Source organism: Erinaceus europaeus, chromosome 2 (assembly GCF_950295315.1).
Source record: "Erinaceus europaeus chromosome 2, mEriEur2.1, whole genome shotgun sequence".
Taxonomy (NCBI): domain Eukaryota; kingdom Metazoa; phylum Chordata; class Mammalia; order Eulipotyphla; family Erinaceidae; genus Erinaceus; species Erinaceus europaeus.
This window is the reverse complement of record NC_080163.1, coordinates 10,424,233-10,555,149: the sequence shown is the minus strand read 5'-3', so window position 1 is coordinate 10,555,149 and position 130,917 is coordinate 10,424,233. Positions and strand designations below refer to the sequence as shown.

At 46.8% G+C, this 130,917-nt stretch overlaps 2 protein-coding genes across 7 annotated transcripts; one reads left to right on the top strand and one right to left on the bottom strand.

The window, feature by feature from the left end:
- The first annotated feature begins 9,286 nt into the window (after positions 1 to 9,286).
- On the top strand, positions 9,287 to 112,264 carry SAE1 (SUMO1 activating enzyme subunit 1). The gene is made up of 9 exons (XM_007535653.3): positions 9,287 to 9,455; positions 23,610 to 23,721; positions 33,865 to 34,038; positions 39,840 to 39,982; positions 44,025 to 44,124; positions 66,011 to 66,116; positions 96,295 to 96,439; positions 105,113 to 105,182; positions 111,264 to 112,264. Exons 1-9 carry the CDS (start codon positions 9,358 to 9,360, stop codon positions 111,354 to 111,356), a joined length of 1,041 nt encoding a protein of 346 aa, XP_007535715.1. The 5' UTR covers positions 9,287 to 9,357; the 3' UTR covers positions 111,357 to 112,264.
- A 7,148-nt stretch (positions 112,265 to 119,412) lies between these two features.
- Positions 119,413 to 130,801, bottom strand: BBC3 (BCL2 binding component 3). Of its 6 annotated transcripts, none has more exons than XM_060176834.1 (4): positions 130,474 to 130,801; positions 127,680 to 127,971; positions 126,148 to 126,338; positions 119,413 to 120,532 (listed from the first exon to the last, which is right to left on the bottom strand). In XM_060176834.1, the coding sequence occupies exons 2-4, from the start codon at positions 127,954 to 127,956 to the stop codon at positions 120,419 to 120,421; spliced, it is 582 nt and encodes a 193-aa protein (XP_060032817.1). In that variant the 5' UTR covers positions 127,957 to 127,971; positions 130,474 to 130,801; the 3' UTR covers positions 119,413 to 120,418. The 6 variants fall into 6 exon arrangements, with proteins under 6 accessions (XP_060032817.1, XP_060032811.1, XP_060032840.1 ...); XM_060176828.1 differs by having other exon boundaries at positions 130,421 to 130,800; XM_060176857.1 differs by lacking the exon at positions 130,474 to 130,801 and adding an exon at positions 129,836 to 129,970.
- Positions 130,802 to 130,917: the final 116 nt, after the last annotated feature.

The window sequence follows — 130,917 nt, the reverse complement described above, 5'->3', positions numbered from 1 at the left end:
AGATTTTTTTATTAATATTTACTTATTTATCCCCTTTTGTTGCCCTTGTTGTTTTATTGTTGTAGTAATTATTGTGGTTGTTACTGATGTTGTCATTGTTGCACAGGACTGAGAGAAATGGAGAGAGGAGGGAAAGACAGAGAGGGGGAGAGAAAGATAGACACCTGCAGACCTGCTTCACCGCCTGTGAAGGGACGCCCCCGCAGGTGGGGAGCCGGGGCTCGAACTGGGATCCTTACGCTAGTCCCTGCGCTTTGTGGCCTATGTGCTTAACCCACTGCGCTACCACCCAGTTCCCATCTTTTTTTTTTTTTTTTTTTTTAAATCTTTATTTAGGTGAGTCGGACAACAAAGACAACTACAATAATAAAACAACAAGGGCAACAAAAGGGAATAAGTAAATGTAAAAAAAAGATAACAACAACAAAAATAATAACTACAGCAACAATAAAACAAGGACAACAAAAGGACGGAAACAAATTAAAAAATTAAAAATAAAATTAAAAAGATAATAATAATAGGAAGATAAAGCAAAAGCAGAGGAATTAACTAAAAAGAAAAAAGGGGGTGGGGATAGATAGCATAATGGTTATGCAAAGAGATTCTCGTGCCTGAAGCTCCAAAGTCACAGGTTCAATCCCGTGCACCCCCATAAACAAGAGCTGAGCAGGGCTCTGGTTAAAAAAAAAGAGAGAGAGAGGAAAAAAAAAAAGAGAGAGTCCACTGTGCCACCTCTTGGACCACTTCATCATTTTTTTTTTTTGCCTCCAGGTTTATCATTAGGGCTTGGTGCAGGCACTAGGAATCCACTGCTCCTTTCAGCCATTTTTGTCTATTTTATTGGAAAAGACAGAGAGAAATTGACAGAAAAGGGGGAAACAGAGAGGAAGAGAGACATCTGCAGACCTGCTTCACTGCTTGTGGGGGCTTAAACCTGGATCCTTTTATATTATTATTATTATTATTACTCCAGGGTTATTGCTAGGGCTGGGTGCCTGCACTATGAATTCACTGGTCCTGGAGGCTATTTTTCCTCTTTTGTTGCCCTGGTTGATTTTATTGTTATTGTGGTTATTATTAATGTTGTTATTGATGTCATTGTTGTTGGATAGGACAGAGAGAAATAGAGAGAGGAGGGGAAGGCAGAGAGGGGGAGAGAAAGACAGCTGTAGACCTGCTTCACCATCTGTGAAGTGACCCCTCTGCAGGTGGGGAGCCAGGAGCTAGAACTGGGATCCTTATGCTGCCTCTTGCCCTTTGTGCCACCTTTGCTTAACCCGCTGCGCAACCGCTCGACCCCCAATTTTTAATTTTTTTATTTATAGGATAGAGACATCCAGATATCAAGAGGGTAGGGGGAGATAGGGGAGAGACAGAGACACCTGCAGGCTTGCTTCACCACTTTAATGTTTTCCCCTGCGGGTGGGGTACCGGGGCTCAAACCTGGGTCCTTGCAAATTGTAACATGTGCTTTGAACCAGGTGTGTCACCACTTGGCCCCTCAAACCTGGATTCTTTTTTTAATTTTTTTTTGTTCCCTTTTGTTGCCCTTGTTGTTTTATTGTTGTAGTTATTATTGTTGTTGTTGTTGGATAGGACAGAGAGAAATGGAGAGAGGAGGGGAAGACAGAGAAGGGGAGAGAAAGATAGACACCTGCAGACCTGCTTCACCGCCTGTGAAGCGACTCCCCTGCAGGTGGGGAGCCGGGGTTCGAACCGGGATCCTTATGCCAGTCCTTGTGCTTTGCGCCACCTGCGCTTAACCTGCTGTGCTACAGCCCGACTCCCCCAAACCTGTATTCTTGGGCTCATACTATGTGGGTTTAACAGGGTGCCCCAACACCCAGCCCCCTTGTCTCTATCCAATAAATACAGACAATAAAAATAATTTAAAAAATGGTTAGGGAGCTGTCACAGTAGATAAAGCATTGGACTTTCAAGCATGAGGTCCTGAGTTCAGTCCTCACCCGCGCATGTACCAGAGTAATGTCTGGTTCTGTCTCTCTCTCATAGCCCTCTAATAAATAAATAAGTCACAAGGGGTCGGGTGGTAGCATATTGGGTTAAGTATATGTGGCACAAAGTGCAGGGACCAACATAAGGATCCTGGTTCGAGCCCCCGACTTCCCACATGTAGGAGAGTCGCTTCACAAGCGGTGAAGCAAGTCTGCAGGTGTCTGTCTTTCTCTCCCCTCTCTCTGTCTTCTCCTCCTCTCTTGATTTCTCTCTGTCCTATCCAACAACAATGATATCAATAACAACAACAATAATAACTAGGACAATAATACAACAAGGGCAACAAAGGGGAAAATAAATAAATATTAAAAGATTTAAAAAATAAATAAGTCACCAGGAGAGGTGGAATTATCCTGCAGGCATAGAGGCCAGAGATAATCCTAGTAGCTAAAAAAAAAGACAGACAGAAAGAGAGAAAACAAAACATTGAGGCCTGGGAGGTAGCACAGTGGTCAAAATAATGAACTCTCAAGCATAAAGTTCTGAATTTGATCACTGACATCACATGTGCTAGGGCATGCTCTGATTCTCTCTGTCTGTCTGTCATAAATAAATAACATTTTTTTCTTTAGCTGCCTTATGCTAAGACTTTTTAAATTTTTTTTATTTATTCCCTTTTGTTGTTCTTGTTTTTTATTGTTGTAACTATTGATGTCGTCATTGTTGGATAGGATAGAGAGAAATGGAGAGAGGAGGGGAAGACAGAGAGGGGGAGAGAAAAACAGACACCTGCAGACCTGCTTCACTGCCTGTGAAGTGAGCTTCCCTGCAGGTGGGGAGTGGGGGCTTAAACCTGGATCCTTACGCTGGCCCTTGCACTTTGCACCACCTGCACTTAACCTGCTGCGAAGACAGAGATGGGGAGAGAAAGATCCCAGGCTAATATGACTATATTGGATAATACTATTATGAATATACGTGAACAGGTAATTCTTTAATAACCAATCATCAGTGTTCTTGGATACCTACGCATGAGATCTCAACAGCTGCTAAAACTGAGATTTTGTTGGGAGTCAGGCGGTAGCACAGTGGGTTAAGCACACGTGGCCCAAAGCGCAAGGACTGGCGCAAGGACTGGCGTAAGGATCCTGGTTGAAGCCCCTGGTTCCCCACCTGCAGGGGAGTTGCTTCACAAGCAGTGAAGCAGGTCTGCAGGTGTCTATCTTTCTCTCCCCATCTCTGTCTTCCCCTCCTTCCTGCATTTCTCTCTGTTCTATCCAACAACGACAACATTAATAACAGCAATAACTACAACAATTAAAAAAAAAACAAGGGCAACAAAAAGGAATAAATAAAATATTTTTTTTAAAAAACTGAGAGTTTGTAACTTAAAGGAGATTGTAGGCAGGTCTGCAGTCTTACAGGCTCCTGGGTGTAAGAATTACATAAATACATTCTACAGATGACTCTTCCCCATTAACCAAGGAAGGGTTCTCCATCCCACCTGAACATTTGAACTACCTGGGGAGGGGGCCAAGCTGTAGTACAGCGAGTTAAGTAGGGACCTACATAAGGATCTGGGTTGGAGCCCTTGGCTTCCCAACTGTAGGAGGTTACCTCACAAGCAGTGAAGCAGATCTATAGGTGTCAACGCCCATTTTCAGCAGGGAAGCAATTACAGAAGCTAGACCTCCCACTTTCTGCATCCTACAATGACCTTGGATCCATACTCCCAGAGGGTTAAAGAATAGGAAAGCTATTAAGGGAGTGGGTGGGATGCAGAGTTCTGGTGGTGGGAATTGTGTGGAGTTGTACCCCTGTTATCCTATGGCTTTGTCAGTGTTTCCTTTTTATAAATAAAAAATAAAACAAATAAATAGTAGAATCAGAAAATGATTCAATTTAGAGTAGGGCAACAAAGTAAAAACCCTGTGGTGAGGGGGAGGGTGGACATTCGGCTTCCGGCAGGTGGGTGGTGGGGTGGAGTGGGTGGGTGGGAGGGGACACAGTCTTTTGGTGGTGGGATGGTGTCTATGTACACTCCTGTTAAAATGTAGTCATATAAATCAATATTTAACTAATATGAGATGGGAAAAATCGATTGTATCGAAATTCTTAAAACACAGATTGAGTCTTCTTAATACATAGGCTGAGTCATGCTGACTCTCTCAAAAGCCTAGACCAGGGAGAACAGAAGCAACCAGTGGTACAGCTACATACAAGATGTTGGGTATTGTACAGCAAATCCTAACAAAGGGACTTTTCAAAGTTATCCCAATTACCAAATAATGTGATGATAACAATAATTATTCATTGTCTTCTTGAACCCTAAGACAGCAGGAACCTCACATTTCCACTATAGAGCCTCTATTTCACCCAGTTCTGGAACCTTAGGGTGGGGCCCACTTTGCTGCATGCTTCTCTCAATTCATATCAAATAATATTGCATCTGCCGATCACAACCTAATCAATGCAATGAGTGCCACCTCAGCATACTTCACTTCAGACTGTGTCCAGAGACTTCAGGTGTGGAATGACAACCCTTCAGTTTCATTACTTGGGTGAGACCGTTCCTTTCATAGGATTCTCTAATTCCATTCCAGGTGGTTCACTTCCTCACAAAGTTCCAAAACCTAGATATAGACCAGGTCCCCTGAGATAGAGCATATGTTCACATGTATCCATAAACTAGGGCAAAATATATATCTGAAAGCAAAAGTACACAATAATCTGCAGTGAGTACCCCCCAACACTTCATCTGCACTATTCCAGCCTTTAGGTCCATAATTGTTCAACAATTTGTTTGGCTTTGTATGTTAACTCTCTTTTTAGCCACCAGGTTCCAGATGCCAGCAGGATGCTGACCAGACTTCTCTGGACAGACTAGCCCACCAGTATGTCCTGGAGCTCCGCTTCCCCAGAGACCCACCCTACTAGGGAAAGAGAGAGGCAGGCTGTGAGTATGGATCGACCAGTGAACGCCCATGTTCAGTGAGGAAGCAATTACAGAAGCCAGACCTTCCACCTTCTGCAACCCACAATGACCTTGGGTCCATACTCCCAGAGGGATAAAGAATAGGAAAGCTATCAGGGGAGGGGATGGGATATAGAGATCTGGTGGTGAGAACTGTGTGGAGTTGTACCCCTTGTATCCTACGATTTTGTTAATGTCTCCTTTTTAAAATAAATAAAAAAAGAAAATTATTCAATTAAAATGATTCAGTTTCACTAACTCTTTGAAATGAAAGGTAATAGTTCTTTCTTATTAAAAATTAATTAATTAGTTAATTAAGTGTTAGATAAATACAGAGAAATTGAGAGGAGGAAGATAAAGAGAGAGAGAGAGGGGACCTGGTGTTAGCATACCTGGCCAAGTCCACATAGTACTTAGTTTAAGGACCCATGAAAATATCTGGGTTAAAGCCCCCACTCCCCACCTGCAGGGGACAAGCTTCATAAGCGATGAAACAGGTCTATCTGCAGTTGCCTATTTTTCTTTCTTTTTTTAAAACTATTTTCTCCCTTTTGTTGCCCTTATTTTATTGTTGTTGTAGTTACTATTGTCATCATTGTTGGATATGACAGAGAGAAATGGAGAGAGGAGGGGAAGACAGAGAGCGGGAGAGAAAGACAGACACCTGCAGACCTACTTCACTGCCTGTGAAGCAACTTCCTTGCAGGTGGGGAGCCAGGGCTCTAACTGGATTCCTTTGCCTGTCCTTGTGGTTCGCGCTACATGCGCTTACCCCACTGTGCTACCGTCTGACTCCCTTTGTCTCAGATCTTGATGCCACAAATAAATATGTTAAAAATTGTATTCATTAGAGAAGGAACCAGAGCTTTACTCTGGCACACAGAATACTGGTGATCAAACTCAGGACCTCATACTTGAGAGCCCAACCCTTTATACACTAAAACCTCCTGAGCTGCAAATAAATATAAATTCTTTATTATTTATTTTATAACTTTTATTTATTCATTTATTAGTAGAGGAAAAAGAGAGAGAGAAAACCAGTAATCATTCAGGCACATGTAGTACTTGAAATCAAATTCATACTTGAGAATCTAAGGTTCTATCCATTATGCCCTACCCCTGGGTCCTACATTTCTTTCTTTCTTTATTTTAATTTTGACCAGAGCATTGCTCAGCTCTGGCTTATGGCAGTGTGGGGGATTGAACCTGGAACTTTGGAGTCTCAGGCATGAGAGTCTCATTGCATAACCATTATGATATCTACCTTACCCTCTACTTTAATTTTTTTATTTTTTAAATTTTTATTTATTTATTTATTTTTGTTGCCCTTTTTTTTTTCTTTTTTATTTAAGAAAGGATTAATTAACAAAACCATAGGGTAGGAGGGGTACAACTCCACATAATTCCCACCACCCAATCTCCATATCCCACTCCCTCCCCTAATAGCTTTCCCATTCTCTAGCCCTCTGGGAGCATGGACCCAGGGTCATTGTGGGTTGCAGAAGGTAGAAGGTCTGGCTTCTGTAATTGCTTCCCCGCTGAACATGGGTGTTGACTGGTCGGTCCATACTCCCAGTCTGCCTCTCTCTTTCCCTAGTAGGGTGGGTCTCTGGGGAAGCGGAGCTCCAGAACACATTGGTGGGGTCTTCAGTCCAGGGAAGCCTGGCTGGCATCCTGATGACATCTGGCACCTGGTGACTGAAAAGAGAGTTAACATACAAAGCCAAACAAATTGTTGAGCAATCATGGACCCAAAGGTTGGAATCGTGGAGAGGAAGTGTTAGGGGGATACTCACTGCAAACTCTAGTGTACTTCTGCTTTCAGGTATATATTTTGCCCTAGTTTACGGATACGTGTGAACATATGCTCTCTCTCACAGAAACTGGTGTATATCTAGGTTTTGGGACTTTGTTAGAAATTGAACCACCTGAGATGGAATTAGAGTATACTATGAAAGGAAAGGTCTCACCCGAGTAATGAAGCTGAAGGGTTGTCATTCCACACGTGAAGTCTCTGGACACAGTCTGAAGTGAAGCATGTTGAAGTGGCAATCGTTGTGTCCCTTGTTTTTTAAATATTTGTTTATTTATTCCCTTTTGTTGCCTTATTGTTGTAGTTATTATTATTATTGTTGTTGTCATTGTTGGATAGGACAGAGAGAAATGGAGAGAGATGAGGGAAGACAGAGAGGGGGAGAGAAAGATAGACACCTGCAGACCTGCTTCACCACTTGTGAGGCAACTCCCCTGCAGGTGGGGGGTCAGGGCTCGAACTGGGATCCTTATGCCGCTGGTCCTTGCACTTTGCAAGAAATGGAGAGAGATGAGGGAAGACAGAGAGGGGGAGAGAAAGATAGACACCTGCAGACCTGCTTCACCACTTGTGAAGCAACACTCCCTGCCAGTGGGGAGCCGGGGGCTTGAACTGGGATCCTTGAACTGGTCCTTGTGCTTTGCGCCATGTGTGTTTAATCCACTGCACTACTGCCAGACCTCATATACATATTTATATATATATATATATACATATATATAATATTTATTTGTTTATTCCTTTTTTGTTGCCCTTGTTTTATTGCTGTAGTTATTATCGTTGTTGGATAGGACAGAGAGAAATGGAGAGAGGAGGGGTAGACAGAGAGGGGGAGAGAAAGATAGACACCTGCAGACCTGCTTCACGAACTCGGATCCTTATGCCTGTCCTTGCGCTTTGCACCACCTGCACTTAACCCGCTGTGCTACCGCCCGAATTCCATATTTTAATTTTTATAGAGACAGAATTAAATTCGTAGAGAAGGAGGGGGGTTAATGAGGGAGAGAGGAAGAGAGAGGCACCCACAGCACAGCTTCACCACAGGTAAAGATTCCCTCACAGCAAGTGGGCACAGGACCTTCAAAAACCCTGTCCTCATGGATTATAACAAGTGCATTCCATATGGGGCACCATTACCCGGCTTCCTATTTTTGATTAAAAATTAAAAACAAGCAAACAACAGTAAAACATTTAAGGACTAAGTGGTGCACCTGGTTGAGCGTATAGGTTACTGTGTGCAAGGACATGGGTTCAAACCCTAGGTCCTCCACCCATAGGAGGGTGCAGTGAAGCAGGTCTACAGGTGGCTCTCTCTACTCTCTCCCCCTTCCCTATCAATTTCTCTCTGTCCTATCAAACAAAATACATTTAACAATAAAATATTTATAGGGGTAGGGTGGTGGTGCCCCCACTTGGATGCACATATTTTAGTGTTCGAGGACCAGGGTTTTAAGCCCTTGGTCCTCACTTACAGGGGGAATATCGCGTAGTGAAAGCAGGGCTGAAAGTTTCTCTCTCTCACAGACACACAGCAACCCCCCCTTTTTTTTTTTGCTTCCAGGTTATTGCTGGGGCTCGGTGCCTGCACAATGAATTCACTGCTCCTGGAGGCCATTTTTCGTTTTTATTGTATAGCACGGACAGAAATTGAGAGGACACGGGGAGATAGATGGAAAGAGAAAGACATCTGCTACATTGCTTCACCACCCCTGAAGCTTTTCCCCTGCAGGTGAAGACCAGGGGATTGAACTTGGGTCTTTGTGCATTGTAATGTGTGCGTTTAACCTGGTATGTCACTGCCTGGTTTCTTCTCCTTCCCCTTCCCCTTCCCCTTCCCCTTCCCCTTCCCCTTCCTCCTCTCCTCCTCCTTCTTCTTTTTTTAAAAAAATATTTTATTTATTTATGAGAAAGATAGGAGAGAGAAAGAACCAGACATCACTCTAGCACATGTGCTACTGGGGATTGAACTCGGGAACTCATGCTTGAGAATCCAAAGCTTTATCACTGCGCCACCTCCCGGACCACCTTCTTTTTTTTTTTAAAAAAAGCATTTATTTACTTATTTATTTATTTATGAGAAAGATAGGTGAAGAGAGAGAAAGAATCAGCCATCTCTCTGGCACATGTGCTGCCGGGGATTGAACTCGGGACATGTTTGAGAATACAGTGCTTTATCCACTCAGTCACCTCCCCGACCACTACTGATGCTTCTTTAATCCTTCTATAACATAATGTAAACTTCAGAAGGGCGGGGCTTTATCTAGTTTATGCCCCCCCACAATTTCACTTGACCCTAATTCCCGGATCGCAGCAGGTGTTCCACAGATAGTGACTGAATGAAGAGCCTCAAGCATTATCTCAGGGACATAGTCAAGGCACCCTAAGGCGCGCCATCTTGGGATCCCGATTGGCTGGAGCCGCAGTCACGTGACAGACGCCGATTCCCCGCCCACCTAGGAGACTGGGGAGTTCCACGTGGTTCCAGGTTCGCCGCACCGGCCGGCAGCCTGGCGTCATTGCGCAGGCGCGGCCCTCTGGCGCAGGCGCAGTGGTGACGGAGGAGGCGGCGGTTGACTAGCTCGCGACCGGAGCTGAGGTAGCGGGAGCCGGCGCCATGGTGGAGAAGGAAGAGGCAGGCGGCGGGATCAGCGAAGAGGAGGCGGCGCAGTATGACCGGCAGATCCGTCTGTGGGGACTGGAGGCCCAGAAACGGTCAGGGCCAGTGCGGTTGAGGGCTTGGCGGGGGGGGGTGCGGCGTCTGGACGGGGCCTGGCGTCGGCCCACCTGGGAGGCCGGGCGACCAGGCTTGGGGGTGTCTGCGGAGAGGGGCGGGAGAGAGGGCACCCTGAGGTGCCGGGAGGGCCGCTCCGCGGGACTAGAGGCCCCGGGAAAAGGGGGGCGAGCAAGTCTGGGGAACCGGCGGGATCCAGACTGGGGGACGCGGGTTCCTCGAAAGAGGTGGTGGGGGCGGGGACCTGAGGCGCGGGAGGGGCTGGGCGCTGGGGAAGCCTGGGGGAGGGGCCTCCGCTCAGGGATTGATTGATTGATTGATTGAGCGGTGTGGGAGGGGCTGCGCGCTGGGGAAGCCTGGGGGAGGGGCCTCCGCTCAGGGATTGATTGATTGATTGAGTGTCATGGGAGGGGCTGTGCGCTGGGAATGTTTGGGGGGGGCCTCTGCTCATGGATTGATTGATTGAGTGGTGTGGGAGGGGCTGTGCGTTGGGAAAGCTGGGGCGGCTCTGCTCATTGATTCATTGATTGATTGAGCGGTGTGGGAGGGGCTGTGCTCTGGGAAAGCTTGGGGGAGGGGCCTCCGCTCATTGATTCATTGATTGAGTGGCATGGGAGGGGCTGTGTGTTGGGAAAGCTTGGGGGGGGCCTCTGCTCATTGATTGATTCATTGATTGATTGAGTGGCGTGGGAGGGGCTGTGCGCTGGGAAAGCCTGGGGGAGGGGCTCTGCTCATTGATTGATTGAGCGGTGTGGGAGGGGCTGTGCGCTGGGAAAGCTTGGGGGAGGGGGCCTCCGCTCATTGATTCATTGATTGGAGTGGGAGGGGCTGTGCATTGGAAACGCTTGAGGGAGGGCCCTCCACTCATTGATAGATTGATTCACTGATTGATTGATTGATTCATTGGCAGTGGGAACCTGTGCTATCCTGGGCACCTGGGCGACCTGCGAACCGAGCTAACCCGAACTTAAGTTTTTTAAGGTGTTGGTCGAGCGGACTAAGTTTTTTAATTTATTGATATTTATTTATTATTGTGTGGAGCAAGTCATTTTAAACGCGAGTCAGAAGAGCTTGGGAGAAGCGGGAGGGGTTGGTGGTAGGCAGGTACCTGTCGGTAGCCTGCAGATTGATCCGGGAGGTGTGTGTGTGTGTCCCCGAGGCTGGTGGTGCCTGGGGGGTTCAGGAGTTACCGTCAGAGGAGAGGTCTCTGCACCAGGGGGTTGATTAGGGCTTCTTGCCCTCAGGCGCTGTGAATGTCCGAATCCTTGATAGATGGAGCTTATGATCTGCTTGGGGGGGGGACCTTAGGTCATGCACATCCTCCGGAGGAAAGTGTAAGCTGTAAGCTGGTTCAAGGGATGGCTCAGCCAAGGATGGTGAGGAGGGAGATTTAGATAAAGGTGGCCACTGAGGGCTTTCTGTAGAGGTACTTGGAGCCTCATTGGCAAATGAGAGAAATAGTGACAGGACCTAAATGAGCCCTCCCTCCCCTTCCCCTCCTCCTCCTCAGCTTAACTCTGGCTTATGGTGGTACCGGGGATTGATCCTGGGAATTCTGGATTCTAAGGCTTGAAAGTCTGGGCATTGATCTTGGGACCTCCATATTCTCAGGCATGAATGTCTTTCGCAGAACTGTTCCATCTGGGGACCCAGCTTTTATTTTGATGTGTGCTGGGGAAACTATCAGAAGTTTTTTTAAAAAATATTTATTTCCTGGGAGTCGGGCTGTAGCGCAGCGGGTTAAGCACAGGTGGCGCAAAGCACAAGGACGGGCATAAGGATCCCGGTTCGAACCCCAGCTCCCCACCTGCAGGGGAGTCGCTTCACAGGCGGTGAAGCAGGTCTGCAGGTGTCTATCTTTCTCTCCTCCTCTCTGTCTTCCCCTCCTCTCTCCATTTCTCTCTGTCCTATCCAACAATGACAACAACAATAATAACTACAACAATAAAACAACAAGGGCAACAAAAGGGAATAAGTAAACTAAATAAATTTAAAAAAAAGTTTAAAAAAATATTTATTTCCTTTTGTTGCCCTTGTTTTATTGTTGTTATTGATGTCGTTGTTGTTGGATAGGACAGAGAAATGGAGAGAGGAGGGGAAGACAGAGAGGAGAGAAAGATAGACACCTGCAGACCTGCTTCACCTCCCAGCATCTTTGACCTGAGCACTTGGGAAGACAACATTTCATTTTGCTGACATGGGGAGAGCTGAAGGTTTGGTGGGGTGAGGGAGGGAATCAGGAGTTCACATTTAGAATTCATTTCAGGGGAATCGGGCCGTAGAGCAGTGGGTTAAGCGCATGTGGCGCAAAGCATGAGGGCCAGCTTAAGGATCCTGGTTCTGGTTCAAGCCCCCAGCTCCCCACCTGCAGGCGAGTCACTTCACAGGCGGTGAAGCAGGTCTGCAGGTGTCTGTCTTTCTCTCCCCCTCTGTCTTCCCCTCCTCTCTACATTTCTGTCTGTCCTAACAATGATGACATCAATAACAACAATAACTACCACAGCAATGAAAAGCAAAGGCAACAAAAGGGAAAATAAATAAATATAAAAAATAAAAAGCATTTCAGATGCTTACTGTACTTATCTAAGGGGTTTTAGATGTAGTGGGGAAATATGTTGATTCCTATATGAAATGCAGTCTGCAGACTTTGTGCTGGTTGCAGTTTTGTTGCTGACTCTTGGTTGTTAGACCAGAGCTGATAGAAAACTGGGAGGGGGAATGCTTTCAAGGGAGCTTACATAGTTATCTAAGAGGATAAAAGGGGAGCTGCTCTTTGATGCAAGTAATCATTTAGACCTTTTGAAATTAATTGACCAGGGGACTGGGTGGTGGCACACTTGGTTAAGCGCACATATGAAGCACAGGACCCGCCCAAGGATCCCTTTTAAGCCCCTGGCTCCCCACCTGAAGGGGAGGTCACTTCACAAGCAGTAAAGCAGGTCTGCAGGTGTTTCTCTGTTCTTTCCCTCTCAATCTCTCCACTCAGTTTCTCTCTGTCTTATCCAATAAAAGTGAAGAAGGGCCACAAGGAGCAGTGGATTCATAGCGTTGGCACTGAGGCCCAGCAGTAACCCTGGAGGCAAAAAAAAAAAAGAAAAAAATTAGTTGACCAATATTAAAAAAAATCTAGAGGGGGTCAGGTGGGCGGTAGCACAGCGGGTTAAGCACACTTGATGCAAAGTTCAAGGACCAGCAAAAGGATCCCAGTTTGAGCCCCTGGCTTCCCACCTGCAGGGGAGTTACTTCACAGGCGGTGAAGCAGTTCTGCAGGTGTTATCTTTCTCTCCCCTTCTCTGTCTTCCCCTCCTCTCTCCATTTCTCTCTGTCCTATCCAACAACGAAGAACATCAACAACAAGGCTACAACAACAAAGACAACAAAAGCGGGGGGGGGGGGGGATGGCCTCCAGGAGCAGTGGATTCATGGTGTAGGCACTGAGCCCCAGCAATAACTCTGGAGGCAAAAAAAAAAAAAAAATCTAGAGAGACCAGGCCTGGGTGGCAGCTCACCTATTACAAGTGAGGACCTGGGGGGTTGGGTGGTAGTGCAGAGGGTTAAGCAGACATGGCGCAAGGACGAGGCATAAGGATCCCAGTTCGAGCTCTGGGCTCCCCACCTGCAGGGGAATCACTTCACGGGTGGTGAAGCAGGTCTGCAGGTGTCAGTCTCCCCTCCTCTATTTCTCTCTGTCCTATACAATAACAACAAAAATGACAACAATAATAATGACAACAACAAGCGCAGCAGAATGGGAAACGGCCTCCAGGAGCAGTGGATCCATAGTGCAGGCACCGAGCCCCCGCGATAACCCTGGAGGCAAAAAAAAAAAAAAAAAAAAAAAAGTGAGGACTTGTGAAGCATACCAACAGTCCCTACCTGTTGAGGGGGAAGCTTCATGAGCAGTAGAGCAGTGCTGTAGGCATCTCCTCCATCTCCCTCCCTCCCCCCTATATATATGCCTCTATCAAACAATAAAGTAAAATAAAACAGCAGTTTGGGGGGTGGCGGGGGTAGATAGCATAAGGGTTATGCAAAGAGACTCCCATGCGTGAGGTTCTGAGTTCCGGGTTCAATCCCCCACACCACCATCAGCCAGAGCTGAGCAGTGCTTTGGAAAAAAAATTGGGGGGTCAGGCAGTAGCACAGTGGGGTAAGCACACATGGAGCCAAGGGCAAGGACCAGCACAAGGATCCTGGTGAGCCCCCAGCTCCCCACCTACAGGGTGGTCACTTCACAGGCAGTAAAGCAGGTCTGCAGGTGTCTTTCTCTCCCCTTTTCTGTCTTCCCCTCCTCTCTCCATTTTTCTTTGTCCTATCCAACACAGCAGTAAAAACAATAGTAACAACAGTGACAACAAGGGAAACAAAAGGGAAAATATAGCCTCCAGGAGCAATGGATTCATAATGCAGGCACCGAAACCCAGCAGTAACCCTGGAGGAAAAAAACAACAACACTTAGGATAGGAGACAAAAATGACAAGGAAATGTCAAAAGGTATGCACTGAAGATCACATTTCATCAGATCAGAAGGTACAGCAGCATGTGTTTGGATCCTACCATGACCTCATGGATTCTAATAATTAAATATCTTAAAACAGATGGAGGCAGGTGGTGGTGCACCTGTTTAAATGCACACATTACAGGTGCAAGGATCCAAGTTCCTGCCCCTGGTCCCCACCTGCAAGGTGGAAAGTTCATGAATGGTGAAGCAGGGCTGCAGGTGTGTCTCTCTCCTGCTCTATCTCTTCCCACCTCTCAATTTCTTTCTGTCCAGTAATAATAAAACCAGACTACCTTTTCTGATGCTCAAATTGTACCAAATTTGGCCAGTTCTCTAGATTTGTTGTTGGTTGGTTTGTCTTGTTTTGTTGCTAAGGTTTTCCTGGGGCTCCACAGCTGCTTGATTCTACTGCTCCCAGTAGACTAGCCCCACCTCCCCCCCCCCCAACACACACACTTCACCAGGTAAGAGATACCACAGCTCTGCTCCACTGTTCATGAAGCTTTCCTTGTGTATGGCACTCTGATGTGGTAGTTGGGGCTAAGGCCCAGGTCTTCTCTCATGGTAAAGTGTGTGCTGTGCTCTAGCATATAAGATCTTTCCCAACTTCTATAGTTCTGTTCTATTTTGCCACCATGGTTACTGATGGGGGTCAGTGCCTGAACCACACTCCTGGCTGCCAGTTTTTTTTTTTTTTTCCTCTCCAGGGTTATTCTGGGGCTCAGTGCCTTCACTACACTTCTTCTTCTAGCGTTTGCCCTTCTTCTGTAGCCAGTCAACAGCGTCAGGTTGAGCCTGATGTAAAGTTTCGAGACCTCCTTTGAATCTGGAGAGGTGGCAGTCGTTGACTATGTGGGTCATAGTCTGTCTGGAGCCGCAGGGGCAGTTCGGGTCGTCTCTGGCTCCCCAGCGGTGGAACATAGCGGCGCACCGGCCATGGCCTGTTCGATACTGATTGAGGAGGGCCCAGTCATAACGTGCTAGGTCAAAGCCGGGTGGACGCTTGCAGGGGTCTGTGATGAGGTGTTTGTTCTTTACCTCAGCTGACTGCCAGCTCTGTTTCCAAGAGTCTGTAACAGAGAAGTTTAGTGTAGGCGTAGGAGACCAGATTGGATGATGAGACGTCAAGCGTTGAACAGGGTGGGCGAAGATATCCGCGTATATTGGCAGGTCCGGTCGAGCGTAGACGTGGGAAATGAACTTAGATGATGCCGCATCCCGACGAATATCTGGCGGGGCGATGTTGCTAAGAACTGGCAGCCATGGAACCGGGGTGGAACGGATGGTTCCAGAAATTATCCTCATGGAGGAATATAATTTGGAGTCGACCAAGTGGACATGGGGCCTACGGAACCATACTGGGGCACAGTATTCTGCAGTGGAATAGCATAATGCCAGAGATGATGATCGTAGTGTGGAAGCGCTTGCGCCCCATGAGGAGCTGGCCAGTCTTGCAATGATGTTATTCCTCGCGCCCACCTTTGCTGCAGTTTTTATGAGATGTTCGTGAAATGACAGAGTGCGATCGAGAGTAACGCCAAGATAGACTGGCTGGGCTTCATGCCGGATTCTCCTATCGTCAAGCTGCACATTAAGCTCATGCGAGGCCGAGGCATGGTGTAGATGGAAAACAGATGATACCGTTTTTGCAGTGCTAGGGATTAGTCGCCATTTTTTACAGTAATCAGATATCAGAGACATGTCTTTCACTACACTATGAACCCACTGCTCCTGGAAGCTGTTTTTTCCCTTTTGCTTCCCTTGTTGTTTATTGTTGCTGTTATTATTGTTACTGCTGTTATTGTTGTTGGATAGGACAGATAGAAATGGAGAGAAAGATAGACACCTGCAGACCTGCTTCACTGCCTGTGAAGTGACCCCCTTGCAGGTGGGGACCCGGGGGCTTGAATTGGAATCCTTGAGCTGGTCCTTGTGCTTTGCACCATGTGTTCTTAACCCGCTGCGCTACCATGTGGCCCCCAGTGCACTTTTTAGAGAACAGAGGAACAGAGCAGAGCAGAGGCTGCTGTTTAATTTTGTGTGTGTGTGCTGATGTTATCTCTGGGGCTTCACCACTCAGACTGACTTTTTGAGATAGAGGCAGAGAGAGGGAAAGACCACAGCAGCAAAGCTTCCTTCAGTGTGACAGGGACCAGGCTTAAACTTATTTTCTTGGCCATTGTGGCATTGTGGTTTTTCTTTTTTTTTTTTCAGCAGAACACTGCTCACCTGGGGATTGGACCTGGTACCGTGGGTCCTCAGGCATTAGAGTCTCTTTGCAGAGTCATTATGTCTTCTCCCCTTCCATATTTTTAAACACGTGTTTCCCAGTGCTACTGCTAGTTAACAGAATTTTAGTTGGCTCCATAGGTACCTAGATTGCTGTAGAAGCGACTGAGCTTGTAGTACTTGTACTAGAGGACCAGTTTGTTGTAGTGTTGGTAATTGAGTTCAATTTGCAGAGCCGTGCTGCTTACCTACTTAGCCTTGGGTACATTTCTTAACTTCTATGCTTCAGTTTTGTCATTTGTCACATGGAAGCAATAGAATCTGCTTTATAAGATTGCCAAGGACTACGTGAGATAGTGGATGATTCGCTTCTATGCACAAAAAGAATGTAATAAGATAGTTGTAGTTATTGACAAATACAAATCACCCAGCAAGAAAGGAAAGGAAGCTTCTCCAGAGGAAATGGGCTGAGATACAGCACCTAGAAAGTAAGCGTCTGCGGGCCAGGTGGTGGCGCACCTGGTTGAGGTCACATGTTACAGTGCACAAAGACCTGGATTGGAGTCCCCACCTGCAGAGGGAAAGCTTCGTGAGTGGTGAAGCAGAGCTGCATGCGTCTTTCTGTCTCTCCTCTATCACCACCTTCCCTCTCAATTTTTGGCTGTGTCTATCCAATATATAAAGATAATTCAAAAATTACATTTAAAATAAAGACGAAAGTTACAAGTCTGGGGCTGGGGAGACAGCATAACAGTTCTGCAAAAGACTTCCATGCCTGAGGCTCTGAGGTCCCAGGTTCAATACCCATCACCTAGAATTGAGACTCTGGTCTCTTTCTGAATTTTTTCCTTTCTTTTTTTTTTTTTTTTTTCCTCCAGGGTTATTGCTGGGCTCGGTGCCTGCACCATGAATCCACTGCTCCTGGAGGCCATTTTTTCCCATTTTTGTTGCCCTAGTTGTTGCAGCCTCGTTGCGGTTATTATTGCCATTGTTGACGTTGCTTTGTTGTTGGATAGGACAGAGAGAAATGGAAAGAGGAGGGGAAGACAGAGAGAGAGGGGAGAGAAAGATAGACACCTGCAGACCTGCTTCACCGCCTGTAAAGCTACTTCCCTGCAGGTGGGGAGCCAGGGGCTCGAACCGGGATCCTTGCGGGTCCCTGCGCTTTGCGCCACGTGCGCTTAACCCACTGCGCCACCGCCTGACTCCCAATTTTTTCCTTTCTTATCTTTTACCAGAGCACTGATCAGCTTTGGTTTATGGTGGTGGGGGGGGCTTGAACTTGGGACTTGGGTACCTCAAGCATGAGAGTCTCTTTGCATAACCATTATGCTATCTACTCTCCCCTTTTTTCTTTTCTCTATTTATTGCTTCCAGGGTTATTGCTAGGGTTCAGTGCCAACACTACCACTTACAAATCTACAGTTCCTGGTGGCCATTTTCCCCCACATTTTATTGGTTAGGACAGAGAATAATTGAGAGAGGAAGGGAAGATAGAGAGGGAAGAAGAGGTGGTGGCACACCTGGTTCAGCTCATACAAGACAGTACGCAAGGACCTGGGTCCAAGCCCCTGGTCCCCAACTATGGGGGGAAAGCTTCAAGAGACTCAAGAAAGATGAGTAAGACTGTGGGAGATTGTTTTCCTAAGCAGGACACAGCAGGGGTCAGTGTTGAGTTCTGTTTCGGAGTGTAACAAACCATTCATTAAAGACATTGAGTTGGCAGTTGGATTGGATAGCTTTGTAGATTTGTAAGAATATTTGAGGGGGTCGGGCGGTATTGCAGCGGGTTAAGCGCACATGGTGCAAAGTGCAAGGACTGGCAGGAGGATCCCGGTTGAAGCCCCCGGCTTCCCACCTGCAGGAGGGTCGCTTCACAGTTGGTGAAGCAGGTCTGCAGGTGTCTATCTTTCTCTCCCCCCTCTCAGTCTCCCTTCCTCTCTCCATTTCTCTCTGTCCTATCCAACAACAACAACAACAGCAATGATAACAATAATGATGGCAACAAGGCGGGAAAAAATAGCCTTCAGGAGCAGTGGATTCGTAGTGCAGGCACCGAGCCCCAGCACTAACCCTCGAGGTTAAAAAAAAAAAAAAGAATATTTGACTGTTTTAAAAGTAAAGGCTGTTTTTGGAAGAAGATGGTAAAATCTGCCATATGCTAATTTTGTTCCCACCAGTTAACCATTTACACTGAGCAGAAATTCCAGAATTTTTTTGTTGTCTTTTTTTTTGACCAGAGCCTGCTCAGCTCCGTCTGATGGTGGTGCTGAGGATTGAACCTGGGCCCTCAGGGCCTCAGGCATGAAAGCCTTTTTTTTTTTTTTCTTCTTCAATTTTTTATATTTATTTATTTATCTTCCCTTTCCCTTTTGTTGCCCTTATTTATTGTTGTTGTAGTTATTGTTGTTGTTGTTATTGATGCCATTGTTAGATAGGACAGAGAGAAATGGAGAGAGGGGGAGAGAAAGATAGACACCTGCAGTTCTGCTTCACCGAAGCCTGTGAAGCGACTCCCCTACAGGTGGGGAGTCGGGGGCTCGAACCGGGATCCTTAGGCTGGTCCTTGTATTTTGCGCCACGTGGGCTTAACCCGCTACGCTACAGCCCGACTCCCCAGGCATGAAAGTCTTTTGCCGAACTGTTATGCTGTCTCCCCAGCTGAAATCCCAGAGTTCTTGATTCATTTTGTTTCTCATGACCATATTCTGTCTTTTGCCCAGTTCTGTCTGCTTGGCTTCAAACTTTTGTCTCTTCACATTTTTTCTTTTTCTTTTTTTTTCCCTTTTTCTCTTCCACTACTGTTCTAATACTACAGATCTGTCATAGGAGACCTGCTCCTTCTAGCATCTCTGCTGTCTGCTGTTTACCTTGCTTGCCTGCTAGAAATCCTCTTCCTAATCCACGGGCTGGGTGGTGGCATACCTGGTTGAGCACACGTTACAAAGTGAAAGGACTCAGGTTCAAGCCCCGGTCCCCACCTGTAGGGGGAAAACTTCACAAGTGGTGAAGCAGGGCTGCAGGTGTCTTCTCAGTCGCCCTATCTCTCCCTTCCTCTCAACTTTTGGCTGTCTCTATCCAAAAAATAAAGATTAAAACAAATAATAATAAAAAAGAAATCCTTGGGAGTTGGGCGGTAACGCAGTGGGTTAAGTGCACGTGGCGCAAAGCTCAAGGACCAGCAAATGGATCCAGGTTCGAGCCCCCGGCTCCCCACCTGTAGGGGAGTCGCTTCACAAGCGGTGAAGCAGGTCTTTAGGTGTCTATCTTTCTCTCCCCCTCTCTGTCTTCCCCTCCTTTCTCCATTACTCTCTGCCCTAACGACGACAACATCAATAACAACAACAATAATAACTACAACAATGAAAAACAGCAAGGGCAACAAAAGGGAAAATAAATTAAAAAAAATTCTCTTCCTAGTTCTCTCCTATTCTAGTGAAGTGAAGTGGTTGCTAGAGTCAGCTAGCGTAGTGTCAGCAGTAAAAGGTTGTGTGTGTGGGGGAAGATAACGGAGAACCTGAGACTCTTGACATAGAACACTGAGGGAAAGGGTTCTCAGTTTTTCTCCTACTTCCACCTTTGCCATATATAATCAGTGAAGGAAATCTAGCATCTCCTAGTGTCAGAAATGGACATGGAACCTCATTTTAGCAGCCAGCACCCCTATTAAAGACTTTGAGCCTAATTACATGTAAGTGTCTATAATTATTAGAACCATTTTTGGTGGTCCAAGAGGTGGCACAGTGGATAAAGCATTAGACTCTAAAGTGTGGAGTCTTAATCTCAATCCTTGGCAGCACATGCACTAGAGCGATGCCTGGTTCTTTGTCTCTCTGTTCCTATCTTTCTAATAAATAAATAAGTCCTTAAAAAAAAAGAACCATTTTTGGAAGAGTTTCTTCATCCTGGTGCTGTTGACAATGGACTCATTAAAAAAAATGTGCCACTTCCTATGCCACAAAAACAAAGAAAAAAGTATAAAGGTCCAGAAAATAGCTCACTTGGATAGAGTGATGCTCTGCCAGGTGCATGGCCTAGGTTTGGATACGGCCCTCACTGCATTGAAGAAGGCTTTGGTGCTGTGCTATGATGTCTCTCTCTCTCTCTCTTTCTCTCTGCTACTCTGCCTCTGTAACTAACAAAGAGAAGGACATTTACTGAGATATTTATGATGCCACTGACCTCGTTGGGACAGACCAGCATCTTCTTGTGAGACTTAAGACTTAGAACCATCCAAAACACTCCCTTTGTTTTATGTACCCTCTTTGCTTCTCTTTCCTTTTGTCACATTTTTTGTCTTTTTATTTATTTATTTTTAAATTATTTATAAAATGGAAATATCGACTAGACTATAGGATAAGAGGGGTACATTTCCACACAACGCTCACCTCCAGAACTCTATATCCAATCCCCTCCCTTGATAACTTCCCTATTTATCCCTCTGGGAGTATAGACCCAGGGTCATTATAGGGTGCAGAAGGTGGAAGGTCTGGGTTCTGTAATTGCTTCCCTTATGAACGTGGGCGTAGGCAGGTCGATCCATACTCCCTGCCTGTCTCTCTTTTTCCCTAGTGCGGCAGGGATCTGGGGAGGCGGTACTCCAAGACACATGGTGGGGTCCTCTGCCCCGGGAAGTCAGGTTGGCATCATGGTAGCATCTGGAACCTGGTGGCTGAAAAAGAATTAAGATATAAAGCAGAACAAACTGTTGATTATTTGTCACATTTTTTATGGTATATTACACCTGAAAAGTTTTGCTCAGCACCTCCTCAGAAAGACCATAAGGATCACTCTGCCTACAATAGCAGCCTCTCTCATTCTTTTTTGTTTTTTATTTTTTTTTATTATTTTTATCTTATTTTATTTTTTTAATTTTTTATTTAAGAAAGGATTAGTGAACAAAAGCATAAGGTAGGAGGGGTACAACTCCACACAATTCCCACCACCCAATTCCCATAACCCACCCCCTCCCATGATAGCTTTCCCATTCTCTGTCCCTCTGGGAGCATGGACCCAGGGTCGTTGAGGGTTGCAGAAGGTAGAAGGTAGGGAGTCGGGCGGTGGCGCAGTGGGTTAAGCGCACGTGGCGCAAAGCACAGGGACCGGCGTAAGGATCCCGGTTCGAGCCCCCGGCTCCCCACCTGCAGGGGCGTCGCTTCACAGGCGGTGAAGCAGGTCTGCAGGTGTCTATCTTTCTCTCCCCTCTCTGTCTTCCCCTCCTCTCTCCATTTCTCTCTGTCCTATCCAACAGCAAATCAACGTCAACAATGGCAATAATAACCGCAACGAGGCTGCAACAACTAGGGCAACAAAAAGGGGGAAAAATGGCCTCCAGGAGCAGTGGATTCATGGTGCAGGCACCGAGCCCAGCAATAATCCTGGAGGGGAAAAAAAAAAAGAAGGTAGAAGGTCTGGTTTCTGTAATTGCTCTCATTCTTTTTTTTTTTTTTTTTTAATTAATTTATTTTTTTTATTTAAGAAAGGATTAATTAACAAAACCATAGGGTAGGAGGGGTACAACTCCACACAATTCCCACCGCCCAATCTCCATATCCCACCCCCTCCCCCAATAGCTTTCCCATTCTCTATCCCTCTGGGAGCATGGACCCAGGGTCATTGAGGGTTGCAGAAGGTAGAAGGTCTGGCTTCTGTAATTGCTTCCTCGCTGAACATGGGCGTTGACTGGTCGGTCCATACTCCCAGTCTGCCTCTCTCTTTCCCTAGTAGGATGGGTCTCTGGGAAGCTGAGCTCCAGGACACATTGGTGGTGTCTTCAATCCAGGGAAGTCTGGCCGGCATCCTGATGATCCTCATTCTTTTTTTAATATTTATTTATTTATTCCCTTTTTGTTGCCCTTGTTTTATTGTTGTAGTTATTATTGTTGTTGTTATTGATGTTGTTGTTGGATAGGACAGAGAGAAATGGAGAGAGGAGGGGAAGACAGAGAGGGGGAGAGAAAGATAGACACCTGCAGACCTGCTTCACCGCCTGTGAAGTGACTCCCCTGCAGGTGGGGAACCAGGACCCTTACGTGAGTCCTTGTGCTTTGCACCACGTGCGCTTAACCCACTGTGCTACCGCCTGACTCCCTCATTCTTTTTTTTTTTTTTTTTTTTGTTCTGTGTTGTATCCACTGAGTCACCTTGGACTGAAAATTTTGTTAAAATTTAACAAGTGTCAAAATAATTTTTCTTTGTAAAAATATTTTATTATTAATTTTATTTATTGGATAGAGACAGAAATTGAGAGGGAGGGGTGGCATAGGAGGAGACCGAGAGGAGCTCCAGTGGCACATTCGGTTAGTGCGCGGTACTTACACAGGAGGGGACAGAGAGACACCTGCAACAATTTTTAAAAATAATTTTTCCCCTTTTGTTGCTCTTGTCGTATTGTCATTATTGTTGTTGTTATTGCTGTCATTGTTGGATAGGACAGAGAAATCGACAGAGATGGGGAAAACAGAGAAGGGGAGAGAAAGACAGATACCTGCCGACCTGCTTCGCAGCCTGTGACGCGAACCCCCTGCAGGTGGGGAGCCCGGAGCTCGATCTGAGATCCTGATGCTGGTCCTTGCACTTTCTGCCATGTGCCTGGCTCCTAACACCCACAACAATTCTTTTTTTTTTTTTCCTTTAAATTTTGGTGATTTGGTGGGTTCCTTGAAGTCATTCTAGTCCTGTCTTGTTGGGGTCCCAGGTGGTCTCCTAGTTGACCCGGGAGGAGAGAGGAGAGGAGAGGAGAGCAACACAGCTGCTGCTGCTCCGTATCCTCACCTCCGGAAGTCCCTCTTTTTTTTTTTTTTTCAAGTATTTATTTATTCCCTTTTGTTATTGCCCTTGTTATTTGTTGTAGTTATTATTGTTGTTGTTGGTGTCATCATTGTTGGATAGGGTAGAGAGGAATGGAGAGAGGAGGGGAAGACAGAGAGGGGGATAGAGACACCTACAGACCTGCTTCACCGCCTGTGAAGCGACTCCCCTGCAGGTGGGGAGCCGGGGGCTCAAACCGGGATCTTTATGCCGATCCTTGCGCTTTGTGCCACGTGCACTTAACCCGCTGTGCTACCGCCCGACTCCCCCCTCTCATTCTTGATTCCTGTCAAGCTTGAGTCTCATCACTATTTTGGCATATGCTGTCTTGCGTCTTTGTCTCCTTCGTCTTCACCAAGTGTTGCTCCTGAAAGCCAGGGATTGTTGTAGCTGGCTCACGGCTATATTTCCGTACCTTTGAGGTTGCCTGGCATGGTAGATGCTTGACAGATGCTTGTTGAATGACTTATTCTCTGCAGGATGGAGGCGAACCTGTCTCTGTACATTTGAAGTCATGGTGCTTCTTCAAGGAGTGACGGACAACAGGGAGCTTCTGCTGTTGTCTCTCATCTAAGTAACAGTGTTTGCCTTGTAGGCTGCGGGCCTCCCGGGTGCTTCTCGTTGGCATGAAAGGACTCGGGGCTGAAATTGCCAAGAACCTCATCCTGGCTGGAGTGAAAGGACTGACCATGCTGGATCACGAACAGGTGAGGTCTTCAGCCTATGAACATCACTTTCCTTTAAACCTCCTCTCTTCAGTTTAAAACTTGGGTCCTCATGGGTTCCTCCTTGCCCCTTCAGGGCTCTGAACAGAAGGCTGGCATGAATGGAGCTGTGGCCTGTGGTGACATTGCCCACATGGGGTTGGCACCCTGGCTTCCCTATGTCCTAATTGTTTTATCAGTGGAAATTCTGTTTTCTAGAGCTTGGCTATCTGCCGGGAGTGGAGTGGGAATTGTCAGAAATAGAGGAGAGAGGGGTTTTACAATTTGTGTCCATTCCCCACACCTGTGGACATCTAATCTTGGACAAAGGGGCCAAGACTATTACATGGGGAAAGCAGAGTCTCTTCAACAAATGGTGTTGGAAACAATGGGTTGAAACATGCAGAAGAATGAAACTGAATCACTGTATTTCACCAAATACAAAAGTAAATTCCAAGTGGATCAAGGACTTGGATGTTAGACCACAAACTATCAGATACTTAGAGGAAAATATTGGCAGAACTTTTTTCCGCATAAATTTTAAAGACATTTTCAATGAAATGAATCCAATTACAAAGAAGACTAAGGCAAGTATAAACCTATGGGACTACATCAAATTAAAAAGCTTCTTCACAGCAAAAGAAACCACTACCCAAACCAAGAGACCCCTCACAGAATGGGAGAAGATCTTTACATGTCATACATCAGATAAGAGTTTAATAACCAACATATATAAAGAGCTTGCCAGACTCAACAACAAGACAACAAATAACCCCATCCAAAAATGGGGGGAGGACATGGACAGAATATTCACCACAGAAGAGATCCAGAAGGCTGAGAAACACATGAAAAAATGCTCCAAGTCTCTGATTGTCAGAGAAATGCAAATCAAGACAACAATGAGATACCACTTCACTCCTGTGAGAATGTCATACATCAGAAAAGGTAACAGCAGCAAATGCTGGAGAGGGTGTGGGGTCAACGGAACCCTCCTGCACTGCTGGTGGGAATGTCAATGGGTCCAACCTCTGTGGAGAACAGTCTGGAGAACTCTCAGAAGGCTAGAAATGGACCTACCCTATGACCCTGCAATTCCTCTCCTGGGGATATATCCTAAGGAACTCAACACACCCATCCAAAAAGATCTGTGTACACATATGTTCTTGGCAGCACAATTTGTAATAGCCAAAACCTGGAAGCAACCCAGGTGTCCAACAACAGATGAGTGGCTGAGCAAGTTGTGGTATATATACACAATGAAATACTACTCAGCTGTCAAAAATGGTGACTTCGGGAATCGGGCTGTAGCGCAGCGGGTTAAGCGCAGGTGGCGCAAAGCACAAGGACCGGCATCAGGATCCCAGTTCGAACCCCGGCTCCCCACCTGCAGGGGAGTCGCTTCACAGGCGGTGAAGCAGGTCTGCAGGTGTCTATCTTTCTTTCCTCCTCTCTGTCTTCCCCTCCTCTCTCCATTTCTCTCTGTCCTATCCAAGAACGACAACAACAATAATAACTACAACAATAAAAAAACAACAAGGGCAACAAAAGGGAATAAATAAATTAAATAAAAAAAAAAAAAAAGGTGACTTCACCGTTTTCAGCCGATCTTGGATGGACCTTGAAAAAATCATTTTGAGTGAAATAAGTCAGAAACAGAAGGATGAATATGGAATGATCTCACTCTCAGGTAGAAGTTGAAAAACAAGATCAGAAAAGAAAACACAAGTAGAACCTGAACTGGAATTGGCATATTGCACCCAAGTAAAAGACTCTGAGGTGGGTGGGTGGGGAGAATACAGGTCCATGAAGGATGATAAATGACATAGTGGGGGTTGTATTGTTAAATGGGAAACTGGGGAATGTTATGCATGTACAAACTATTGTATTTACTGTTGAATGTAAAACATAATTCCCCAATAAAGAAATAAATTTAAAAAAAAACAAAACAATTTGTGCCCATAAATCACTTAGAATACTCAGCATTGTGCTGAATGGCCTGAAGGGCTTTGTTGTGGCATAGAATTCTGCACTAGAGCTTTCTTGTTTTAATTTTTTATTTTTGGATAGAGAGAATTTAAGAGGGAAGAGGAAAGAAACAGACACACACACACAGAGAGAGAGAGAGACAGAGAGGGAGAGAGAGAGAGAGAGGAGAGAGAGAGAGAGAGACTTGCAGCACTGCTTTACTGCTTGTAAAGTTTCCCATCCTGCAGGTGGGGACTGCAGTTTTTGAACCTGCGTTCTTGTGCACTATCACAGGTGTGTGCTGCTGAGTGTACCATTGACTGGTCCCCAGTTCTGCTTTAGAGGATCTGAGGTTTCAGGTCTGAGAGATAATGAAGTTACGCAAAACACTTTCATACTGAGGCTCTGAAGTCCCAGGTTCAATTCTTGGTACCAGTATAAGCCAAAGCTGAGCAGCACTCTAGTTAAAAAATGTGTGTGTGTGTGCGTGTGTGTGTGTGTGTGTGTATGTATGTATGTCTCTCTGAGATGAAGTTTGGTATCACTGAAGCCTGCTGCTTTGCCAAGTGTGGTGTCCAGGTTTGAACCCAGCCCTCATTGGTTGAAGGAAACTTTGTTGCTGTGGTTTCTTTCTTTCATTCTTTCTCTAAAAATAGATCAACAAATAAAATTAATGACAAACTATTTCAGCAAAACATAATAGTACCCATTTTCAATGTAGCTTTCTCTTTTTTATAAAATGTGAAAATTCTTCTGTATTCTTATGCCTCTGTGCCTTTTAAACAAATTGGACTGAGTGGTGGTGCACTCACTGGGTCAAGTGCACATAGTACGAAGCACAAGGACCTATACAAGGATCCTGGTTCGAGCCTGTGGCTCGCCACCTGCAAGGGGGAGATTACTTCACAAGTGGTGAAGCCGGTTTGCAGAAGCAGGTCTGCAGGAGTTTCTCTCCCTCTCTCTCTTCCACTCCCCCCCTTTTTTAGTTAAAAAAATTTTTTTTATTATTTTTATTTACTTACTGTATAGAGACAGCCAGAAGTGGAGAGGAGAGGGAGGGGGGAAGGTAAAGAGGGAGAGAAACAGAGAAACACTTGCAATCCTGCTTCACCACTCAAAGCTTTTCCTCTGCAGGTGCTTGAACCTGGGTTCTTGTGCATTGCAACATATGCACTCAACCAGATGTACCATCACCCAGCCCCTTTTTTAAAAAAAATTTTTTTTTAAATTTTATTTTCCCCTTTGTTGCCCTTGTCTTTTTTTATTGTTGTTGTAGTTATTGTTGTAGTCATTGATGTCGTTGTTGGATAGGACAGAGAGAAATGGAGAGAGCAGGGGAAGACAGAGAGGGGAGAGAAAGATAGACACCTGCAGACCTGCTTCACCGCCTGTGAAGCGACTCCCCTGCAGGTGGGGAGCCGGGGGCTCGAACCGGGATTCTTCTGCTGATCCTTGCGCTTTGCGCCACGTGAGAACCCAGCCCCTCTTTAGTTTCCTTTCTTTTTTTTTTTTTTTTTAAATATATTTTATTTATTAATGAGAGGGATAGGAGGAGAGAGAAAGAACCAGATATAACTCTGGTACATGTGCCACCGGGGATCGAACTCAGGACTTCATGCCTGAGGGTCCAACACTCTGTCCACTGCCCCACCTCCTGGACCACACTAGCTTATTTCTTTGTTAACAAGAGAGTGCTAATCAGAGCTTCACTCTGGCATATTTGATGCTAGAACTGAATTTGGGGGACCCCAAATGTGAAAGTCCAGCGCATGGCCCACTATCCTACTTCCTTCTCTATCTAATTATAAACATACAAGTTTTCTAGAAAATTCCAAATATGTACAAACAGACAGGACATTAGCAGTTATATGGCTTCTACAAATTCAGTATTTGGTGGGGGTGGCGTCCAGGGTCAGGTCAGGACCGCATAAATGTGCAGTGTGCACCATCACTGAACTACATCTCCGACTTGCCCTGTATTTACTTCATAGTGTTTCTACAAATTTGTTTTATTTTGCAGAGGGCAGATAGCATAATGTTTATTTAAAGGAGACTCATGTCGGAGCAGGAGTAGATAGCATAATGCAAAGAGACTCTCATACCTGAGGCTCCAAAGTCCCATGTTCAGTCCCCTGCACCACCATGAGCCAGAGCTGAGCAGTGCTCTGGGGGTGGGGGGGCATAAAAAATATATATTGAAGGTTACCCCTTGTAGGTGGGTACTGGGGCTTGAACCTGGGTCCTTGTGCACTCAACCAGGTGCACTACCACCTGGCCCCCTATTTAAGACATTGAACAGTGGTTCTATTTCATGCTAAGTAGTGCATATTGAGAGGCTTAGGTTGTATGAAAGTAAATGTTAGTGAAATTTGTACTTCATTTTAAAAATATTTAGGGGCCAGGTGGTGGCACACCTGATTGAAGGCACATGTTACAATGCTCAAGGACCTGGGTTTAAGCTCCAGGTCCCCACCTACAGAGGGAAAGCTTTGCGAGTTGTGAAGCAAAAGAGGGGGAGAGAAAGATAGACACCTGCAGACCTGCTTTACCGCTTGTGAAGTGACTCCCTGCAGGTGGGGAGCCAGGGGCTTGAACCAGGATCCTTGCGCTACTGCCTAACTCCCATACTTTTTTTTTTTCCCTCCAGGGTTATCACTGGGTCTCAGTGCCAGCACCACTGTGAATCCACTGCTTATGGTGGGTTTTTTTTTGGCTAGGACAGAATTTGAGAGAGGAGGGAAGATGGAGAGGGAGAGAGAAAGAGAGGCACATGCATATCTGCTTCACTACTCATGAAGTTTCCCCCCTGCAGGTGGGGAGCCTGGGTCTTGAACCTATGTTCTTGAGCGGGACCTTGTGCTTAGTACTATGTGTGCTTAATGGATGCACCACCATGCCTTCCCCTGGATTGAGCTCCAAACTTCATGCTTAGTTGTCCAGCACTTACTCACTTCACCACCCAGCTGTGAACTAATTAATTAATTAATTTGTGGGATAGAGACAGAGAACCATATCATCCCTTTGGCATATGTGTTGCTGGGGACTGAACTTAGGACCTCAGGCTTGAGCGTCCAATACATTATGTACTGTGCCACCTTCTGGGCTGCTAGAGTTCTGTTCTTAATCACTTTGACACATAGTGAATCCCCTGAAGAAGCTGGGCAGGATGAACCAAAGTTAACCTTGAATACGGAAATCCAGCTGACTTTCTTGGGGAAAAATAACAAGGACCAAAATGGGGAAAGAAAGAAAAAAAAAAGTAACAAGGAGAGTGTGTGCTATCAGATTCCAGAAGGAGAGGAGCGACTTAGACGCTCAGTGTGTGAAGCAATGCTTTGGGAGCCGTGTGTTTTCCGTAATCTTGTTTGGTGGTAATTATATACTGTCAGCTCATAAAACCACATAGGAAAGTCATATAATATAATAGCATATAGTAATCACACATTATTACAGTTACATATCCCCGAGACTTTTCTATTGACCTCCATCTCATGGGTGACATCTTCTCTGGTCCCACTCATCCAAATGGCTTTTTTAAAAAAGATATATTTAATAACATTAGAGACAGAGAAAGAGAGAGCCAGAGCATCACTGAGCACCACTGGCACAAATGGTGCCTGGGCTTGAACAAGATATTAAGTGCTCTAGCCACTTAATCAACTCTTGGTTACATTTTTTTCTTACTTATTTTTTTAAACCAGAACACTGCCTTAGCTCTGTTTTAGAGTGGTGATAGAGATTGAACCTGGGACCTCAGAATCTCAAAAGTGTGCATATTTTATTTCTCTAGCATGTTGGAACTATCTCCTTGACCCTCATCTGAAATTTATTTATTTATTTTTAACCAGAGTACTATGCAGCTCTGGCTTATGGTGATGTGGGGGATCAAACCTGGGACTTTGGAGCCTCAGGCATGAGAATCTCTTTTTTATAACCATCATACTATCTATCCTTGCCCCATCTGAATTTTTTTTTCCTTTTTAAGAAGAGAAAAAGAGAGAGAATCAGAGCATTGCTCTGGTATATGTGATGCTAGGATTGAACTTGAGACCTCATGTTTGAGGATCCAAGAAGTCTTCCTCTGTGCCACTTCTTGGACTGCATCTCATGTGAGGTACATATGGGGGCAGGAGAGATAGCATAATGGTTATGCAAAGAAACTCTCATGCCTGAGGCTTTGAAGTCCCAGGTTCAATCCTCTTTCACTTTAAGCTGGAGCTGAATAGTGCTCTGGTTTAAAAAAGAAAAGTATAATAGTTTGTATGTGTTCTTTCTTTTTTTTAAACACATTTCTGTTTTTTTTTTTTTTTTTAATATTTATTCCCTTTTGTTGCCCTTGTTTTATTGTTGTTGTTGTAGTTATTATTGTTGTCATTGTTCTCGTTGTTGGATAGGACAGAGAGAAATGGAGAGAGGAGGGGAAGACAGAGAGGAGGAGAGAAAGACACCTATTGCAACAATAAAACAACAAGGGCAACAAAAAGGAATAAATAAATATTTAAACATATTTAGAAAAAAAAGAAAAGAAAGACACCTGCAGATCTGCTTCACCGCCTGTGAATCAACTCCCCTGCAGGTGGGGAGCCGGGGACTCAAACCGGGATCCTTATGCCGGTCCTTGCTCTTTGTGCCACGTGCGCTTAACCTGCTGTACTACCGCCCTACTCCCAGTATGTATGTATTCTTTTTTTTTTTTAATTTCCTTATTGGGGAATTAATGTTTTACATTTGATAGTAAATACAATAGTTTATACATGCATAACATTTCCCAGTTTTCCATATAACAGTACAACCCCCACTAGGTCCTCTGTCATCAGTATGTATGTATTCTTAAAGATTGTGGAAGAGGTCAGAGTAACCTTCCTGTTTATGTCATTTCTTTTTTTAAAAAAATATTTATGGGAGTCGGGTGGTAGCGGGTTAAGCGCATGTGGCGCAAAGTGCAAGAACCAGCGTAAGGATACTGATTCAAGCCCCCGGCTCCCTACCTGCTGGGGAGTTACTTCACAGCTGGTGAAGCAGGTCTGCAGGAGTCTCTTTCTCTCCCCCTCTCTATCTTCCCCTTCTCTCTCCATTTTCTCTCTGTCCTATCCAACAACGGTGACATCAATATCAACAATAATAACAACAACAATGAAAAACGGCAACAAAAAGGAAAATAAACATAAAAAAATATTGATGGGGCCAGTCTGTGGTGCACACAACACAGTGCACAAGGACCCGGGTTCAAGTCCCTGTTCCCCACCTGCAAGGGGAAAGCTTCATGAGTGAAGTAGAGCTGCAGGTCTGTCTGTCTGTCTCTCTCTCCTGTCTGTTTCTTTGTCTCTATGCAATAATAAATAAGTTAGAAATACATATATATTAGGGACCAGGCAGTAGCACATGGCAGGAAACACAAGGACCAGCATAAGGATCCAAGTTAGAGCCCCCGGCTCCCCACCTGCAGGGGGAGTGACATATCACAAGTGGTAAAGCAGGTCTTCTTCTCTTCCCGTCTCTGTCTTCCCCTTCTCTCTCAATTTCTCTCTGTCCTATTCAACAGCAGCAGCAGCAGCAGCAGCAACAACAATAGTAGTAACAGCAACAACGATGGAAAAATACGGCAGTTAGGAACAGTGGATTTGTAGTGTAGGCCCTGAGCCACAGTGATAACCCTGGAGAAGGAAGGAAGGAAGGAAGGGAGAAATTTAGGAGTGATAGATACAGGGGCCAGGCAGTGGGACACCTGGTTAAGCACATTACAGTGCACAAGGATCCGGGTTCAAGTCCCTGGACCCCACCTGCAGGGGGAAGCTTCATGAGTAGTGAAGCAGCATTGCCTTTCTCCCTGTTTATATCTCCCCCTCCTCTCTCAATTTCTCTCTATCCAGTAATAAATAAGAATATTTAGAGGGGCCGGGTGGTGGCGCACCTGGTTGAACACACTTGTTACAATTCGCAAGGACCCAGGTTCAAGCCCCCGGTCCTCACCTGCAGGGGAAAAGCTTTGTGAGTAGTGAAGAATATTTAAAAAGATAATAGAGGTACAAAGAGAGACCAGAACATTGCTCAGCTCTGGCTATGGTGATGCTGGGGATTGAACCTGGGACCTCAGAGCCTCAGGCATGAAGTCTTTTGCAGAACCACTATACTGTTTCCAGCACGCCCCACCCCCCCTCTGTTCCTGACTGAACACTTCACACTGTTCAGTTCTGGTTATTGGTTGTACTGGTGAGGATCCTAGGTCCCTCATTTGAGGTTTTAAATATTTCATTTCAAGTGTGTATAATTCTGTATAGTTTAAAAAATGATTAATCTAGAATATTCTTAGGTTAGTACTGGGGATTCATGACTGCATGATTCAGCCACTCTTGGCAGTCTCTCCTTCCTTCCTTCCACCCCTTCCCTCCTTTTTTTTTTTTTTTAATATTTATTTATTTCCTTTTTGTTGCCCTTGTTTTATTGTTGTAATTGTTGTTGTTCTTGATGTCGTCGTTGTTGGATAGGACAGAGAGAAATAGAGAGGGGAAGGGAAGACAGGGGGAGAGAAAGACAGACACTTGACAGACCTGCTTCACTGCCTGTGAAGCGACTTACCTGCAGGTGGGGAGCCAGGGGCTCGAACTAGGATCCTTACACTGGTCCTTGCACTTGCACCACATGCGCTGTGCTGCGCTACTGCCCGACTCCCCCTTCTTTTTAAAATATATTTTTTATTATCTTAATTTATTTATTGGCTAGAGATAGCCAGAAATTGAAAGAAGGGGGAGTTAAGAGAGGGAGAGAGATACCTGCAGCCCTGCTTCACTGCTTGTGGTGCAGGCAGGGATAGAGGCTGGAACCTGGATCCTTGTACATTGTAACATAGGAGGTCAACCGGGTGTGGTATCACCCCCCCCTTCTTCCCTCCTTTCTTCCTACCCTGTCTCCCTTACTTTTTCCTTCCTCTTTCCCTCCCTGCCTCCCTTCATTTCTACAGTCGCAGAGAGAGTGAAAAGAGACCATAGTACTGAAGCTTCCTTCAGTGCAGTGGGGCTGGGACACTGGATAAGATGAGATTCCACAGCATTTTTCCCCTTGTGCAGATGCTCCCATATGGTGGCTGGGTACTCAAGCTTGGTATACTAGTCAGTCTGCTTGATAAGCTATCTAGTGGCTCTTCTGTATTTTGTAATCATTTATAGGCAAAGACTACTCTCTTATAAATTTGTATTTTTCTCTGAGTCCTTTTGACATTTGGTAGGTAGGTTACTGGATAAACTTAAAGCACTGATAATTGCCATTTTACTAACTTAGAAATTGAAGTGGGGAGTCGGGCTGTAGCACAGCGGGTTAAGCACAGGTGGCGCTAAGCTCAAGGACCGGCATCAGGATCCCGGTTCGAGCCCCCGGCTCCCCACCTGCAGGCAGGTCCCTTCACAGGCGGTGAAGCAGGTCTGCAGGTGTCTATCTTTCTCTCCCCCTCTCTGTCTTCCCCTCCTCTCTCCATTTCTCTCTGTCCTATCCAACAAAAACGACATCAATAATAACTACAACAATAAAACAACAAGGGCAACAAAAGGGAATAAATAAATTTAAAAAAAAAAAAAAGAAAAAAAAAAGAAATTGAAGTGGAAGGAAGCATGAACTTTTTCTGTGTAAATTTCCTCTATAAACACAAGAGGGTGCTCTTTATCCATCAATGCCCCGTTTGGAAAAAAAAAAAAAAAAGCTAACCATCTATATTTAAAAGCCTCAGAAAGAAAATACAGGTAGCACAAAGCACAAGGACCGGCGGTAGAATCCCGGTTCGAGCCCCTGGCTCCCCACCTGCAGGGGAGTCGCTTCACAGGCGGTGAAGCAGGTCGGCAGGTGTCTATCTTTCTCTCTCCTTCTCTGTCTTCCTCTCCTCTCTCCATTTCTCTCTGTCCTATCCAACAACGACGACATCAGTAACAACAACAATAACTACAACAATAAAACAACAAGGTCAACAAAAGGGAGTAAATAAATAAATACCAAAAAAAGTTAAAAAAAAACTCAAAAAAAAAAGAAAATATAAAGAGTTTGCATTAGGTAGAGCCTTTCCAGAATAGTAATACAGCTAGATGGTCTGTATTTTAGTGATGCTTTAAAATGAAAGTGTTTGCTGTGTTTGACATTGGTTCCTATCCCGTGCCCCCCCCCCATTCAAATATTCAAGATAATTTTTTTTATTCCTAGGTCTCTCCAGAAGACCCTGGAGCACAGTTCCTCATCCGTACTGGGTCTGTTGGCCGCAACAGGGCTGAAGCCTCTTTAGAGCGAGCTCAGAATCTCAACCCCATGGTGGATGTGAAGGTGGACACTGAGAACATAGACGTGAAACCCGAGTCATTTTTCACTCAGTTTGATGCTGTAAGTTTCAGCGAGAGTGTAAATAAAACCTGTGGGGAATATATACATCACAGCACTAGCTGTATGTGTGAGCACCAGGTGCTGAGAACCTTCATACTTCCAGTTGGGACGTTTTCCCACACACATTCCTGAGCTGTTCTGTTCTGTTCTCCAGGCTGGGGATGCTGCCTTTGTATGTTGAGTGCCTTGGAATACAGACCCATCCACTGGCCCTGCTGTTTGTGATTTGCTGTCTACTTGTTTTCTTGGGCAATATGTTGCCTCAGACCAGGTTTACCTTTGATATTTTGTCTTCCTTCCACACCTCTGTACATATCTTTGATACATTTTTTAAAAAATTGTTTATCAGAGCACACTGCTCAGCTCTAGTTTATGGTTGTACTGGAGATTGAATCTGGGACCTTGGAGCCTCAGGCATGAAAGTCTTTTTGCATAACCACTATGCCATCTCCCAGCCCTTTGATACATTTTTTAAAAAAATATTTATTCCCTTTTGTTGCCCTTGTTTTTTTTTATTGTTGTAGTTATTGTTGTTGCCATCGACGTCGCCACTGTTGAACAGGACAGAGAGAAATGGAGAGAGATGGGGAGACAGAGACGGGAAGAGAAAGACAGACACCTGCAGACCTGCTTCACCACCTGTGAAGCGACTCCCCTGCAGGTTGGGGAGCCGGGGGCTCAAACTGTCCTTGTGCTTTGCGCCACCTGCGCTTAACCCGCTGTCCTACCTCCCAGCTCCCCCTTTCATACATTTTCATTTTTTTTCTCCTTATTTGGGGGGGAGAGAGGATTAATGGTTTACGGTTAACAGTTGATACATGCGTAACATTTCTCAATTTTCTTTTTAATGTTTTTATTTATTATTGGATAGAGACAGAAATTGAGGGTGGGGGGGTCAGGTAGTGGCGCACCTGGTTAAACACACATGCTACAAGGCACAAGGACCCAGGTTCAAGCCCCAGGTCCCCACCTGCAGGGGGGAACCTTTACAAATGATGAAGCAGTGCTGCAGGTGTCTCTGTCTCTTTCCCTCTCTGTCTTCCCCTTTCGATTTTTCACTGTCTTTATCTAATAAATAAATAAATAAAATTAAAAGAAAAATTGAGAGGGGTGGGGGATATAGAGAGGGAGAAAGACAGATACTTGTAGCTGCTTCACCATTTGTGAGGCTTACCCTTTGCAGGTAGGGACCATTTCTCAGTTTTCCACATAACACTCTATCCTCCACCTTGGTCCTTCCAGGATCTGAACACTCCCCCCTGCCCCAGAGTCTTTTACTTTGGTGCAATACACTAACCTATGATACATTTTTATTAGAAATGTTCTCCTCCCAACTTGTTGACGTTACTTTGATAATTAACCTTTATAATAGACATTTTTGGTGGGAAATATCAAGGTACAGTTATATTTTGTCTTTAATATTAAAAAAAAAGACACCTGATTTTCATCTGCATGTGCCTCTTCCACATTGTGATTTGACCGTGTTGCCATGGATAACCAGACAGAAATCGCTGTCTCCCTAAGTCAAATGAGGTATAGACAATCTCATTTGGTTATTTGGTTGCTCTACCCAATCTATGCTGAGGTGAAACGATAATTTAAATTCTGTTTCAGCATCTGACCTTTCAGACATGGTTGCGTGTACCCTGGGAAAGGCTTGAGAAAAGTTGTGTAACCATCAAATAGTCACAAATGATCTACTTTTTTTTTCTTTCTTTCAGATGAAGGGCCCATTTACATGAGAGGTTAGAATTTGGGTTGGGTTTGTTTTTTTCACACAGTTAGATCTCATACATACATCTGTTCAAATAAGGGTTTGGGATGATGGATTGTCACTGCATTTTATCCCCCCCCCCTTCTCCAGTCTCTTTGTTTTGTAACACTAGATATTGAAACATTTTCCACTTGGCTATGTCTTCTGTCTTTTCTCCATTTCTTTCTTTCTTTTGTCTAAGTGTTCCTTTTCTTTCGTTCTCTCTGTCCTATCCAGCAATAACAACAACAGTAACAACAAGGGCAACAAAAATGGGAAAAATGGCCTACAGGAGCAGTGGATTCATAGCATAGGCACAGACCCCAGCGATAACCCTGAAGGCAAAAATGAAAAGAAGCCAGGGCACCATGCCAGTATATCAGCACCAGGGTCAAACCTGGGACTAGAATGAAACTAGACTCAGGAATCAAGGAGCTTCAGGTGTGCAGATCCTGTGCTTTACTGGCTGACCTATTCTCTCCCCCCCCCATCCATAGTAACCATGTTTCATTTATTCTAGGTGTCGGCTTCCATAATTAGCAGGTTTGCTAGAACTGGAGTGTAGGGTCAGTTTGTGGTCTAGGGTGAGATTTACTGGCTGATGAGATTTGTTTGTGGGTTCTTGTAGGATTTACATTCAGTGTGCATCTGCTGGATTCCACTATGACTGTCTCTCTTCCCCCCCCCCCATCTCCTTTTTAATCAGAGCACGCACTACTCTGGTTTGTGGGGGAACGAGGGATTGAAGCTGGGACCTCAGTGCCTCAGGCATGAGAGAGACTGTTTGCATAACCATGATGCTATCTCCCCCACCCTTTCTCTTTCTCTCTCTCTTTAAATACTTAGTCATTTATTCCCTTTTGTTGCCCTTGTTGTTTTATTGTTGTAGTTATTATTGATGTTGTTGTTGGATAGGACAGAGAGAAATGGAGAGAGGAGGGGAAGACAGAGGGGGAGAGAAAGACACCTGCAGACCTGCCTCACTGCTTGTGAAGCGACCCCCTGTCTTTCTCTTTTTAATATGATTAAACATTATTTAATCAGAGAAAGATAACCAGAGCATCACTCTGGCATATGCGGTGCCAGTGATTGCTCACAAGACCTCATGCTTTTGAGTCCTGAACTCTGTTATTGAGCCTCCTCTTAAGGCTTGGTGCCTGCACTACAAATTCACGCTCCTAGAGACCATCTTTTTTCCATTGTTGTTGTTATTGCTGCTGCTGTTGGATAGGACAGAGAGAAATTGAGAGAGGAGGGGAAGACGGGGAGAGAAAGACACCTGCAGACCTGCTTGAAAAGTGACCCCCTGTAGGTGGGGAGCCAGGGGCTCGAGCTGGGATCCTTGTGCTTCTCGCTATGTGCCTTAACCTGATGTGCTATCGCCCAGCCCCCTAATTTAATACTTTTATTGCCACTAGGGTTATTTCTGGGGCTTGGTTCTTGCTTAACACCCAGTTACCATTTTCTATTTCTGCCTTTCTCTCTCCCTCCCTCCCTTTTTTTGTTCCTCCCCTCCCCTCCCCTCCCCTCTTGATAGAGATTGAGGGGCTGGGTGGTGGTACACCTGGTTAACTGTACATATTACCATGCACAAGGACCCTGGGTTCAAACCCCCCAGTCCTCAGCTGCAGGGGGAAAGCTTTACAAGTGGTGAAGCAGGGCTGCAGGTGTCTCTCTGTCTCTCCCTTCCTCTTTATTTTCCGCTTCACTCTTGATTTCTGTCTCTATTAAATAAAGAATAGTTTAAAAATTTTTAAAAAGGGAGATTGAGAGGAGTGGGGGAGGAAGGGAAAGAGGAAGAGAAACTCCTGCAGCATTGTTTCACCTGTTGTGAAGCTTCCCCCTGCAGTTGGGGACCAGGGGCTTGAACCCATGTCCTTGCATATGGTAGTGTATGTGTTTTAGTGGGTACGCCACCACCTGGCCCCGTGATTTTCTTATTCTAGATTTGATTTTTCCTTGGGTGGCAGGTTCTTTGAATGAAAGCAGATGCACGGATGCCTTTATGAAGATATTTTAAAAGATATATTTATTATTAGATAGAGACAGAGAAATTGAGAGGGGAGGGAGATAGAGAGGGAAAGAGACAGAGAAACACCTGTATCCTCGTGCAAGGTGAGACTCGGGCTTGAACCTAGGTCTTTATGTGCTTTAACGTGTGCACTTAGTCAGATTCGCCAACACCTGGCCTCAGATTTATTTTCTTTTAATGAGTGAGAGAAGAGACCAGAGCCGTATTCAGCTCTATCTTATGGTGGCACCATGGATTAAACATGGGTCCTCTACGCTTCAGGCATTCGAGTCTGTTGCACTGCCACTGATAGCTTTGTTGCTACCCTCCTAGCCCACATTTCTCTCTGGGCTGTTTCTCTGTTTAGAATGCTAGGTGACATCAAGTTTTATCAAATAGAAGTCACCATTTATGTTTTTTTTTTTTTTAATTTTTTTTTATTAAAGAAAGGATTAATTAACAAAACCATAGGGTAGGAGGGGTACAACTCCACACAATTCCCACCGCCCAATCTCCATATCCCACCCCCTCCCCCGATAGCTTTCCCATGTTTATGTTTTTTTTTTAAAAAAATATTTTATTTATCAATGAGAGAGAGAGAGAGAGAAAGATCCAGACATCACTCTGGTACATGTGCTGTCGGGGATCGAACTCAGGACCTCATGCTTGAGAGTCCAGTGCTTTATCCACTGTGCCACCTCCCGGACCACTTTATAGTTTCTTCTTTTAAGTTTCTGTGTTCAGAAGAAAAGATGTATAATTCAGAAGTTGCTTTCATTCTGGTAACAAAAATTCTCCTGGGGGGGCCATGTGGTGGTTCACCTGGTTAAGCATGCGCATTACCAAGCACAAGGACCTGGGTTTAAGCCCCCACTTCCCTCCCACCTGCAGGTGTTTTGATTCACGAGTGGTGAAGCAGGTCTGCAGGTGCCTGCCTGCCTGCCTGCCTGCCTTCCTGCCTTCCTGCCTTCCTTCCTTCCTTCCTTCCTGCCTTCCTTGCTTTTTAAAGATTTTATTTATTCACTAGTGAGAAAGATAGGAACAAAAAGAAAGATCCAGACATCACTTTGGTACACGTGTGGCTAGGGATTGAACTCAGGACCTTGTGATTGAGAGTCCAGTGTTTTATTCACTGCACCACCTCCTGGACCATAGGTCTTTCTCTTTCTCTCTTTGTCTCCTAGTCCTTTCTCAATTTCTCTGTCTTATCTAAAAAAAGGAAAATAATGGCTGCTGAGTGGTGGATTTCATAGTGCTGGTACTGGGATGAAGCAATAACCCTGGTGGCAATAAAAATAAATAAGTGAAAATTCTCCTGAAAATTGGCTTTTCTTGTAGTAAAAATGTGGTCACTCTCAATATTTCTAATTATTGGAACACAACCCCAAGGCCTCAGAGCAACCACTGAGTGAATCACCCACCAGTTCATTGTCTAAGTCTGAATGGAAGGTCACTTACTCTGTAACCTTTTCTTTCGTCCTTAACTTCAGATAAAGTTTCACATGAAAACTGGGGGAAAATAATCTCTATAGGGACTTATTTATCTTCTTTATCTTAACATATCAATCAAAATAAAGGGGGGCGGAGAATGTCCTGGTATTTACACATGACCTTTGGATCAATGAAAAAAAAAAAAACTATTCCTGCATCTCACCATAGCTTCTTTAGGCTTTAATGGAATTCACAATCTCAAAATAACTTACATTGTCATTTCTAACCAACTCTTTCCATGAAAAGTATAAAATATGATTTTTGTGTGTGCATGGATTGGGGAAGCATTCATTAAGTGTCTTTTACTTTTCTGGGCACATCTCATTAGGTTACAGAAAGTGACAGTCTCCTGATTTACATGTTCTGTACATTGGAACCTGCAACTTTTCTTTTGTCTTCTAACTTAGGATCTAAAGAACCTGTTGTACCAGTTTGAAGCTAGTTTTAGACATGCCCGGTGTGTGTTCACTCTGATTTATTTTTATTTAGACAGCAGGGCAATGATTCATGGTTTACACAACTTACCCAGCCAATTTCTTTCTGCAGGTATGTCTGACTTGCTGCTCCAGGGATGTCATAGTTAAAATTGACCAGATCTGTCACAAAAACAGCATCAAGTTTTTTACAGGAGATGTGTTTGGCTACCATGGATACACATTTGCCAATCTTGGAGCGCATGAATTTGTAGAGTAAGTGCAAGGAGTGGTGGGTTAGAAAGGTTGTTTTTTTTTTTTTTGGTGAAGTTAGGTCTTGTACATGTGCAGTTTCATTGCTCTGGACCACTTTCTCATTCACATGGAGAGAGACCACAGCAAGGTAAACTTCCTCCAGTGCTGAAGCACTTCTCAGGTGGTGCTGGTGATTGAACCTGTGCCATGACTGCCATGGCAGCTTCCCCACCCTGGTGGGCTATCTCACCTGGTGGGCTATCTTTCCTGAGAATTTTTTTTTTTTTTTTTTTACTTCTTCTAGCATAATTGTATGTTGTGGTAGGAAGTGAACCATTTCATTAACAGATTTCTGACATGTAGATGGTACATTCAGAATCATAGGAGATGTGGCATCTGCCTTCCAAAGTGATGGCTCAAGGAGTCTGGTGGCAGTGCAGCGGGTTAAGCACACGTGGCAAGGACCGGAGTAAGGCTCCTGGTTTAAGCGCCAGCTCCCCACCTGCAGAGGAGTCGCTTCACAGGCGGTGAAGCAGGTCTGCAGGTGTCTGTCTTTCTCTCCCCCTCTCTGTCTTCCCTTCCTCTCTCCATTTCTCTCTGTCCTATCCAACAAAATGACATCAATAACTACAGCAATAAAACAAGGGCAACAAAAGGGAATAAATAGGGGGTAGTTAGCATAATGGTTATGCAAAGAGACTCTCGAGCCTGAGGCTCCCAAATCCTAGGTTCAGTCCCCCACACCACCATAAACCAGAGCTGAGCAGTGCTCTGGCAAGAAAAAAAAAAAAGGGGAATAAATAAAATAAAAGAAACCAAAATGACGGCCTGATCTCTATAAAGTGTAAAGAAAGTGTGTCCAGAGACAACCAGAACACACCACACGAGTATTCGGTCAGTCAGACCTTGGAGTGGGAAAGCCACCATACTCTGCTTTGGGCAGGCTTGATTAGAGTGTAACCATTTGCTCCCTAGCTTGGGCTTGCATGTCTTCAGACTGAGATGGAAAATGAACACAAAGAGAAATCAGGTGGGTGGGTAGCTCGGGGGCACACACAGTGCAGGTCCCCAGCGGAACTCTGGTCCCAAGACTGTGCTGGTGGCAAAGCCGGCCCTTGTCCTCATTATGAACACTGAGGTTGCTATTTATGGTGTTCTTCGCAATGATGGGACCTGCAGTGTTGGGCATTTGTAGCTCCTTGATGAAAGATGGCAGGTGATTAACAGTATTGTAAAACCTCCGGGTGTGATTTCAGACCATGCCCCTTGCTAATGAGAGCTGAAGAGAGAGACCCTGTGTGGTAGGCACAACTTCCTACCAAATCAGACCTACTTTCTTCTGTTTAGCTTCTCAGACAAGTCACTGAAATTGCTCAGTTCTGCAAGTTTTCTTGCCTGTAAAATTATGGTGGAAGGTGGGAAGGATAAACATGTCTTAAGATCTCTTGGGCTAGAGAGTTAGCATAGTGGTTATGCAAAATGCTGTCATGCCTGAGCTAGGGTCCCATGTTAAATCCCTGGCACTAGCAAAAGCACTACTATGGTTAAAAAAAAAAAAAGAAAGTCTCGGGGTTTAAGAAAATACAGGGGGAGTCGGGTGGTAGTGCAGCAGGTTAAGTGCAAAGCACAGGGACTGGTGTAAGGATCCCGGTTCAGCCGCCAGCTCCCCACCTACAGGGGAGTCGCTTCACAGGTGGTGAAGCAGGTCTGCAGGTGTCTGTCTTTCTCTCTCCCCTCTCTGTCTTCCCCTCCTCTCTGTCCTATCCAATAACAACAACATCAGTAATGACAACAATAAAAAACAAGGGCAACAAAAGAGAATAAATAAATATTTAAAAAAATTAAGAAAAGAAAATACAGGGCGGCTAGGAGGTGGTGTGCATAGTTAAGTGCACGTAGTACTGTGAGTAAGGACCCATACAAAGGATCCAGACCCAGATTTGAACCCCTGGCTTCCCACCTGCAATGGGGATACTTTACAAGTGGTGAAGCAGGTCTGCAGGGGCCTATCTCTATTTTTTTTTAAATATTTATTATTGGATAGAGACAAATTGAGATGAGGGGGAAATAGAGAAGGAAAGAGACAAAGAGACACCTGCAGCCATACTTTACCATTTATGAAGGACTCTGCAGGTGGGGACTGGTGACTTGAACCTGGATTCTTGGTAATAATCTTATAATATATGTACTTAACCATATGTACTACCTAGCCCCAGTACCTCTCTCTTTTTGCCTCCAGGCTTATCATTGCGGCTTGGTGCCTGCACTATGAATCTCCTGCTTCTGTGGTCATTTTTTCAATTTTTTTTTTTTTGATAGGATAGGGAAATTGAGAGAGGGGAAGATAGAGAGGGAAAGAGAAAGATGGATACCTGCAGATCTGCTTCACTGCTTAAGTTACGGATATATAGGCTTACGGTGAGCTCCCCATAATGGGAGAAATTAAAATTAAACTCAAGTTTTAATTTTATGACTTAAAAGAAACACTTTCAAGGCTTACTGAAAGCTTCTGTGCTAAGTTAGGTGTGCTAAGCAAAGTAAGTTATCTTTTTTTTTTTTTAAGATTTAAAAAAAATATTTAATCCCTTTTGTTGCCCTTGTTTTATTGTTTTAGTTATTACTGATGTTGTTGTATAGGACAGAGAGAAATGGAGAGAGGTGGGAAAGACAGAGGGGGAGAGAAAGACAGACACTTGTAAACCTGCTTCACCATCTGTGAGGCGACCCCATTGCAGGTGGGGATCTGGGGATTTGAACCGGGATCCTTACGCCAGTCCTTGCGCTTTGCGCCATGCTACTCTCTACTACTACTCTCTTTTTTTAATACTTATTTATTCCCTTTTGTTGCCCTTGTTTTATTGTTGTAGATATTGTTAATATTGATGTCGTCGTTGTTGGATAGGAAAGAGAAATGGAGAGAGTAGGGGAAGATAGGGAGATAAAGAGAGACACCTGCAGACCTGCTTCACTGCTTGTGAAGGGACTTTTCTGCAGGTGGGGAGCCTGGGGCTCGAACTGGGATCCTTACACTGGTCCTTGTGCTTTGCGCCGCCTGTGCTTAACCCGCTGCGCTACCGCCCAACTCCCTAAGTTATTCTTTTTTAATAGCCTTTAAAGATCATTATCCTCACATGGTTGGAACTGACTTGTGGGGTAGTCGGTGGCAGAACTGAAATTTGAACCCAGATCTGCCTGACTCCCAAGCCAGTTTTTTATAATGGTGTGGGGGAGAGACAGGGAAGAACCGGAGCTTCACTCTGGCACATGCGATCGAACTTGGGACCAAGACTTGAGAGTCCAGTTTTATCCACTGTGCCACCCCCTAGGCTGCAAAATATAAACAAGCCCCCCCCCAACTCAGGCTCTTGGAGCCTGAGGCATGAATCATAAAAGCCATTCGTTATATATATTTTAAACCAGAGTACTAATCAACTGTTACGGTGTTGCATGCAGGAGATTGAACCTGGGACTTTGTTTACATAACCATTATGCTGTCTACCCCTTGAAAGCCACTTGCATAACTATTGTGTCCTCTCTGCCCAAGCTTTTGCACTTAACCACTGACCTTTTCTGTTAGCTGGTGATGCTCTTTATGTTTATTTTTTATTTATAGATTGATTGCATATGATAGTTTTTAAATATTTATTTATTTTCCCTTTTGTTGCCCTTGTTTTTTATTGTTGTTGTAGTTGTTGTTACTGGTGTTGTTGTTAGATAAGACAGAGAGAAATGGAGAGAGGAGGGGAAGACAGGGGGAGAGAAAGAGAGACACCTGCAGACCTGCTTCACTACCTGTGAAGCGACTCCCCTGTAGTTGGGCAGCCGAGGGCTTGAACTGGGATCGTTGCGCTTGTGCACTTGATAGTTTTATACAAGACAGAGGAGAGCAAGAAAGCACAGTACACTCGGGTACATCCGGTACTGGGGGCTGAACTGGGAACTTCAGGCATTTGAGCCCAGTGCTCTGCCCATTGAGACTTTTCTTCAGTCACAACCTTTATGTTCTAGTGGTCTGATTTGTTAGTTAGAACATGACCCCCCCTCCTCTTGTCATCTTCTACAGGGAGAAAACCAAAGTTGCCAAAGTTAGCCAAGGAGTAGAAGATGGTCCTGACACCAAGAGAGCAAAGCTTGATTCATCTGAGACAACAATGGTCAAAAAGGTATGTGCGCCGTGCGCGTATAGAAGGCCAGAGACATGGTTCTTACAGTCTTATGGGGGCCAGCCAATTGCAGCTACCCATAAGGCAAGCATTGCATTCTTGGGGGTGGGGTGGGGTCTGGACACACTGGGCCAGTGCTTATCTGGGAGAAGGTAGCCACTGCTTGATCCAGCCAGCTGTTACACGAGGGAACAGGTATCAAGTGATGCCAGATGTGGCTTCAAGGGGAATCTGAACTGTAGATTATTTTATAGACATTATTTATTTGTTGGGGGAAGAGGGAGTGAAGGAGAACCAGAGCATCACTCAGGCACACAGCTGCTGGGTATCCAACTCAGGAGTGCATATCTGCACATTCCTACACTTAATCCACTGCACCACCTTCCAAGCCACAAAGAATGATTTTATTTATTTATTTATTTATTTTTATTTAAATCACAGAAAGGAGAAGCTGGAGCATCTCTCCAGCATAAGAACTGTCGGGAATCCAACACCTCATGCTTCTAAATCCTGTGCTTGACTTGCTGTGCCACTTCCTTAGCCAAAAAATAAAAATTAGATTAATTTGCTTATTAATGAGAAAGAAAAAACAGCATTATTCTGGCATATGCAGTGCTGAGGTTAGGACTGAACCTTGTACATTTTTTCTTTCCCTTTTTTCCCGTAATTTTTGTTTTTATTAGGGAAGTGATGATTGATAAGATTTTTTTTTTTTCTTTTTTAACCAGAGTACGCCTCAGTTCTTGACTGATGATGATGCTGGGGATTGAACCTGGAACCTCAGAACCTCAGTCTTTTTTGCATGGCCATTATGCTATCTCCCTAGCCCCTGCGGGACTTCTTTAATACTAGCCATCTACTGGCCCTGGTCTGAATGCAGCACTGTTCTTGTCAGAGCTGGAGGCTCTGTATGAAATAGGGTCACAAAGACTGCTCTCCAGCCAAAATCACAACTTTTGTGTAAAATACAAAGACCTTTTTCAGGCTCATAGACACTTTAGTAATGTCCTGAGTGGGCAAGGGATAGTTAAAACTTGAATTTCATTTCTTTATCTTCTCTTTTCTCCTTTAAGCAATTGCTTTTTATGGGCTGGAGAGGTACTGAGTGTTAGAGGACAGAACTTGCATCCTGGAGGTTCCAGGTTTGATCCTGGGCACTGGCATATGGTAGAGCTGAGTTGTACTCTCTCTCTTGACTTTTGTTCATAAATCTATTTTTTAAAAGCCACAAAGTTATTTTGAAAGATAATAAAATTACCCCTCCCCCAATAGATTTTCAAAAAGAAAGGCCTCAGTATTGACGACTGCTATCAGGGTAGGCTCCCTGCCCAGTTCTAACATCCCTAGGTGCAGTTCTTTAAGTTTGTTTTAGAGAAAGTACAGTGGAAGGGAGTCAGAAGACTCCCTTAATTTCTGTAGCTAGCGATGGAATGAATCTGAGCCTAGAGTCATGGGATGGGGGGAAAACAAGACCCCCTGGCCAGGAATAGTTTCGTTGAACTGAGAGGGAAGATGGGGCCGCTTTAAGCCCATATTTACCCTTTGCTTTGTGGATTTTAATGTTGAGAAAGAAAACAGCAGGCTGGAGCATCAGAGTTGAAATTGCCCTAAAGGGGGGACTCTAAGAGTGCAGAAACCACAACAGAGACTGCAGAGAAGCCACAAAAGTGGAGCCCTTTGAGTTTCCAGCCAAGCTGGGGTGGAGAGTTTCTCTTTCTTGCTTTTTACGTTTGTATTGGAATAGTGCGATGCTGTGAGTGTAATACAGAGGAATTATTAAGACCTAATTTTAGTGTCTATTCACAGGACCATAATTATACCAAGTGAACATTGGTATTTTGGCCAATCTTGGTCCTTTTCCTTTTTCCTTCCTTTCTTTCTTTCTTTCTTTCTTTCTTTCTTTCTTTCTTTCTTTCTTTCTTTCTTTCCTTCTTTCTTTCTCTTTTTCTTTTTCTTTTCTTTTTTTGAGGCCCAGTCAAGTTGTATCTGAATAGCACCATGAGTTTGGTGGGGGGATAAATCGTTGTTAACTAGAGGAGTACAAAAGCAGCTTTGTGGATGCTGTCAATTTATAAATCACACTCTCTTACAAGTGTGACACTTGGCCTTGGTGTGAAGGGTTTTATGACTTAAGGGCTTTCTTGGGTTGAGGTGGGTCATTCACATTCAAATGGAGAAGCCCTAGCATTGTGAGTTCCATACAGCTGGAAGCCTCCCTGTAGTCACTTCTGGGTGCCCACTGGGGTGGATCTGGAAGCCTCTTTTGGGAGCCACTTTTGCCAGCTATGAGGAGAATGCGGGCAGCCCAGCAGGCACTGAGTACCATTCCATGGGCTCTTCAGGCACAGCGGGCTTTGTGTGGTTTCTTCCTCCACGGTAGTTGGAGTTGAAGGTATCAAAATATGCCCCAGCTGACATTGTTAGTCAGCTGTTTCATTTAGACAATTCAGGCTGGGATTCCAGCCCTTCAAGTTGCAAGGCATTCAGTGCATTCCTGATAACAATCCCAGGGATTCCAAACCTTTGGGGGCTCCACCAAGAGCATCCTGGAAGGGCTGGGCAGAAGGGGGGGGGCATGGATTTTGCACAATGGGGGAAATGCCTTCTCTCTCGCTCTTTTTTTTTTTTTTTATTTTGGCTAGGTACCACTGCCTGATTTTCAGTTTCTTTTCCGCCTTAGAATTACCTTAATTTCCGAACCTGCCCTTTCTCCTAAATCATACAGAATAACTAGTTGGGTTATGCTCAGAGCACAGGATGGGGGTGGGGGAAGTAGCCACTTCCTGTTTCCTGTGAAAGGTTTCTGGGTAAGGTTCCCTTCCCCTCCCCCTTTTCCTTAAATTTGACCAAATGTAAAAGCACTCTTGCTTCAAGTTACAAACTGTGCTCCTAAATTAGCAGTGCGAACAAACAGAGGAAAAACTGTGCAGTGTGGTTTTCACACTGTCTAGGAAGGCACTGGGCCTTACTAGAAGCACATGGGCCAGACCTGCAAATAAAGTAATGGGAAAATGCCTGGCTGGGACATAGGTGCTTGGTGGTTTGTTTGCTGCCCTCAGAGTCAGATCTTGGGCACAAATCTGACCTAGACACTAGGAGAGAGCAGTGGTTTAGTGGTAAGGAAATGTTCAGAACCATTTTCCAGAGGAAGAGCTGTTAGAATTGGCAGGGTAAGGGCAGTTTGCCGAGTACACTGCAGGTAGGGCCAGCGCTTGCTCACAGGAAATAGGATCAATTAAAAGCGAAGATGTCGAGTAATCCGGATTTTGGCTTCCCTCACTCCCAAACAGTACCTTCTGTATTTATGAGTTGGACAAGGCATATTGTGTGCAGTGCAGAAAAGCCCACTCAGTCCCACTGTCTCCACTTGGAGCTGGCTCACATAGCCTGTGAAGGAATTGAGGGACAGGCAGAAGCAGTGGTTAAGCATATGGGCTCACCATGCGATTGACATGGTGAATCTTCTAGGAGTAGCCAGGGATGGTAGGTAAAATCTGTGAACACTGAGACTGAGCCATCACCAGGCTCCCAGGTGATGACAGTAAATGCTTCCAGACAGGAGTAGACACCGACAATGGCTCCTCACTGTGGAACCACCCTCCCCACCCCATCCTGTGTCTCTCCCCCACCCCCAGAACCAGAGCTGATTTTTAACTTTTTTACTTGGGGTTTTGTGTCTTAATGAGTCCACCACCCCTATATTAAAGGATGAAAAACAGGATAGACACCCACACTACCTCTTGAAGCTTCCTTTTTGCTTGGTGCTTCCATTAGGCATGTGAGAGGGAGGGGCATGAGCCCAGATCCTTGTCCATGGTAAAGCACACTTTTCCTTATCCTCAAAAGCTCTGAGGAAAAGAGGAGGAGGAAGTTTTATATAGCAACCTCTGCGAGAACCAAAATAGCAATCTGGCAAATTCTAAGCTAGGAATTGAACTCTGAATCTCACGCATGCAAGTCTGGTGTTCTAACTGATGCGTGGACTTACAGGTCACAGTAGCACTTAAAAAACTAAACACCAGGAGGGGCTGGGTGGTGACACACTTGGTTGAGTGCACATATTACAATATGCAAGGACCTAGGTTCAAGTCCCCAGTTCCCATCTGCAGGGGAAAAGCTTCACAAGTGAAGCAGGTCTGCAGGCATCTTTCTGTCTCTACTTCTCCGTTTCCTCTTGATTTCTGGATGTCTATCTAATAAATAAAGATAAAGAAGTAAAAATTTAAAGATTAAAAGGAAAAAACTAAAAAAAAAAACACAAGAAAGGCTTGCTTACGATTTGCTAATTCTCTATTTCTGTAATAGCAGGTGACTAATTTGTGCTCTGTTAATACTGTTTTTCATGAATTAGATGTGAAATTGTGCAGCTGAGCAGTGATTCATTATTTGGATTCCTTCCTCCTTTCTGAGCAATTTGTTGACACAGTCTCATCCTCCTCTCACCTCCATCTTTAAGGAAACATTCCCCACTAGTTGAATTCCTCTCTTCATGTGCCCGTCTTCCTCTCCCCCTCTGGTTTATGGTGGTGTAGGGGGATTGAGCCTGGGACCTTGGAGCCTCAGACATGAGAGTCTTTTTGCATAACCATTATGCTAGCTGCACGCACACACATACACACACCTTCCTTATTAAGAGATGAAGTTCTAAAGGCAGGGAAGTTTGCTTCCTGGCTATATTCCTAGCACAGTACTTTCAGGAAGGGTGTGTTGTGCATCACCGAGGATGCTCCTACAACAAGCTGTGACAACACTGGATAGCAGGTGTTTTTTTTATTATTATTGGATAGAGACAGAGAGGAATTGCGAGGGGAGGGAGAGATAGAGAAGGAGTGAGACAGAGAGACACCTGAAGCACAGCTTCACTGTTTATGAGGCTTCCTCCTGCAGGTGGGGACCAGGGACTTGAACCCGGGTCCTTGTGCGCTGTAATATATGTGCTTAACCAGGTGTGCCACTGCCTGGCCCCATCACGGGCATTGTTTATTATTTTTTTGTGGTGCCAGGGAGTGAACCCAGAACCAAATGCATATTCTGTACCACTGTACCAACTCCCTCACCCAGTGCTAACTTTGTATTTTGAGATAGCTAAGCAGTTACAGTCTTACCATCCAGTGTTTGCTTGGTGCTGTCCATGGTGCCCTCCCATATAGAGCTGGAGCTCAAAACCACCAGGGCCTTGTGCTTAGTAAGGTGTGCATTTTTTTTTTTGCCTCCAGGGTTTATCATTGAGGTTTGGTGCCTGCACTACAAATCCACTGTTCCTGGAGGCCACAGTTCCCCCCATTTTGTTGCCTTTGTTGTTGTCATTATTATTGTTGTTGTCATTGCTGTTGAAGGTGTTCATTCTGTGTGCTTAGTCATCATCTGGTCCATGCCATCATGAGAGGACCCAGGTTCAAGCTCTGGTCCCCACTTGTAAGGGACCACTATGTACTCAATCGTCTCTCTCTCTCTCTCTCCCTCCTCCCCTCCCTCTCTCTCTTTCTCTGATTAAACAAATCTGGGCCTAGGGACACAGCACAGTGGTTCTGCAAAAGACTTTCATGCCTGTGGCTCTTAAGGTCTCAGGTTCAGTCTCCAGCATCACCAACTACTATAAGCCTGAGCTGAGCAGTGCTCTGGTCTATCTCTCTGTATCTCTCTCACAGTAAAATAAAGTCGATTTTAAAAACCTGATTTACTTATTTATTTTGCCTCCAATGCTATCACTGGGGTTTGGTGCCTACACTACGATTCCACTGCTCCTGGAGACCATTTTGTTGTTGTTGTTGGGTAGGACAGAGAGAAATTGAGAGACAAGATGAGGGGGGAGATAAGACACCTGCAGACCTGATCTACCACTTGTGAAGTGACCTCCCTGCAGATGGGGAGCCAGGGGATAGAACCAGGATCCTTGTGCTTATGCACTTAACCTGGTGCATTTACTTATTCCCTCTTGTTGCCCTTGCTTTATTGTTGTAGTTGTTGTTATTGATGTCGTCATTGTTGGACAGGATAGAGAGAAATGGAGAGAGGAGGGAAAGACAGGAAGGGGGAGAGAAAGACACCTGCAGACCTGCTTCACCGCTTGTGAAGCGACTCCTCTACAGGTGGGGAGCCAGGGGCTCGAACCGGGATCCTAACGTCGGTCCTTGCACTTCATGCCACCTGCGCTTAACCCGCTGAGCTACCACCCAACTCCCTGCTGTTTTTTCTTTTAATGAGATAGAGTAAGAGAGAAAGAACAGAACACTCAGCTCTGGTTTATGGTGGTGCTGGAGATTAATTCTGTGTGTTCGGAGCCTCAGGCATGAAAGTTGTTTACATAACTATTAGGCTGTCTCCCCAGCCCATAAGGTTTATTTTTATGGCACACGCACACGCACGTGTGTACTGCTCTGCTCTAGTTTATGGTCGTGCTAGGGTTGGAAGCTGGGGCCTCTGGACTAGTCTTGCAAGTCCTGTGCTCTAACTGCACAGTTTAAAGCATAAGCCACTTCCAGTGTGGCTAAAGCCCTCCTGCCTACTATTCCCCAGCTAAGCAAGCACTGCCCCCATTTGTGGTCATTCTCACATATTCCTCCTTCCCACAGTCGTAGGCATTTCCAGACAGTGTATGGGCTCCCCTTGTTTGCCGTCTAGCTCTGTAAGAGCTGGTTTCTTAGCGTTTGCTTGCTGCCACCTCGGTTTAAACACAGTGTTCGGTTTGTGAGGCCATCTGTGTTCCGAGGACTGTCCATTTTGGCTGCCGCTGGTCACATGTGACCATTTAAATTAAAATTAATTAAAATTAAGTAAATTGTTAAAATTGCAGCTCCTCAGTCTCCCAGCCACATTGCAAGCGCTCAGTAACCACATGTGGCTGTTGGCATCAGAACTGCAAAGCAGATTCCGAATGTCTCTGGACAACTCCAAAGGATGAGTGTTTTGTTAGTACATGGTTTTTTACTGATCTCATCTGGGCTGTGTGTGTGTGTCTGTGTCTGTCTGTCTGTCTGTCTGTCTGGAGCTTCTCTGCTGTGGGCTGACTTTTTTCAGACATAGAGGGATAGAGGGTGGGGGAGATAGCATGGTTATGCAAAAAGACTATCATGCCTGAGGTTTTGACGTCCCAGGTTCAATCCCCTGTCCCACCATAAGCCAGAGCTGAGTAGTGCTCTGGTAAAATTAAAAGGGGTGGTGGGGTGGTGGTCCACCACAGCATTGATGCTTCCCCCAGTGCATTAGGCCAGGCTCAAACCTGGTTATGCACATGGCAGAGTAGTACACCATCCAGGTGAGCTGTTGTGCTGGCCTTCTGTTTATGGACATTTAGTGTGTAAGTTTCTGCAGCTAACAGATTGTGCTCTGGTCAGTAGGGGGGGGGGGAGATAGTGTGTTGAGAGACAAGAGGACACAGATAGGGTATTTACATCAGAAAATGTGGATGTGTCCATCTTCAGTTTATCAGATCCTGTTAAGTGACTCTCAAGTAGTCCATCAGTCTACAAGCTAAAACCAGCAGTATGTAACAAGTAACATTTGGTAACTTCAGACTCTTTTGCCACTCTGCTGAGTGTGAAAATTGTCTCAGACTGCAGTTGTCATTTATTCCAGTGCTTTTGAAAACTATAGACTCCCATGAGTAGGTGTGGAAAACAGACCTAGAAGTCTGTCGTTTTGAAAGGTGTTTCAATTCTGATTTACATGCTGCCTTAGATCCAAAACTGTCACTTGTTACAGATGTTCAAGCTGACTTGAAAAATAAGATGTGGGTACTGGAGAGAGAGCACTGGTTAGGGCATGTGCTTTGGCAAGCCCTTAGCTCAGGCTTGAGCACCAGCACCACATGTGAGTGTAATCACACTGGGGTAGCTCAGGCATTCTAGTGTCTTTGTCGGTCTGAATAGAAAAATTGGCCCAGGAACAGTACAGTTTAAGTTGCACATGTCCAAAGTCCCAAGTCCTCGTTAAAAAAATAACTTAAGAAAAAATATGCTTACAATTCCAAATGTGGAAAATATAGAACAAGTTGAGAAAATATGAAGCCTTGTCACCCAACACTGACTGTAAGATTTCTTTTTTTTTTTTTTTTAACCAGAGCACTGCTCAGCTCTGGCTTATGGTGGTGCAGGGGATTGAACCTGTGACTGTAAGATTTCTTTCAGCCTTCTGTATGTACATAATAAAATTGGAGTTCTAATTAACATTCGGTAGCACACATGATACATGACAGCATATGACCTAGGTATTGTCTTTGCTATTTTTTGCTTGATTTTCTTTTTTTTTCCCCATCCCAAAATATTGCTCAGCTCTGGTTTCTGGTGGTGCTGGGGAATTGAACCTGGGATTTTGGAGCCTCAGGCATGAGAGTCTCTGCAGATAGGTTATGCTATCTTCCTTGCCCTTGATTTACTTTCATGAGCATTTCCGTAGTCTTAGTGTCTGCTTTGGAGAACATAGCTACAAGTCTCCTGTCACATTGACAGTTCTGCACTTTTCCACTGTTCTGAACATCTCTCCACCCCACTATAATTTGACGGTTGATAGGCTGTGAAGAATCCACCCTTTATATTTACTATCAGCTCCTTCCCACATGAAGAGCAGTTTGACTCCCATGGGGGGGGGAGGCATTCTGGGACCCGGAGGAATGGGCAGGTTGAGTGGGGTGTGACCGTTACCTGTTTGAGTGTCTTCATTCAGGTAGGTAGGCATCTGAAAGACTGTAAGTTCCCAAAAGCTCTGCTAAGTATGTTTTTCTTTTTATAAGTCCAATGCCAATCAGGTAGGTAAGACACCACCTTTTGTGTCTGCTTGGCTGCAGAGGCTACTGAATTACTATTATGGGTGGTGATAGTGGGAACCCAAGAGGGGCATTGGTTGGAAGCACACTGCAGTGCCACAGGAAACATCGAGCAACTGCTGTGATCCCAGAAAGTTAAAGACCCAGGAAGTTATTTATTTATTTATTTATTTTTAAATTGATTCCCTTTTGTTGCCCTTGTTTTATTGTTGTAGTTATTATTGTTGTCAGATAGGACAGAGAGAAATGGAGAGAGGAGGGAGAGAGAAAGATAAGACATCTGCAGACCTGCTTCACCACCTATGAAGCGACTCCCCTGCAGGTGTGGAGCCGGGGGCTCAAACCCGGATCCTTATGCTGGTCCTTGCGCTTCTCACCACGTGCGCTTATCCCACTGCACTACCGCCTGACTCCCAGGAAGTTATTTATTTGATTATTTTTCTTTTACCAGAATACAGCTTAACTCTGGCTTATGGTAGTGCTGGGGGTTGAATCTGGGATGCCAGGGCCTCAGGCATGAAAATCTTTTGCAGAGTCATCATGCTATGTCCCCAGGCCACAGACCTATGTAGTTACGCAGCCTTGGAGGCTGTTAGGAACCAGGCCTTTTTTCTTTTTCTTTTTTTTTTTTTTTTCCTCATTTTTATTTATTTACTGGATAGAGACAGCCAGAAATAGAGAGGGAAGGGAGAGAGACATCTGCAGCACTGCTTCACCACTTGCAAAGCTTTCCTTCTGCATGTTTGGACCAGGGACTCAAACCGCGTTCCTTGCGCATGGTAACATGTATACTCAACCAGGTGCTCTACTACCCGGCCCCAGAACTAGGCCTTTCTCTTTATATCCTTGTTAAGATAGTGTCTTTCCAGCTTTCAAGGTCTTGGTTTCTTAGAGAAGGAATCTATGGGACCTGCTACCTGTATTTGGAGGGCTAAGTATACATGGCAGACAAGACTATTGGTGCACCTTCTCTCCAGATACTAGGAAATCTCCCTAAATGTGGTCTGCCACCACAGAGAGAGAGTCATTTGCCTAAATGCATAGGAGGATTGGAACAGTTCTGCCCTGGGCATGGGGATGAAAAAGGAGCTCTTGTCTTTGATACTAGCACTCTAGAAGCTCTGACCACCCGTGAGTCCCCTAATCTGTAAGGACACGTGCCCACCTGGATCCCATCTTCTCAGAAGCCCCATGTCTTTTTACCCCCAGTTCTAGATCACCTTCTGGTTACCTGGGATGCACCCCTCCCTGCGCCCATCCCCTGCCCAGACAATCCCTGTCTGACTTCCCCTCCTGCTTTGTGGACTACTTTACTTCCCTGATCTGATTCTAGAGTGTAGACCTGGCCACAGAGTTTGCAAGCCTAGGCCTGAGGGGTAGACAATTTGGTGGGGATGGGTGGTGACATTCAAAAACAAAGAAGCCCTAGGAGAGAGCCAGGGGTTGGAAGAGAGGCAGAAAGAGTGGGGAGATGATTTTCCCAGCGCACCTTGTTCTGGTATAGAACTCCCAAGGAGTATGAGAATTTGAAATTTGAGCCCGGTTCTGAAAGATGATTTGTCAACATACAGGAGAGTGTAAAAATACTTTATTTACTTACTATTATTATTATTACTGTTGTTGTTATTATTATCTACCTCCAGGGTTATCGCCGGGGCTCGGTGCCAGCACTACGAATCTGCTATTCCTGGAGGCTCTTTTTCCCATTTTTTTGCCCTTGTTGTTATTGTTGTTGTTATAGCTGCTGCTGTTGTTGGACAGGACAGAGAGAAATCAAGAGAGAGGATGAGAAGACAGGAGTAGAGAAAGATAGATACCTGCAGACCTGCTTCACTGCTTGTGAAGTGACACCCCCCCTTACGGACGGGAGCCAGGGGCTGATCCTTAAGACGGTCCTTATGCAAAAGTATTTTATTTGATAGCTCCATAGTGTTTGTGTGGTTGATACCTAAAGATGTAGACTGACACGATATGTGAGTTCCGATTTGTGTTCTTGCTCCAGGCAAGGTCCTGTCCTACTAGAAATGGGTGTTGGAAGGGCCCGGATGATGGCACTTCAGGTAGAGTGCACACATTACTGTGTGTAAGAAGCTAAGTTCAAGCCCCTGGTCCCCACCTGCTGACAAGCAGTGAAGCAATGTTGCAGGTCTCTCTCTCCCTGCCTCCCCATCTCTCTCTTTCTCTCCTCCCTTCCTCCTTCCCTCCCCCCCCCCCTTTCTTTTGCCTCCAGGGTTATCACTGGGGTTCAGTGCCTACACTACAGATCCACTGCTCCTAGAGGCCATTTTTTCCCATTTTATTGGACAGGACAGAGAGAAATTGAGAGAGGAGGGGGAGATAGGGAGAGAGAAAGACAAGATACATGCAGACTTGCTTCACCACTGAGGTGTCCCCCCCTGCAGGTGGGAGCCGGGGGACTTGAACTGGGATCCTTGCTTGGGTCCTTGCGCTTGGTATATGTGTGCTTAACTCAGTGTACCACTTCCCTCCATTTTGCACTTCGCTCTCAGTTTCTCTGTCTCTATCCAAAAATAACTAAATAAAGTAAGATGCTTTAGAAAAGAAGCAGAAACTGTTAGTCTGTAGCTGGTGCTAAGTTTCACTGGGGCTCGGTGCCTGCACTATGAATCTACTGTTACTAGTGGCTGTTTTTTTTCAGTTGTTGTTGCTGTTATTATTGCTGTTGTTGGATAAGACAGAGAGAAATTGAGAGAGGAAAGGAGGAGGAGAGAAAGATAGACCTGCTTCACCAGTTGTGAAGTGACCCTTCTGTAGGTGGGAAGCTGGGGGTTTGAACTGGGATCCTTGTACTTTGTACTATGTGTGTTTTAACCTGATGCTCCATTGCCTGATCCCCTTTTGAGACCTTTGACCTAAGGTTTGAAGGCAGCACAAATAATTTGTTGTTGTTACCACCAGAGCACTCAGCTCGGCTTATAGTGGTGTGGAAGATTGATTGAACCTAAGACTTTGGAGCCTCGAGGATGAGTCTCTTTGTATAACCATTATGCTATCTACCCCCAGTATAAAAATCTTCTATACTACCTTTTCTAGCTAACCCAAGCCCCAAAGGGCTGGCTGTGTGGAGGCAGAAAGCCACCTTGAAAACCATGACTTGTCTAATCATCACTAACAGTTTGCACTCTAGTCTGTCAAATCCATCTCAGGCTGTAGCAAGCTGTGTAAACTGCCCAGGAGCTGATAGGTCTTGGTTCACTTGGAGTCCTAAACTACACCATTGTTGCATTCTTTCTGTTTTACTTCTTTTTTTAAAAAAAAAGTTTGGTTATTTGTATGTGCGCATGGTGGGTGGTGCTGCAGTGTGGAGAAAGAGGAAAGAGATACACCACATCAGTTTTAATAAAAGGTGGTGGCTGTGGGGGTCGGGCGGTGGCGCAGTGGGTTAAGTGCACGGGGTGCAAAGCACAAGGACCGGCGGAAGGATCCCGGTTCGAGCCCCCGGCTCCCCACCTGCAGGGGAGTCGCTTCACAGGTGGTGAAGCGGGTCAGCAGGTGTCTATCTTTCTCTCCCCCTCTCTCTGTGTCTTCCCCTCCTCTCTACATTTCTCTCTGTCCTATCCAACAACGAACAACATCAACAATGGTAATAATAATAACCACAACGAGGCTACAACAACAAGGGCAACAAAAGGGGAAAAAATGGCCTCCAGGAGCGGTGGATTCATGGTGCAGGCACCGAGCCCCAGCAATAACCCTGGAGGAAAAAAAAAAAAGGTGGTGGCTGTTTTTCTGGACCACTTGAGAATCAAGTGCCAACGAGATGGCTCATCATCACTCCCACTTTTTAAAATCTGTGTTTTCTCAAAAAAGATGGCCTTCTCAAACAAAACAGCTCTCAAAATCAGGAAGTTCTCATGGATACAACATGTATCATCTAAACCGCAGTTGTGAGTCAGGTTTTTTTTTTTTCCTTTCTCCCTATCAGGGTTATCGCTGGGGCTCAGGGCCTGCATGACCGATCCACTGCTCCTGATGGCCACTTGCCCCCTATTCTTTCTTTCTTTTTTTCTCTGCTTCCTTCCTTCCTTTCTCTCTCTTTTCCTTTCTTTCATAATTTATTCGTTTTATTTTTGAGAGAGATGCAGAAAGACACAGAGAGAAACACCAGAGCACTGCACAGCTCTGGCTTATTGTTGTGGGGGGGGAATGAACCTGGGCAGTCTCTTTTGCATAACCATTATCTCTTTTGCATAGCCATTATGCTATCTAACCTTGCCCTCTTTTTTTTTTAAGATTTTATTTAAATTATTTCCTTTTGTTGCCCTTGTTTTATTGTAGTTATTATTGATGTTATTGGATAGGACAGAGAGAAATGGAGAGAGGAGAGGAAGACAGGAAGAGAAAGACACCTGCAGACCTGCTTCACCGCCTGTGAAGCAACTCCCCTGCAGGTGGGGAGCCGGGGACTCGAACTGGGATCCTTACGTCAGTCCTTGTGCTTTGCACCACATGTGCTTAACTCACTGCGCTACCACCAGACTCCCTATCTATTTATTAATGAGAAAGAACCAGACATCACTCTGGCACATGTGCTGCTGAGGATTGAACTCAGGACCTCATGCTTGAGAGTCCAAAGCTTTATCACTGCGCCACCACCCAGACTACCCTCCTTTTTTTTCCCCCCTCTTTTTTGGCCTTCATGGTTATCGCTGGGGTTCGGTGCCTGCACTATGAATCTGCAGCTCCTGGAAGCCGTTTTTTCTATTTTGTTGCGATTATTATTGATGTTGGATAGGACAGAGAGAAATGGAGAGAGGAGGGGAGGACTGAGATGGGGAGAGAAAGACACCTGCAGACCTGCTTCACCACTTGTGAAGCGACCCCCCTGCAGGTGGGGAGTCAGGGGCTTGAACCAGTATCCTTGTGGGGGTCCTTGCACTTTGCGCCACCTGCACTTAACCCGCTGCGCTACCGCCCAACTCCCCCTCTTGATTTTTATGGTTTTTTTTTTTTTTTTAAGATTACAATTCAGTTATTTTGGAAACTGTCTTTGTTTGGGTTTGTCTAATATCCTTTAGTGATTAGATACCAGCTACACATCTTTGGTAAAAATATCATGGATGCCTCTCGTCACATCCTGTGGTCTAGCGTGTGGTTTCCAAGTTCCCCTTAACTGGGAATGTCAGCTTTGATCCTTTGAGTAAGCTGTATCTGCCAGTTTTCTTTGAAAACAATACCTTTTTTTCCCTGGGTGACTAATACTCTCTAGCGAGGTATTTTGAAAATATGTAAATAGCCCATTTCTCATCAAACTTTCTTGGTTAGTTTTAGGTCCTTGAAGGAATGGATCCCAGTTTATTTGAAGTGTTGTAATCTGTTACTGTTTATCTTTATCCTCAGATGTTGCAGATTTGACCAGTGGGAACTCCTTTAAGGACTTCTGTTTCCTCTTGACATGCCCCTGGCATTCAGCATTCTCTCAAGACTTCCTTTTTTCAGGCCTAAAAGGTCTCCTAATAAGGCCAGGCTCCTCTTGAGCTTCCCACTCCAGCTTTGAAGTCAGCCATTTCTCCAAGGAGAGATGTGTTTTCTCTTATTTGGGGAATAGTGATTAGAAACCAAAACCTGGGAGTTTGGTACACTCATTGCTTCCAGAGTGTTACTACCTTTATATCTTATCAGCTAGTTAATGTTTTGTGTATGTACACACGAATCCACAGTCCTTTCCTTTCTGTAGTATACATATTAAAAGTAAGGCTGGGGGTAAATAGTGTAGACTCAACCTCTCTCATGCTCAAGGCTCCAAATTCCCAGGTTCAATACCTCCACACCACCACCAACAACAAAAAGTAAGCTCACAACAGTAATTCCCCACAGGCTTCCTTCTAGTTTGCTCCCTTTCATATAACTAATTCTTTCCTCTCCTCACTGAGAAACTTGTTCCTCCAGATTCTTGATGCTTAATCAGGCCCCTGGATGTGATCTTCCACTGCTGCTCCCAGGGTTGCCTGCTTTTCCGAGCATTTGCTCAGTCTCTCCATCCAGGTTACCCTCATCCTCCACACGTACACACTTCCCTCCCTTCCCCAGTCTCATCAAACGGCTTCTAGACTAACTTGCTGGTGTGTGTGTGGGGGGAATGGGACAAAAGAAAGTCATTTTTTATACTCATTTTTAATTGCTCACGTTTTGAAATAAGAATTTTATGTCGTTTTTTAAGATTAAATGCTTTAGCTTAATGGGTTTCATTAGTGCTTATTCCTGCCACAGGCCCTTTGCAAAGGCTCTTTCCTTTTCCACAAACGGGAGCTTTTTGTTCCATTCCCTTGCTTGTTTTTCTCCATGTTTGTTTTTTTATTAGTATTGTGTTTCATCATTTTCATCGTCTTTCTTATACTAAGACATACTAAGGAGGGGAAGACAGGGGGAGAGAAAGATAGACACCTGCAGACCTGCTTCACTGCCTGTGAAGCAACTCCCCTGCAGGTGGGGAGCCAGGGGCTCAAACTGGGATCCCTACACCAGTCTTTGTGCTTCGCGCCACATGCGCTTAACCCGCTGTGCTACCGCTCAACTCCCTGAAATTTAGCTACTTCTGTTTGTTTTTACCAGAGTACTACTCAGCTCTGGCTAATGGTGGTGTGGGGGATTGAACCTGGGACTTTGGAGCCTCAGGCATGAGAGTCTCTTTACATAATCATTACGCTACCTACCCTGCCTGGTTTTAGCTATTTTTTAAAAATTTATTTCTTTATTGGGGAATTAATGTTTTACATTCAACAGTAAATACAATAGTTTGTACATGCATAACATTCCCAAGTTTCCCATTTAACAATAAAACCCCCACTATGTCATTTATCATCCATCATGGACCTGTATTCTCCCCACCCAGCCACCCCAGAGTCTTTTACTTTGGTGTAATACGCCAATTCCATTTCAGGTTCTACTTGTGTTTTCTTTTCTGATCTTCTTTTTCAACTTCTGCCTGAGAGTGAGATCATCCCATATTCATCCTTCTGTTTCTGACTTATTTCACTCAACATGATTTTTTCAAGGTCCATCCAAGATCAGCTGAAAACGGTGAAGTCACCATTTTTTTTTTTACAGCTGAGTAGTATTCCATTGTGTATATATACCACAATTTGCTCAGCCACTCATCTGTTGTTGGACACCTGGGTTGCTTCCAGGTTTTGGCTATTACAAATTGTGCTGCCAAGAACAAATGTGTACACAGATCTTTTTGGATGGATGTGTTGGGTTCCTTAGGCTATATTCCCAGGAGAGGAATTGCAGGATCATAGGGTAGGTCCATTTCTAGCCTTCTGAGAGTTCTCCAGACTGTTCTCCACAGAGGTTGGACCAATTGACATTCCCACCAGCAGGTGCAAGAGGGTTCCTTTGACCCTACAACCTCTCCAGCATTTGCTGCTGTTACCTTTTCTGATGTATGACATTCTCACAGGAGTGAAGTGATATCTCATTGTTGTCTTGATTTGCATTTCTCTGACAATCAGAGACTTGGAGCATTTTTTCATGTGTTTCTCGGCCTTTTAGATCTCTTCTGTGGTGAATATTCTGTCCAAGTCCTCCCCCCATGTTTGGATGTGGTTATTTGTTGTCTTGTTGTTGAGTCTGGCAAGCTCTTTATATATGTTGCTTATTAAACTCTTATCTGATGTATGGCATGTAAAGATCTTCTCCCATTCTGTGAGGGGTCTCTTGGTTTGGGTAGTGGTTTCTTTTGCTGTGAAGAAGCTTTTTAATTTGATGTAGTCCCATAGGTTTATACTTGCCTTAGTCTTCTTTGTAATTGGATTCATTTCATTGAAAATGTCTTTAAAATTTATGCGGAAAAGAGTTCTGCCAATATTTTCCTCTAAGTATCTGATAGTTTCTGGTCTAACATCCAAGTCCTTGATCCACTTGGAATTTACTTTTGTATTTGGTGAAATACAGTGATTCAGTTTCATTCTTCTGCATGTTTCAACCCATTGTTTCCAACACCATTTGTTGAAGAGACTCTGCTTTCCCCATGTAATAGTCTGGGCCCCTTTGTCAAAGATTATATGTTCATAGGTGTGGGGCCTCATTTCTGTGCTCTCAATTCAATTCCATTGGTCAGTGTGTCTGTTCATGTTCCAGTACCAAGCAGTTTTGATGACATTGGCCCTATAATACAGTTTGAGATCTGGGAGTGTGATGCCTCCAGTTCTGTTCTTTTTTCTCAAGATTGTTTTGGCAATTCTAGGTCTTTTCTGGTTCCAGATAAACATTGTAGCATTTTTTCTATTCTCCTAAAATATGTGCTTGGGATCTTGATGGGGAGGGAATAGCATTAAATTTGTAAATGGTTCTGGGTAGTATATTCATTTTGATGATGTTAATTCTTCCAACCCATGAACATGGAATATCTTTCCACTTCTCTGTGTCTTTTTCAATTTCTTTGAGTAGTGACTCATAATTTTCAGTATACAAGTCTTTCACTTCTTTGGTTATGTTTACTCCTAGGTATTTTATTGTTTTTGTTGCTATAGTAAAAGGAATTGATTTCTGGATTTCAATTTCTTCTAACTTAGTGTTTGCATAGAGGAATGCCACTGACTTTTGAATGTTAATTTTGTAGCCTGACACCTTACTGTACTGCCTGATGATTTCCAAAAGCTTCTTGCTGGATTCCTTAGGTTTTTCCATGTATACTATCATGTCATCTGCAAATAAAGGAGAGTTTGACTTCTTCTCTTCCAATCTGTATCTTTAATTCCTTGCTCCTGCCTGATTGCTATGGCAAGAACTTCCAACACTATGTTGAATAGTAATGGTGATAGTGGGCAGCCCTGTCTAGTACCTGATCTGAGTGGAAATGCTTCCAGTTTTTCACCATTGAGTATGATGTTGGCTGTAGGTCTGCTATATATAGACTCCACTATCTTGAGGAATTTTCCGTCTATTCCCATTTTTTGTAGTGTTTTGATCATAAAGGGATGTTGTATTTTGTCAAAGGCTTTCTCTGCATCTATTGATATGACCATGTGGTTTTTGGTCTTGCTTTTGTTCTTCTTCTTCTTCTTCTAGCGTTTGCCCTTCTTCCGTAGCCAGTCAACAGCGTCAGGTTAAGCCTGATATAAAGTTTTGAGACCTCCTTTGAATCTGGAGAGGTGGCAGTCGTTGGCTATGTGGGTCATAGTCTGTCTGTAGCCGCAGGGGCAGCTTTTGTTGATATGGTGGATCACATTGATTGATTTATGTATATTAAACCAACCTTGCATGCCTGGGATAAACCCCACTTGGTCATGATGAACAATCTTTTTCATATACTGCTGTATCCGGTTGGCTAGAATTTTGTTCAGTATTTTCGCATCTATGTTCATCAGAGATATTGGTCTGTAGTTTTCTTTTTTGGTTGTGTCCCTGTCTGCTTTTGGTATCAGGGTGATGTTGGCTTCATAGAAGCTGACAGGGAGTATTCCAGTGTCTTCAATCTTCAGGAAGACTTTTAAAAGTAGAGGTATTGGGAGTCGGGCTGTAGTGCAGCGGGTTAAGCGCAAGTGGCGCAAAGCACAAGGACCGGCATAAGGATCCCAGTTCGAACCCCGGCTCCCCACCTGCAGGGGAGTCGCTTCACAGGCGGTGAAGCAGGTCTGCAGGTGTCTATCTTTCTCTCCTCCTCTCTGTCTTCCCCTCCTCTCTCCATTTCTCTCTGTCCTATCCAACAACGATAACAATAATAACTACAACAATAAAACAACAAGGGCAACAAAAGGGAATAAATAAATAAAATTAAATTAAAAAGTAGAGGTATTAGTTCTTCTTTGAAGGTTTTGTAGAATTCATTTGTAAATCATCTGGTCCAGGACTTTTATTTTTGGGGATATTTTTGATAACTGTTTCAATTTCATTAGCTGTGATGGGCCTATTCATGTTATGCACTTCCTCTTGAATTAGTTTTGGAAGTTGGTAGGTATCTAGGAAATCGTCCATTTCTTCCAGGTTCTCTAGCTTGGTGGCATATAGTTGTTCATAGAAGCTTCGCATGATATGTTGAATTTCTGTGGTGTCTGTTGTGATATCTCCTCTTTCATTTACTATCCAATTTATTTGGGTCTTCTCCCTTTTTTGTTTTGTGAGTCTGGCTAAAGGTTTGTCGATTCTGTTTACTCTTTCGAAGAACCAACATTTACTTTCGTTGATCTTTTGTATGGTTTTCCTATTCTCAATGTTATTTATTTCTGCCCTAACTTTAGTGATTTCTGTCCTTCTGATTGCTTTAGGGTTCCTTTGTTGTTCTTCTTCTAGGTCTTTAAGATGTGCAATCAGGCTGTTTATTTGTGCTTTTTCTTGTTTCCCAATGTGTGCTTGTATAGCTATGAACTTCCCTCTTAGGACTGCTTTAGCTGTGTCCCAAATATTTTGAAAGCTTGTGTCTTCGTTTTCATTGAAGTCTCGAAACATTTTGATTTCTTCCTTGATTTCCTCTTTGACCCAGAAGTTGTTAAGAAGTGTACTGTTGAGCTTCCACATTTGGGGACTGTTACTAATCTTTTGTTGATTGTTAAGTGTTAGTTTAATTCCACTGTGGTCTGACAAGATGCTTGGGATGATTTCAATGCTCTTGAATTGGCTGATGCTGTCTTTGTGGCCTAACATATGGTCTGTCCTTGAGAATGACCCATGTGGATTTGAGTAAAATGTGTATTCCAGTTTCTTGGGATGAACGACTCTGAAAATGTCCAATAGTTCTAGTTTATCTATCTCTTCATTTAGCTCCCTTATGTCTTTATTGATTTTCTGCCTGGATGATCTGTCAAGTTGAGAGAGTGGGGTGTTGAAGTCCCCTACTATGATTGTGTTACTGTTAATATATTGCTGTAGCTCTTTCAGTAGAAGTTTGATATATTTAGATGGTTTCTCATTGGGTGCATAAATGTTAATAATTGTTAAGTCCTCTTGATTGACTGATCCTCTGAGCATTAAGTAGTGTCCATTCCTATCTTTTTAAATCTTATCTATTTTAAAGTCTATCATGTCAGATATGAGAATAGCTGTTCCTGCCCTTTTTTGTGGGCCATTGGCTTGTATGATAGTTTTCTATCCTTTCACTTTAAGTCTGTGTTTGTCTTGTTGAGTTCGGTGGATTTCCTGTAGGCAGCATATTGTTGGGTTGTGTTTTCTGATCCATCTTCCTACTCTATATCTTTTAATAGGTGAATTCAGGCCATTGACATTTATTGATATTAAAGATTGAAGATATTTTAATGCCATTCTTGTAGAGTTTTAGAGTGTTTTGATATATATATTTGTCCTGTTTGTGGTGGTCTGGTTGTTTATAGGAGACCTTTCAGAACTTCTTTCAGGGCAGGCTTGGTGATGGTTGCTTCCTTCAACTGTTGCTTGTCTGAGAAGGTTTTGATGCTTCCATCTAGTCTGAATGACAATCTAGCAGGATATAGTATTCTTGGCTGAAAGCCTTTCTCATTGAGCACTCGATAGATATCTTGCCATTCTCTTCTGGCCTGTAGTGTTTGTATGGAGAAGTCTGCTGCTAACCTTATGGGTTTTCCTCTGTAGGTGACTCTTTGTTTTTTTCTTGCAGCCTTGAGGATCCTTTCTTTATCCTTATTCCTTTCCATTCTAAGTATGACATGTCTTGGTGTCTTTAGGTCTGGGTTAATTCTGTTTGGGACCCTCTGGGCTTCTTGAATCTTTATGTCTTTGATGTTGTTTAGACTAGAGAAGTTTTCAGCTATTATGGCCTGGAGAATGCTTTCTTCCTCTCCTTCTCTTTCTTCCTCTGGTATGCCAATAATGCTTATATTGTTTCTTTTGAAGTCATCCCATAGGACTCTGTTGTTGTTTTCAGCATGTCTTAATCTCTTTTTGAGATCTCTTACTTCTTTTTTAGTTGTCTCTAATTCATCCTCAACCTTGCTAATTCTGTCTTCAGCCTCATAGATTCTATTCTCTCTGCCCTCTACTGTTTTCTGGAGTTCATCTATTTTGTTGCCCTGCTCTGATACTGTTTTAGCTTGTTCAGCTAGTTGCCTTCTTAGCTCAGCGATTTCAGCTTTCAGCTCTCTAATAACCATGAGATAATTAGAATTTTCTTCCATATTCTCATTTGTTGTTCCTGCATTTCTGATTACAATTTTTTCAAATTCTTTACTCACTCCTGTTATTATTTCCTTAGCTAATGTTTGAATGTTGAACTCCTTATTTTGTGCTTCACCCTCTGGAAGACTTTTAAGTGGACTCTTTGGTTTGATTCTCCAATATTTTTTCTTGTTGTTTTAACCATTTTATATATTATGTTATGAGTTCCCTTTATCAGTACTTTTCAAATTATTGATCACTATTGCCTGGATTGACTTGTGTCTAAGTAAGTTAATTAATGGGTTCACAGTGGTTGAAGTTAATGGTTGTTTCCATTTCTGAGTTGGAGCTCAGTGGTTTAAAAGCCTTTTTTTTTTTTCCTTCCCTGTAGGCTATGGGAGCCTGAGGGCTTTTAAACTATCAATAGGCTTTTTAGCTTAATCACTGACTACTGACCAAGAGATAAAGCAGGGTGTGGCAGAGATAAATCAGTGGTTATGCAAAGAGACTTTCACAGCCCCTCAGCTATGCCACTGAGGTATAGGTCTTCTCCTGAGTTTCCTGGTTAGATCTCTGTCCCCTGGTGTCCCTTCTCTGTTGCTGCTCCAGATTTGGTGATTTACTGGGTTCCTGTGGTCATTCTAGTCCTGTCTTGTTTCGGTCCTGGGTGGTCTCCTTTGGTATTCCTAGTTGATCTGGGAGAGGAGAGGAGAGGAGAGAAATCGATCTGCTCCTCGTAGCTCCGCCTCCGGAAGTCGAATCTTTTAGCTACTTTTAATTGACCTATAAATTGGTCTTTTTCAAAAATGAGGACGAGCTACCTACTACCTTTCATTTTTTTTTTTTTAATCTAGGGATTTATTTAGTCTTAGGAAAGAGACACAGCGTAAGACCATAGCACCTATAATGCCAGCCATCGGACCTGGGGCCTCTGGAGGCCTCAACCATGGAAATCTAAGATGTTCAGCTATCACTTTGGCCCCTAACTTAGGATCTTCTAAGTTCTTTTTTGTTTTCTTTTGTTTCCCCCTCCAAGTCTCAAAGCAGTTTTGACTGTTTCCCCTTTTTGCCCAACAGAAGGTGGTCTTCTGCTCCCTTAAAGAAGCTCTGGAAGTGGACTGGAGCAGCGAGAAAGCCAAGGCGGCTCTGAAGCGCACCACATCTGACTACTTTCTCCTGCAAGGTGAGGGCTCCCAGTGTGACTGCCCAGTGAGGACGCCTGCTCACTGCAGAACAACCTGGTGAATGGAGGGGTGACCCTTGTTGAACTTGCATTTCTTCATGATTTGTGCTTATTTGTTAATAGCAATTGTCTACATGACTGCTTCCTTCCTTTGGCCTCAAAACCAGCCTTCCACTCGTAGAAGTTGTTTTTATTTATTTTCCTTCTCACAATCTTAGCTTGCTTCTTGAGGACTACTAGCTAAGGGCTGTTTGGTTTCTAAGTATCCTTTATGCATAGCCAATTCAATTTTTTGAAAGACAGGCTTATTTTATAGTGAATGAGAGAGAAACAGACCAACCACAACGTTATTCTGACACATGTGATGTTGGGGACCTGACTCAGGACTTCATGCTTGTGAGTCCAATGTTTTATGTACTGTTTTTTTACCTCTCGGCCAACGTGTGGTTATTTTAATCCCAAATCTCCTGCTCTTCCAGGACTGAGTACTGCTATAACACTTTAAGTGCTTTTGCAGAGATTTTTGTTGTTTGTTTTTTTGACATCCATATAACCCTTCTGCTTCTAACCTTTCTGTGTATTGCCAAATAATTTTTCTCATAACTTATTTTATTAAAACAATTTTTTTGGTATCTGTTTATTTGATAGAGACAATCAAAAATTAGAGGGACGGGGAGATAAAGAAGGAGAGAGACCCATAGCCTTGCTTCACCACTCACAAAGCTTTCCTTCTACAGATGGGGACCGGGGGCTTGAACCTGGTTCCTTGTGCACTGTGTGTATGTGTGCTCAACCACCACCCGGCTCCTCTCAAGATTTATTTTTCACTCTTACTGCCTTTGTGATTTCTGCTTTGTCTTTCCAGAGGTGTTATAACTGTAACTACAGAGAATATTCCAAATATGCAGGGTAGATAGCATGATGGTTATATGAAGAGACTTTCATGCCTGAGGCTCCAAAGTCTCAGGTTCAGTCCCACACACCACTATAAGCTAAAGCTGAGCAGTTCCCTGATTTAAAGGGGGGGGGGGGGTTTGGGATGGAGGGAGAGAGAATACTTCATTTTCAGTGAATAAGGGAGGAGACCAGCTTTTTGGAATTTTCGGTTAATACATGCCTAGTTCCTTCTACTGTCTGCTGAATTAAAGGTTCTAAATTAAGGAGAGGTGGCTGTTATATCTTTCTCTGGTACTGTAAGATGCTTTACTTATAAGTGTTAAGTGAACACTATGGTTGTGTCATCTTCAAGTGTACTTAGAAATAATACTTCTGGTTTTCAGTTTGGCCACCTGTGTAGCTGAGAGTCTTCTGTGACTTGACATCATTGCGCATACCCGGGAGAGACTGTAGTTTTCTCTTGTGAAGTTACCTTTCACCAATCTACTTGTTGATGAGTGACTAAGTTAACTGGCCTCTCAAAGCTTTTGCTTCTTCACCTGTCAAATGATACCACTAAATTAGCTGGTTGAGTGTCTTTTCTTACTCAAATAGTGAAACTCATAAAACTAGAGGGTCTAAAGGAGTCTTTTTATTTATTTGTATTTAAAAAGGAATTTATTTATTTATTTATTTATTAGTGAGAAAGATAGAGGAAAAAGAAAGAACCAGATATCCCTCTGGTACACGTGCTGCCGGAGATTGAACTCACACTTGAGAGTCTAATGCTTTAATCCACTGTGCCACCTCCCAGACCACTAAAATTATTCATTAATTAAAATTAATATTCTCCAGAGAATCCTAAAGATAGATTTTGGTTAGAGCCATCTTTTTTTTTTTAATGTATTTTATGTGAGAGATGGAAGAGGGAGATACAGATGGGGAGAGAAAGACACCCGCTACACTGCGTCATCATCCATGACGCTTCCCTCAACAGGTGGGGGGGACCAAGAGCTTGAACTCTGGTTCTTGCACACTGTTATGTGTGAACTTAACCAGGTGTGCCACCACCTGGCCCCTAGAGCCATCTTATTTATTTATTCATTTTTTATTTTTATTTTATTATTTATTTAGAATAGAGCCATCTTTTTTTGCCACTCAGGCATAACAGTAAAAATGCGTAAAAATTACGTGGAGTGCTGGGCAGTTTAGGGTCAAGGAGAAAGAAGGCACTGGCTTTGGAGACAGCTGAGTTCACATCACCTCTTTCCCCTTATATCAGCTGGGAAAACTTTGGGAAGTAAACTTCTGACCTCTCACAAGCCATTTGAGCTGGGGAAATAGCATAATAGTGTTGCAAAAGACTTTAATGCCTGAGGCTCCAATGTCCTGGGTTTAATTCCCCTCTCCTCAAGAGCTGGTAAAGAAAAAAAACAAACGACAACAATAATAACTACAGCAATAAAACAACAAGGGCAACAAAATGGAATAAATTAATAAATATATATGTATGAATAGTAATAAATAAAAATAGTTTGCTTATAAACCATTTTAGTTCATTGGGATATATATATATATATATATATGTACATATATATATATATATATATAATTTTTAAATGATCCCCCCCTTTGTTGCCCTTATTGTTTTGTTCTTGTAGTTATTATTGTTGTTATTGATGTCTTCGTTGTTGGATAGGACAGAGAGAAATGGAGAGAGGAGGGGAAGACAGGGGGAGAGAAAGATAGACACTTACAGACCTGCTTCACCACCTGTGAAGCAACTCCCCTGCAGGTTGGGAGCCGGGGGCTCGAACCAGGATCCTTATGCTAGTCCTTGTGCTTCGTGTCATGTGTGCTTAGCTCACCGTGCTACCACTGATCCCCATATAATTTTTTAAAAAATATTTATTTATTTATTCCTTTTTGTTGCCCTTGTTGTTATATTGTTGTAGTTATTATTGTTGTCGTTGTTGGACAGGACAGAGAGAAATGAAGACGAGGGGAAGACAGGGGGAGAGAAAGACAGATACCTGCAGACCTGCTTCACTGCTTGTGAAGCGACTCCCCTGCAGGTGGGTAGCCGGGGGCTCGAACCGGGATCCTTACGTCAGTTCTTGTGCTTTGCTTAACCTGCTGCACTACCGCCCAACTCCCTAATTTTTTTTTTTTTTTTTTTTTAAATGAGAGAGAGACTAGATCACTGCTCAGCTCTGGCTTATGGTGGTGTAGGGAATTGAACCTGGGACCTCGGATACTCAGGCATGAGAGTCTCTTTGCATAACCATTACGCTATCTACTCCTGCACTAATTCATTGTTTTGCCTCTTTCCTGAACATTTTTCCAGTCACTGGGTAGGACCAGGAAAAGTTTTTTATTTTTTATTTCAATGTGTCTCCAGTGCCATAACACCACTGGTATTTTTTCCATCCTGTGCCAGATTTTTTAATCTTTATTTTAGGAAGAGAGAGCTTCCACAGCACAGTTCCACCATCCATGAAGCTCCCCCTATATGGTCCATGGTACTCCCATGTTGTATTGGGGCGTGGAGCCAAGACCTCCCATCTTGCTCTACTGGGTCAGCTATTGCCCTGGTCCTTCTTCCAGTTAAGGCTTTCTTTTACCTCCAGGTTTATTTGCTGGGGCTCGGTGACTGCACCACAAATCCACTGCTCCTGGAGGCCATTTTCCCCCCTTTTGTTGCCTTTGTTGTTTTATCATTGTTATTATTATTGTTGTTAGATAGGACAGAGAGAAATCTAGAGAAGAGGAAAGATGGGGGGAGAGAAAGACAGATACCTGCAGACCTGCTTTACCGCTTGTGAAGTGACTCCACTGTCGGTGGGGAGGCGGGGGCTTGTACCAGGATCCTTCAGCGCTGGTCCTTGCACTTCGCACCACATGCGCGTAACACACTGCACTACCACCCAACTCTCAATAAAGGAATTTTTTAAAAGTTATCTTTATTTATATGATAGAGACAGCCAGAAATTGAGAGGGAAGGGGGAGATAGAGAGACAGACACCTGCAGCCCTGCTTCAGCACTCACAAAGCTTTTTTTTTCCCTTGTAGGTGGGGACAAGGGGCTTGAACCTGGGTCCTGGTGCATTGTAACATATGCATTCAACAGGATGTGTCACTGCCCAGCCCCAGGAATTTTTTTTTTTTTTTTTTTTTTTTTTTGCCTCTAAGGTGCTGGGGCTTGGTGCCTACATTACTTTGAAAGGCATTTTTTCCCTTTTGTCACCCTTGTTGTTTATTTTATTTATTTATTTTTAACTTACATTTCTTTGGAATGAATCCAGCAGGGCTTGCAGCATAAACATAACACTAAACTACTTCCCCAACCCATTCCCCCCCCCCCCACAAATCCACTGTTCCTGTGGTCATTTAAAAAATTTTTTTTTTTTTAATTATTGGATAGGACAGAGAGCTTGAGAGAGATGGGGAGGATAGATAGGTATAGAGAAAGATAGGGCAGGGATAGATAGCAAAGAGACTCACATGCCTGAGGCTCCAAAATCCCAGGTTCAATCCCCTGCACCATCATAAGCCAGATCTGAGCAGTGTTCTGGGGGGGGGGGGGGGGGGACAGAAAGATAGACACCTGCAGACCTGCTTTTATTGCTTGTAAAGTGACCCCTTGTAGGTGGGGGGCTGGGGCCTTGAACCAGGATCCCCGTGCTTGTACTTGTGCTTCATATTTATTATGTGTGGTTAACTCAGTGCATCACTGCCCCCCCCCCCCATTTGTTTGTAAGAGAGAACAAGAAAAATCAGAGCATCACCCTCAGCATACGCATTGCCTGGGATTGAGCACTGGGTCTCATGCTTCAGGGTCCAAAACTGTATCCACTCTTCCAACTCCCAGGTTGCCCCAACCCAATTTTTACTCTGTTTTTAGGGAGGGGGAGGGGCATCAAAATACTGCTTCACCTTTCATGGAATTCTGCCTATTTTCCTGCTTATCTCTGCTCCCCGGTAGTCCCAGGCATCAGACCCTGGGGAAGGCATGAGTTTCACCACTGAGCTACCTTTTTATTTTGAAAAATGAATAATAGTTGTAATTGTGGTCCAGTGTCTGTGTCTGTAAATGGCCTCATCACAGTGATTGACAACTTGCTTGTCTTTTACTTGATAGCCTTATGTGATGTGGAAAGATCTTAGAGTGTGCACAGTAACACCTCGCTTGTCTTGTTGGTTGCACAGTGTAGAGTTCTTTTGAGTGGACCATCATCCGTTAGCCATTCCCATCTTGAAAGGAATGGATGCAAGTTGTTTTCAGTTTTCCCCATTCCTGGGCTTGCTCCCATGAGCCTTTAGGATGCCTTAGGAACTCCTGGTGAAGACTGGGTGTGTGGCTGGCAGGTACACCCAATAGTACTCGCTGAGATCCAGGCTCTGTTCCTCCATTTTCTAGTGAAGGATAGCTTGTCTGCTGTGACCCTGAGGGGGGCTTTTCACTTCTCACTTAAGGGCCCCATCAGGTGCTTGATCCCCGTGTCACTCTGACCTGCCCCACTTGCACTTTTCCAGTGAAGCAGTTTCCTTGCTGTCCGTGTGTGTGAGGTAGGTGAGTGTGTGTGCGCGCGTGTGTGTTTGCACGCTTCACTTGGGTGCTGAGTGTTTTTCCAGTTTACTTACTAAGATTTTGTCCAGACGGGATACTTCCTGCTGCATTTTTCCACTATCTTGAGAGTCAGCCTCACCATCTGTGAGCAAAAGGTCTCATCTTTTTATTATTCTCCCATGGCATGTTGCAAAACACGAAGCGTGAGCTGGTTTCCTGTGGCAGAAAGTTTGACTTTGATTTGTTCTCTCTGAGGTTACTGTGAGTTTATCATAACAGGACGGCTAAAAATATAGGGTCTGGTATGGAAACAGCATTCACTTACCAGCATGCACGATAACATGCAAGGCTAGTCCAGAGCAGGAAGAAATGGACTTTGTCTCTGGACAAGAATTAACTGAGCAGCGAATCCTTGGCGGTCTTCACTTTCTCAGTCTGTTCTGACGAATTGTGGAAAAGTACTTAGGCCATCTTTGCACCACAGAATTAAAATGGGAAGTAATCTTAGCCCAAACATTTTTTTGAGCACCTGCTATCTGCCAGATCCTGTGTTTGGGAATTGTTAGAGGAGGAAGAACAAGCCTCCTTGCCAGTGGAAAAGACAAACAAATAATTCTACTGCTTGTGAGGCAAGCAGTAACAAAGGGCTATTGAAAAAGCTGTCGTACTATGTTCTTCTTTTTTTTCAATATGTGAGAATTATTCCATAATAACCAAAAGCAAACGGTTATGGGAGCTTGGGGACCTGAGGGTCTGGCTGTCTTTGGGGAGCTGGGAACAGACACCTGAGCGGGCTTTTATTTTATTTTTTTAATTGAGGCAACAGTTAACATTGCCTCCCTTTGTTTGTTTATTTATTTTAAGATAAATTAATCTCTTACAGAGAAACTAGTGCACAGCTTAAGTCTTGCTTTTGGTGATACCAGGGGTTGAGCCTAGGAACTCTAGGACCTTGGGCATATAAATCTTGCTCTCTGATACATTGAGCTGTCTCCCTGGCACTGGGTTTTATTTATTGTTTTCTTTCTTCCTTCCCTTCTTTCTTTTTCATTTCATTTGGAGGTTAATGGTTTACAGCACAGTTATCTTCACACGGGCTCCATTTCCCAGCACCACATCATAAGTGTCTGCAACACACTCTCACCCCCAACCTAGGACCCCAAAGCTCCCTTCAATCCCTGCCTCTTCCGTTTCTCCCCCAAAGTCCCTTGCTTTGGTGCAGGACCCCACTGCCAGTCCAGGTTTCACCCTGTGTTCTCCCTCTCTGACTTTGTCTCTCAGTTTCACCTCTGAGTGCAATCACCCTCTCTTCCTGGCTCATCCCACCCAACACTTTTCCTTCAGGTGCCAAGCCAGGTGATGGTAAGATTGAGACTTTAGAGTTTCAGGTCTAATAAGTGGCCTTTTGACATTTGGCCTTGGTTCACCCATATCACTCTGTCCATTTTGTCTTCGTGTTCCCAATATCTTTTCTGTTGTTACTGCTGCTGTTATATTTCTTCTCATCACTGAGGCTTCACTGCACTGCATGCAGACCTTTTCAGCAAGATTGAGACCACAGCATTGCCCCTCTCCCAGTGCTGTAATTCTCCATGTACTCGGCTGGGGACTCAAACTGGCTCTCACTTGGCAAAGCAAGCACACTCACAAATAAGCTATCTCAGCAGCCTGTTTATTTGTTTGTTTGTTTGTTTACTAAGGTTGATTTGTATATTTTTTGAGAACAAGATCAGAGCACCATTCTGCTTTGGCATAGGCATCAGGACCAAACCTGGGTCCTCATACATGCAAGTCTTGCTGTCTGCCTGCTGAACGAGGCAAAGAGGCAGCAAATGCAAACTGCTAGGGGTGCAGACCAGGTCACAGTGAGAGTGGCTTGGTGGGAACCAGCCAGAGATGAGATCATCCAGGCCCTGCTTTGTAAGCTTTTGTTCTTAAAGCCAGCAGTCACCTGGCTATTAGGATGTCAGAATCCCTCTCAAGGAACTTGTGAAATATACAGACTCCCTCATTCTAGCTCAGATTGACGGAGCCAGAATAGTGAAAGATCATTGACATCACTGCATATTTCCCCTCCCCCTCTCACCCCTCCCTCCTCTCACCCCTCCCCCAGCTGTCAGGTTTCTGAAAGAAGGCACTGCCCCTGGAGAAGGGGAGCCTGTCTCAAAGCCTTGATGTATTCATCTGCATTTTTATTTTAAAATGTGCCAATTTCCATATTTCAAAAAGGACATTGAGACAGACAGGCGAAACAGGAATTAATTGATGTAGCTCTTGAATATTTAAATTGTGTACTCTTAGACTAAAGAAGAAATATAAACAAATATCAAATATTGAGCTCTGGGCTCAAATCTCTGAGCTCACATACAGAGATATCAAATATCAAATATTGAGCTCTGGGCTCAAATCTCAAATCTCTGAGCTCACATACAGAGAGAGAGAGAGAGAGACTGACTGACTCCACGGCACCAAAGCTTCCTTCAGTGCAGTAGAGGGCTGGGCTTGAACTTTGGTGACACACACGGCAAAGTAGTGCACTACCCAAGTGGGCTGTTTTGCTGTCCCAGTAGTTTTGTTTTTCACAGTGATGTGGGTGAGCAATTCTGAAACAAGTTACCGTTTATTATTGGATCAAGCAAATAAATATATCGCGACTAACTTGAGTCAGTGCTTTTTATTGTTGGAAGAGGAATTCCTATAAACATGGAAGGTGAGAGAGGCTGGAAGGAACCCTGTAGATTGGGTTGGAATAGATGTTATCTGAATGAACTCATGTTTATATATAGGTCATATATATATGTAGATAGAGAAATAGGTGTGTATTCACATTTGCACTTAAATATTTCCTAACTCTGTTGAAAGGGTTTAGGAGCAAAGACACTCCGGTAACAGTGAACACAGTTCATGCCCTGATTGTGACTGTTTATAGAAACGGAACCAGGGTTTGGTGAAGAAATGTCTGACCCAGTCTGGGGCTGGGGAGGAAAAGTACAGGTGACCATGCAGCTTTCTGTTAAAGTAAGGAAGTGCTCAGAATAGTGGCTTGTATCACAGGAGTGCAGGAACCAACTTGGGACCATTCAAATCTGGACAAAAATTTGGATCAGAATAAATTATAGCATAAAATAAGGCTATGACCCATTAAATAAAACAAGGACTCAGATGTCTAGGAGGGATAGCTATGTGAATAAGTAGGGGAGAGAGGGGAACTATTATTCTTTGAGGATTTACTTTATGTATTATATTTGAGAGGTAGCTTTACACAAAATAGAGAGAAGCCAGGCCTGCACTATGATAGATGCTGTGTTGGGGATCGAACTAGGAACCTGAAGCATGTAAGTCTATTGCTCCACCAGTTGACCCATCTCCCCATCTACAAAGTAGAATAAGAAGTAAAGCAGTGATGGGACCAGGGATGTAGCTCAAAAAAAAAAAAATTCCCTGGAACTTTTCCCAACCCCTACCCTCACCTCAAAAAAAGGCCAAAAAAAAAAAAAAAAAAAAGGTGCAGGTCCTCTGGAAAGGAGCCATGTAGGTGGTGGCCTTAGATTTCCAGGGACACCTGAGCCTGACAGCTCCTGAGTCATAGTGAAACCTTGATGCATCAGACAGGAGCCCCATCACCCTGCACAGCAAGGGTGGGCTCTTTATCTGCAGAAAGATTGTCCTCAGCTCTGCAGTGGTGTCAGGCAGACTGTAGGGGGCGTATTTGCTTATAGACAGTTTATCAACTGCACATACCTGCCAGCACTTGTCCGACGCTTAGCAGGACCTAGCCAGGAAAGCAAGCCACTAGTGACTTGGAGATAATGACTAGAGTCAGGCCTGTCACTTCCCCCGCCCTCACTGTTGGTTGTAGTGTAAATTACCGAGTAGATGTGTGTGATGGCTGGGAGAGATAGCTCAACTGGTAGAGTGTATGCCTGCTGACCATGTGTGGTACCCTGAGCCCCAGCCTCACCTGGGAGCACGTGGCACAGGGGAAGCTCTGGTGCTGTGGTGTTTCTCTCTAAAAAGAATGGAAAGGTCAACCTGGGAGCCAAGGAATTAAGCATGTGCAAGGTCCTGGGGCCAGGCATATACAGCACAGCAATAAGTCCACAAGAAGTCTGACTGGGTTGCCCATGGAAACCAGAGCTGGAAAGCTGTGCTCTAAGGTGAGCTGTTATCTTCAAACTTCTTTCCATCTTTTTATCTGCAGAGCACTGATAAGTTCATGAACTTGACTGTTAGCTTCTTTCTCCTAGAACCCCAGACAAGCCCTCTGCAGCTCTCTGGAGATGGATCACCTCCTGGTCTCTCTCATGATTCCCTCCCACTGCCAGCCTTCCAGCGGGTCTCTGCCTCTGGCATTGGCTCGCCTTCAGTCACCCAGGCTCACCTGTCTGGAAACTACCACCCCATTTGCCTTCATAATACAGTTTAGACTTCCTGGATTGGTGTGTAGACCTGGGGCCTGCTGACCTTTTTTCTCCTTTCCATTCCCACCTGCCCTTCCTGAACTGTGTGCTACCCAAGCTCCTTCCCCACTCCTACAACTTTGTTTTTCCCTCTTTCCCTCCCCCCTTCTCTCTCTCTCTCTCTCTCTCTCTCTCTCTCCCTTCCTTCCTCTTTCCCTTCCTTCTTTTCTTTCTCCCTTTCTTTCTTTCTTTCTTTCTTTCTTTCTTTCTTTCTTTCTTTCTTTCTTTCTTGCCAGAGTACTACTCAGTTCTGGCTTATGGTGTTGTGGGGGATTGAACCTAGGATTTTGGAGCCTCAGGCATGAGAGTCTGTTTGTATAATCATTATGCTATCTACCCCTGCCTTTTCTATTCTTGTTGCCTGAAATTTTCTTCTCTCACTCTTCCCACTTGGCCTCACTGTTCAGCATTACTTTGGGAACCTTACTCCCCAGAGCTGAGTAGGCTTCCCTTCCTCTGTAGTTCCATCCCAGCTTCTGGATGATAGTGCTGACAGGAGTGCAGGGCCCTAGCTTCCTCATTCTCTGACCAATCAGCCTGAAGGGGGGTTGATTGTACCTGTCACCTGGCCCATCTTTGGGGAATCCTGTCCGTTCTCAGTGTGGACCACTCAGCTCCAGACTTCGATGCCTAAACCACCTCCAGTACTGGGGAATGCTTTCATCTCTTTCACCTACCTGTGTCCAGGCTCTAGGTCTCACGGAATAACCAGCAGCCGATATTTCTGCTCGAGCTGGTGAGGTCAAATTGTGGGCTCCATGTTCCTAAGGTGGAGTGTTGTTTTGGTTTAGAAACCAAGCCAAAAGAGTTCGAGTCCCCGTATGTGACCCAGGTTCAAGCCTGGCCCCCACCACATTAAAGAAAGCTTTGGGGGGCCAGGCAGTAGTGCAGTGGGTTAATAGCACATGGCACAAAGTGCAAGGACCAGCGTAAGGATCCCGGTTCGAGTTTCTGGCTCCCCACCTGCAGGGAGGTCGCTTCAAGGCGGTGAAGCAGGCCTGCAGGTGTCTATCTTTCTCTCCCTCCTCTCTCGGTTTCTCTCTGTCCTGTCCAACAACAACAGCAATGACAACAACAAGGGCAGCAAAAATGGGAAAAATAGCCTCTAGGAGAAGTGGATTCGTAGTGCAGGCACCGAGCCCCAGCAGTAACCCTGGAGGCAAAAAATGAAATAAGTAAATAAATAATAATAACAAAAAGAAAGCTTTGGTGCTGTGGTCTCAGTCTTTCTCTGCATGTCTCTTTTCTTCTGCCTTTGGAATCTTCTCACTCCTCTAAGCCTGGAACTCTCTGGCTTTGGACTTAGAAGAGGAAACTAAGAGGGCCACACCCAGCTGAGCACAAATATTACCATGCTCAAGGACACAGGTTCATGCTTCCAATTTCCACCTGCAAGGGGGAAAGCTTCACCTGTGGGTGGTGTAGCAGGGCTGCAGGTATCTTTTTCTCTATCTCCCCCTTCCCTCTCAATCTCTGTCTCTGTCGTAATTAAAATTTTTAAAAAATATTTATTTTATTTATTCCCTTTTGTTGCCCTTGTTGTTTATCATTGTGGTTCTTCTTATTGTTGTTGTCATTGCTGTTTTTGTTGTTGGGTAGGACAGAGAGAAATGGAGAGAGGAGGGGAAGACAGAGATGGGGAGAGAAAGATAAGACACCTGCAGACCTGCTTCACCGCTTGTGAAGTGACTCCCTGCAGGCGGGAAGCCGGGGGCTTCAACCAGGATCCTTATGCAGGTCCTTGCGCTTTGCGCCACATGCGCTTAACCCACTGTGCTACCGCCTGACTCTCAATTAAAATATTTTTTAAAAGGAAGACGTTAAGGTCCCAGCTTGACCACATACATCTAAGTCCCTTCCCTTCACACCATCTGTCTTCTCATTGAAGTAGGGGAGATAGTGATCCTGTGGAGGAGAGCAGAGCCTTAGAAATACTGTGTTTTTGGTTTTTTTTGTTTTTAATTTTTTTTATATTTATTTTATTTATTTTTTTCCCTTTTGTTGCCCTTGTTGTTTTATTGTTGTAGTTATTATTGTTGTTGTTGTTGTTGTTGGATAGGACAGAGAGAAATGGAGAGAGGAGGGGAAGACAGAGAGGAGGAGAGAAAGATAGACACCTGCAGACCTGCTTCACCACCTGTGAAGCGACTCCCCTGCAGGTGGGGAGCCGGGATTCGAACCGGGATCCTTATGCTGGTCTTTGTGCTTTGCGCCACCTGCGCTTAGCCCGCTGCACTACAGCCCGAGAAATACTGTGTTTTGTCTATGGCCATACCACCCTGAACATGCCCAGTCTCGCCTGATCTCAGAAGCTAAGCAGGGTCAGGCCTGCTTAGTACTTGGATGGGAGAAATAGTAATATTTTCTTGTTGCCTTAACTTACGCAGGCATCATCTTAGAACTGTGATACCTGGAACTGCCAGTTTATATGTATTTTCACAGGACTTTCTAGTATTTTATACCTTATTATTTTTCATCACATGGACTTTTTGCCAGGTTCCTTAATGGTGGACTCTTGATAAAAACAAAACCAACAACAACAAAAACAAAGCTGTTTTCTACATTGTAGGATAAGACTTCAGAATACTTTTCCTGGGTCCTAATTCCTCAATCCATTTTGGCCCCACCACACCCCAATCTTCCTGCTTTTGTGCTGTTTAAATAACGACAACTTGGTCTCCAGACCTCTTGATTTGGTCCGAGAGTTACCTTCAGAAGGCACTTCCTGTTTTAGAATATGGAGCCTTTGCAAAACCAGAGTCCGGTTCACTCTCTGGGCCCAGCATTTCCCGGTGGCGGTGCGGGTGTGCAGCAAGGAGAGCCTGCCAGGAGCCACCGGCCTCCGGGAAGTGGGTTTCAATAGTGGGGCAGCAGCTGAGGGCTTGTTGATTTGCTGCCATCATGACCACAGATGTTTAAAAATAATGTGTAGGAAGAGAAAAAGAAGAATGGCAGTGGGTTTGCTGCTTGTTTGCGGGTGTTTTTATCAGTGGTGGAGAATGCGAACCACAATCATTCAAAAAGGAAGAAGACACTGCCATGCAGAGAGGGAGAGGCGGGGAAGGGCAGAGATGACCCACCATGCAGATGCAGTTCATGCTCTCACCTGTCACAGAGTCTGGTGAGGGAACAGACTCAGATCTGGCACCTGCTCCCTTCCCCAGATTGAAAAATAGCCATGGTCTTGAGCTGGCCTCACAGGGTCACAAGAATTCAAGGAAAGCCCGGCACGCATTGTACACTAGACATTGTCAGAGAAGGGCTGTGCAGACAGGCCCGATCACATTAAACCTCCACACCCACCTCACAAGAGCACATCACCCGTTTTCACATGAGGAAGTTGTATCGCCCAGAAATCACCAAGTCTAGCCAGTGTTCAGGGCTCGCTCAACACTGCATCTCTCAGAATGTGCTCAGGCTTTTCATTATTAACACTGCCTATAATAGCATTATGTTCATTTTGTGCATCTAAACCTCACCAGAGCCCTGTGACCCCCTTGCAGATGGGGTACTAAGGCCCACCGCGACCCGATGCAATAATGGGCCACATTGTCAGCAACCTGCCTTGTTCTTTGCCCTGCAGGCCTGAGCCTCCCCCGCCCCCGGCCCCGGCTGGGTTTGCTCCTCTCTCTGCTCCGAGCCCAGCTGCAGTGCTTGCTGAAAGCCTCACATCTTTTCTCTGACTGTCAGACAACAGTCACGGGGATGTCCTGTGCCATCTTCCCTCGGTGAAGGCATTTGGCAGAGAGCAGCAGATGCCCAGAGTCAAGGTCATGTGCCACTCAAGTGCTGGGTTGGAGAATAGACCCTCTCTCCTTGCTGCTTGTGACCCAGTGGGTGGGTCCATGCGGAGGGGGCTCTGAGTAGAGGGTGTGCGAGGGGGCAGAGCTGAAGGACAAGGGGCCTGGCAGCAGGAACCCGTGGGTTACTCTACATAGACTTCTACCTAGTGACTAGATTATGTTGTTTATCTATTTATTTATTTGGGTGGGTGAATCAGAACACTGCTCTGGCACATATAGTGCTAGGGATCGAACTTGAGACCTTACGCTTGAGTCTGATGCTTCACACTGTGCAACCTCCCTGGCCACTGTCCTTCCTTTCTGTAAATTATTATTTACTAGTCTTTTCATATTGGCCAGAGTGTTCCATTCTTAGGTGAGAGAACTCAGCAACAACTTGATCTTTTTCAGAGGAGAGATGGAACATTCTGGCATGAGGAACCAGATCCACTTTTTAATTTGACTTAAATTTTAAAAGAACATTTCCTTAAATTATCACATAGAAGATGAGAGAACATTCTACAGGAGTGTGAGACAGAGAGAAGCCACAGCATCCCAACTTGTAATGTTGGGGTCTAAACCAGGATCCCAAAGGCATGCTAGGCTGATACTCTGCCTGTAGAACTACTTCCCCCGGTTTTGAAAACACACACACACACACACACACACACACACAGACACACTTATATATACAATACTGGGGTCAAACTTTGGACCCTGTACATGCAAGTCCTGTGCTCTATTGTATTACCTTTTTTCTCTTCTCTTTCTTTTTTATTGGGATTAATGGTTCACAGTAAATATAGTTATTGGTACATGTATAAGATTTCTCAGTTTTTGCAAACCCCCCACCTCCACGTAGATCCTCCTCCACCATTGAGCATCAGGACCTGAAAGCCCCCTCCCCACCCCGAGTCCTTTACTTGGGTACAATCCCTTTCTCCTTTATGAACGTGTTGTCTTCCTCCTCTTCTCCTCCTCTTTCTCCTCCTCCTCCTCCTCTGTCTTCTCCTTTTTTTTTTTTTTTCCTCCAGGGTTGGTGGGACTCAGTATCTGCACTATGAATCCACTGCTCCTGGAGGCCATTTTCCCCCTTTTGTTGCCCTTGTTGCGCTTGTTGTAATTGTTATGTTGTCATAGCTGTTGTTGTTACTGGATAGGACAGAGAGAACTCGAGAGAGGAGGAGAGAAAGACAGACACCTGCAGACCTGCTTCACTGCTTACGAAGCAACCCCCTGCAGGTGGGGAGCTGGGGGCTCAAACCAGGATCCTTGCGCCGGTCCTTGTGCTTTTGCGCCACGTGCACTTAACCCACTGCGCTACCACCCAGCCCCCTGTGAACATGTCTTCATCTTGTCTGTGCTCCTATAGAAATAGTATAGCAGGGAGTCTGGCGGTAGCGCAGTAGATTAAGCGCACGTGGTGTGAAGCGTAAGGACTGGTGTAAGGATCCTGGTTGGAGCCCCCGACTCCCCACCTGCAGGGGAGTCGCTTCCCAGGCGGTGAAGCAGGTCTGCAGGTGTCTGTCTTTCTCTCCCCCTCTCTGTATTCCCCTCCTCTCTCTATTTCTCTCTGTCCTATCTAACAACGACATCATCAACAACGACTACAACAATAATAAAAAACAAGGGCAACAAAAGGGAAAATAAATAAATAAATAAAATACTCTTAGTGTTTCTTAAAAAAAAAAAAGAAATAGTATAGCATACATTACAAATGTGGCAACATTTTTTAGTTGATTTGCTGCTGGTTTTCATACTGGTATGGCGACTTTTGAATTAATTGTTATTTCTACTCCATTCCACTAGTTTTTATTTTTACATATTAGAGCTCAGTCTCAACACAGGCTATTACATGATTTAAATGCTGTGGTAAATATGTGGGCAGAATCCAGGTGGTGGCTCACCTGGTTATGCAAAAGGACTGGGGCTTAAGCCCTCAGTCCTCACCTGCATTGGGAAAGCTTTGTGAGTGGTGAAGCAGTGCTGCAGGTGTCTCTGTCTCTCTCCCTTTCTGTCTCTTCTTACCTTCTTGATTTCTGGCTGCCTCTATCCCATAAGTAAAGAAAAAAAATTATTTAAAAAAATGTGGCTAGGGCGGTGGGTAGATAGCATAATGGTTATACAAACAGACTCGAATGCCTGAGACCCTAAAGTTCCAGGTTCAGTCCCCTGCACCACCATTAGCCAAAGCTGAACAGTACTCTGGTAAAAAACAAAAAACAAACAAACAAAAAACAACAAATGGATAAAACCTGCTTAAAGGTAACTAGAGGAACTGAGCAGTGGTACACCCAGTTGAACGCACACAGTTGCTATTCACAAGGACTCAGGTTCAAGGTCCCTGTCCCCACCTACAGAGTGATAAAGCAGTGCTCCTGGTGTCTCTCTTTTCCTCTCTATCTCCCCCTTCCTCTCAGTTTCTGTTTCTATCCAATAAGTAAGTACATGGGCTACTATAGAAAGGTTCAGTGGTAGAGTGCATTCCTTGCACACACAAGGCTCCAGGTTCAGTCTCAGCACCACACAGAACATAGGAGTGCCCCTCCCTTTATTTTTCTTCCATATAAAACAACTGCCTTAAAGGATGATTTCAGTAACTGAGCTATTTCACTGTTAGGATCTATATTTCCCCCTTTTGTTTCCCTTGTTTTTCATTGTTGTTGTAGTTATCGTTGTTGGATAGGACAGAGAGAAATGGAGAGAGGAGGGGGAGAGAAAGACACCTGCAAACCTGCTTCACCACCTATGAAGTGAACCCCTTGCTGGTGGGGAGCCAGAGGCTCGAACCAGGATCCTTACACCGGTCCTTGCGCTTTGTGCCATGTGCGCTTAGCCTGTTGTGCTACCACCCGACTCCCAGGATCCATTCTTTTCCTACTTCAGATAAAGACAGGAAGAGACAGAAACAGCATGGCACAGCTCTGCCATCTGTGGAGCTCCCTCCCACTGGGCACTGTAGTGCTCCAGTGTAGTGCCAGGGTGCCAGCCCAAGGATTTGTGTCTGGTTCAGTGTGTCCTACTGGGTGAACCATCTCTGGACCTGTTTCCAGACCTGCTATAGTATAAACACGGTGATGACCTTTTGTTTCTAAGTCAGGCTTGGGTGAAGGGGTATGACCTTACATGAGGAAGCTCACGACCACATTTCCACTCTGCCAGCACTGGTTGCAGTGTCTGTCCTCTGCCTTCTTGCTGAGGCTGAGCAATCTTGGTCTTTAATTTGGTAGGCAAAAGACAGGCATCTTGTTTTCAGGCCATTTCTGAGAAATAGTTCTCTCCTTTCCCCCATCAACAGCTTTCATCCGGTTGCCTTAAATTCTCCTCAGAGAGCAAAATGTAAATCCCCACAGACAGCTTTCTGTGTGTTCTGTGATCTGTAATGAAGTCACAGATGAGGTTTCACTGGAGAGCCTCATTGACAGCCAGTCTATGGAGCTCCAAAACGGGCATCTTTGCTGAGTCCTCAGGGGAGGCTGCTCTGGAGAAAGAGCTAGAGAAAGTGCTGTGATGCTCAAGGACCGGACCTGGGTTCAAGACCCTGGTCCCCACCTATGGGGGAAAGCTTCGCAAGTGATGAAGCAAGGCTGCAGATGTCTCACTGTCTCTCTCCCTCTCTGTCTCCTCCTTCCCTCTTGATTTCTGACTATCTATACCCAATAAATAAATAAAGGTAATTAAAAAAAAAAGTGCTGTGGGGCTTCTGAGTGTGCTGTCTGTGAACTGTGCACTCCACATTTCAGGGGCAGGGGCAGGGCCGGGGCCTGTCTGGGGCACCACTGGATCCCCAGCATAGCACAGACTATGGGTGGAGAGCAAGTGTTCAGGAAATGTTTGAGGGCCTGAAAAAATGTAATACATGTGTACATACATGTGCGTGTACACACCTACTTTGAGGTGTCCAACAAAGTAAGAAACTCATGGGGAGAGGAGTATGAGCAGATTACCAGATACCATGAGAAGGGGGAGCATCGAGAGAGCCAAAGTCAGAGTGAGTGGGCTGTCCCTGCCTTCCCTTTCCACTGCTGCCCCTCCTTTGAGCTTCATGCCCGTGGGCTGACTGCTGCACTAGGCCCTCAGACATGTGTGTGTGTGCGCGCGCGCGCGTGTCCCCACAAGACATAATGTACTTATGATTTCACCCCATTGATCCACTTTTTCATTCAAAGGAAAGGAGAGAAAAAGACACCACTGCAGAGACAGTGTGATGGTTATGTAAAATGGCTCTCATGCTTGAGACCCTGAGGTGCCAGATTCAGTCCCCCCAGCACCACTATAAGCCAGAGCTCAGCAGTGTCCTGGTCAATCCCACACCAACATTAAAATAAAAACAGATGATGATGATGATGATGATGATGGTGATGATGATGATGATGATGGTGCTGATGGTTTGCCTCCAGGGTCATTGCTCGGGCTCAGTGCCTGCCCAATCCACTGCTCCTGGAGGCTATTTTTCTCCCTTTTGTTGCCCTTGTTTTATCATTGTTGTGGTTATTATTATTGTTGTTATTAATATTGTTGGATAGGACAGAGAGAAATGGAGAGAGGAGGGGAAGGCAGAGAGACACCTACAGATCTGCTTCACCATCTGTGAAGCAACCCCCCTGCAAGTGGGGAGCTGGAGGCTCGAATCGGGATCCTTATGCCGGCCCTTGTGCTCTGCGCCATGTGCGCTTAACCCACTGAGCTACCGCTCAACCCCCAAGTAGTTTGGTTTTTTTTTTTTAAAGAATTTATTTATTCATAAGAAAGACAGGCGGAGAAAGGTCCAGGCATCACTCTGGAACATGTGCTGCCGAGGATTGAACTCGGAACCTCATGGTTAAGAATCCAGTGAGTGCTTTGTCCACTGCGCCACCTCCCAGACCACCAAATAGTTTATTTTTTTTTAAATTTTTTTATATTTATTTATTTTCCCTTTTGTTGCCCGTTTTTTATTGTTGTAGTTATTATTGTTGTTGTCGTTGTTAGATGAGACAGAGAGAAATGGGAGAGAGGAAGACAGAGGGGAAGAGAAAGATAGACACCTGCAGACCTGCTTCACCACCTGTAAAGCGACTTCCCTTGCAGGTGGGGAGCCAGGGGCTCGAACCAGGATCCTTACATTGGTTCTTCGCATCGTGCCACATGTGCTTAACACGCTGCGCTACCACCCAACTCCTTATTTTTTTTTTTTTAAAGCTTCCTCCACTGCCGCAGCACCTCCCATGTGATGTCAGGGCTTGAACGTGGCTCACTAACATGACAGTGCAGATAGGCTATCTACTGAGCCATCTCTCCTTTTAAAGATTTCTTTGGAGTCGGGCAGTAGCGCAGCAGGTTAAGCGCACATGGCACAAAGTGCAAGGACTGGCTTAAGGATCCTGGTTCAAGCCCCAGTTCCCCACAGGGTAGTCTCTTCACAGGCAGTGAAGCAGGTCTGCAGGTGTCTATCTTTCTCTCCCCCTCTGTCTTCCCCGCCTCTCTCTATTTCTGTCTGTCCTATCCAACAACGATGACACCAGTAACAACATCAATAACTACAACAATAAAACAAGAGCAACAAAAGGGAATAAATAAATATTTAAAAAATAGATTTCTTTATGAGGTCAAAAAATAGCTGTTCTGGTGGCACATAGGATCACTGGCAGTTCCAGGGATGATGAAAGAGTGCTATGGGGAGTCAGGCGGTAGGTAGCGCAGCGGGTTAAGCGCAGGTGGTGCAAAGCGCAAGGACCGGCATAAGAATCCCGGTTCGAACCCCCGGCTCCCCACCTGCAGGGGAGTCGCTTCACAGGCGGTGAAGCAGGTCTGCAGGTGTCTGTCTTTCTCTCCCCCTCTCTGTCTTCCCCTCCTCTCTCCATTTCTCTCTGTCCTATCCAACAATGACGACATCAATAACAACAACAATGACTACAACCACAGTAAAAACCAACAAGGGGCAACAAAAGAAAAATAAATAAATAAATATGAAAAAAAAATTTAAAAAAAGAGTGCTATGGTGTCTTTTTTTATATATATTTATTCCCTTTTTGTTGCCCTTGTTGTTTTATTGGGATAGTTATTATTGTTGTTGTTCTTGGTGTTATCGTTGTTGGATAGGACAGAGAGAAGCGGAGAGAGGAGGGGAAGACAGGGGGGAGTGAAAGACAGACACCTGCAGACCTTCACCACTTGTGAAGTGACTCCCCTGCAGGTGGGGAACCAGGGGCTCAAACCAGGATCCTTATGTGGGTCCTTGTGCTTTGCACCATGTGCGCTTAAACTGCTGTGCTACCGCCTGACTCCCAGCTATGGTGTCTTTATAAGAGTTTTATTTGTTTAACATTCTAGTCTAGAAAGAAGTAGGGCAGCGGTGCAGCGGGTTAAATGAACACGGCGCGAAGTGCAAGGACTGGCATAAGGATCCTGGTTCGAGCTCCTGGCTCCCCACATGCGCAGGGGCGGGGGGGTCACTTCACAGGTGGTGAAGTAGGTCTGCAGGTGTCTATCTTTCTCTCCCCATCTCTTCAGTTTTTCTCTGTCCTATCCAACAACAGCAGCAGTGACAACAACAATAATAACAAGGGCAACAAAATGGGAAAAAATGGCCTCCAGTAGCAGTGGATTTGTAGTGCAGGCACTGAGCCCCAGGGATAACCCTGGAGGAAAGAAAGGAAAGAAGGAAGGAAGGGAGAGAAAGAAAAGTGTGGTCTGGGAGGTAGCACAGTGGATAAATCATCGAATCCTCAGTCATGAGGTCCCAAGTTCAATCCCTGGCAGCACATGTACCAGAATGATGTCTGGTTCTTTCTCTCTGTCTCCTCCTATCTTTCTCATTAATAAATAAATAAATAAATAAATAAATAAATAAATAAATCTTTTTTAAAAAGTAGTGGATAGGGGTAGATAGCATAATGGTTATTCAAACAAACAATCATGCCTGAGGCTTCAAAGTCCCAGGTTTCCTTCTATCCCCCAACCATCATAAGCCAGAGCTGAGTAGTGCTCTGATGGGGGGGGGGGGGGGGAGGTAGATAGAAGGAAAGAAAGAGTGGGCTTGAATTTGCCTGGTGAAAAAGCAGACTTGTGAGGAGCTTGTGTCACTGTCCTGTGCCCCTTTCCCCTCCCCTGTGATGGCCTTCCTCCCTTCAGCAGCACTCACAATGGGACAAGACTGTACAGGAGGTGAGCAGGTGGAAATAAATAAAGCAGTCTTTCCCTCAGGGACAGTGCAGCAGGCAGAGCCCTGGACTAACAGGCGTGGCATCTGGAGTTTTGTGCCCAGCACTACATGTACCAGAGAGAGTGGTGCCCTGCTTCTCTTTTAAACCTACTAGAAACAGTTTAGTCATTCTACAAATGAATTGATGCAGGTGTCCATAAACTTGCAAACTGATTTTCAGCCACAAAGAGCAGTGGAGACCATGGGATGACCGTCTAGAGCTGGGTCAGTCTGGTCTCCAGAGTCCACAGCTGAGTGAGGTGCAAACATAGTGAGTTGTGGGATTTTAGCCACTATAGCAAACATGACAACTCCTCTCAGGCTGGACACTGTTTCTGGAGATTGCAGAGGGCTGGGGTGCAATTCAGGAAAATTCCAGAATGTTTGCCCTGCTCCTGGCATTTTACATATAATATATATACTCTTTTTTTTTTAATACGCCAAAGAATGAATCCAAGGCCTCTTGCATACTCAGTCCTTTCTTCTCCTCCAGGGTTATAGCTGTGGCTTGGTGCTGGCACTACGAAGCCACAGCTTCTGGTGGCTATTTTTTAATTTTTTTATTTCTATTTCATTGTATAGGACAGAGAGAAATTGGGAGGGGAGGGAGAGGTAGAGAGGGAGAGAAAAAGATAGATACCTGTAGACCTGCTTCACCACTTGTGAAGCGCCCCTGCTACAGGTGGCGAGTAGGAGCTTGAACCCAGGTCCTTGCGTAGATCCTTGTGCTTAGTACTACATGCACTTAACTGGGTGCATCACTACTCAGCACCACTCACTCCATCATCTTGTAGGCCCCCCCCCCCCCGTGCTGTCCATGGTGCTCACACCTTTGTCTTTAGCCCTTAGCAGGTATGTGCTTTACCAGACTAGCTGCTACCTTCTGACTCCCAAAGTCGTATTTTTCTGGGAAGTCACCAGAATACTGTTCAACTCTCTCAGTGTTTGTGGTGCCAGGAACACAACTGGGGCCCTGGGGTGAGCTTATGTTTGTCCTTTGACTCCCCCCCCAGAGTTATTGCTGGGGTTCAGTGCCGGCACTACAAATTCCCTGCTCCTGGCAGCCTTTTTTTTTTTTCCATTTTACTGGATGTGACAGAGAAATTGAGAGGGGCATGAAGATAGAGAGGGAGAGAGACAGACACCTACAGACCTACTTCACCACTTGTGAAATGACACACACACACACACACACACACAAACACACACACCCCGCAGGCGGGGAGCTGGAGGCTCAAACCGTTATCCTTGCACTGGGTTCGTGTACTTTGTACTCTGTGTGCTTAACCCAGTGCGCCACCACCCTGCCCTCTGTCCTTTGAATTCTTTTTTTTTTAATTAGTATTTTCATTTTTTATATTTATTTTATTTATTTTTTCCCTTTTGTTGCCCTTGTTGTTTTATTGTTGTAAGTTATTATTCTTGTTGTTGTTGTTGGATAGGACAGAGAGAAATGGAGAGAGGGAGGGGAAGACAGAGAGGAGGAGAGAAAGACAGACACCTGCAGACCTGCTTCACCGCCTGTGAAGCGACTCCCCTGCAGGTGGGGAGCCGGGGTTCGAACCGGGATCCTTATGCCGGTCTTTGTGCTTTGCGCCACCTGCGCTTAGCCCACTGCACTACAGCCCGACTCCCGTCTTTTGAATTCTCACATCCCAGGCTCATTTCACTAAGAAGGTTCAAAGGTGTTGGTCACCTGTCTAGGGTGTTACTAAGTGGCAGAAGGGATTTACATGGGCAGTCTGACTCTAACATCCAACTTCTGCAGCCCCCTACTTGCTGTCTTCACTGCCCACCCCTTCTCCGCCTGGGAAGGCCTTAGCCCCTGGAAGTCACAGTCAGTGCTAGAGAACAGTGTCAGCTTGCCCTGACAAGAGAGAGGCCAAAGGTTGGGGCTGGGGGACCTGCAAAAGGTGTGGTGGGGAGCCTGGCTGTTGGATGAGAACTCCGCCTATTCTTCCAAGAAATGTGCTCTCAGGACTTCTTCCTCATTCCTGAGTCTTCACTGGCTTCTGACCCCAAGTGGGTGTTCAGTCTGTCTGCTCTGTGCACCAGGGACTCAATTCCACCTGGTCTTCTGTCTTAGAAGATTGACTTTGGCTAAGAGGATAACTCCTTAGATTTTCTTGGGAGTTGGTGAAACCCAGAAGGGGGAGCCAATTCCAAGGCTATTCCCAGAGGTAATAACCACCTAATTAAATGTAATATGTTTGTACAGAGAAATACAGAGGCAATCTCACCTGGCAGAGCACAGGCCGTGCTGTGCAGAAGACTGGATTCGAGCCCTAGCAGTACATGGAGACTCAGAACAGCAGGGGAGCTCCAGTGCTTTGATTGACGCCTCTTTCTCCCCCCTCCTTTACTGTCCCCCTTTTATAGAAATTTAAAGAGAAAGAAAAGAAAAAGTTGTCCCCTGAGTAGTGAAGCCTGCCATGCTTGAGGCCCTGGTGCCACCCAGCAAACTAACAGTTGATCACTAAGCTATTTTGTTTCCTAAATGACCCTCCTCACACTAACCTGCGGATCTGATTGAGATGAAATTTGAATTTGAATGTCTTGGGGAGGGCTAATGGAATCAGTATCCTCGTTTGTACAACTTCTCTTCCAGTGCATGGACAGGTCTCCAACTTTTTTTTTTTTAATTTTTTTTATATTTTATTTTATTTATTTATTCCCTTTTGTTGCCCTTGTTGTTTTATTGTTGTAGTTATTATTGTTGTTGTCGTCGTTGTTGGATAGGACAGAGGGAAACGGAGAGAGGAGGGGAAGACAGAGGGGGAGAGAAAGATAGACACCTGCAGACCTGCTTCACCGCCTGTGAAGCGACTCCCCTGCAGGTGGGGAGCCGGGGTTCGAACCGGGATCCTTATGCCGGTCCTTGTGCTTTGCGCCACCTGCGCTTAACCTGCTGCGCTACAGCCCGACTCCCAGGTCTCCAACTTTTAAGTAGAGACACTAGAATGTCATGTCTGGTGATGACTGTAACCCCTTGGACTTCCTCAACCCGAGATAATTAAAAGGCTCCGCTGAAGCTAATCAAGTTGGGAACTCTTAATCTTTGCAGTGTTTGGATATAGTGTGATGAATCATCTCTTGGCAGAACAACCCCCGTCCCCAATAATATTTGATCTTAACAGTTTTGTAATCTGGAAGCTGGTGGGGAGGTGCTCTTTGGAGTCAAGTGTGTGTGTGTGTGTGTGTGTGTGTGTGTGTGTGTGTGTGTGTGTGTGAGAGAGAGAGAGAGAGAGAGAGAGAATGTGTGTTTCTTTGGGAGGGGCATCAAACAGAACAAAGAGAGACTTTAATAAGCAAGAACTTGTCGGGGACCTAGGTCAGTGAGGAGCCTGTTGCCGTTCTAGAACATGCTTCCCACCCCACCCCCAGCCCTGCTAAGCGGCGTGCTGACATTTGGGGAAAAAAGAGTGAAAAATACAGCTTCTGTTTGCTTTGCTGCAAATAAGTGGCCGGCTGGACTGGCCCCCTTCCCAGAGGGCCCGAGAGGCCTTCAGATGTGGTCAGTGAGGTATCTGGACGGTGCCAGCCTGCCGGCGCCTGGCCAAGCAGACTGCAGCAGAAGCAGCCACGGGCCCAGAGACGCAGCAGGGCCAGCTGGCCGCCTTCGTGCCTCCTTTCAGAGCCATCTTCTTTCTTCTTCACTTTCTCCAGATCTGTGGTGTGGTTTCCCAGGGGGTCCCCACAGCTCACCCACTGAATTCTCAGTGTAAACATTAGTAGACTGGCCATGAGGGCCAGCCCATCTGGAAAACACAGCTCACAAAAAAGCAATCCAGGGGGAGGCTTCTCGAGGCAGGGGGACAAAGAGCCAGACCACGTGCAATCCCCGGGTCTGCCTTCCCGAGAGAGGGGCCTGCTGTTGCTCCTGGATTCAGGCAGGAGTGAGAAGCACAGTTGGGGGCTGGGCGGTGGTGCACCTGGTTAAACGCAAGGCACCTGTACAAGGATCTGAGTTCAAGTCCTTGGCTCCCCACCTGCAGAAGGGGCACTTCACAAGTAAAGAAGCAGGTCTGCAGCTAGCTCTCCCTCTCTCTCTCTCTCCCTCTCCCTCCCCCTCCCCCTCCCCCTCTCCTCCCTTTCCCTCTCCCCCTCCCTTCCTCTCCATCTCTCCCTCCCTCCCCCTTTCCATCCCCCTCCCTCCCCCCTATCCATCCCCCCTGCTCAATTTCTCTCAAATGGCCGCCAGGTGCAGTGGATTCGTAGTGCCAGCACCGAGACCCAGTGATAGCCCTGGGGGCAAGAAAAAGAGAAGGAGCTAGCTAGCTCAAACTATAGAGCACAGGACTATAGGCTGGAGGCCCAGAAGTACCGGGTTCAGTTTCTGGCACCACCATAAGCCAGACCTGAGCAGTGCTTTAGTCTTAGTCTCTTTCAGATGGATAGATGATAGGTATTTATTTTATTCATTTTATTTATTTATTTTGCCTCCATGGTTATCACTGGGACTCATTGCTAGCACTACAAATCCACTGCTCCTGGCAGTCTTTTTTTTTCTTCCCATTTTATTAGACAGGACAAAGGAAAATGGGGGGGGAGCTAGGGTGAAAGATAGACACCTGTAGACATGCTCCACTGCTTGTGAAGCTTCTACTCCTTACACAGGTGGGAATGGGGAGCCTCGAACCCTGATCCTATGTACACTTAACCTCCTGGCCCCAATAGATACATATTTTAAAAGTAGTAGAAGGGCCAGGGTAAATAGCATAATGGTTATGCAAACAGACTCTCATGTTTAAGGCTCTATAATCACAGGCTTAATCTCCTGCACCACCATAAGCCAGAGCGAGAGCGAGCGAGCGAGAGAGAGAGAGAAAGAGAAAAAGAGAAACAGATTTTTAAAAAAGTAGCATCACAAGTTATGAGCTTAGACCTGAGTTGACATTTCTGCCTCTCTACTTTCTGGCTATTACATTGACCCAGCCACTATCACACCTTTATCCCTATCTGTCCTCCATCCGTCCCTTACTGCCTTCCTCCTTCCCTCTCTGAATTTCAAGTTTCTTCACCTATAAAGTAGGACTCAGCTACTTCACCAGATTATTGTGCAGATGGATGAGTGATAATGTGTATATTAAGAGGTTTCAGTAGTAGGCACTGCTTGTTCATTTTAAAACTTTCTTCTTTGTGTGAGAGAGACCAGCCCACCGCTCAGGCTCAGCACTGGCACCAGGCAGTGCTGGGGATTGAACCTAGAGCCTGGGTGGGGCCTGTGAGTGCTGTGCTCTGATTCATCTCTCTGGCACTGTTTATCTTTGCTGCTATTATCACAGTTTTGAGATTTGCTGTGGGAACTGTTTTCTGATCAGAAGATGAAAAGCTTTGCAGTGAGAGCTGACACAGTGACACACACACACACACACACACACACACACCCCTGTACCCCTCTGGCCATTGGCGCTTCTGTTCCAGTGACCCAGAAATGAGAGGATTGCGTAAGAGACAGCCACCCACCAGGAATGTAGCCGCCTCACTGTGTCCACACACGGTGGCCACCAGGCCATGACCTTTGCTGGGGGTGGGGCCCACACTTGGCAGCACCGCTGTCATCTGTTGGGACCTTGCTGACACACAGTCTAGGCCTGACCTCTTGAGAAGGGGCCTGCAGAGAGCTGACATTCCACCCGCTGCCCCCAGAGCTCAGGATGCCCAGCCGGACACACAGCCTTCCAGATTCCTTTGGCTTCACGGGACATGGTTGGCAGAGACTGGATCCCTGAGGGGATTAACTGCCACTTCTGCAGGCCTGTCTCCTCCCCTCCCACCCCCACCCCCACCCCCCTGCTTAACTTGATGGCAGCTTGGAATTTCAGCAGCACGTTGGCCAAGTTAGAAGGGGCTGAGGTGGCAGCGGGTCACAGCTTGCCAGCATCCACAGGGCCAGTGGCTTTGAGTTGGCTGCCAAGTGCTCAGGTAGCATTGAGGATTCTGGGAGCTGAGGTCTTGTGAAAAGCAAAGGAGGATCAAGTTTCCAGACAGCAAAGAAGATTCAAAGCAGGTGTTCCAGTGTGTGACTTTTTTTTTTTTTTTTTTTGGTCCTCTTGTCACCAGGACTCCACCAGCACTCTCCAGCCAACATTTTTCTGCTGACTGATAAAAGGCAGACACCCTCCCACTTGAGCTGTCATACTAGTTCCTTCCACCACCACCCCCTTTTCTTTAAGCCTCCAGAATGCAGAGCCCTAGGTTGTATAGGCAAAAGTAGCCAGAGAACCTCAGACCAGGGGCCTCTGTCTTAAATCTGAGACGAGCCAGAGGCAGAATTGTCTTCTTTTACCTGGGTGTCACAATAGCCCATTTACGAGCTTCTCTTGGGCTGCAGTGGGACCATCTGTTGTGACTCCTGCCTCCCAAGCCCCACACACGCTGCCTTTATGTGCGCAGTCGGAGCTTAACTCCCACGGCTGCCATCTCACTGTTAGCACCTCGGTCTGCTGGTCAAGTGCTGGCTCTTTTGGTTGCAGCATCTTGGAGAGTGGTTCCCAGCACGGGCTGGGCTGATCACCACAAAAACCATTTGGAGGGCTAGGGAAACAGCAGAATGGATATGCAAACTGAAGGTTCCAGGTTCAGTCCCCTCACACCACCTAAGTTAGTGCTGAGTAGTGCTGTGGGAACATTTAAAAGAATACTACTTAACGGTGGCAGAGTGTAGGACTTGCAGGTGTAAATCCTCAAGATTTCAGTCCTTGGAGTTAAAAATATGCCATAGTGATGCTCTGGTTCTCTTAATAAACAAAACTTAACAAAAAAAAAAAAAAAAAGGAAAAGAGCAACCAGAGATGTGGTATGGGATGTAAAATGTTGGGCTCAAACATGAGGTCCTGAGTTTGATTTGGGAATCAGGACTCCCCCCAGGGCCTGCACCCACAGCTCCCCCGCCCCCCGAACATGTACTGAGTCTCTTGTAAATAAATGGAAGATTCCTTAGTCAGGATGGATTCCAAGTACAGCTTTCTCAGGGGTGTGGGGATAGCTTAATGGTTATACAAACAGACTTTCTTGCCTGAGGCTCTGAAGCCCCAGGTTCAGTCCCCCATACCATCATATGCCAGAGTTGACAGGGTCTGGGCAGTGGCACCCCCAGCTAAGCTCATATTGGGCAAGGACCTAAGGGCAAGGACCTGAGTTTGAGTCCCACCGGAGCAGGGACACTTCATTAGTGTTGAAGCAGGTCTTCAGATGTCTTTTTTTTTCTTTTGCCTCCAGGGTTATTACTGGGGTTCGGTGCCTGCACTACAAATCCACTGCTCCTGGAGGCTGTTCTCCCCCCCCCCCTTTTAAATTTATTGTTGTTGTTATTGCTGTCATTGTTTTTGGGTAGGACAGAGAAATGGAGAGAGGACAGGAAGACAGAAAGATAAACACCAGCAGTCCTGCTTCACCGCCTGTGAAGCGACCCCCCCACCCCGCAGGTGGTGAGCCGGGGGCTTGAACCAGGATCCTTATGCAGGTCCTCATGCTTCGTGCCATGTACGCTTAGCCTGCTGTGCTACCATCCGGCCCCCTGCAGGTAGCTTTCTGTCTCCCCCTCGTCTCCCAGTTTCTCTCTCCTATCCAGTAAGATAGAAAAAATGGCACCAGGAGCAGTGGATTTATAGTGCCAGCAATAACCCTGGAGGCAAAAGAAATTAAATAAACCTGAGTTGAGCAATGCTCTGGAGGGAAAAAAAAAAAAAAAGACACAGCATTAGACTGAGTTTCCAGTACATGTAAACTTAGAGAATAGCCCCTTGTACTGTGAAAGTATTTCCCTTTTACTCAACAGAGTGCCCCCAAGACTTGCATGGAAGCACTTCGTAAGGTGTAGAGAAAATCGGCAAAGTGGATCATCTGGATGGGCGCCCGCTTTGCCATGCCTGAGCCCCAGGTTCCAGTCTGACCACCTCTCCCACCTACCTGCATCCCTGCCCCAAGCCAAGTTCAGTGCTTTGTTATCTTTCTATCTGAAGAAGTCATCCTGGAGCAGTGAGGCCTTTGCTTCGTGAGGGACATGAATTCTGATCACCTCATCACGTCTCCTTAGACAGTCACTCCAATTCACTGCCATCAAATTCCCCCTCCTTCCTCCAGTCCCCCACCAAAATCAAACACCCCTTTCTGCCAGGGAGGCACTGAGGGAGGTTTTGTTTGTAATGACCTGCCGGTCTGATGCGCCCAGCATCCGGTGGCCAGGGCAGAGGCAGCCCTTTGAACTGACACCTAGAATGCGCGCCTCCTGCCCCAGGCCATTGCTGTAGGCCTCTGCTGCAAGCTCTCCTCACCCAGACTCCAGACTCCGCTGCGCTGTTGCCACCATCCTACAGAGGGTGTCACACTTCCATTAGACCATCTTCTCACAGTACTTCAGTTATTGTTAGTTAATTGATCACCTTTCTTACTGTTTCTGTAGCATAAATGAAAAGTTCATTTACCTTTCATGTTTGAATTAATGTTATTACTTGATGTAAATGATTTTTTTTATTTCAATGTTTACTTATTTATCCTTCTTTAAAATGTTTTTGCCACCAGGGTTATCTTTGGGACTCAGTGCCTGCATGATGAATCCACTACTCTCAGTGAATATTTTTTCCTTTTATTATATTTTAGGGTTTTTTTCTTTTTTACATTTTTAAATTTTTTTGGATAGAGACAGAGAAATTAAGAGGGGAGGAGTGGAGATAGAGATGGAGAGAAAGAGAGAGAGAGAGAGAGAAAGACACCTGCAGCCCTGCTTGTGAAACTTTCCTCCTACAGGTGGGGACCAGGGGCTTGAACCTGGGTCCTTGTGCACCGTAATGTGTGCACTTAACCAGGTGCACTACCACCTGGCCCCCTTATTTTTCTTTTATTTGATATGACAGAGTGAAATTAAGAGGGGAGTGAGTGATAGAGAGGGAAAGAGACAAACACCTGCAGTGTTTGCTTCATCACTCATAAAATTTACCCCCTGCAGGTGGGAAGCTGGGACTGGAACCCAGGTTCTTGCACATGATAATCTGTGCTTAATTAGGTGTACCACTACCCAGCCCCCTACTTCTCTTATGAGAAACCACAGCATCATTTAGTCATATGTGGTACCAAGAATTAAGCCATTTTTAACCAAAGCTGTGCTCACCTCTGGCTTATGGTGGTGCTGGGAATTGAACCTGGGACTTTGGAGCCTCAGGTGCCAAAGTCTTTTTTGCATAAGCATTATATGTATTATATGCGATCTCCCTTGCCCACAAAGGAAACTGTCAACATCTCTGAGTGTTTATTATGAAAAGATTCACTTTTTTTTTTTTTTTAACCCTGTTTCTCTTGCTGTTCTCAGTGCTCCTGAAGTTCCGCACCGATAAAGGAAGAGATCCTAGTTCTGACGCCTTTGGGGAAGATTCCGAATTGCTGCTCCAGATCCGCAATGATGTGCTCGACTCCCTGGGTGTTAGTCCTGACCTGCTTTCTGAAGACTTCGTCAGGTGGATGTCGACACCTCCCTGGTCTGGCCTGCCCGCCCTGATGTCTGTGGCTAGGATTTGCCTTCATCTGGGGAGAGCCCTTCTTGAGATTGCGAGCCCCTTTTGCCACATTCTGCCAGTTCCCATAAGCCTCTGCCTCTCCATTGGGATAATAGCTGCCTGCGAAGCAGAGCAGCTAGAAGTGGCTCAGCTGGTAGAGTGCAGCTGCATGTCCCGGAGTGGTGCTCTGCTTCTTCTCTCTCACATGAGACTCAGCCTCATAGAAACCATCTAAAAGAAAAAAAGCTCCAGGTTCAGAGGATGGCTCACCCGATAGAGCCCTCACTTGGCTGTGCTTGAGAAGCTGAGTCCACGTCCCTGGGAGCAGCACCGCACAATGGGGAAAGTTCAAGTGCCGTGGCCTCTTCTCTCTTTCTAATCCTCTAAACAAAATGAGCCCACCAGGAACTAGCAGAAAAGCTCACCTGCCCGAGTGCATTACTTTGTCACGTGCACATCGCAGGGTAAAGCTTGCCCCCACATGCACACACGCACGCACGCACACACACACGCGCGCGCGCGCGCGCGTGAGTTTGGAGGAAGCTTCATCACTGTGAGGTCTTATCTGAATGAAAGTCAACCTGGAGCAGTGAATTCCTCCTGGTGACAAAAAGAAACAAAAGGAGTTCATAGGCAAGCGGGGAGATACTCATCTGTTATAGCGGGGAGACACTCATCTGTTATAGCGGGGAGATACTCATCTGTTATAGCCCCCGCTGGGCACAAGAACTGGGTTATACCATGGCGCTGAGTGGGTCCTATTGCTGTGGTCTCTCCTGTCCATTTCATTTGGGACAGGAGGGTTGTCTGTGCATCTGTCTGAAATAAAAAGGGTTAAGTAGTTAGCCCAGGGGTGGTAGAATCAACAAATAAGAAAAACAGAAGGCCAGCAAAATAATTTACTTGGATTGTGCACTGTTTTGCTATGTGCCCTACCCAGGTTCAAGCCTGACCCCTGCTGCATTGAGGGTTGTTTTGGTGCTGTGGTGTCTCTCTCTCTCTCTCTCTCTGTCTCTCTTCGCCACTATCTGTCTCTATCTAAAGTAGAGAAATTGTGGGGGGTCGGGCTGTAGCACAGCAGGTTAAGTGCACATAGCACGAAACTCGAGGACCAGCATAAGGATCCTGGTTCCAGCCCCCGGCTCCCCACCTGCAGGGGAGTTGCTTCACAAATGGTGAAGCAGGTCTGCAGGTGTCTGTCTTTCTTTCCCCATCTCTGTCTTCCCCTCCTCTCTCCATTTCTCTCTGTCCTGTCTGGCAACAACAACATCAGTAATAATAACCACAATAATGATAAAAACAAGGGCAACAGAAAAGGTAAATAAATGGATAAACAAATAAGAAATTGTGGGGGCTGGGTGGTGGTGCACTTGCTTGAGCCCCTTTAACCCTACCTGCAGGGGCCACACATCATGAAGGGTGAAGCATTGCTACAGATCTCTCTCCCTCTCTAGCTCCCCCTTCTCTCTCAATTTCTCTCTGTCTAGCCAAAATAAATAAGCGGTGGGAGGTAGTGATAATAGCATAAAAGGATACAGGTTGGTTTCTTTGTTTTACATTTTTTTGAGTAACCATTATGTATTAGGCATCGCCAGTGGTGGTTGCTCTATATACATGGTCACCCATTTACAAGTGAGGAGAAGCTTAAGAAGTGAAAGGTGAAAGAAATGACTAGTCCAGGATTATAAGGCAGTGGCATTTTCTGTGTCTTAATTCCACAGTTTCATTTAGTTGTCATGTTAATCTCATCTCCACTACTCCTAGGCCAACTTTTTTCTTCTTTATTTGACAAGGAGAACAAGGAAGGGGGCTGGGCGGTAGCGCAGCGGGTTAAGCGCACATGGCACAGAGCACAAGGACCGGCATAAGGATCCCAGTTTGAGCCCCTGGCTCCCCACCTGCAGGGGAGGTGAAGCAGGTCTGCAGGTGTCTGTCTTTCTCTCCCTCGTCTATCTTCCATTTCTCTGTACTATCCAACAAAAGCAACAATAATAAAGATAATAATAACTACAACAGGGGCAACAAAAGGGGGGAAATAGCCTCTAGGAGCAGTGGATTCTTAGTGTAGGCACCTAGCCCAGCAATAACCCTGGAGGGAAGAAAAAGAACAAGAGAAAAGAGAGACATCACTTATACTTCCCCTGGTGTTGTGCTGTTTCTTGTATTTTTGGAAGTGGAACCTGAACCCTGCCTTTGACAAAGTATACACCCTACCGGGTGAGCTATCTCCTGGCCTCTACATTCATGTTAATTCAGTGGAGAAACGGAGGCTCAGAAAAACACAGGGCTTTAGGAAGTGGCCAACCAGACCCTCACCCAGATGTCGCCATGTTGCTGATCTCTGGTGGGAACACATTACCCTGACTTCTCTTCAGCCATAATGTGAAGCAGAGCCCTTCCTCCCCTAGTGGCTGGGGCCCTTGTTCAGATACTTTTTACCCACCCAGTTTCTTTCCAGCTGTGGTCTTGAACCACCTGCTGATCCCTCTGCCGGAACGTAGGCAGCTGCCTGCAAAGGGTGTCACCGAGTTGGCTGGGGTGATCTGGGGCTTCTGGCTTTGGCCCAGGCTGGGGTCCCTGTCCACACCAACAGCTGGGCTCACCCCTGGTGGCAGAGGGACAGTGTGTGTGGGGAGGGGGGTCCTTGCCATGTGTGTCCAGACCACAGCTGCCCCTCCAGGCATACTTGGTGTAAGCACACAGCCCAGGGACTCAGACGGGCCTTTAGAGCATAGAGTGATGAGCTTTCCCGCCAGCTGACCGCCTCCCTCACTGAGGCCTGGCTCTCTCTCTCCAAAGTGTTTTCCTTCCTCACCCACTCTCCATGCAGAATCCTCTTGCCCAGGTCGAGGTCCCTGCCCACTCCCTTGCTCCCCGCTCCCTCGCTCCCCTCCCTGGCCCTTTAAGTAAGAGGCATTGGGTGGCCTCTTGAAGCCTGTCTGTGGCTGGGTGGAGACGGACTCAGCGTGTGAGTGAGGAAATGAGCCGCTGTCTGGCAGCTGAGCTACCCTGACAGAGTGGCCCTGCCAGCGCCGAGCCGGGCGCCTACTCGAGAGGAAAGCTGTGCACAGGTCTCTGTCCCCCTCATCTGTCTGTGCTCCTTGCGCACCGTCCTTCTGCTCTGCTATTTATTCTCTGTGCTGAGCGCTTTATTGCTTTTCTGATTATGGAAGTAACAGACGCCGTTGGCAGGAAGTGTAAAGGGAAGGGAAGGAGCACCCGGCACCCCACCACCGGGAAGGAGCATTTCGGGGTCTCGCCTCCCAGACTTAGCTGTGTACTCGCGCAAATTGTGTTCTCTTTCAGTAGCAAAATGAGCTCATCCTCTCCGTCTGAGAGCCTTCTGTTTTCAGGCATCTCATGGATCTGTTTGCATCAGAAATCCAGCTCCAAGTACTCTTGTCCATCATGTCTCCTTGTCTGATACAGGCTTATTTATCTAGCCGCTCGCTACCTTCTCTCTGGGAGTTTCAACCTTGCAAGGTTTTATTTATTTTTTTAGATATTTTACTTATTTTGTATAGAGACAGAACTTGAGAGGGAAGGATGAGACAGAAAAAAAGAGACAGAGAAACGTGCAACTTCACCACTCAAAAACCTCCCTCTGCAGGTGGGGACAGAGGCTTTAAACCCAGGTTCTTATACACTAAGTGGTGCACCACCGCCTGGCCCAACCTCGTATTTCTGTGACAAACATTGGAATGATTTTTATTTATTTATTTATTTATTTATTTATTTACCACCAGAGCACTGCTGAGCTCTGGCTTATGGTGATGCTGGGGATATTGAACCTGGGACAATGGAGCCTCAGGCATGAGCGTCTCTTTGCAGAACCATTATGCTATCTACCCCATCCTGACAACAATTGTAATTGTGTAATCTAACCTCCTGTTGATATCCTTTTACTCTAGTAAAATATAGACAACATAAAATTGTGTGTGTGTGGTGCCACCAGGGTTATTTGTGGGGCTCTGTACCTGCATGATGACTACCATCATTCCCAGAAGCATTATTACTGTTATATTTTTTATAGAAGTTGAGAGACAGAGAGAAAAGACCTCTGCAGCACTGCTCCCCCACTTATGGACACATTTTCCCCATCCCTGCCGCACTGCCACATCTCACAGGTGGCAGGGACCAGGGGCTTGAGCCTAGATCTTGGAGCATGTTGACCTGTGTGCTCTACCACGGCTTGAACCTGCGGCCTCAGCCATGCAAGTCCTGTGCTCTAACACTGAGCCTTCTTCCCAGCTCTGTTTTTTTTAAATAATGATAATTTAATTTTATTTCTTTCAAATGTGAATTCCCTTAACTATTTTTTATTTTGTTTTATTTATTAATTTACTTATTTACTGGATAGAGACAGAAATCAAGATGGGGAGATAGAGAGGAAGAGAGACACTTGCAGTCCGGCTTCACTACTCGTGAAGCTTCTCCCTGAAGGGGGGACCAGGGACTTGAACCTGGGTCCTTATGCTCTGTAGTGTGAGCGTTTAACTGGGTACACCACCACCTGACCTCCACTTTTTAAAAAAAATATTCCCTTTTATTGCCTTTGTTGTTTTATTGTTGTAGTTATTATTGATATCATTGTTGTTGGATAGAACAGAGAGAATGGAGTGAGGAGGGGAAGACAGAGGGGGAGAGAAAGATAGACAGAGCTGCTTCACCACTTGTGAAGCGACTCCCCTGCAGGTGGGGGCCGGGGGCTCGAACCAGGATAATAGCGCCAGTCCTTGTGCTTTGCGCCACCCGTGCTTAACCCACTGCACTACCACCCGACTCCCTTCTTTTTTTAATCTACAATAGGAGTTGGCTAATTGTGGTTTGCCTCCTGTCTTTGCAAATAAAGTGTTATCCCAACACCTACTCATTTATGTATTATCTGTGACAGCTTTTTAGAACTTTTACAACTCCACAACAGCAAACTTGAATTGTTGTAATAGACCATATGGATGACAGGGTTTAAAAAAAAAAAAAAAAAAAAAGAGTACAAGCCCAATATATTGTAGAATATTCCAAACTGTGGATTTGCCTAATTATTTATTTATTTTACTTATTTATTTTCCCTTTTGTTGCCCTTGTTGTTTTCCATTGTTGTGATTGATGTCATTGTTGTTAGGACAGAGATAAATGGAGAGAGGAGGGGAAGAGAAAGATAGACAACTGCAGACCTACTTCACCGCCTGTGAAGCGACTCCCCTGCAGGTGGGGAGCCAGAGGCTCTAACCGCAGTCCTCAAGCTGGTCCTTGTACTTTGGGCCACATGCGCTTAACCCACTGTGCTACCACCCAGCTCCCTGCCCAGTTGGTTTTGATGTTATGTTTCTTTTGTCTCATTCAGTTTTTGTCATTTTTGATTTGTATTTTGTAAGTTTTCTTTTTGTTTGCTTCTTCACTCCTGGTGTATTTTTTATTATTATTATTCCCTTTTGTTGCCCTATCCTGGTGTATTTTTAAAAATTACATTCAGGGAGTTGGGCAGTAGCACACCGGGTTAAGCGCACAAGGCGCCAAGCGCAAGGGCTGTTGTCAGGATCCCGGTTGGAGCCCCCAGCTCCCAACCTGCAGGAGGTCACTTTGCAAGTGGTAAAGCAAGTCTGCAAATGTCTCTTTCTCTCCTCCTTTCTGTCTTCCCCTCCTCTCTCCACTTCTTTCTGTTCTATCCAACAACAACAACAACAGCTATGCCAACAATAACAACTACAACAAGGGCAACCAAATGAGAAAAATAGCCTCCAGGAGCAGTGGATTCGTAGTGCAGGCACCAAGCCCCAGCAATAACCCTGAAGGCAAAAAAAAAAAAATTATATTCCAAGGTGGGGAGAGATAGCTTTATGCTTTATGCAAAAGGACTTTCACTCCTGAGGCCCTGCAATTCCAGATTCAATTTCCTATATGATCATAAGCCAGAGTTGATCACTGTTCTGGTTTCTCTACCTTTTCTCTCTGTACTGTTCTCATTAAAAAATAAATGAATGAATGTGGCCCGGGAGATGGCACAGTGGATAAAGCACTGGACTCTCAAGCATGAGGTCCTGAGTTTAGTCCCCGGCAACACACGTACTAAAGCGCTGTCTGGCTCTTTCTCTCCTTTTTCTCTTAATAATAAAAAAAAACAAATATTTAAAAATAAATGAATGAATAAACTAGGATGGAGGGTAGATAGCGTAATGGTTATACAATGGGACTCTCATGCCTGAGGTTTCAAAGTCCCAGGTTCAATCCTCCACACACCACCATAAGCCAGAGCTGAGCAGTGCTCTGGTGGTGGTGGTGGTGGTGGTGGTGGTGGTGGTGGTGGTGGTGGTAGCAACTATATATATATGTATTTTTTTTTTTGTAATTGTGTTTGGGTGACCACAGTAGCGACTGGTGGGAGTGTGACTCAGTGGTAGAACATGAGCCTTCCCATGTATGAGCTCCAAGCTTTGCTCAAAACACAACAGGGAAAGACAAACACAAGTTTGATCACCCAGAAAGAAAATCCCCTCCTGGTGTTTTGTAGTCATTCCTTTCCCCACCTGCAGCCTCGATCTGTTTCCTCTGCACTTCCTCCTTTTCCACAAATGGAAGCAGACAGCATGTGCAGTCTCAGAGTGACTTCCGTCACTGGGCTTAGCAGCTTATGGTGCTCACCTGTTTTGTGTGGCTCCATGCTCTCCGCTCAGTGCCGGGCACCGACCAGCTGAAGAGTTCATGCCGTTTCCTCACCCCTGGGTGTATGTGCCTCGGGCTGGAATGGATGACTCAGCGTGGTGGCTCAGGGCCTGGCATCCTGCGGCCCTGCCAGCCCACTGGCACCTGACACAAGCTTCCCTTCCTCAGCCCCCCCAGGGTAGTGGGGTCTCTCATTGTGGTTATGATGTGTGCTTTCCACTGACTGGTGCTGTCAGGCTCCTTCTCGTGTGCTTACTGTGTCTGTGTTTGGAGAAAAGTCTTTTCAAGTATTTGCCTCCTCCCTTTTTATTTTCTTGCAGAAGGGCTTCACACTTAAATGATTCCACCATTCTAGGCAGACTCGTTTTTTATTGTTGTTGTTCCTTTTTACACTCCCAGTAGAGATAGAAAGCAAGAGGAGAGACGCCACAGCTCTGTCATGGAGCTTCCCCTGGTGCGGTGGGCAGTACTGCATATGGTGTTGTGGGGCTCAAAACCACATCCTCATGGAGTGTAAAGTGAGTCCTCTACCCGGCAAGCTATCTCCTAACCTCACATTTGCCCATTTTCAATTGCATTTTTTAATATTTCATTTATTATTTTAATACTTTTTAAAGTTATTCTTATTTATTTATTGGATAGAGACAGCCAGAAATGAAATAGAGGAAGAGAGACACCTGCAGATCTGTTTGACCACTCATGAAGCTTTCACTCTGCAGGTGGGGAATGGGAGCTTGAACCCATGTCCTTGCACATTGTAACATGTGCTCTCAGCCAGGTGCAACACCATCTAGTCCCCTTGTATTATTTATTGGCTAGAGACAGAAATCGAAAGGGACGGAGAGATACCTACAGCACTTTGCCAGAGCACTGCTCAGCTCTAGCTTATGCGTGAAACTGAACCTGGGACTTTGGAGTTTCAGGCATGAAAGTCTCTTCGCAGAACCGCTGTGCTGTCTCCCCTGTCTGGTACTCCCCCCCCCCCCTTCAGATAAGATCCTTCACAAACATTTTTTCCCAACCTGTAGGTTATCCTTTCAGTACCTTGATGCTATCCTTTGAAGTACAAACTGGTTACATTTATTTATTTATTTATTTATTTATTTATTTATTTATTTATTTATAATGTGGGTGTGGAGAACCAGAGCTTCACCCTAGCACATGCACTACCTGGGGTTCAACTGCAGGCCTCAGGCTACGGACTCCAGTGCAGTACCCACTGCCAAGTTGTTCGTTTTTGCAAGATTTAATGTCCTGGTCTTTCCTCCCCCACATTGCCTTTAGGTATCGTGCTGCCTAAGTCTGGGGAGGTGGCTCAGTGTAGGCTAAGTCTGTGGAACCCTGCATGCCTAAACCCCTGGGTCTCACCCAACCCTGCATCAAGGTGTTGGAAGAGTCTTTTGCTCTCCAGAGCGGAAGCAGGAATCAGAGTGCCGGTGGCAGTCCCAGCTAAACTTTACCCTCTGTACCCCACCCTTCCCCATGCTGTCACTTCAGGCTCTGAATTTCCCCGACCTCTTGCGTGTTAACACAGGCCTCCCCCTGACATGTGTTAGTGAATAGCACAGAGAGCCAGCCCACTGTCCGTTACGGGGAAGAGAGAATTGCGAGAATGTGACCCGGGCACTGAAACATCTGGTATTTGTAGGACCTTATTTTTAGGAAGCCCAGATATAGCCTTTCCTTTAACTTAAAAAATAAAATACAAAGTTGTGAAACAGCTCTACCCTGCCAAGGTCTAGAGGTCTTTTCCCACCTCCCACTAACCCCTGGGATCACATCAGATTTTCACGCTTATATGCCAGCCTTGGCAGCCATGCCTTGATCGACTCCTCCCGCTCAATTTTCATTCAGCCTCTCTGCTGCTCCTCTCTCTCTCTCTCTCTCTCTCTCGTCTACACACACACACACACACACACACACTCTCTCTCCCTTGGACCCTCCCAGCTCCATCTCATTTGTCTTCTCTTCCAGGTACTGCTTCTCCGAGATGGTACCAGTGTGTGCAGTGGTTGGAGGGATCTTGGCCCAGGAAATTGTGAAGGTGAGAAGAGAGTTGACGCCTCTCACAGTGACCTTGCAGCTTTACGGGCAGAGATCATCCACTGACCCCACTTCTTCTTAGCCCTTGTGCTTTTCTTTTCCTGCCCACTTTCCCTCCTGCCTCTTCCAGGTGGGCTGGGCATCATGCCTTTGAAGTCCTGCCTGCCGTCCTCTAAGTAGAACATAAGTTACCCAGGGACTATGAGATCTGCTGGGCATTCTACCTCACAGCTCTAGAGAGGTACTGCCATGCCTCCATTGAGGGAAGACCACCGAGGGGCCTGGCAGTGGCACACCTGTTTGAGCTCACAAATTACAACACACGAGGACCAGGTAACAAACACTACCTGCAGTGGAGAAGCTTCCCAAGTGGTGAGCAGCAGTTCTGCAAGTGTATCTTTCTTTCCCATTCTACCTCCCCTCCCCTCTCCATTTATTTCTGTCCTATCTAATAAATTAGAAAAAAAAGAGAAAAATGGCTGCCAGGAGTGGTGGATTCCTGGCACAGGCCCCAGCAATAACTTTGGTGGCAGTTAAAAAAAAAAAAATGTCAGGGGGAGCCCCTCCCTTCAGCTCTGTACAGCTTCTTTCCACCCAGCTCCGTGGAGTCAGCACTTCTCTGGTGGTACACTCACCTTGGGGCAGAGCACATACTGTAGGCCCGGAGCCCTGGGAAGCTCTGTATTACCTGTGTCCACCTTGGAGAGATGTCACTGTCTCATTCTCAGGAAAGTGTCTCACAAGGAGTCACATAATAAATACAGCTTCTGGAGCCACTTCTAGAAGAATGTTTGGATTGCCACAATTACAACATTCTCTTTTGCTTTTTTCCTTTGGGGGGGGGGGTTTATGCTTTGATATTTGCCCATTGCTGTTAAATATTTCCTTTTGAAGGTTTAGTGGATGATCACTGATAATGTGTCTTCATCTCTCAGACTTACATGATACAAAAAGAAATTGAGAGGGCACATCGTAACTTTGGCACACAACCAGGCGTGCCACAGCCAGCCAGGCCCCTGTCTATTATATTACAAATAAAAAAAGTAGATTAATAGATATTTTGTATCTATTATTTAGTATTTATTATGAAAGAAATGGATAGTGAGACCAAAGCACTGCTCAGCTTTGATAAAAGGTGGTGCCTGGAGCCTTGGCGCTGCAAAGGAACCAAGTTCCTCTGTCCTCTGTTCCTCTGCCCTTCTGTGTCACTCACTGAGCAGTAGGGTGTCACTCCACTGATGTGCTCTTGTCTTTGCTCGTACCTTTCACATAGCCTGGAATGATAGGGAGGTTTCGTGGTTATTTCCCTGGTCTGACAGAGACATCAATCCTCTGACTGCCCAGAGGACCTGAGAGCGATCCCGAGGCTGCCAACACAGATGCGGCCACAAAGAATGCTGGGATGGAAAAGCCTCTAGGGCATCGACAGTACCAGGCCATCACAGATCCTGAAAACCCACTGTGTTCTCTATGCGCTAAAACTCACTCTATCCTTTCTCTGAGGCTGGAACTGCTATGAACCTTGATTTGCAAAGGAGGGGCGGAGGTGTAGGAGATGGTAGGGGCAGGGCACAGGCAAGCTGGTTTCTGGCCACTGGTGCCAGCCTAGGGCACCCGCCTTGTGCACTCTCCTTGCGTCTGTGTGCCCCGTTGAAAAGCTACTGCCTGGGTGGCTTACATGGGGTGGAGTGTGGGGTCGGGCAGGTGGCTTCTCTCGTCCCAGGCCTGACCTCAGATGCAGCCCCCTCCTTCCTGCCTGTTGGGCACAGCTGTTCCCGCATTTTGTTTCTGTTTGTCCCAGAGAGCCAGAGTACTCTGCATTCTTGGTTGCTGGGTGTGTTTGGAATCTCCTCTTGTCCCCATCTTGCTTGGGAAGCACTTTACCTTTTGCCCCATAATCACCCCGTCCTGCTGACTTGTCTCTTCCCCTTACTTAGCACAGTCCCAGCCTTGAGCCAGCTGGCAGTGGGCTCCCTAGTCTAAGGGCTGGTGACCCCCCCCCCTTCTCTAGAGGAACATTTGATCACTCCTAAAAAGTCAACATTGGGAGAGCCTGAGAGACTGATCCAGCAGAGCACATGCCTTCCCAAGGCCCCAGGTTTGCACCCCAGCACCTCGGGAGCACCTTGGCCCAGGTGTCTTGCCCTCTCTAGCTCTGGTTTAAATAAAAGGAATGAAAGAGTTAGCCTGGGAAATGTGGTCATGCATATCAAGGCTTCACCTACACACTGTTTTTATTTATTAATGAGAGCAAGGACCAGAGCATCACTCTGGCACGTGCAATGCTGGGGACCAAGCTCAGGACCTCACACTTGAGAGTTCGACACTTTATCTGCCATCTCCTCTTTAAACAATAAACCTTAGTTGGGTTAAGAACTACCGAAGCCCTGGGTCCATGCTCCCAGAGGGATAGAGAATGGGAAAGCTACCATGGGAGGGGGTGGGTTATGGGGATTGGGTGGTGGGAATTGTGTGGAGTTGTACCCCTCCTACCTTATGCTTTTGTTCACTAATCCTTTCTTAAATAAAACATTTAAAAATAAGAAAAAAAAAAAAAAAAAGAACTACCGAAGCCAGGAGTCGGGAGGTAGCGCAGGTGGCACAAAGCGCAAGGACACACATAAGGATCCCGGTTTGAGCCCCGGCTCCCCACCTGCAGAGGAGTCGCTTCATAAGCAGGTCTGCAGGTGTCTATCTTTCTCTCCCCCTCCTGTCTCCATTTCTCTCTGTCCAATCCAATAATGACGATAACAATGATAACCACAATAATAAAGCAACAAGGGCAACAAAAGGAAATAAATATTAAAAAAAAACAAAACTACCGAAGCTAGGGAGGTAGCATAGTGCTTATGTAAATGTCTCTCATGACTGAGTTTCCAAAGCCCCAGGTTCCATGCCCCCAGTACTACCATAAGCCAGAGATTAGCAGTGCTCTGGTTAAAAAAATAGAAGAAGAAGAAAATGTTCAGAGTGGCATGGGAGTTGGCAGGGGGAATAAAGCACTGAACTCTCAAGCAGGAGGTCCTAAGCTTAATCCTCAGTATCACATATGCCAGGGTGATGTTCCGGTTCTCTCCTCATAAATAAATGTTATTCACTCCTATGAGCCCTTTCCCCACCACACAATTCAGAGAGTAATTTCAGGGTGTCTAACCCAATCTTTTATTTTTATTTATTTTTGCCACCATGGTTTTCAATGGGGCATGGTACTAGCACTGTAAATCCATGGCTCCTGGAGGCAATTTTTTCCTTTTTTTTTTTTTTTTTCTTGACTCCAGGGTTATTGCTGGGACTCAGTGCAAATCCACTGCTCCGGATCCTTATACCAGTTGGTGTGCTTTGTGCCATGTGCACCGCTTAACCCGCTGCACTACTGCCAGCCCCCCCCCCCTTTTTTTCAATGATGCCTTTATTTTTTAATCTTTCTATTTTACTGGATAGGACAAAGAGCGGAGGAAGAGATAGGGAAAGAGAAAAGGAGACACCTGCAGACTTTCTTCATTGTTCATGAAGGTTCCCCCTGGGCCAGGTGCTGCCGCACCAAGTTGAACACACATGTTACAATGTGAAAGGACCTGGGTTTGAGCACCTGATCCCCACTTGCAGGGGAAAAGCTGTGCAAGTGGTGAAGCAGTGCTGGAGGTATCTCTTCCTGTCACCCTCTTCCTTCTCAGTTTCTGGTTATCTCTTATCATATATTTATTTATTTATTTATTTATTTTTACCAGAGCACTGCTCAGCTCTGATTTATGACCTGAGGATTGAACCTGGGACCTCACAACCTAAGGCAGGAGAGCCTTTTGCATAACTAGTATGCTGTCTTCCCCAGCCCACAAAAAGGAAAAAAAAAAAGTTTTTATTTTATGTTTTTTAACTTTTTAATCTAATTTTATTATTTTTGGACAGAGCCAGAGAGAAATTGAGAGGGGAGGGGGAAGTAGGGAGGGAGAGAACGAGAGACACCTGCAGCCCTGCTTCACCACTTGCGAAGCTTTCCCCCTGCAGGTGGGGACCAGGGGCTTGAACCTGCGTCCTTGTGCACTGTACAGTGACCGCTTTACCAGGTGTGCCACCACCTGGCCCTGGAAAAAAAAACCTTTTTTTTTTAAGCTTTCCCATGCAGCACGGAAGCTGGGCTTGAACCCAGGTCCTTGTGTATTACCATATATGCGCTTTACCCGAGTGCACCACCACCTGGCCCTCTCATTTTTTCCTTTATATTTTATTTTATTTATTTATTTATTTGACAGGACAGAGACATTGAGAGGGACGGATAGAGAGGGAGAAAGACACCTGCAGCCCTGCTTCACCAGTTGTGAAGTGTCCTCCCTGCAGGTGGGGAGCCAGGGCTTGAACCCAGTTCCTTGTGCACATGGATCTAATTCCCGTCACCACACAGGAACATCATGGAAAGCACCTGGGGGTCTCCAGGGCACTGGAACAATTCTGTGATGTCTCCTCTCTGAACACTGACCCCACAGCAGTTTTATCACTCATGCTGACAGCCCTGGGCTCATTCATTCTCCAGAACCACATTTGTAAACAAAGTGCTATGTCCTCCTGTAACCCCACACGGCAGTCAGTGTTTCCATGACTGAGTGGCCTCTCCAGGGCCCTCTGCATCCTGCCCCTTTCTGACGTGGAAGGCGGGCAGGCTGGTGTCCTCATGGCAGAGCCGAGTCTGCACCTCTGTGTGTCCCCCAAGTGACGGAAGTGAGCCTGAGTCGCTGCCTTCCTTGGCTGAGGATTGTGATCACGGCTAGATGAAAGCGGTGCGGCCCCTGGCTTGGATCACACCAGATAATGGAGAGTCATTCTCTTTTAACCCAGAGCTTAACAGAAGGACCATTTTTAAAAGGCAGCCACCTGAGAGGTGGCACAGTGGTAAAAAGGTCCTAAAATGAGGTCCCAGGTTTGAGTCCTGACATTGCATGTGCCAAAGCGATGCTCTAGTTCTCTCTCTCTCTCTCCCTCTGTCTCTCATTAATAAGTCAGTAAATGTACGAACAATTAAAAGTAATGCTTCTAGAAGTAGAGAGATGATTGGTATAGTAGTCATGCGAAAGACAGGCTCCTGGGGGCTGGATGGTAGTGCAGTGGGTTAAGCACAGGTGGCACAAAGCAAAGGATCCTGGTTCGAGCCCCCAGGTCCCCACCTGCAGGGGGGCTTCTCTTCACAAGTGGTGAAGCAGGTCTGCAAGTGTCTTTTTCTCCTCCTCTCTGTCTTCCCTTCTCTCTCGATTTCTCTCTGTCCCATCCAACAACAGCTACAATGACAGTAGCAGCCACAACAAGGGCAAGCAAAAATGGGAAAAGTAGCCCCAGGAGCAGTGCATTCGTAGTGCTGGCACCGAGCCCCAGTGATAACCTGGAGACAAAAAAAAAGGAAAGAAAAAGACAGGCTCCAAGGCCCCAGTTTCAATCCTTGGCACCATTTTAAGCCAGAGCTGAGCATTGTTGTGCTTTATTAATGTATTCATATACTTTTTTATTAATGAGAGAGAAGAACAAGAAAACCAGGGCGTCTCCAAGTCCAGTCTCTGGCTCGTGCAGTGCCAGAAATCGAACTTGGGGACCTCATGCTTGTGAGTCTGCTTTATCTTCTGTGCTAACTCCCCGGCCACTAGTATTCTGGCTTTATAAAGGGGTAGGCAGGGCAGTGGGGCACCCAGTTAAGGGCCTATATTATCAAGCACAATGTCCCCGCTCCCCACCTGTAAGGGAGTCTGCTTCATAAGCAGTGAAACAGGTCTGCAGGTGTTTCATCTATCTATCTCTGTCTCCCTGTCTCTTGTCAATTTCTCTCTGTCCTATCTAGTTTTTTTAAAAAAAGAAAAAAATGGTCACCACAGTGCCACCGAGAGAATGTATGTGTGGGTTTGGATGGGTGTGCTATGTGTATAGTAGTAAAATGCTTTTAAACATAACGAATGCAAAACCAACCTCCACAGAGAACCACTGCCCAGAAAGCTTTGTGAAAATATGGTGGGGGAAGTGGGGGTCTACGTCCATTGCTGCTTTGCCTCCATTTTATCCCTCTGAGAACACTCGAGCTGAACCCTGCTCTTGTTTTCCTCCTCAGGCCCTGTCTCAGAGGGACCCTCCTCACAACAACTTCTTCTTTTTTGATGGCATGAAGGGAAACGGGATTGTGGAGTGCCTTGGCCCCAAGTGAACCCAGAACAGCGGGGCAGTCCCAGAGGTGCTTGACCCACAGCTCCCCCCAAAATGGTCGCCGGCCGCTCCAGTTGAAGGCATGGTGATGTCACCCACCACCCCAAACCTTTTCCTGTGAGCAGTAAGCTGGTACCAGGATACGGGACTGGTTTCTGCGTTCCGGCACTCCTGCCCCAGGCCTGCCAACTCCCCTGAGTGGTGATCCCCTGCCATCACCCCCTCTGATGCCTCCCGTCCTGGTGCCACCCCGGCGTCGCCAACCCCCCAGGGCCCCACCGGAGATGCCAGCCAAGATGCAGCACGCCACGTTGCCTAGGAGCCCTGCGTGCCACCTCTGGCTTATTCCCTGCCTGATGTCATACAGAGAGGAGTGTGGCTTCAGGTGGGGAATCAGGTCCCGGGCCCAATGGCGCAGGAGGGCGCACACAGACAGGTGTGCCCCCGCAGGGGAGGGGAGAAAAGCGCTGGAATGCATTTCCTCCAAAGTTTGACATCCTGAAAAACAACAGGTGGCATCTGGTGTTCGTGCTGGAGCTGGAGTTCAGGATTAGCCGAGTTCCAGCCTGATTGTGGAAGAGAGAAGAAATGCTACCAGGCCCTTTGCAAACTGAATATTAGTGGGAAAGCCTGTTGACAAAAGGCAGAGTTCCCCACATCCCCTCTCCCCTGAGCCCCTGGGATTCTGATTCTTAGGCCTATTGTAGTTGGCAGGGCCTGCCTTCTCGAAGGCATGTCACCGCCCCAGCCATCCCCCAGAGCCCCTGTAGTCCATCCAGATGGTGGTGGAGACTGGGTTGCTGGGTTGCCCCTGCCCGGACCCCCTGAATTGCAGCTGTTTGTATGTTTTCTACATTTCCTTGGCTCTTTACAACGGAGTAATACAAATAAAAGTTATTTGCCTTAGGATGTGTTTGTTTTTCTTTCACATTAAAAACATCCTCTCCCAGGGAGTGCTTCTGCCAGTTCCTTTTTACATTCTATTTGTCTATTATTTATTTTTCTTGTGTGGAACCAGGGCCTCACGTTGTGTAGGATTTCAAGGCTCCCGGGTGGGTTTTTTCTTGTGTAGCATCAAGAGAGATGCTACAGCTCTGGGGCTTTCCCTGAGGTTGTGGCCCAAACCTGGGCAGCACACACTACCTCACTCACACCCTGTCTCTCCCCTCAACCCCCGGTAGTCTGAAGAAATAGCACCGGATGCTCCAACATCAAAAGCCCCTCCCCTTCATCCCTCTGTCACTGTTGTCCTGGGTCACTGTTCAGATTCTAGAATGCTCGGAAGCTCCCTGTTCTTTGAGTGCTAAATAACCCAGTTAAATAGGTCTCAGCGGTGCTTATATAACAGTGGAAAAGGACTCAAGCACACAGCACTGACATGACCGTGTAGTTTTTGACACCCTGTTTGCCAGGCACCGTGCAGCGTGAGTGGACAGTGAACTCATCTCAGCTCCATGAGGCTTAAGTAACCTACCTGTCCTGCAGCCTTGCTGGATACAGCATTGTGGACTGCCCAAGGGTGTGTCTGTTCTCACCTTTGCTCAGGTTTCTCCCTGACGTAACACCGTCTGGGGCTTGAATCTGGTCAGTATGAATGAATAACCCACAAAAGTCGTGATTTTTTTTTTCTGTTTTCCTATGCAAAAATGTATCATGATTTTCCCAAGAATCTAGTACTTCCAGTGCTGCTGTCAGTGAAGGGGGAAGAACTGGTCCCACTGGGAGGAGGAGTGCCAGGTGAGGTTCACCCTGTGTTCTTGGGGGGGGGGCTGCTGAGCCCCATTAGAGCGGGATCAGGGCTGCCAAGGTCAAGGCTTTTATCTGCCTGTGCATCCGGAACTGTGAGCTATTCCCAATCTTTGCAGTGTGGGGCCTTGGGCACCAGGGGGAGCAGGTGGGTCTGAATGGAGTAACAAAATTGTTACTGTGGAGTCTTTGAAGCTTTTCAAACTTCAGCCCTGTGGCATTGATGGCAGAGATTGAGTCATCCCAGAGTGGACCCCCACCACCCCCCGAGAATCAGGGGGAGGGGAAGTGCATTGGCAGCTGCCAGCCCCAGGCCAGAAACATCATTCTCCTGTCTTCAAATGCTGGGCTTCTCCCATGTCACATGCTGGTATGATCCTACAGATGGGGTTCCCTGAGTCTCCAGGGAGTGCAGGGGCAGAGGGCGGAGGGGCTGGGTTGTCCAGTCCTTCCAAGAGCTCAGCTACCCATGCCAGGTGGGAACCCACCCCTGATGGTAACAGGTCCTTGCAGGATGCTGGTATTACCCGGTGACAGGAAGTGGGGCTGCTTTAGGGTGCCCGACTCCACTCCGAGCCCACTGCTGTCATCTTTGGTATGTGTATTCAGCGAACACCATTAAGTGCTTCAAGTGCTGAAGCCTCAGAACAGGTGCTACTCAGAGAGGCAGGCAGCTGGCTTGGCCTGTAGGAACACCAGCTTGCATGTCAGGTCCCACAGGCCACAGGGTCAATCCTCAGCACCACCCAGAACCAGAGCTGAACACTGTTCTGGTCTCTTCTTATTCTCACTCTTCTTGATAAAAAAATAAATCCTTTATTCCGTTTTTGCCACCGAGGTAATCACTGGAGTTCCACACCTACAAGATTTCACCCCACACTCAGTGGATTTGCGATGGGGGAGAGGCAGCATAGCACCGCTCCACCATTCAACAGGTCGTCCCAGTGCAAGTAATCTCCTGTGGTGCTGGAGCTCAAACATGGGTTGTTGCACGTGGTAAAATATGTGTTTTGTGGGGGTCAGGTGGTAACAGTGGGTTAAGCACACATGGTGCAAAGCACACGGACCGGTGTAAGGATCTCTGTTCAAGCCCCCCGGCTCCCCACCTACAGGGGGATTGCTTCACAGGCAGTGAAGCAGATCTGTAGGTGTCTTATCTTTCTCTTCCCCTCTCTGTCTTTCCCCTTCTCAATTTCTCAATTTATTTCAACAGCATCAAGGGCAACAGAATGGGAAAGATGGCCTCCAGGAGTAGTGGATTTGTAGTACAGGCACCGAGCCCAGGCAATAACCCTGAAGGCAAAAAAAAAAAATTGTGTTTTTATGAGGTGAGCCATCTCTTAGCCCCTTAAATAACTTAAAACTATTTTATTTGTTGTTCTTAAGTAGAGTAGCCTGGGAGGTAGCACAGTGGATAATAAAGTTTGGACTTTTGACATGAGGTCCTGAATTTGATCCTTGGCATTACATGTGCCAGAGTGATGCTCTGATTCTCTCTCTCCTCCTTATAAATAAATCTTTAGAAAGAGGAAGAGGGGCTGGAGAGATAGCATATTCACTATACAAAAAGTCATAAGCCAGAGCTGAGCAGTGCTCTGGTAAAATAATTAAATCTTAAACATTGTTTTTCTTAATATGTACTTATTTTCAGATAGAGACAGAACTTTAAAGTGGGGGCCAGGTGGTGGCACATCTGGTTAAGTGCACACATTACAGTGCGGGTTCAGACCACTGGTCCCCACCTGCAGGGGGAAAGCTTCACAAGCGGTGAATCAGGGCTGCAGGTGTCTCTGTCTCTCTTCCTCTCTACCACCCCCTTCCCTCTCGATTTCTGGCTGTCTCTATCTAATAAGATAATTTAAAAAAAAAACTTTCAGGGGGTTAGGTAGGAAGGGAGAGAGAGGCATCTGCAGCACTGCTTGACCACTTGTGAAGCTTCCCCCTGCAGGTGGGGACTGGGGAATTGGAGCAGGGTCTCTGAGCGTGGTAACGTGTGCTCAACCAGGTGTGCCACCACCTGGCCCCTAATACTGATTTATTTCCTGTCCTAGAGTGCAGCTTAGTTCTGGTTTATGGTGGTGCCCCATGGGGGCGAAACTGGGACCTCTGAGCCTCAGCTACAGAAGTCTTTGGCAGGTTGGGTGGTGGCGCATTTGGTTGATGGTGGTAAATTAATGATGATAATAATAGGGAGCCAGGTGGTGGCGCATCTGGTTGAGTGCATATGTTACAATGCACAAGGACCCAGGTTCAAGCCCCCGGTCCGCACCTGCAGGGGGAAAGCTTTGCAAGTGATAAAGCAGTGCTGCAGGTGTCTCTCTTTCTCTCTCCCTCTCTGTCTTCCCTTCCCTCTTGATTTCTGGCTGTCCCTATGCAGTAAATAAAGAAAATAAAAAATTTTAAAAATAATGGTAATAGTTTTTGTTTTGTTTAGTCTCTGGGCTTCACCTCCCCAGACTGGCTTGTTTCAGATAGAATGAGACAGGAAATTGGAGACTCCAGCACTGAAGCTTCTTTTTCTTTATTCAGGGGATTAACGGTTTACAGTTAACGGTAAAATACAGTAATTTGAAAAAAATAAGAAAAATACAGTCGTTTGTACGTGTGTAACATTTCTCAGTTTTCCACATAACAATTTGACCCCCTCTAGGTCTTCCTCTGCCATCATGTTCCAGGACCTGAACCCTAGAATCTTTTTAAAAAATATTTATTTATTTATTTATTTATTTTCCCTTTTGTTGCCCTTGTTGTTTTTTATTGTTGTCGTAGTTATTGTTGTTATTGGTGTCGTTATTATGGAGAGAGGAGGGGGAGACGGGGGAGAAAGATAGGAACCTGCAGACCTGCTTCACTGCCTGTGAAGCAACCCTCCTGCAGGTGGGGAGCAGGGGGCTTGAACAGGGATCCTTACGTGGGTCCTTGTGCTTTGGGCCACATGTGCTTAACCCGCTGCGCTACCACAAGACTCCCCAGGGTCTTAATTTTATATAGGTAATTTTTATTAGTGATTTAATAATGATTGACAAGATTATGACATAAGGTTCCCACCACTGGAGTTCTACATCCCTCCCTTCCATCGGAAGTCTCTCTATTCTTTATCCCTTTGGGAACATGGACCAAAGATCTTATTTATTTATTTTCCTCCAGGGTTATTGCTGGAGTTTGGTGCCTGTACTGCATATCCACTGCTTCTGGAGACCATTTTTTAACATTTTGTTGCCCTTATTATTGTTGCCATTGATGTTACTGTTGTTGGATAGGACAGAGAGAAATCGAGAGAGGGGAGACAGAGAGGGGAAAAGATACCTGCAAACCTGCTTAACCGCCCTTGAAGCGACCCCCCTGCAGGTGGGGAGCCAGGGGCTCACACCGGGATCCTTACGCTGGTCCTTGCACTTTGCACCATGTGCGCTTAACCCACTGCGCTACCGCCTGACCCCCTGGGCCAAAGATCTTTATGGGGTACCCCAGAAACTTTTACTTGGTGCAATACACCAAACTCAGTCCAAGTTCTGCTTTGTGTTTTTTATTATTTTTCAAATTATTATTATTAGTGGTCGACCAGATTGTGGGATAAGAGGGGAACAATTTATCCAATTCCCACCACCAGTGTTCCATATCCCATCCCTCCGCTGGAAGCTTCCTTGTTCTTTATCCCTCTGGGAGGATGGACCCAGAGAAGAAGGTGGAACGTCTGGCTTCTGTCATTGCTTCTCCACTGAACATGGGCATTAACAGGTCGATCCACACCCCCAGCCTTCTCTACCTTTCCTGAAGCTTCTTTCAATGCGATAGGGGACAGATTTGAACCTGGGTGTTGCACTTGACAAAGTAGTTACACTACCCAGGCAAACTATTTGGAGAGGGAGGAAGAGAGCCAGAGCGCCTCTCTGGCACATGCAATGCCAGGGATTGGACAGCTTCACTCAGCAGACAAGGGGCGACAGGCTGGCTGGTGGGGACGCTATGCAGTGTTCATTTAGTGGCACCATTTCCTGTTGCTGGCGAGGACAAGAATGAGGCATAGTCGCCCTTGAGACCAGGTGCTGAGCTCAGACTCAATGCTGGGTCCCTGGGAGCAGGTGGCTTTGTTTTTCTGCTCCTGGCAGGATAGAGGACCCTAAGGGTGAGAGCATCCCCCCACTAGCATGTGGGCTGCTAGTGCTCCCCCAGCCCAGCTCCCCACCCCCGCCCCCAGCTGGAGCAGCTGACTTCACAGCCACACTGGAGGTTTGGACAAGAAACCTGATCTGCTTTTTGTATATGTTAGCTGGATCCACTTTCTTTTTTTTTTTTTTTTTTTTTTTTAGCTGGATCCACTTTCATAGCTGTCCCCCCACCCCCTTCTCGAAGGCCACCCCTGACAGCTAGGGAGACTAAACCCACCACACTGTCAGGTTCAAACCTGGACTCTGCCACCACATGAAAAGATAATATAGACTGTATTGTGCTGTACTTTTTGTGTTGTATTTTTTAGCTTTTTAAAAATAACTTATTTGATGGGGGCCGGGCGAAAGCAAAGCGCAAAGAATGGCATAAGGAGCCAGGGGCTCAACCCCTGCATCACAGGCAGTGAAGCAGGTCTGCAGGTGTCTCTCTTTCTCTCCCCATTTCTGTCTTCCCCTCCTCTTTCCATTTCTCTCTGTCCTATCCAACAAGGACGACAGCTATAACTGTGATAACAACAACAAGGGCAACAAAATGGGAAAAATGGCCTCCAGGAACAATGGATTCATAGTGCAGGCACCGAGCCCCAACAATAACCCTGAAGGCGAAAAAATAAAATAAAAATTTAACAACAAAATAAAAACTTATTTGAGAGAACAGAGAGAAAACGAGTGGAGAGACACTTGCAGCTCTGCTTCACCACTGTGAAGCTTTCCCCCTGTAGGTAGGGACCTGGGACTTGAACTTAGGTCCTTGTGCAGAGTTATTGCTGAGTCTCCATTCCTGCTCTGTGAATCCACTGCTCCCAGTGGCCATTTTTTTCCTAGTTTTTTTTTTTCTTCCCATTTTTATTTAACAGGATAGAGAGAAATTAAGAGGGTGGGGAGACAAAAGGGGAGAGAGAGAAAGATACCTGCAGACCTACCTCACCGCTCATGAAGTCTTCCCCCTGCAGGTGGAGAGCAGGCGTTTGAACCCGGGTCCTTGTGCATGATGATATATGTGCTTAACCAGGTGCACCGCTGCCTAGCCCCCCAATTAACTTCCTTATTAACGACAGAGAACCAAGTATCACTCGGGCATATGTGGTGCTGTAGGTCCAGTGTTCCTTGAATTTCCTTCTTCAAAGACAGAGAAAGAGGGAGAAACACCACAATATTACAGGACTCTCCTGGAGCTTCCCCTGGTGCTGATGCTATGCATGGTATTCCCATGTGGCACAGGCAGTTAGCATCATCCAATACTAGGGCAGCAGTGCCTGGACTGAAGTGAGGACCAAGTAGAGTTTTGCTGCCAGGCAGCTGGATATGAATTCTTCCCTAGTTTACCCAGGATCCTAAGCTTGAATATTGGAGCACAAGTTACCATAGAGACTGGCGTGGGCTAGAGAGATCACTCACAGGGTTGGGCTAGCTTGAGGCCCAGGTTCCAACTCTAGTATCATGTTGGGCAAATTCCAGTGTGTGGTCTTTCCCTCTGACATATCTCTCTCTCTCTGTGTGTGTGTGTGTGTCTCTCTCTCTCTCTCCCCACCCCTGTTTCTCTTTTCTATAGGAAAAGCCCACAGTGGTAAAGAAAGCCCCAGCAATAGGAATTGATTTATTTCACCACAGCACTGCTCAGCTCTGGCTGATGGTACCTGGGATTGAACCTGGGACTTCACAGTCTCAAGCCTGAGTCTTTTTACAGAACTATTATGTATGCTGTCTCTGGCAGCTAAGGTATTTTTTCTTTGATTTGAAGAGGACAGAGAGAAATTGAGAGGGGAGGGAAGAGATAGGAAGAGAGAAGACACACCATTAACCATGCTTCACCACTTGTGATGCTTTCCCCCTGCAAGTGGGGGCTCTGGGACTTGAACCCTGGTCCTTGTACATGGTAACTCATGTGTGCTCAATCTGGTGCACCAGCACCCAGCCCTGTGGGGGATTTTTGTTTGTTTGCTTTGAAAGAAGCCAGGTCTCAGGGTTCCTGCATGCAAGGCCTGCATTCTACCCGCTGAACCACCTCCCTGGCCCTGGGCTCAAGAGGTCTGCCTGGCCTCCTTCACCTTCTTGTAGATGCCTGGGAGAACCAAGTTGGGGAGGGGGGGTGTCTCAGAGGCTGGCACCAGGCCAGCAGGGACGGAGAGCCCAAGGAGGATCCACTGTTCCAATCTGATTTTATTGAAAAGGAAACATACAAAAATCATGTACAAAAAAAATTAACCAAACATGTACAGAAAATTCATTCCGGTATCTACAGCAGCGCATATACAGTATTTTACAGACTGGGCCATCCCTCCCCGCTCCCAGACTCCTCCCTCCTTCCGAGATGAGATTCCCCCCTCCCTGACCCCCTCGCCTTCCCCCTTAGCCCTTGCCCCCCCCCCGGGGGGAGGGGTACTAAAGCTGAGGGAGGCTTCCGCCAAAGTTATCCCACCCCCCAGAATCAATGCCAGTGGTCACACGTGCTCTCTCTAAAACCTATGCCATGGGGTCCATGGGGGCGGGGGTGGTCGCGGGCAGAACACAGGATTCACAGTCTGGGCCCCTCCAGGACACCCCCAGATGAAGGTGACGCCCGCCACCCGCAGGCCGGCTCAGGGAAAATGGGGTGGGGGTGGGGGAGGGGGGCGCTGGGCCGGGGCAGCCCGCCGAAGCACCCCCCAATCTCTGGCTCCAGGAGGCTAGTGGTCACGTTTGGCTCATTTGCTCTTCACGGGCCCCCTCCCCACGAGGAGGGGGGGAAGCACCAGGGGCCTGCGGGCCCAAAGGGAAGGAGCACCGGGAGGGGGGCTCCGCGCCCCCCAGGGTCCCCCCCCTGCAGCTGGAAGGGGCAGCCAGCACCAGCAGCCTTTCCTGAGACGGTGGCGGGCGGGCGGCAGAGGCGGTGGCGGCTCAGTCCCCACCCCCTGGATGACCGCCAAAGCTGGCAGTCTGTCTGTCAGCCCTCTCTCCAACCCCGACCAAGAGGCCGGGGGACCCCAGGAGTCCGCATCTCCCAACAGTGCGCCCCCGCTGGGCCGGCGCTGCCCCAGGGACAGGCCAGGGCTGGTAGTCCAGTATGCTACATGGTGCAGAAAAAGGCCCCCGCGCGGGCCAGGGCGTCAGCAGGTGGGGGGGGTCCTGCCCCCCAAGTCCCCAACGTCCCTTGGGCGGGTGCAGGCACCTAATTGGGCTCCATTTCTGGGGCGCCGCGGCCCCTGGGTAATGGCAGGAGTCCCATCATGAGATTGTACAGCACCCTCCAGGGCGAGGGGCGGTGTCGCTGCTCCTCTTGCCTCTGGAGGAGAGAGAAAGAGAGAGAGAGAGAGAAGGGAAAGTCAGATTGAGAGGGCAGCAAGGAGCCAGGAGTCCCAGCCCCCCCCCCCCCACCAGCGTGCTGGGCAGGGCCAGTAACTGATGATGATGATGACAGACGATTCATTGCAGAACCAGGGCCTGGAGCGCAGTTCCCAGGCTGACTTTTTCCATTCCTTTTATTGCGTGTGTGTGTGTGTGTGTGTGTGTGTGTGTGTGTGTGTGTGTTTGGGGGGTGGGGGCATGCCGGCACCACTCCATCCCTGCAGCTTCCCCTGGTGAAGCTCTTGGTGCTGGCATGGGGGGGGGGGGTGGCGTGGGCCAGCAGGGTGAGGTCAAACCCAGATGTATTGGGTGAATTCTCTCCTGTTGCTATTATTTGTTTATTTAAGTGTTTGTTTTTCTGAGACACAGCCGTTAGGCAGTGAGATACAAAGACACCACTCAGTTTTGGTACGAGGGATTTATTGATTTTATTATTACCAGTGATTTATTTATCTATTATTATTATTATTATTGCCTCCAGGGTTATTGTCGGTGCCTGCACCACGAATCCACTGCTCCTGGAGACCATTTTTCCCCTTTTGTTGCCCTTGTTGTTTTATCATTGTGGTTATTATTGTTGTTGTTGCTGTCATTGGATAGGACAGAGAGAAATGGAGAGAGGAGGGGAAGACAGAGAGGGAGAGAAAGACAGACACCTGCAGACCTGCCTCACCGCCTGTGAAGCGACTCCCCTGCAGGTGGGGAGTTGGAGGCTCCAACAGGGATCCTTATGCTGGTCCTTGCGCTTCTTTTTCTTTCTTTCTTTCTTTCTTTCTTTCTTTCTTTCTTTCTTTCTTTCTTTCTTTCTTTTTTAACCAGAGTACTCCTCAGCTCTGGCTATGTTGATGCTGAGGACTGAACCTGGGACTCTGGAACTTCAAGCATGAAGTTCTCTTTGCATAACCATTATGCTGTCTCCCCCCACACACCCTATTTATTTGTTTGTTTATTTACCAGAGCACTCCTCAACTCTGGCTAAGGGTGGTGCTGGGAATTGAACCTGGGACCTTTGGTGTGTCGAGGATGAAAATCTTTTTACAGAACCATCATGCTATCTCCCAAGCCTGGTGCCAGGGATTGAACCTGGGAACTTTGAGGCCTCAGGAATGAGAGTTTATGCTCTAACGTATTGCACTATCACCCCAGCCTCTAAAAATAAAATTAAAGTGTCTGTTTATCACTAGTGCTGCTCAGCTCTGGTTTATGGGTGGGACCAGGGATTAAAACTGGACCTCAGAGCCTCAGGTATGAAAGCCTATTGTGTTGCCAATGGTGCTATTTCCCTGCCCCTAAACTATTTACTTTAAAATATTTATTTATTTTCACAGAACACTGCTCAACTCTGGCTTTTGGTGGTGCTGGGGATTGATCTTTTTGCATAACCATTTTGCTATCTCCCTTGCATTAAGTATTTATTCACAAGGGAACCAGAGCTTCAAGCTGGCATAGGTGCTGCCAGGAATCAAACTCAGGCCCCTCACCACTGCAAGTGCTGTGCACTACCCACTGAGCTCAGACCCCAAAACTGCAGACTCAGCAGTATCTGCTCACTGGGAGCAGGTCCCAGCCCCTATTCCCACCTAGGCCAATATCTCCACAGTTTGGCCATCCTCATCCTCCACTAAGCACCCTAGAACGGTTGTCCACAGAGGATGGAACCAAGGCCAGGAGCCATGAGCACAGAGTGAGTGCTTGTGCCTGTGAGCTGTGGTCTCCTGTCTAGAGGACATTCACCCAGCTGGAATCCCCCAGGGCTGAGGCCTGAGGGCCCCTCCCTAAAAGAATATCAAGCCAGGCAGCTGAGAGTCAACAGGGGATTCTAGAACAACCTATTTCTAGTCTAGATCTCCGCTTTCCTGGTGAACACCTGAGGACAGTTCACTATCTTGGCCAAGGCTACACACAAAGGGTATGTCCAGACCACGTTGGGTTTGGTGTGACCTCAGGGGAACCCCTGTCCTCTCTCTGTGTCCTCTCTCCAGGGCCCTTCGACGTATTGAGAAAGAGGGAATGGAGGAAGCTGCACACAAGGAAATAGCCCCAGCCCTGAGGCAGTTCAGTGGGTAGAGCCCAGTCCAGTTCAGTGGGTATGATCCCCAGTACCACATATGCCAAAACAAGTGCTATGACTTGCCTGCCCCACCTCCCCTCCCCGCAACCCCCTTATAAAGTCAATAGAGAAATCTTAAAAAAAAAACTGTTTCTGTGGTGCAGTGGAAAAAACATAATAGACTCTCAAGCATGATGTCCTGACTTTGATCCCTGGCACTGCATCAGCCAGAGTGATTGATGCTCTAGTTCTCTCTCCAGTAAATAAATATCTTACGTATTTAAAATTTTTTTTTTATTTATTTACTTTTGCCTGAACTATAAATGTATTGCTCCTGGTGGCCATTTTTTTCATTTTTATTGGATAGGACAGAGAGAAATTGAGAGGGGAGAGGGAAATAGAGAGGGAGAGAGAAAGATAAGACACCTGCAGACCTGCTTCACTGCTGTTGAAGCACACTTCTTGCAGGTGGGGAGCGGGGTTCGAACCAGATCCTTATATGGCTCTTTGCACTTTGTATTATGTGTAAGCCACCCGGCCCTCTATATTATTTTTAATTTTATTATATTTATTTATTTTGGATAGAGACAGAGAAACTAAGAGGGATGGGGAAGATAAGGAAAAAGAAAGAGGGGGGAGGGTAGATAGCATAATGGTTATATGGTTATGCAAACAGACTCATGCCTGAGGCTCCAAAAAAGTCCCAGGCTCAACCCCCTGCATGACCATAAGCCAGAGCTGAGCAGTCCTCTGGTTAAAAAAAAAAAAAAAGAAAAAAGGAAGAGAAACAGAGGCACCTGCAAACCTGTTCCACTGTTTATGAAACTTCCCTCCTGCAGGTGGGGACCAAGGGCTTGAATTGGGATCCTTGTGCACTGCAACGTGCTCGCTCTACCAGGTGCACCACTGCCTAAGTAGAACCTGAACTGGAATTGGCTTATTGCACCAAAGTAAAAGACTCTGGGGTGGGTGGTGGTAGGGGGAGAGTACAGGTCCAAAAAGGATGACAGAGGACCTAGTGGGAATTGTATTGTTATATGAGAAACTGGGAAATGTTATGCATGTACAAACTATTGTATTTACTGTCGACTGTAAAACATTAATTCCCTAATAAGGAAATTTAAAAAAAAAAAAAGGGAGTCGGGCTGCAGCACAGCAGGTTAAGCACACATGGCGCAAAGCGCAAGGACCGGCATAAGGATCCCGGTTCGAGTTCCCGGCTCCCAACCTTCAGGGGAGTCACTTCACAGGCCATGAAGCAGGTCTGCAGGTGTCTCTCTTTCTCTCCCTCTCTCTGTCTTCTCCTCCTCTCTCCATTTCTCTCTGTCCTATCCAACAAAGACATCAACAACAACAATAATAACTACAACAATAAAACAAGGGCAACAAAAGGAAATAAATAAATATTAAAAAAAGAAGGTGGGAGGTTGGGCGGTGGCGCAGCGGGTTAAACGCACGTGGCGCAAAGCGCAAGGACGGGCGTTAAGGATCCCGGTTTGAGCCCCCGGCTCCCCACCTGCAGGGGAGTCACTTCACAGGCGGTGAAGCAGGTCTGCAGGTGTCTATCTTTCTCTCCTACTCTCTGTCTTCCCCTCCTCTCTCCATTTCTCTCTGTCCTATCCAACAACGAACAACATCAACAATGGTAATAATAATAACCTCAACGAAGCTACAACAACAAGGGCAACAAAAGGGGGAAAAATGGCCTCCAGGAGCGGTGGATTCATGGTGCAGGCACCGAACCCAGCAATAACCCTGGAGGGAAAAAAAAGAAGAAGGTGGTCCCAGGAGGTGGCACAGTGGACAAAATGTTGGTCTCTCAAGCATGAGGTCCTGAGTTTAGTCCCTGGCAGCACATGTACCAGAGTGATGTTTGGTTCTTTCTCTCTCTCCTATCCCTCTCATTAATAAATAAATAAAATATTAAAAGAAAAAAAAAAGGCAGTGTTTCCCTGGGGGTCGGGCGGTAGCGCATCGGGTTAAACTCACCTAGGGCAAAGCACAAGGACCGGATTAAGGATCCCGGTTTGAGCCCCTGGCTCCCCATCTGCAGGGGGGGCTCGCTTCACAAGCGGTGAAGCAGGTCTGCAGGTGTCTTTCACTCCCTCTGTCTCCCCCATCTCTCTCCCATTCTCTGTCCTATCCAAGAAGAACAACATCAGTGGCAACAATAACAGTAACGGCAACAAAATGGGGGAAAAAAGGCCTCCAGGAGCAGTGGATTTGTAGTGCAGGCACCGAGCCCCTGCAATAACCCTGGAGGCGGGAGGTGGCAGTAGCGCAGCGGATTAAGCTCAGGCGGAGCAAAGCGCAAAGACCAGCAAAAGGATCCCAGTTGGAGACCCGGCTCCCCACCTGCAAGGGAGTCGTTTCACAAGTGGTGAAGCAGGCCTACAGGTGTCTATCTTTCTCTCCCCCTCTCTGTCTCCCATCCCCTCCTCTTCTCTTCATTTCTCTCCTATCCAACGACAAGAATAATTACAACAATAAAACAAGGACAACAAAAGGGAATAAATAAATAAATATTTTAAATAAATAAAATAACCTTAGAGGCAAAAAAAAAGTGTTTCCCAGGGCCAAGTGGTGGTGCACCTGATTAAGTGCACACATGAGAGAAACTGCACCATGACACTTATGTGGATCCAACAGAATTCTAGGTAGTAACCTGCCAAAAGACAGCTCCACCTTTATGCATTTCTCCCCAACACAACACCGAGGAGGAGGTGAAGTTTGGCGAGGAATACACTAATATACTTCTTGTGCGTTTATGCCACAAATGTCCCGCAATCCTGAGCATTGCCTGTGGTCTGATAAATATGCAGGAGAAGAAGAAAAAAGAAAAAAATACATATATATATATAAAACACCTGCAGAGCAATGAATGGAGGGTTTCCTTTGGAAGGGGGTGGAGGCGGGCAAAAGGGTTAGCGAGGGAAGCCAGGGGCATGACAACATCCGGTGTTTGTTGTGCTCTGAGCGAGCGAGGAATGCGGGTGCAGCAAGCAAGCACACTGGACAGGGCTGGGAGCTGGGTGTTGGTTGTTCCTAGGGCTCGAATGGGGGTTCCTAGGGGAAGCTGGGGGCGTGGTCTCACTGATGGGCGTGGTCCAGTGAGGCCCCGCCCAAAGCACCGGGAGCTCAGGCAGGTGGGAGGGGCGGGCGCGGCGCGGCGCCGCTGCTGACTCACCGGCTATAAATAGCCCACGATATATGAGCAGCTCCGCCGAGCGCCGCCCTCAGTCCCCGAGGTCGCGGGCCGGACGCGCCGTAGTCGCCCTCCGCCGGCCTGGCCCGCGCCCAGACCGTGCCAACCGCGCCGCGGCCCCCGCAGAGGAGAAGCCGCGGCCGCCCCCGCCGCCCCGGCCCCACCTGCCTGTCCCCGGCGCGACCCCGCCGCGCGGGGCAGCAGCTGCGGCACATCTGGCGGGGCGGCTCCGGCCCCCTCCCCGGCGGGAAGTCCCACCTGCCGCCCGGCCCACCATCCCCCCCCCCCCCGCACTCACCCGCCGCTCATACAGCGCGTTGAGGTCGTCGGCCATCCGCCGCAGCTGAGCCCCTATTTCCCGGGCCCACTGCTCCTCCTCCCCCCGGACCCCCGGAGCCGCCTGGGTGGGGCCGCCCGCCAGGGCCCCCGGCGCGCTGGGCACCGGCGACACCAGGTGCTGCTCGACGGGCGAGAGCGAGGGCTGCGGTCCTGCGGAGAGCCATGGGGAGGGCGTGGTCAGCACCCCGCTCCCCGCTCCCCACCCCAGGCTCCGGGCACCTCGAGGTGTCCTCGGGCGGGCGAGCGGCCGCGCGGGGGCTGGAAGCAGGGCCTGCTTCTCCCAGGCCCGGCCAGAAGATGTCTTCCCTCCGCGCTTTATTTCTAGGGGATCCCAAACCTCTCAGCTGCCACTGCCTCTAACCGGAAGAAGGCAGAAAGCAGCCTGAGGAAGGCCTCCCTGTGGGGCCACCTTATCTAGAAGGTCACCCCACGACTCGATTTAGTCTGCAAGTCCTTCCTCTTATCCGACCCCAATGCCCCTCGGTTCCCCCCGCGGGACCCACTTCTGCCAGCTCCATGGGACAGATGGGGAAGCTGAGGCCCAAGGTCACGCAGGGATAGGCGACCCCACCTTGGCCCAGAGTCTCAGGCCTCAGGTCACAGTGAAGATGTGGCAGAGGCCTGGACCCGGGGTGGCTGCTGGATCCGGGGCAGGGTGCCCAGACTATGCCCCTTCCCACCCCGCCCACCCCCCTTCCCACCAGGTGCGAGCCTGAAGGGTCCCTGTGGCCGCCAACCTGGGTCTCAGTTTCCACACCTGTGACTCTGGACTGGCAATCGGTCCCCTAGCTGCGAGGGAAATTTCCCCATCTCCCACCTCCCTGGGATGGGAATAGGGGGCCACGGGGTGGGGGTGGGGGAGTAATGGTGGAGTGGTAAGAGTAGGCACTGTCACCTTGCTCCTCCCCCGCCCCCCAGGGTGCTGGCTGGGACATGGCTGGCCAGGCACCGGAGAGTTAACAGCCCGTCAGGCAGGGGACCTTTAACCCTTCCCTCACCAGGATTCCCCCCCTTTTCCCAGCACAACCGCCCCTCCCCCTCTGCTTCCTCCTAGAGACAGTGGGGCGATGCAGATAAAGGCGAAAGGCCAGCCCCCAGTCCTGGGGAGGTTGACAGTCCTCCCACTGGGCCCACCAACTGCAGTGGGGGAGGGGGGTGTAAGGGGAAAGAGGGGGAGAGCCAGACGAGGGGGAGGGGCTGGGAAACAGCTGTTGCCCCAGGCCGGAAGGGGCGGTGGGCTGCAGCTGGGGGACTGCAGTCAGATTCCAGGAGGGACTTCCCACCCGGCCTCCCACCTCCTACTCCGTCTTCCTGCTTCTTGCAACAAAGACCACACTGGCCACACCCTCCCGGTGGCCCGGCCGGCCACCTCCCCCCACTCGCTCCCACTACTCCAGCGTCTCGGGGTACAGCCCCCCTGGCGCCCCCTCCTTCTCCAGCTCCTCCGCCCCGCCCCACCTTTTCCCTCCTCCATGCGGGGCGGCCACTCACCGTCGGGGCGCGGGCTTCGGGGCCGGCTGCGGGGACCCCCAGGCCAGCGGGGGCCCCCCAGGGTGGCGGCGGTGACCGCGGGCGGGGCGGTGGGCGCGCAGAGGTAGGCTGCGGGCAGCAGGGCGGGGGTGGCGGGGGCTGTGGGCAGGCCGGGCTCGCAGAGGCCACAGGACACGGTCGAGGGCACCAGGCGGCTGAGGGGGAAGGGGGGCGGGCCGTCGCGGGCCAAGCCCTCTACGGGCTCCGGGGAGCTGCCCTCCTGGCGTGCGCGGGCCATGGCGCTCCCGGAGGCCTGCGGGACAGGACAGATGGCTGCGTCAGCGCCAAGAGTCGGGGGTCACCAGGGCCTCCCCTCCCCCAGAAATACAGAACCCCGGGTGGCCCCACACTGCACACACAGTTATGAGCCCACGTGGGGCCCAGGAAGGTCACCCAACACCTCCACCCGGGACCTAGATGAAGGGGACAGTGAGGGATTCCCCCCCCAGGACACACACCCAGGCAGGGACTGGCCCAGGGTGCTAGAACAGCCTCCTCCTCCCTCGCCCCCTTGAGGGGGTGGTGGTGGGGAACAGGGAGACCAAGGCAGCTCTCTCAGCAAGTTCAAGGGCTCTGCACAGGTCCCAGGAGGAGCTGTGTCACATGTGAGGGTTACCAGCCCCCCAAACGGAGACCCAACAAACTGGGACTTGGGGTTCACTTTTGGAATAGTGGCACATGGACATCAACTAGGCTGCCTGCACAACTGCACTCATGCTGTTTCTAGGGATAAGAGGGTGCGCGCGCGTGTGTGTGTGTGTGTGCGTGTGTGTGTGTGTGTGTGTGTGTGTGTGTAGGAACCTATTCGGACCCAGCCAGCTCACTGGCCCCATTCAGGACAGACACAGACACACAACCCAACACATACATCCAGCTCTGTATACACACAAAGCATGCTGGCTGACACAGTCCAGCCCCTCCCCCCACATACACACAAACTCGAGGAGTCGCACAGTGACCCACTGTCACCACATCCACAAGGACTGCCACACTTCTCAACACACATCCCTCCTTTCCCTCCCCCCACCCCAACATAAGAAATGAGCCTTCCCTTCTGCACCTTGGGAGACACACACGGATACAGACAGATATCCTGGACACACAGAGACCAACCAGAGCAATACACACCCACTTGCCCCCAAGAATCTCCAACTCTCAGCCCCCCAGGACACAGGTAAAGCAGACTCAACAACAGCCAATGAGTCCCCCCCACAGCTGTTTTTCCTCCCCCCAACCCAACCCCAAAACACCACCCCTACTGTCAACCGCCCCCAAAGACACGCACACTCCACTGCTCTCATCCCTCAGCCCTGCATCAGCAGCAAGCACACACCTCACCCACAGGAAAAAAAAAAAAAAAAAAGCTGGTCTCACGTGACTGACATAAACACTACACACAGGCAGCCCACATGACACACATGAGCCAGCCTATCACAGAGACAAGCCCCTCAGACCCAATACATGCACGTACACACACACTAGGCTGAGAGCAACACCCACCCGCCCAGCAACGCTATCCAGACCCCACAGATCCCCCCCACTCCCGGTGGTCCTAATTCCCAGACTCTGAAGCCAGACACACAAGCCAAACACAGCCGGAGATAGCCCCCCCCACCAAGGCGCACACACTCTGCAGAAGTCATACACAGACACCTGGACAGAAAACAGAGGGGCATGCAGCAGGCACAACACAAAACGCATCGCTGACACACACATGCCCTGGAGACACACACAATCACAGTGTCTCCCCCACCCCCATAACACACACACAAGCAAGTCAACAGCCAGACCAGCTCACTGTAGCAACACACTACGACTACACACTCTGGAGCAAGCAGGCGACACAGACCTCCCAGACAGTATGTGTACACAATCACACACACACACACACACACACACACACACACACACACACACACACGCAGGTGCACCCGCCCCTCCAGCACAGGCGAACATAGGACACGGTCCCCACCAGCATCGCTCCCCCATTTGCCAACCCACATGAGAGGGGACTCACGCTCGCACCCCGACCAGCCGCAGCCCCGCACTCCCCGGGACTGTCACCGCCACTCCCCGCGGAGCCCGGTGCAAACTCGGAGCCAGACACCCGCACACACCCAGGCGAGACACCTGCAAGATCCGCCACCCCGCACAGGCGCGCTCCCACGGCGGGCCCAGCCGCCACCTCCGCTGTCACCGCCCCCCGCCCCGCCGCCGCCACGTGCGCCCGCCCCGCCCGCCAGCCGAGCGCGGGGCCAATAACCGGCTGTTGCTGGGGCGCAGCCCCCGCCCGCGGGAGCCCCAGACTCTGGGCCCCGCCAGCCGCCCCGCAACCCCTCTCGGCGGGCGCGCGCCCGGGGTGTGGCCGCCCCTCCGCGTTGGGCACCCCACCACCACCCCTCGGACTTGGGGTGCCGGTGCAGTCCGGGTCGCCTCTCTTCCCCAGGGCCGCACTGGCCGCCAGGGGGCGCTGCCGAGCCCGCACCCCATTGTTTGTAAACAAACCCGCCAGACCGCTGAGGCACCTGCGCTCCCGGACCCCCCCCACGGTCTGTGCTCCTCCCCCCACCCAGTCACCCCCACCCCACCCAGCTCAAGTCCCTTGGGGGAGGAGAATGGAAAGGGAAAGCAGGGTGTGAGGATGCAAATACGCCTCCGCGCTTCTTCCATTAGACTCCCGCCACCTCCTCCAGGGAGCCCACCTGGCTTGGCCGATCGCCGGCGGCGTTGAAGACTCCAGAGGGCGCGCACTCACCCCGGGGGCATGAACACGCCGGAGGAGGAGGAGAAGACGGGTCGATGGGGTATGTGTGTGGGGGGCGGTCCGCTTCCTTCAGGAGGGTGCGCCCGCCGAGCGCCTCTCCCTTCGGTGGTGGCGGCGGCCGGAGCTACCTAACGAGCGCGGTGGAAGCGGCGGCTCCCGGTGCTGCTCCCGCCGCTGCTTGGGGCGCGTCCGCGTTCTGACCGCCGCTGTTGCTGCTGCTGCTGCTGCTGCTTTCGTGGCCGCCGCCGCCAGGCGCCCGCTCGCATGTGCCGCCGGCGGCTCCCGGGAGCGCTCGGCCCCGCCCCGCCCCGCCCCGCCCCGCCCGCCGCTCCGGGCCCCGCCCCCGGGACGCCCCACCCCGCCCGCCCGCCCGCCCGCCGCTGCGAACAAGTCGGGACTTGCAGACGCGCCCGGCACCGCCCACCTCCGCGGGGG

Bases quoted from the DNA above. Each gene is read 5' to 3' on its own strand.
- SAE1 (XM_007535653.3), top strand. From the start codon at position 9,358: ATGGTGGAGAAGGAAGAGGCAGGCGGCGGGATCAGCGAAGAGGAGGCG. The intron at 23,722-33,864 runs GTGAGGTCTTCA...TTTTATTCCTAG, and splicing joins CCATGCTGGATCACGAACAG to GTCTCTCCAGAAGACCCTGG. The intron at 105,183-111,263 runs GTGAGAAGAGAG...TTTCCTCCTCAG, and splicing joins TGGCCCAGGAAATTGTGAAG to GCCCTGTCTCAGAGGGACCC.
- BBC3 (XM_060176834.1), bottom strand. From the start codon at position 127,956: ATGGCCCGCGCACGCCAGGAGGGCAGCTCCCCGGAGCCCGTAGAGGGC. The intron at 126,339-127,679 runs GTGAGTGGCCGC...GGCTCTCCGCAG, and splicing joins CCGAAGCCCGCGCCCCGACG to GACCGCAGCCCTCGCTCTCG. The intron at 120,533-126,147 runs GTGAGTGCGGGG...TCTCTCCTCCAG, and splicing joins ACGCGCTGTATGAGCGGCGG to AGGCAAGAGGAGCAGCGACA.